The sequence below is a fragment of the Phoenix dactylifera genome, chromosome 12, assembly GCF_009389715.1.
Source record: "Phoenix dactylifera cultivar Barhee BC4 chromosome 12, palm_55x_up_171113_PBpolish2nd_filt_p, whole genome shotgun sequence".
Taxonomy (NCBI): domain Eukaryota; kingdom Viridiplantae; phylum Streptophyta; class Magnoliopsida; order Arecales; family Arecaceae; genus Phoenix; species Phoenix dactylifera.
This window is the reverse complement of record NC_052403.1, coordinates 440,932-576,545: the sequence shown is the minus strand read 5'-3', so window position 1 is coordinate 576,545 and position 135,614 is coordinate 440,932. Positions and strand designations below refer to the sequence as shown.

The 135,614-nt window shown below is 42.2% G+C and overlaps 12 protein-coding genes, 3 long non-coding RNA genes, 5 other non-coding genes and 1 pseudogene across 26 annotated transcripts; 16 read left to right on the top strand and 5 right to left on the bottom strand.

Annotated features, from left to right (window-relative positions):
• Positions 1 to 1,779: 1,779 nt before the first annotated feature.
• On the top strand, positions 1,780 to 5,872 carry LOC103713717 (LIM domain-containing protein WLIM2b-like). Its single transcript, XM_008800732.4, has 5 exons — positions 1,780 to 2,292; positions 4,067 to 4,166; positions 4,264 to 4,298; positions 4,420 to 4,509; positions 5,455 to 5,872. Exons 1-5 carry the CDS (start codon positions 2,158 to 2,160, stop codon positions 5,662 to 5,664), a joined length of 570 nt encoding a protein of 189 aa, XP_008798954.2. The 5' UTR covers positions 1,780 to 2,157; the 3' UTR covers positions 5,665 to 5,872.
• Positions 5,873 to 7,814: 1,942 nt separating this feature from the next.
• On the top strand, positions 7,815 to 10,144 carry LOC103713716 (proliferating cell nuclear antigen). The gene is made up of 4 exons (XM_008800731.3): positions 7,815 to 8,272; positions 8,863 to 9,015; positions 9,103 to 9,200; positions 9,673 to 10,144. Exons 1-4 carry the CDS (start codon positions 7,954 to 7,956, stop codon positions 9,895 to 9,897), a joined length of 795 nt encoding a protein of 264 aa, XP_008798953.1. The 5' UTR covers positions 7,815 to 7,953; the 3' UTR covers positions 9,898 to 10,144.
• An 871-nt stretch (positions 10,145 to 11,015) lies between these two features.
• Positions 11,016 to 20,273, bottom strand: LOC103713715 (cytosolic enolase 3). Its single transcript, XM_008800730.4, has 13 exons — positions 19,795 to 20,273; positions 19,487 to 19,641; positions 18,527 to 18,701; positions 18,102 to 18,173; positions 17,915 to 18,031; positions 14,422 to 14,502; positions 13,890 to 13,966; positions 13,324 to 13,427; positions 12,893 to 12,991; positions 12,718 to 12,803; positions 12,564 to 12,650; positions 11,822 to 12,019; positions 11,016 to 11,461 (listed from the first exon to the last, which is right to left on the bottom strand). Exons 1-13 carry the CDS (start codon positions 19,897 to 19,899, stop codon positions 11,393 to 11,395), a joined length of 1,425 nt encoding a protein of 474 aa, XP_008798952.1. The 5' UTR covers positions 19,900 to 20,273; the 3' UTR covers positions 11,016 to 11,392.
• Positions 20,274 to 24,712: 4,439 nt separating this feature from the next.
• LOC103713713 lies at positions 24,713 to 30,399 on the top strand (annotated as a pseudogene).
• Positions 30,400 to 36,374: 5,975 nt separating this feature from the next.
• Positions 36,375 to 41,983, top strand: LOC103713714 (O-fucosyltransferase 19-like). The gene is made up of 8 exons (XM_008800729.4): positions 36,375 to 38,022; positions 39,823 to 39,895; positions 39,991 to 40,061; positions 40,137 to 40,225; positions 40,307 to 40,439; positions 40,524 to 40,753; positions 40,829 to 41,305; positions 41,426 to 41,983. The coding sequence occupies exons 1-8, from the start codon at positions 37,561 to 37,563 to the stop codon at positions 41,622 to 41,624; spliced, it is 1,734 nt and encodes a 577-aa protein (XP_008798951.2). The 5' UTR covers positions 36,375 to 37,560; the 3' UTR covers positions 41,625 to 41,983.
• A 297-nt stretch (positions 41,984 to 42,280) lies between these two features.
• On the bottom strand, positions 42,281 to 44,405 carry LOC103713712 (fructokinase-like 1, chloroplastic). Its single transcript, XM_026807190.2, has 2 exons — positions 43,446 to 44,405; positions 42,281 to 43,210 (listed from the first exon to the last, which is right to left on the bottom strand). Exons 1-2 carry the CDS (start codon positions 44,307 to 44,309, stop codon positions 42,518 to 42,520), a joined length of 1,557 nt encoding a protein of 518 aa, XP_026662991.2. The 5' UTR covers positions 44,310 to 44,405; the 3' UTR covers positions 42,281 to 42,517.
• A 1,772-nt stretch (positions 44,406 to 46,177) lies between these two features.
• Positions 46,178 to 61,346, top strand: LOC103713711 (immediate early response 3-interacting protein 1-like). 2 transcript variants are annotated; one of them, XM_008800725.4, is made up of 2 exons: positions 46,178 to 46,308; positions 60,909 to 61,346. In XM_008800725.4, the coding sequence occupies exon 2, from the start codon at positions 60,926 to 60,928 to the stop codon at positions 61,160 to 61,162; it is 237 nt and encodes a 78-aa protein (XP_008798947.1). In that variant the 5' UTR covers positions 46,178 to 46,308; positions 60,909 to 60,925; the 3' UTR covers positions 61,163 to 61,346. The 2 variants fall into 2 exon arrangements, with proteins under 2 accessions (XP_008798947.1, XP_008798948.1); XM_008800726.4 differs by having other exon boundaries at positions 46,194 to 46,308; positions 60,906 to 61,346.
• A 604-nt stretch (positions 61,347 to 61,950) lies between these two features.
• LOC113463152 (heme-binding-like protein At3g10130, chloroplastic) lies at positions 61,951 to 62,830 on the bottom strand. Its single transcript, XM_026807189.2, has one exon. The coding sequence runs from the start codon at positions 62,734 to 62,736 to the stop codon at positions 62,137 to 62,139; it is 600 nt and encodes a 199-aa protein (XP_026662990.2). The 5' UTR covers positions 62,737 to 62,830; the 3' UTR covers positions 61,951 to 62,136.
• Positions 62,831 to 66,240: 3,410 nt separating this feature from the next.
• On the bottom strand, positions 66,241 to 73,535 carry LOC103713709 (probable proline transporter 2). 4 transcript variants are annotated; one of them, XM_008800722.3, is made up of 8 exons: positions 73,323 to 73,535; positions 72,964 to 73,204; positions 71,683 to 71,907; positions 71,353 to 71,447; positions 70,239 to 70,428; positions 68,936 to 69,060; positions 67,106 to 67,321; positions 66,241 to 66,795 (listed from the first exon to the last, which is right to left on the bottom strand). In XM_008800722.3, exons 1-8 carry the CDS (start codon positions 73,326 to 73,328, stop codon positions 66,415 to 66,417), a joined length of 1,479 nt encoding a protein of 492 aa, XP_008798944.2. In that variant the 5' UTR covers positions 73,329 to 73,535; the 3' UTR covers positions 66,241 to 66,414. The 4 variants fall into 4 exon arrangements, with proteins under 4 accessions (XP_008798944.2, XP_008798945.2, XP_008798946.2 ...); XM_008800723.4 differs by having other exon boundaries at positions 72,964 to 73,226; positions 73,323 to 73,478; XM_008800724.3 differs by lacking the exon at positions 68,936 to 69,060 and having other exon boundaries at positions 70,243 to 70,428.
• A 3,074-nt stretch (positions 73,536 to 76,609) lies between these two features.
• On the top strand, positions 76,610 to 78,393 carry LOC120112701. Its single transcript, XR_005514302.1, has 2 exons — positions 76,610 to 76,968; positions 77,168 to 78,393. It is a non-coding gene; the product is annotated as an uncharacterized LOC120112701 (long non-coding RNA).
• On the top strand, positions 78,067 to 78,159 carry LOC113463154. The gene has a single exon (XR_003386900.1). It is a non-coding gene; the product is annotated as a small nucleolar RNA snoR26 (small nucleolar RNA).
• Positions 78,207 to 78,296, top strand: LOC113463156. Its single transcript, XR_003386902.1, has one exon. It is a non-coding gene; the product is annotated as a small nucleolar RNA snoR27 (small nucleolar RNA).
• A 58-nt stretch (positions 78,394 to 78,451) lies between the features above and the next one.
• Positions 78,452 to 78,541, top strand: LOC113463157. The gene has a single exon (XR_003386903.1). It is a non-coding gene; the product is annotated as a small nucleolar RNA snoR27 (small nucleolar RNA).
• A 403-nt stretch (positions 78,542 to 78,944) lies between these two features.
• On the top strand, positions 78,945 to 79,034 carry LOC113463155. The gene has a single exon (XR_003386901.1). It is a non-coding gene; the product is annotated as a small nucleolar RNA snoR27 (small nucleolar RNA).
• LOC113463151 lies at positions 78,950 to 80,945 on the top strand. The gene is made up of 2 exons (XR_005514301.1): positions 78,950 to 80,575; positions 80,729 to 80,945. It is a non-coding gene; the product is annotated as an uncharacterized LOC113463151 (long non-coding RNA).
• On the top strand, positions 79,183 to 79,271 carry LOC113463153. Its single transcript, XR_003386899.1, has one exon. It is a non-coding gene; the product is annotated as a small nucleolar RNA snoR27 (small nucleolar RNA).
• Positions 80,946 to 83,698: 2,753 nt separating the features above from the next.
• LOC103713708 lies at positions 83,699 to 88,563 on the top strand. The gene is made up of 7 exons (XM_008800720.2): positions 83,699 to 84,264; positions 84,380 to 84,635; positions 85,349 to 85,558; positions 85,634 to 86,300; positions 86,409 to 86,518; positions 88,057 to 88,116; positions 88,209 to 88,563. Exons 1-7 carry the CDS (start codon positions 84,091 to 84,093, stop codon positions 88,262 to 88,264), a joined length of 1,533 nt encoding a protein of 510 aa, XP_008798942.2. The 5' UTR covers positions 83,699 to 84,090; the 3' UTR covers positions 88,265 to 88,563.
• Positions 88,564 to 91,343: 2,780 nt separating this feature from the next.
• LOC103713707 lies at positions 91,344 to 93,099 on the top strand. The gene is made up of 3 exons (XM_008800719.4): positions 91,344 to 91,530; positions 91,641 to 91,967; positions 92,732 to 93,099. Exons 1-3 carry the CDS (start codon positions 91,452 to 91,454, stop codon positions 92,902 to 92,904), a joined length of 579 nt encoding a protein of 192 aa, XP_008798941.1. The 5' UTR covers positions 91,344 to 91,451; the 3' UTR covers positions 92,905 to 93,099.
• A 19,590-nt stretch (positions 93,100 to 112,689) lies between these two features.
• On the top strand, positions 112,690 to 119,464 carry LOC120112700. 3 transcript variants are annotated; one of them, XR_005514298.1, is made up of 4 exons: positions 112,690 to 112,773; positions 113,671 to 113,770; positions 118,286 to 118,385; positions 119,407 to 119,464. It is a non-coding gene; the product is annotated as an uncharacterized LOC120112700 (long non-coding RNA). The 3 variants fall into 3 exon arrangements; XR_005514300.1 differs by lacking the exons at positions 118,286 to 118,385; positions 119,407 to 119,464 and adding an exon at positions 114,792 to 114,849; XR_005514299.1 differs by lacking the exons at positions 112,690 to 112,773; positions 113,671 to 113,770 and adding an exon at positions 117,304 to 117,387.
• Positions 119,465 to 122,095: 2,631 nt separating this feature from the next.
• On the top strand, positions 122,096 to 124,464 carry LOC103713706 (acetolactate synthase 1, chloroplastic). The gene has a single exon (XM_008800718.4). The coding sequence runs from the start codon at positions 122,233 to 122,235 to the stop codon at positions 124,207 to 124,209; it is 1,977 nt and encodes a 658-aa protein (XP_008798940.1). The 5' UTR covers positions 122,096 to 122,232; the 3' UTR covers positions 124,210 to 124,464.
• Positions 124,465 to 131,134: 6,670 nt separating this feature from the next.
• Positions 131,135 to 133,236, bottom strand: LOC103715511 (laccase-25-like). Its single transcript, XM_008803161.3, has 5 exons — positions 133,088 to 133,236; positions 132,742 to 132,989; positions 132,515 to 132,643; positions 131,454 to 132,407; positions 131,135 to 131,285 (listed from the first exon to the last, which is right to left on the bottom strand). The coding sequence occupies exons 1-5, from the start codon at positions 133,099 to 133,101 to the stop codon at positions 131,155 to 131,157; spliced, it is 1,476 nt and encodes a 491-aa protein (XP_008801383.2). The 5' UTR covers positions 133,102 to 133,236; the 3' UTR covers positions 131,135 to 131,154.
• Positions 133,237 to 135,614: the final 2,378 nt, after the last annotated feature.

Sequence of the window (135,614 nt, the reverse complement as noted above, 5' to 3'; positions counted from 1 at the left end):
CTTTTATGTGAAAAGATTAAACCATATGTAAATAAATTGTCTAGTGGATTGGATTGAACCAATTATCCATAAAATAAATATGTTTCTCTTTTTGAAATCCTGGATTTTAGATGGGCGGGAGGGAGATAAGCTCTCTCCCACCACCGCAGTTGTGGTGTACATCTAAACTAGTTAGCTCCCTGATGAAATGCTGCTCACAATAGGAAGAGGCAAATATTTTAATAGATCACTAGATCTCAAATCTATTGTAATGAATTTAATGGTGAGATATTGTGCTGATGAATAACATCAAAATATTGACTCGAGAAGGTGAAGGCATTCTCGACAACATGAACAAGTGGATGGAGGGAAGGAAAGATGCAGAGGATCTCGTGTTTCAAAGAATGATATTTTTTGTGCAATTGGTGCAATAATAGCTTGATTAATCTCTATTATTCTAGTCTAGATGGCAAGAACTCCAAATCTCCTAACTATGGTGCAATAGAAAATTGTGCAATTGATCTCGACAAGGCATCAAAATTTTGGGACCTTGCAGAATGTACAATATTTTTTCAAGAGGTTGGTCCAGTGATTTGGTGGGCAAATATAAATTTTGGCTTCCAATCAAATATTTTGCGCCCATGGTGCATGATTGTATATATATACACACACACACACACACACACACACACACGTGTATATGGCCTCTAGAATGAGGATACATAAACCTTATATGTCTTATTTTCAGTTCAACGTGTTCTCGATTTATGAAAATTATCGATACCAGCATGTGTTTCTATGCTGCAAGGTTGTTACATTGTTGGACTGAGTTTATCCAATGCTATATAAAGTCAATTCATCTTATTCAATTCATTCATTGGTTCTTCAATCGGAGGAGTGTGAATCCATAATTAGCAATTTGCTCATTTCCAATGAGATTGGTATGTCTAAAATAGGATAAGAAATTGTAGTCATAGAAGACCGGACTACATTTAAAATTTATTTTGATTCATAAAGTTGATGATAAAATTAATAAAAGGACGTGGATTTAACCCAATGATGTTTTGAAAGGGATTTAGAGATAGGAATACTGGAAGAAGTGGCATGCCTAAGATTTATCTTGGAAAGCAGCACATGCAAGATGTATGATTTGTTTAACTCTGCTTATTGGAACAACTTTGTATATTTATCTACTGAAACCCTCGAATTATATTATCAAGAATTTAATGACGTCAAAATTAGTTTTTTATGCTACGGCTATAGAAATTATTCTTTAAGCAACGCCAAACACGCCGAATCGGGACCCGCAGTCAGCGGTTAGGGTTTCCAAAAGTTTCTCGTACCAAATCCGATCGGCAAAACCGAATGAAATGGAGGGTCCATTCATTCGACGGACACGATTAAATTGAAGACAGAAGGAACGGTGTCTTACAAATCGGAAGATATAGAACAGCAAAAATCATAATTCCAGCCCGTCGGCGCTGTCGTGGATAAGCCCAACCAATAGAATAGCGCGTGCCAAGGTATTCCATTATTCCACGGCAAAAATAAGTCACCCCATCTCGCTGCAAACTTCCCGACTGGATAATTCCATCAGCTCCACTCTAGCGCTTACGACGTGCACTCAACCTCCGGAATGGTGCTGGCGCCTCAACGAAATTTTACACGTGTCATGCGAAGAAGTGTTCACTCTACTTCTCCGCGTTGGTGTCCAAACTCCTGATCGCCTCCACTGGCGGGATACTTTTTATCCCGGCTTGGCTTCGTGACCATCATATATCCCTCTTTTTTACCACTACCCGCTCCCAAGCTTTTCCAACTCTTTTTATTTGCTCCCTCTCGCAACCGAAGGCGCGGAGACCCCCTCCCCCCTCCCTTCTCTTTGCCGTATCCTCCATTCCAATTTTTATCCCCAGGTTTTGGTTGGAATAACGAGCTTTCTGAGAGGCTTCCGAGGTTCCAATCCTCGGGCGATCGACGAAGCGATCCCGTCGTCCGCCATTTCGCTCCCTCATTTTTCTGAGATCTTATCATCCACTGGATTGGATCTAAGGATTTTGGTAGCCACCAGTCTCTAGATCTCTGGACGCGCGGTTAGGAGGGTCGGAGAAGATATTTGGGCGTCTATTTTGAAAAGTATCAGTTCGTGCAGATCGCGGACCGTTTGATCCAGAATCGATGGCTTTCAGCGGCACGCAGCAGAAGTGCAAGGCCTGCAACAAGACGGTCTACCTGATGGACCAGTTGTCCGCCGATGGGGTCTCCTATCACAAGTCCTGCTTCAAGTGCAATCACTGCAAAGGAACCTTAAAGGTTTTCCTTTTTAATTTCTTCTTACCTTTTTTCCCCCTTATTTCTTCGATTCCTCTTATTGTTCTTGAGCGACACTTTCTGACTAAATGCCCTTTTTCCGGGGGGATAATATATTTTTTCTGGATTCAAATCCACAATTCTTTTTTTTTTTTTGGCATGGTTTCTGTCTGATTCTTCCCTAATGGTAGATGATTGTAAATGAATGCTTTAGCTGCAATTATTCGAGAAGGAAACTGACTCTAAAGTTTTGAGGTCTTTTATATCAACAATCACCATTTTAATTTGATGCTCCTGCGAGTTCTCGAAAAAGATGACAACTCTTCCACAGGATGTTCGTAACAGAAAAACTACAGGCAATCTAATCCCATGATCTTATTTTATTTTATTTTATTTTTTTTTTTGGGGGGGGGGGGGGGGGGGGCGCATGGCTTAATTGGTGTCTCTTGTATGGATGGCATAATTGGGAAGATAAAAAAGATTGATCGCTAGATGCACTGGTGTAATGTGTCGAATTAACTCTTATCTGTATTGTTGAACGTAGGGGAAAATGCAACAAGAACAGTTAATCCATTTCAAAGTTCCCTTGTCATCCTAGTCACTTTGAGGCACATGATATTTCTGCTCTCTCTAGGATGATAACTTACCCCCATTGCATCAACTTATGTCAAAATTACTGTCTTGAGATCATGATTCAAATCATTTTTCTAGATCGCACACCATTGAACATTAAGCATCATTCTTTACAAAGATTCTCAAGGTGTCATGCTTTCAAACATGCATTGATGGTTATTGGGTAGTATCTAGGATATAATTACATGTTTCTGGGTAATCCTGTGGCTTATAGGGCTGAACTAGACATTTACATGGCCAATACTGAGGATAAATTTAAGTGGGCAGCGACTTAACTAAAACATTAGAATAATTATCCAACGCAAGCACCTAGCATGAGCAATTGACATTTATGTATGCATGAGTGTTGTCCTCAACTTCACAATGCAGGCTTTTTTTAGTTTTACAATAACCATATGCTGCTGGTCTACCAAATATACACTCTTATCAAATTTGTGCTTCACTTAGAAGATGCCTCATCTGGAGCAGGAGCAGGGATAAGACTTGATAGAGGGATCAGAAGTTCTGTATTGCACATGGTTCAAACTAGCATAGCAAACAAGACTAGATAGTAATTTTCACTTCTTGGCATACAATGACAAGCCATTTCCCTTTAGTTGTTGTTAAAAAAGTTATACATTCTTTTCTTGTTTTATGTCAATGTCGTAGGCCTTGTGGCCTTGCCAATGTGCCAATGTGCTGGATCATCATGGCATCACTTAAAACAACCTAACATGGCTTATGTGTCAAGGGCACACAAATTGCCTTCTCTGGAGATGTTTCATAGGTTTGTTGCATGCGCTTAAACATGTGGTGTTCCAAACATCTCGATTGATGATGGATTTGGATACATGGAGAGTCGGAAGCCCAATATAGCGTTGGAATAGGTTGTGCTAGGGCGGCCAAGACTCCAACTGTTAAAATTGTGGAATATTATCTCAAGGAATCAAAACACATTACGTTTAGTCTGATCTATTACAAAACCTCTTTTCTTCTTCTACTCTATGTTGTATAAGCTTTGATGTTGTTGGAGGAAATGCAGACCTTTGACAATCTCTAGAGCGATAAGCAATTCTATGCACTTGTTCTACCTTAATTATGAGATGAGAAATAGATAGGGAACCAGCATCATGATTATTTATCTATTGTTGTTGTTCTTTGTCAGCTGAGTAATTATTCTTCACTGGAAGGTGTCTTGTATTGCAAACCTCATTTTGAGCAGCTCTTCAAGGAGACAGGCAGTTTCAACAAGAGCTTTCAGTCACGTGAGACTTCAATTTGAGTTGGTTAGAGATAGTTCAATCATATTGTTCACGTATAATCTCAATGTTTGATTGCTCAATATGTTTTACTCTTTGGCAGCTGCAAAGTCAGCCGAGAAGTTAACTCCAGAACTGGTAAACCCAAAATTTTTCATTTGGTTGTTTCTGCAGCTATTGTCCTTTACTAGAAAAAAGCTTAGATTTCAAACCAACAAAATGGTTTGATAAGATGTCAGCTGACATGTCTTCAATTCAGACTAGGTCTCCTAGCAAAGCTGCTGGCATGTTTTCAGGAACTCAAGAAAAATGTGTCACTTGTGGCAAAACAGCATATCCGCTTGAAAAGGTTTGACCACGGAATATTTCTGTTATAAACTTCTGCTCCATAATTTACTTTTAGTGAATGCTCCATGATTCACTTTTAGTGAATGCTCCATGATTCACTTTTGCAATGTGTGGTTTCATAAATTGTTTTAATGACAATGTTTTAATTGTTGCAGTTCTTTAAATGTCTTGATAGGGAATACAAGTCACATAAAATCTAGTATTGGAGGTTGGCAACTCTCTAAAATTTTATGGAATTTAATCAGGTCATGCTGTAGTTGCTACAATTATTTTACTCCATAAAAAGCCTTTGCGCACATCTCCTGATTTCCTTGTGATTCCCTTGTAGAATGAGCATAAGCTTTTCCTTTGACACTTCCTACTATCCAGGCGGATGAGTAGGTTATGTTTCCACCAATCATTTACAACAAAACTGTCCTACTTTCTGATACTGGCATTCTTCTAAATGAAAACATGTGGAGATTAAGAGTAGACCCATCCAGGAATTGGCTGTTATCTTTTTGCATTTTTGTGCCTTCCTCTGACTAATCCTTATCCTCCTTGGTTTTCTTTTCTAAAACCCTTTTAAAGTCCGTCTAAAATGTGGTGCCTAAACAAGCCTGGTGCTTGTGGCTGCCTAGCTGCATTAAAACCTGGTAAGTTGAGGCTGAACCGCTACTGTGTCCTTTTGCTATTTTTAGGAAATCCTTAGAGACTCCAAATTATACAAATTTAGTACACGGGAAAAATTAAATTTTATAAGTTATATTTTTACCTAAGAAAAAGAGTGAAATAGAACTGTTCTTAGTTTTCGTTTTTCTTGGTTTCATATGAAATGCCAATATCTCTGTTTACAAGCCTCTTTTTGTTGCAAAACCATAACATTTAGTTTTAGTTGTTAGTAGGATGCATCCAACATTGATAACATCCTTTACACTTTGAATGGTTGTATTGTGAATGCTATCAGGTGACCGTGGAAGGGCAAGCATATCATAAGTCTTGTTTCAAGTGCTCCCATGGAGGCTGTCCGATTAGCCCCTCAAACTATGCAGCCCTTGAAGGCATCCTCTACTGCAAGCACCACTTCTCTCAACTTTTCAAGGAGAAGGGGAGCTACAACCATCTCATCAAGTGTGCTTCCATCAAGCGCACAGCAACATCCAGCCCAGATCTCTGAGTTCATTCTGTTTACCGAAGTGGATTTTCACCCAAGCGTCATATATTTTTGTTTTTGGATGCTTCCATCCTTTTTGCTTGTTCAATTGAGGAATTGGCAAACTTGAATTCCTTTGTTTTGTTGATTCCTTGTGTGAAATCTTTAACTATGTCAAACCATAAAAAACCGGTTCTTCATATTCAATGCATATGATGTGTGTTTCTAAGAAGCTGTGCAGCTAAGCTACAGTATGCCACACTATTAATGGAGGTTCTATTTTGGGTGCCGGCCCATGGCCTTGCGCTTGATCTTTCCCACTAGGGGCTGGTGGCTTCAGAAAGTCGAGGCTTTGAATTTGTTGGTGATCTGTTTAATTGTAATTTTTATAAATCCATGCACGTTCCATCTGTTGTCTTATTTTATAGTTCAGAGTACTAGTATTCGCGTTGAGGGGCTTGATTAAATGTTTGATGAGAATGCAATCTCCACAGTGTGGACAGTATTGGAGATTATTGGTGGTAGTAGGTTGTGTTAAAAATTATTGAGTGCACTAGTAGAGATTGTCGATAATAGCGGTCGTGGGAGAAATTAAAATACCATCATGCTTGGCTATTTTATTTATTTAAGAAGTAAAAGGAATATCTTTAAAAAATACAGTTAGTTTAATTGTCTGCAACAGTAGTTTATAATATGCGAATCATATATTTAAAATATATACGCCATCTTTGACGATGATTATCCACCACCCATCGTTGATGGATATAGGTAGTAGTAAAGATTGCCGTCAATCACGGACAACGATCAATATCATTGCTAGTGAGCGGTGTTAGAGTTCATCAATAATGATAGATAATGGTAGAGATCATCAGCTAGAGTGGTCTTAAAGATCAACAATAGTAGTTGGTAATTATGGAGATTGTAGGCGGTGGTAGGTATTGATAGATATCATCAATACGGGCAACAGGGGAGATAGTTGATAGTGGCGGTAGTGATGGTCAGTATTGTTGATGATGGCGGGCTATAGTGGATCTCATCAATGCAGGCAATAGTAGAGATAGTTGATGATGGTGGATGGTGTTAGAGATCATCATTGATAGAGGATAGTGGTGAAAATTACCATTAATAGTAGGTAATGATAGAGATCGTTGACACTAATGGTTGTGATAAAGGTTAAAATATCACCATGCTTGGATATTTTATTCGTTTGGATATTTTATTCGTTACTCCATAATAGTGAATATCTTCAAAAAATACATTCAACGAGAATTATCCACCATATATTTAAAATATGGTCCAAATATGCGTGCATGAGCAATTTATATTTTATGTATCATATGTCTGAGAAGGATGGTGGTGATGGGTAGTAATAGAGATCGCCATCGTAATGGATAGCGGTGGAGGTCATAATCAGTTGTAAACGTTGATAGAGATCAATGGTGATGACCAGTGGTATAGATTATCGACGATGGTATAGATCATCGACGAAATGGACATCAACGGTGGTGATGGATGGAGATGAGGAGCATTGACAATAATAGATGACGAAAGGAGTTGCTGGCAATGGCAAGCATTGGTGGGTGGCCAGAGAGAAGTGAGTTCCTTTTTTTTTTTTTTTTAATCCCTTTCTTTTCTATTAAATTCCTCTCTTCTTCCTATATGCCAAGATGAAATGGTGAGAGCTATTTGCTCCCGTAATTTCAAATACAAAAAATATATGTAACCATCATACAAAAAGTAAAAAAAAAAAATAGTGTTTGTTTTTGTAAAATATTTTAATAAAATTTACAGGATGTCAATTCCACCCTTTATTTGGAACCCACTTTTTTTATTTATTTACTCTGGTGATGTCAAATGGAGTCTCCATGCACTTTTTCTCCTCTCACCTCTGGAGATTTACTCTGTCTTATTTCCTAGCATACCTACGGAAGGGTAAAGTAAAAGTAATTTTGTTTTAAGGAAAACGGAGGCCAAATGAAGCCACCCATGAATAAAGTTAAACTCTCGCTATAGCTTATATATGCATATATATATATATATATATATATATATATATATATATATATATGCTTTGCAAAAACCCATTGATTCTCAGAGAATTACCCAATGACCCCTGTTAAGCGCAAAGGGCGAAAACCCTAGGCGGGAAAAGAAATAAGTTCCCGCTAGGAACCCTAGCAAACCCCTTCTTCGCTTTATAAACCCCGTCTTTCTTTGCCCTCGTTCCTCCTATTTCTAGTCCCCAGAGTCCCCATCCCCATCTCCTCTCTCGTTCCCAGAGAAAACGAAGGCCTCTTTCTTTCTCTCGAGGAGATGTTGGAGCTAAGGCTGGTGCAGGGGAGCCTCCTGAAGAAGGTCCTGGAGGCGATCCGAGAGCTGGTGAACGACGCCAACTTCGATTGCTCGGCCACGGGCTTCTCCCTCCAGGCCATGGACTCAAGCCACGTGGCGTTGGTTGCTCTCCTCCTTCGATCCGAGGGCTTCGAGCACTACCGCTGCGACCGCAACCTCTCCATGGGCATGAACCTCAACAACATGGCCAAGATGCTCCGCTGCGCTGGCAACGACGACATCATCACCATCAAGGCCGACGATGGCAGCGACACCGTCACCTTCATGTTTGAAAGCCCCAGTAAGATCGAAAGATCCCATCTTTTCCACCTCTTCCTTCTTTTGGTTGGTGTTGTCTTCTGGTATTTTTCTACCTTTCTGTAATTTGTTCAGGTATTTGGAATTTTGGACGTTTTTCGCATTGCTATTGCCTGATCTGGCTTTCGATTGATCTTTTGTTCCTTAGAATCGGGCTATTCAAATCGGCTTAAATACCTCATTTGAGTTATCAGTTTTTATATTGCTGTATTGTGGAATTATTTGGTTATGCGAGTACGGCCATTGAGGGCTGCGGGGATTGGGGAGGTAGAATTTTTTCCCCACCATATTTTAATATTTAATACCAACGGCATGCTTCTTTTCTATATAATTTCAGTTGCTTCCCAGATTTGTTGGTTGCCATCCAGCATTTTTACTTCGTTCCTTAAAAAAAGATTGATTTAATATGTAGAAGATTTATTATTTCGCGGAGTTTTCTCCTCTTTTTTATTTGGGAAGGCCGGGCCGGGATTTAAAACTTAAACGAAATCTGTTGGATTACTATTCATTCTCAATGGTTGTAAGTGACTTCATTTCACCATCTGGCTCATGTGTTTTTTTTTTTTTGGCCAGATCAAGATAAGATTGCGGATTTTGAGATGAAGCTTATGGACATTGATAGCGAGCATCTTGGCATTCCAGATGCCGAGTACCATGCCATTGTGCGAATGCCGTCTGCAGAATTTGCTAGGATTTGCAAGGATCTCAGCAGCATTGGCGATACTGGTACTATGTTTTTCTCAATTGAAGTCCCACTTATCTATCACATATATACTTCTTGTCTTATAAAATTTTGTGGTTTTGGGATGGTAGTTGTTATTTCAGTGACGAAGGAAGGTGTGAAGTTTTCAACTGCGGGAGACATTGGAACGGCAAATATTGTTTGCAGACAGAACAAGACTGTTGACAAGGTGCCCACTAAAATTAGTACATCCGCAAATATTGTTCTGCTTCTATGGATTTTACTTGCCTATCAGAGTTAGAATATTAGTATGTGCTTTTCCTACATAGATCTTTGGTGTTTGCTTGGACCTGTTTCCAGCTCGGATGCCTGATCAATTATGCTTCTAACTATTGTTTCTCAAAAAAAAAAAAATCTTTCAACATGTAAGTTATTCGAAAAAAAAAGGAATAAATCTTTCAACATTGATGTCTAACTTAAAGTAGTTTGTCTGTTGACTTACAGGACAACTTGGTTGCTACTCCCTTCTGTTCAGGACTTTATGATTATTTATATTGCTTTTGCCTAGCAATGTACTAGAATTCTGGTCTTCTAATATCCATTGAACTGATCTTTTGTTGCATACAATACCTAAATAAGTTAAGTTGTTTTTATATCCTATACAATACCTTAATGTTAGTCTTTTTGTTTGTTCTTTACAGCCAGAGGAAGCAACCGTCATAGAGATGCAAGAGCCGGTGTCCTTAACTTTTGCCCTGAGGTACATGAACTCCTTCACCAAGGCAACACCGCTATCTGAAACTGTAACCATCAGCCTTTCTTCTGAGCTGCCTGTGGTTGTTGAATACAAGATTGCTGACATGGGTTACATACGATTTTACTTGGCTCCCAAGATTGAAGAGGGTGAGGAGGATATGAAGCCATAATCAATTCTATTTTTCTCCATATTTGTTTCTTTAAGTTTATTCTATGCAAAAGAGTTGGTCTGGTTACACTTTATGGGGGCATCTGGAATGCTGTGTAGATTGATCATATTTCTCTAAGTTCCAATGGTAGAGTTTGCTGTTTTCATCTTGTAACTTCCAGGCCATGGGTCATGATGAACAAGCACGAGAGCCTCCTTCTGTTCTGCAAGAACATTCATCATAGTATTATCAATTGGTGATCATCTAACTCTGCTTGCTGTGAGTAGCCTGTTTGGTGGGTAATTGTAGGATCTTGCTCAAAAAAGTAAATAAATAAATAAATAAATAAATAAAACATGCAGCGACCTACGATACCAACAGTTATATGCTGCTCTTTGGTCGAACACGATATATCTTGATGACAGCGCTTGTGATTTGCTGCTGCGACTTTTTATTGTAAGTCTGGTTACGCCGCCTGCACTGGGATCAGTTGTGATGCTGCTGGGAAAGAACCCTTGCATTTATAGACCGAAACAACCAATTTTATAAGCAAGCAGTTATGGTTTGCATCACTACTGGTATAGCGGAGTTCTGGCACGAGAAAAAAATGAGAGTCTATGTAAGTAGCAGGATCTGGCAAAACGGGTAGAATATTATATTTTGGATCATCGAGAGGAGGATGTGAAAAACGACTTCCATGTTTTCGCAAAAGAAGGGTCAATGTGCTCTAAGTACTGCATTACAACTTCCATGACTAGGTCAGCTCTGATGCTTATACACAAAATAAGTGTAAAATTGTCGAACAAATGAACAAACATCCATGTTTCACAACTTCCGTGTCCGGGTCAGCTCTGATGCTTATGCGCAAAACAACTGCAAAATTGTCGAACAAATGAACCAACATCCATGTTTCCGATGGGTCGATAAAACAAAGTACTGCTGGATGCCTTGCTACATTGAGCCCGTAAATTGATGACTGTGCAATGCACAAACAATTTGATTACATTCCTGATTTTTTTATTTCAAGAGACCCTTGAACATCAAATACAACATTTACATTTCATAGGCATGAAATCTTAGGCCAGGGGCTTTCAAAGTTTAAATTCATCATATGAACCTAGTGTATGCAAGATAAAGGCTGTCATGTCAAATTAATCATCTCATTGCAGATTTGCAAAAATAGAAAATAAAATCTAATCATGATCTCTAACCCTGCTCTTCAAAAAGTATATCAAAAACTCACTTTAATATGGAAAGGTACCACGCTCAATCACATAAAAAGATTGGTACAATCACTAATCTCAATGATTCACCGAAACCATTGAAACATCCCACAGCTTCCATCAGTCTTACATCAACTACACTGAAGAATTCACTCAAAAAACTTGCAAAGCTTGTGCTCAAACCATCAACAAGACAAGATGCCAGAAAATTGGATGTGAACAACATGACCTCGATCCCCATAGCATCATGAGATCACATGTAAAGCAAAATTGTAAGAGTGAAAACCTGTGTATCATGCTTGTCTCCAGTTCTCCCCAGAATAAGTAGCTTCAGCTCCAAGTTCTTCCTCGATTCTAAGTAACTGTAGGAAAAAAAAGGGGAAAAAGAGCCATCATGAGAAAACTAGTGACGATAAATAATATTGCTATTTGAAACTAGATTAGCCTATACGGATCAGGTATACTTATGGTTGCAATTTTGTAAACGAGCAATTAGGTGCCATATCTAGAGTGCACTTACGTGGCACAGATCCCATATATGACTGCATATGCATTTAGAAAGGCTGTAATCTAAAATGACATTAATGTCCAAATTGCAGTATTTATATTACATTTAGCACGTGAACGTGCACAAATGTGTCTTGCGTCTAATAACATCATAAGTAGCCAATTTTTAAAATTTGACAATCCTCTCATAAAGCAACACCCGAATTTTGACAAACCTGATTGTACTTTGCAAGTCGCTCCCCACGACAAGGTGCTCCAGCTTTGATCTGGCCAGTTGCAAGGCCAACTGCTAAATCAGCAATGAAGGAATCTTCAGTCTCTCCACTTCTGTGCGATATGATTACTCCCCAGTGAGCATCTTTAGCCTTCTTCACAACTTCTATAGCCTCTGTGACAGTTCCAACCTGATTTACCTGGATATACGTTGATATGTTTTATCATAGTTTGAGGAAAACCAGCAGAAGTTGATCAGGTCAAAAACTCGAGTGGTCAAGTACATAAGCAGATCAACAGATTAACCCAGTCTGATCATGAGTTCCACCTTTATAGTCTTTATTTGACCATTAAATGATTCGTCAAGGTCTAAGAAGATCCATGTTAAACTCTAGAATAGAAATATTGACCAACTTGCATTTGGGATTGAATATGGAAATTTCTTGCAAGTTCCTATAAATGATTATACACAGCATTAAGCCTACTATAGTACTATACTGCATCATTTTATGTTTAAAATGAAAAGAAAGTCCATTTGAGTTATCCACTTGTCTCATTTGTTTCACAGAAAAATCATCAACATTTCAGAATTTTAACCCAATAAAGCCTCAAATCAGATTCAAAACACACTCAATGTTCTGTTATATTATTTTCAAAGATATCAAGGTTGCAATTTAAGACTGTTGCATTGCCCACTCCATTTCATATGTGAATGAAAACTAGACCATGACTATAAGTGAGTACCTTCAGAAGAAGGGCATTGCAAGTAGACTCGTGTATTGCCCGTTCTATGCATTTTGGATTTGACATCAATAAGTCATCTCCTACAACCTGCAAAATTATTTTGTCAAGAATTGTTTCAATGTCAACTGAAAATTATTCAAAACACTGGATGTACCTGACATTTTCCAAGGCTGGTAAATAACTTTGTGCGTTCCCAGTCATCCTTGTCAAACGGCTGTTCAATGGAGACAATTGGATATTCTGTCATACATAAATAAATTGCCTATTAGATTTATACTGCCTTTTAGAAGCACTGAAATAAGAAATTATGACGCAAATCACATGGATACCTGTACAGAGTTGGGTGTACATCTCAATCATATCTTCTCCTGTCTTGAAATTCTGCCCTGACTTATTTGGTGCTTTGAAGTCTAAATCGTATTTCTTTCCTAATCAGAATGAATAAACTTACATGAGTAAGCTCAGTGAACGCCATTTGTTAAGAGGTAAATGTGCACATGGTAACTAGGGTGAATAGAAATCACATGCATGGTTCAACTAGAACTGAAAAATAATAATCCCATGATAAGAAGACTTTGCTCCATTAGTGTTTTAAGCTTGATGCAGGAATAATGAGTTGCCTGTTAAATGATGGAACCACCGAGAAGATAAAAGGCGTTTGCTTTCAAACTTATCAAATTGACAGTATCTTGGAGAATACAACAGTGCCCTTCATATGAAATTGAGGTTGTACAATATTAACAAACAAATTCATCTTTACCTATGCAAAAATCAGTAGCAGCAACATCTATTGCCAACTTGATTCTTCCATTATATCCAGCTCTGTCAATTGCCACTTTAACAAGATCCAGGCCCTCAGCAATGCTGATATATGGAAATAAACTAGCTTAGTAGGTTAAAGAAAATTTCTAACAAGAAAAAATAAAATAACTTCTATCCCTGAGTTTCTGAACCTATTCTATTTAGCAATGAAATACATTTTCCGAATTATCCCTCAGCACAACAAAGATGTACCAACTTGTGACACTTGAGCAACAAACCACCATGTCACAACCAATGAAGCAACACATTATTTTATAATAGAGGTTGTTTGCTATTATATACGAGAGTATCACGTATAAGGGCATCCTAGTGCATGAGGCTCCCATTATTGCAGGATCTGAGAAGGGCCAAATGTATGCAGCCCTATCCACTAATATAGAAAGCATGTTTCGATGTTTCAAACCCATGGCACCAAGATCACAATGGAGCAACTTTACTATTGTGCCAAGGCCCATCCCACACAAGAGTATCACATATGATGAATAAAATTATAAAGATGCTTGCCTGGAGATATTTGGAGCAAATCCACCATCAACGCCAACATTGCAGCCGCTTGAACCATTTCTCTCTAAAATTATAACCTGTATTTAGACAGAATTGGTAAGAAAATTTAGGCAACAAGTTGGGGTAAAGTCAGAATATCATATAGAAAATACCTGCATGCTATGGTAAAAGGAGCGCACACAGCTAATGGAGTAGTCACTAGGATGGCGGAAAAATACAAAAATTTGAGTACTGAAATTTCAAAGTTGACTGCTGTATTAACTACATAAATGATGTAAAATAAGCCCCACCAAAAATTAAAAATTGTTCTAAAATCCTATCATATAGACTGGTTTTCAGATGTTTGATGATTAAGACCTCCAAAAGAACTGGAATGTGCCGACTCTATTATAAAGTTCATAAAAGTTGTTAACAGCGTTGTGGACTAAGCAACAGTTAAGATTGTGATCTTGGAAAGGATATGCAGGGAGCTGATTGGGTTATTATTGGAAGAATTAACAAAAAATTGGGTCAGGTCATCAAACTATATTACCTTTAGGTGCTGGTAGGTCTCACAACCCATCTGCATTGCTTCCCCAAAGTTACTTGCACCAATTGGAAGAATCATAATTTCCTAAAAAACATCAACTTTCAGTCAAATTTTATTTTAACAACAATAATAAAAACATTAACATGCGATTATGTTTACAAAATTATGTTATCTCATGAAGTTTTAAGTTGACAAAGGGGATAAGTTGATGATAGGAGCACAGCTTAGCCACCCTGAAAATGCATGAAAGCAACATAAAATAGTCGCATAGAAAAATTGACATGAAAGGATCCAGAGAAGCTCCAGGCAGGTCCAAATATATGCTCTAATGAAGTTACAGATAGAAGGCAAGCAATATTGTCCAAAAGAAAGGGTCAACATGACAAGTTTAGTTGGTAACTGAAATGATTTAACATAAAGTCACCATATAGATACACCTTAAAGAACTATTATTTTTAAAAAGGGTGGCTATATTGCCAAAGCTAGTTTTGTTATTTCCGGAGCAATAAATTATAGATTGACTAACCTAATCAAAAGTGTAGGGGAGGACATAATAGTTCCGTAATTTAGTGCTCTAGAATTGACAAAACTAGCTCTGGCAATATTACAACCAAGATAGGCCGAATTGGACCAAATCGCCGAGGTTCAGCTCGTACCGAGCCGACCCGGTGGGGAACTGGGTCCGTTCACCCATTAAAAATGGTTATGGCCCCGAACATACCGAAACAAGTTCCGAACTGACTGGAATCGACTGAAAAAGGCCCAAACCGGACAGAACCGGTTCCGTTCGAACTCGGTGCGAGTCGTCCTCCTTTGCTTCTTTTGTTAAAAGGAGGTGTTGGGAAGGCCTTCCCAACATCTTCTCTGCTTCATTTAGGTAAGATGCTTAAACGGCTCCTCCTTTCCTCGAAGTTGCAAAATCACACCGATTCAGCGTGATTGAAGAAAGATCCAAGTCTAAATATTTGGGGTTTAAAAAATTTGCAAAATAAGAGATCATGCCAAAATTTTCAATTTGGGCTCGATTTTATTATATTTTCAAATTATATATAATTTTTAAAAATCAAAAATATATTTTTTGGATAAATATATATATATAATAAAATTCTAAAAATTTGTAAAATTACAAGGGTATTTAGGGACATGCAAGCTACTCTCCGGCAAAATTTGGTGTCTATTTATTCAAATTTTGATGCGATCACGTACATAGTGGCCTAGGCTTAAATTTGAAAAAAATTAAAAAAATAAATAGTCTTTGATGCATGCCCACGGGCCTAGAAAAATATATGTAGCATCTATTATAGGATTCTCTATGGATCTAAGCTGCAATTAATTTTACACATACTACATAGAATAGGAACCACGATACACGATCTGATTGAGCCAACGAGGATATGATTACATATAAGAGACAAGCTCCCCGAGATCATTTAGGAGGACACGCTGCAACTGCAGATGACCTCGCACGTGGAGTAGGATCCATAGATATATCAGGTTTCGAGTCGTATATGGATCCTATTATCTGCAGCCACAGACAACCTATGAGCCATACAAAAACGAATATGGTGCATTTGAGATATCTTCCGGTGGCTACTACTCTACGTAGCCCAGAGCATCTTACGTGTCGAATTTTGCTGCCAACTTATTCAAATGGGCCCCCTCACAGTCATTTTATTAGCTAGAGGACACCTCTCAGAGCCAGAGCTTCAGCGAGAGATCCGAGAGTGCTTATAACCCAAAGCACGTTCTTTATGGAATGTGCATACATGACTACAACGCCGCTTCATTAGAGAGGTGAGATGATGTGCCTCCTGACTATACTAATGATCCAAATATCTATAAGAAGCATTGCCACTCGACGAGATTTTAGATATCGGTATATATGTTGTACTTTAAATATACGTAATTGATTGTATTATTCTATATTGTTTACCTCACTATTTTATTTGAAAATATTTCATGTTGCTTCTTGTAGCATGCAATATCTTACTAATCATTTTATATTTTGTATCATTTTAAAACAATAAGATGCATCATTTAGGTTAAACCGGAATCATAGAAATATAAAAAAAATTAAATTAGACATAGAAAAAGATTGATTATCAATTAATTGAACTTGAAAAACTCAAAAAAAAATTGGGCATGCCGGAAAAAAGTGTACCATATGTCGGTACGGTACCGAACCGGTACCGTATCGACCCATCCACCGACTGGTTCAGGTTCTAGTATTGATTTGACGAATCTTGCTTTAAACCTTATAATATTTCATAAATCAGAAGGCAGTTTATCTCCATTATCATTAAAATATAGAAAAAAATATTTGAGGACTTGTGGCTTATGTACATTGTCATTAAGAATATTGGTAAATTATCTGACAATTTGGTATCACCATTGGTTCTCATCCGGCATATATTAGATGGTTTGGGGGAAACACTTGAGAACATATAGAAGCCCATAAATTTGGTTCAACATGCATAGGGCTTGAAGAAATAAATCACTGTTGCATTTTAAGACATAAAAGTCAATGCTGCAAGAATGAAAAGCTATAAAAGAGATTGGGAGAAAAAGAAAATCTGTAAAAGAACACTTCTTTGCTGTTTACTCAAACATTTATATATTCTACCTATATGCTATTAGTTTCACTAAGCAATAGATGTTTTAAAAGATAAAATGAAGCAAAACTGTTTCAATAGCTTGGTCAACATGGGCTGAAAAGGGGAGGTTCCCATGTATTGGTTGAAGAGTTTAAAAGGAGGGTGATAAACCGAAGGAAACAGATGTACATAGTTGAAAATGTTTTATGGACAGTAAAATGTCATCCAATTGGAAGAATTAGTAATGATAGAAGAAAGATTCTTACAGTCTACCCAGGTTGATCGAAAAGGCCTATCATTTATGTTACTATTACGATATGCTGAATAAGATTTATAGGCTATTGTAGTCTGACAAACACAACATAAAAAAGGTTCCTTGACAGCAAACAATCACTTGAATATCTTGATAGCACTTTAAATATTTCCTAGAATGACTTGATGGATGTATTCAGTATGCTAGTTTTGTAAATGACACCCTGGTTTGCTGTGGCCTTTGTTTATCTCCATCCCCTTCTTGTTTTAACAATGGCATGGTTTTGTGTTACAAAGTTTCTACAGGATCATTAAACTCTATAAAATGTATGCTTATTTGTATTTATCTTCATGCTAGAAATAATCACCCTTCCGATACAGTACAAAGACTGTCATCAGATTCAGTGCAGAATAAAGTAACACAGATTACAGTTCCCATCAAACACCATATGACATGCACGTTCTCAGGCTATTCCATGCTAATGCGGGCAGGTAGTGTGGCCGACAATTTTGTAGCAACAGGCACTTTGCATCTTCTTTTTTCAAACACTAACAGTCCCCTTGCGTATACGACTTATATCACATTATCCTCCAAATCCAGAATATTAATCTACTATATGATTCATAACCTGGATTAATATAGGTCATACTTGGACAGCCAAATTATTCCCAGCATGTTTTCCACCACTAATGACGGTGATGGCCGGAACAGGAAGGATTGGATTGCTTGTACCGGAAAGATCAGCGATGTGTTTGTAGAGAGGAACCTGCAAGATCAAATAACTAGAATGATATCAAGCAAAGGAAACTAAAAACTTATTAGAAATGATGTCATGCCTCTTTTTCTGCAGCACCAGCTTTGCAAGCAGCAATTGACACAGCTAACATAGCATTTGCTCCAAGCTCAGCCTACAAAATGTTGCAAAATATTATATTCTACTATGCGTAAGTCATATAAGTTCCGCTATTATAGATTTACAAAGGAAAAAGATGAAATTTCCGATGCAAAATATATCTATTGACAAAAAAAATCAAATTAAAAAATTCATTATTTTCAATGCATTTGAGGAATTTCGGCATTCAAGATAAATAAATAACTCATGAAAGCAAGTAGAACACACCATAAGTAGTAGACAAACATGGTTCCTTACATAGCACAATACGCAATACAACAGGACCCAAGAAAATGAAAACCCAATAAATTAAAATGCACACTCAAGCAAACAATCAACTGAGAAGCAGAGTCAGATAAGACAACTTGCCTTATTCTCAGTTTTGTCCAAACCCATCATTGCTTGATCAATCTGGGATTGAAGCGCAGGATCCATGCCAATTAAGGCTTCAGAAATCTTTGCATTAATAATATTCACAGCCTTTGAAACACCCTTTCCAAGAAATTTCCCTTTCTCTCCATCACGCATTTCAACAGCCTCATACCTAGGATCAGTAATTAACCCAAGGTCAAGAACTTGACTACAGTTTGGTTATCAAATATGTCATAATAGCAAATGGGGTTGAACATTCAAAATAGCATAAAGCAATAAAGATAAATTAGGCAATCATATGCCTGCTATTCACTAGTGCTGTATAATAGTAAATTAGTACCATATGCATAAAGAAAATGAATACCAAAACATAAAAGCAAAAGCATAACAGACTAAATATCATACAAGACAATCGCATGAAGAGAGTCACAGGCTAAAGAAGAGAGTCACGGAATAGAGAAGCTTCAAATGGCACACTAATATGGGTTATGAAATTTCCTGCATGGCTTTTCACATTCACAGATAGTCTGTAACAGTGTTGATTCACACCATGAAAAGTTCGTGCCTCCTGAAAGAATATAAGCAAATAGCAATGTTAAATGGTCAAATATGCTATCAATACATATTCTAGTGTTTCATTTCCATGTTTTTCTAAAGTCTTGCTGTAGACAGCTTCGTTGATCCATATTTCTGAACTATCTTCTGGTTGTACATACTACCAGCAATGCTGCTCCTCTTCTTGATTCTTAATTTCCAAGTAAGCCTTCTACTTTAAAAATCTAATATCTCATCCATCTCAGAGAGAAAATAGAACAACTGGCGAATTAGATTTTAGAAGATATTTCTTTCACCCTAGCCTGGATATTTCGGCACGGCTACTAATCCCAAAGAAGCTGAAAAAGTTTAAGAAAAGCAGACATAAGATAGACGAGTAGCCTAATAGAGAAAATGGCTCACATTCCAGTAGAGGCACCGCTGGGAACCGAGGCTCGGTACATCCCCTTGTTTGTGTAGAGATCCACCTCCACAGTAGGGATCCCCCTGCTATCCAAGATCTGCCGCGCTTTGATCCTTGTGATCGCAGAAGGAACAGCTTTCTTCATATGATTTGACTGTGTCATTCCCAACAACAAGTTAAAAAGAAGAAGAAGAAGAAGAAGACGAAGAAGTTGAAATACTTTTAGAAGAACACATTATAATGGATGAACCTAAAAGGATAAAATAAGAAGAACTATAACCAAAGAAATTGGAACCAGGCAACGTACAATGAAGAGAACGGGGTCTGGGGTCTTGGCTCTGACGGCCGCATTGACGGCGTCTTCGATCTTCCGAGAGAGCATGTGCTTGTCGAGATACTCCTGGACCGACATTTTCTCTGCTCTTCGTCGAAGAATTGCAACCCTACCTCGTTTCTTCTTTCTTCCGAAGAAAAATTAAAACGATAGCCTTTTTATTTTCTTGAATAAAGGAATAAGGGCTTTGATTTCGAAACAAAACTCCGCTCTAGATCTCTCGTTCACTGCCGCGAGGAGGAGAATTCACGACGAAGATTTCAAGATTCTACCGCGCTGCGATGCTTCTTCCTTCCTGATCGCGCGCTCGGGCTGCGATGTCTCGGATGGAGCCGCCTCGTCGATTACCACGAGAAAAAACCGCCCACGAGTGATCCCTGGAATCGACGGACCCCTGGTTCTCCGAACTCTCTCTTGCTCTTGCCTTGCCCCGAACGAAAAAGAGCACGTGATAGGAAACAGTCCCCAGTGCCGACCTATAGGGTAAAGGTTAAATTAGACATTTCACAACCTTTCTTGTTGCTATTTATTTATTTATTTTTTTGGTATATCGGCTGCTGGATAGAATTAAAGTGTGCCGTGTCCAAAGAATCGTGCCTGAGTGTTGGACAACAAATGTGACGACCTAATCTGTAGCTTTGTTTGTCTCACGAATCACATGCACAACCTAAAAAGCATAATACTTTCTCATTATCAGCCGAATGTCGCCTAGAAACGATAGCTCTACCTCTCTCCGCCCCCACCTCCATTATACACTCAACCACCTCGGCTAAATTTTTCTCGAGAATAGTATACTCAGCCTCTAACGTACGTCTCACATAGGAGACACTTTTCTATGCGGCCCCGAGCTCTATCCAAAAGTTGAAATTTTGACGGTACCACATCCTCCGACAGCATTTAATCTAAAGTTCTGACTCCCGATCACAAATGCTATACCAATACTATCTTCATCAGTGGATAAACTACCGTCAAAATTCATGTTGGGGCTCCCAAAAAATCAAGGACATGTTGCAGCTAGCGCGGACCTCTGCGATGCAAAAAAATTGATGTAAATTTTTGAATGTCGAGGGGTCAGTGTAATTTACCCCCTTTTTTTTAAACTCCGGGCAAACCCAGCGCTTCTAAACTCGCCGTTACTTTTTCGCCCGCCAACAAGAGGGCCCTCTACCTCCTCTCCCTCTTCCAGCCCCCTATCGCCAAGTCTCTTTGTCGCCCAACTAGGGTTTCGCGCCCTCCTACATGGCCGCTTCTTGCTCCAAGCCGTGGATTTCTTCCCGCTTTGTTGGGAGAGTTCCCGAGTCCAAGAAGATTTCGCGCATCCTTCCGGTCCGCAACATCTCCAAGTACCTCGATCTTGGACGCAGGGGAGTTCTCTCCGTTCGCTACAGCATCTTCGACGGGGACGCCGGGAATGGCTTCTCCGGTGGCTACCCCGACACGGAGAACGAGCAATTTGTGGGCTGGTTTCGCCAGGCTTGGCCATAGATAAGGGGCCACAGGGGACTCCGGGGAGATCGTGGCTTGCCCGTATTTGGATAGAATTCTCCAGGTATATCCATCTCGATCTTGTCTTCTTCTTTGTGCTGTTTTTATTTATTTATTTATTCTAGACGCTATAGAAAAAAAATCTCTCATTCACGTCAGCTGAAACGGATCCACATTACTGGAAGATAGTATTGACATAAAGCTTAACTGTCAAATTTATGGTCGATACCTCTTCTGAGGTGCACTTTTGTGAGTTAATGAACTAAGAATGCAAGGTTTTCGAATATCAAAGAATGTTTGTGTTACTATAGTTATTTCTCAGTTATGAGGGCACATTATTGAGTCATATGATGAAGAGCCTTTTATAGTTCATTACTAATTTTTTCCCCCAACCTCAGGAATAATTGAAATCACTTTTGAAGCTTTCATAGACTTCAAGTAACATGTAGTGTAACAATTTTCTATCCGTGTTGATATACTTGGGCACCTTTTCACTTCCTTCAGATGTGATAGTTGTTCCTCTAGTATTTGTAGATGTGTCTCCAAAGTAATTAGATTGATTTGTAGAGGTAGCATCGTGGGACATATGTTCACATAGTAAAGTTGGTCGAACTTGTTACTTTATAGTGTTAATCATGGTCTTGGATCCCGGTGGGACATCCCGCGGGACACTGGGACGGGGTATCCTCCCAAGTGTTGGGACAAAACCGTCTCGCCATTGTCCTAGCATCCTAGTATACATGTCTTGAGACATCTCCTATCTCAAGTGTTAAGACGGGTGGATGAAGGTGCATCCTATTCCATAGGAAAACCGGGATAGCTCCATCCCGTGGGATTTAAAATCTTGGTGTTAATAATACTCCCTCATTATTTCCACCCCCTATCGAGGTTTTGAATTCTAGTTTGCCTCTTCCTTTAAATGAAATAGGAAGAATGCCAGTCTACAGAAGAAAGCAGCTGAGCATGTGGTTCCTTATCTGATTCATTTAGTTTTTTGTTGAATATTGGGTCGGGAATCAATTGAACTCAACTTACTTACGTTTCATATGCCTTATTTTTTTACTAGTTAACATGCATTTCAATTTGATGTATTTGTTTCCTTGCTGGGAGAATTTTTGAACTGGGAAAACCTTATAACTTGTAGAAGAAGCCATCACTGCAAATAACTTACAATGATCATAGGTTTAGATGCATCTTATGCAAGACATTTCACTCCTTCATGGTATGGGGATCAAGTTTGTCCTTGTTCTTGGACCCATGTCCAAATTGATAAGCTCTTGGCAGAGAGAGGTAGGTGGAAAAGGATCACATTTTAAGGTAGACTTGTTCATGCATGATGCAAATCTTGGGCCCCACATCCATATTGATCGTCCTTATTCCTATATATTTCGGGTGCTAGCATGTTAATGTTTTCCTTTCTCAAAGGGTCATGATGAAGTAATCATTTTATTCAATCTTTCATTTTCTTGGTATACATCTTGTCTTTTTATTTATTTACTTATGCTTGCTACAACAAAATAAGTTGGAGTAGAGGAACTTATGGACTTTGAATCAAACTATGATTTGCATATATTGTTGGCGTATATCAAGGTTTGCTGAATTAGTACTGATAGTTGTATTGGGTGGCGATCAGTTTGATATGGTACCAATACATACCATAGCGACTCGAGGCATACCATAATCAAGGTGAGGGAGAGGAGGGAGGGAGAGAGAGAGAGAGGGAGGAGAGGGAGTAAGAGAAAAAGGAGAAAGAGAGAGAGAGGGTGAAGTTGTCGGCATCGTCATATCGTGGAGAGAGAGAGGCAGAGAGAGAGAGGAGAAAGAGAGAGGAGGGATGAAGCTACCAGGGTCGTTGTCATCTTCAGGAGAGAGAGACTATGAGAGAGGCTAAAACACGTAATTGCGGTCGTCATCAGAGATGGTGGCGATCGAGGGGCATCGAAATCCTAAAATCCTAGCCAAAATGCGAGAGGGAAGGAAAGAGTGATCGGGAGGTGATTCGATTCCGGTTTGGGTCGAAGGGTTATAAAGGCAGTGATCCATCCAAATCGCCCTGAACCAAGCAAAAACAGGTGGTTCTGCTCGATTCAGGTTAGTTTAGATTGGTTTGGCACTTCTTCTGAACCGAACCTGCATCTCAATCTAGTTTCCACCTGGAATAGGTTTGTACACCTTAAATTGGACGGTTCAGGTCAAGACAACCGACCTTGGCGTATGTATATATTATTGGTTGAGAAGAAGACCCTTGATGAACAGTTAACTACTTCACTGTCTATTCTTAGTTGCTTTAATAGAAGAGTTAGGGCATACTTGCATGAAAGAACAAAGTTTGATGCAACATAGGGGAACAAAATGGTCGAGGATCACCTCACTTGTTCATGTTGCCCAAAATCAGTAAACATGTAATATAATATAAGCCATTAAAACAATAAATCTGATATTATATCAAGATGTGTCTCTATATCTTATGGGAAAAATTGTTACAGTAGAAATTCACATGTAGCGTGCCAAAAAGAAAAAAACTTTCATGTTAAATTGCTTTTCAACCTAGTTTTTTTTTTGTAACAATATCTGCAAGAGTAAAATCTGCATCAATTTTTTTTGAGGCAATGCAGTAGGTCCTCACAACTTTGATAGAATTTTATAAAAGTATCAAAATTCAATTTATGGGTTGTTCATATTTGATAATTCGTTCTTAGTTTGCTTTTAGTCAAGAATAAAAAGAATATTGGGTATAAATAGAGGTACGCATCTTTTTTGTGAAGTCTTATTACAAGTCGTCCAAATGCACCAGTACAGAGAATTGCTTGATGAATTAAATATAATGCTAACATGAACCAAACATTCAATCAAATACAATGAAGATCCAATGTTATACAGAAGCAGTTTACAACCTGACTTTCTATTCTTAACACCTTTTCACTTTGTTCAATTTTCATTTGACTTTGTGTTTGAGACCTGAATTTTTTCAATCTAGAATCAGAGATATCTTTAAATGCTATGCCTTGGTATGCTAAGGCTGTGCGATGGATAGACTTGCATCCTTACTTAATGTTGAAATTTGCACACACACACATATATTGGATTCATGTTCATAAGATGTGACTATAATTTTATGCTTTTCATCAACGTAGGATCATATAGCCGACCCCAACTAGTTTAGGATTAAGGCTTGGTTGAGTTTCAATGCAGTCTATTTTGTTTGTAGAGGATAATAGAATATTGTCTATTTGCATTTGTTGTAAAAAACTGGTGTTTGCTTCATGTTGTCCCTCTATCAGTGCTTATTTTTTTGCTGTCATGTGATATACTCATGTCTTCTCATATGCTAAATCATGTTTAAGGAAGCAAGTGCAAGTATGTTGGTTGGTACCGAATCATGGTTTCCGATTCAGTAGAGGCAGAAATGGAAGCTACTGGGAGGATTCGTCTTATGATAGAAGAAAAACTTTCTCAAGGGCCTCCTATATTGAATCTTTGCCGGCATGGTGATAATAGTTGTTGGCATGAACTTGGTTATTGCATTGCAGGCGGTGATTTCCTTGCAGCTAAGGTGATAAATATTGCATGGCCTGCCAGAATTGGATTACTTCATGCCATTATTTCTGAGAAGATCAAATAAAGACATTCATCACTTATTATATAATTGTTCCTAAAACATTTCCGTGTTAACAAAGAATTGAACTAGAAGTAGGGAGTTCCTACTGGTACCAGAGGGGGCAGGAACCAACAAGTTACTAGTATTAGTATAGTCAGTAACTTTCTTTCATTGACCAGTTGTTTTGCAATGTCTTGACAACCATGTGGCCATTGATAGATATATTTATACCTGATTCTAAATTTGTTATTAATGTTCTAATTTTATTTGTAAATAGAAATCTAAGGGATTTCTTGGTTTAGTTGATTTCTTTTTCCTCCTTTCCGTTTTTACCCTCTTCTTCATGCCTAATAGACTTTTATAACTTTTCTTTTGTGACAGAGAAGGGTTGTTGTTGAAGGTATTGATTTTGGAGCAACCAGTGAAGTTAGAAAAAATAAATGTTTCCAGTGTACGAGAAAGGCTCGACAGAGATTGCATAGTTATAATAAGCAATTTGGGTTATGCCAGTTCAGGAGCAATTTTAAATTGTAAGTATGCTGATCATTTTTCCTTTTTTTAATATTTATTATTTAGAACAAGTTCATTCTTCTAAATAGGATGATGATTTTCATTCTTTTTATATGTATTTTTTATATCTTTTTCCCAATTACCATGACAATTGAACTGTAATTAAATTTATAACCAGTGCATTCCTAATGTTTAGTTAAATCGCAACTTCACAGAAATTTTTATTTTTATAAGGAATGATGTAAATTATAATTAAATTTTGATGTTTCATTTTGACATTTAAATTCTCTACCGGTTCCTCATTAAAAAAAAACTGACTTTTATTTGTTATTTCAATTACTTATTTTGACATATTGCAACTACTTATGTATTCTCTCTTTTTTAGAGATTCTGGACACACTTTTCTATGTTATGATTGAGGACTCACCTTTTGGTTTCTATAATGCTTCAGCACTTATGAAGTTGCTACTGCTTGTGCCTTGGCTATCGAGGCAGACAAATTGCTTTGCATTGTAGATGGTCAGATTCCTGATGAACGTGGATGACTTATTCATTTCAGGATTTATTGATTAGAAAGAGAGCTGAGCAGAGTGAAATAGCTGCAAACTATGTCGAAGCTGTAGGTGAAGAAGATATTTATTGTCCAGGCTCTGCTGATTCATATAAAAGTAACAGAACTCCTTGGGATGGGATGGGCTTTACTGAAAGTATAATGCAACATTTCAGAATGGTCTATGGTCTTGTGAGCAGGGATTTGCTATTGGTGTTGAAGAGCGGTTGAGCAGATTAAATGGTTACCTTTCAGAATTGGCTGCTGGCAGCATTTGGTTGCAGGGTAAGGCTATATTGCATATATGACAGCATTGTTCCTGATGAGCACCTTGTCATGTACTTTATATCAGGATGTCTTTTTTTAATGATTTCTCCTCTTGTTTCTCGGTGAACTTGTAGATTTTTATTAGATGAGAAGTTGTTTTACAAATTCTTTCATTCATTCATTAAAGATAGCATGAAAGTAACACATTCTGTGGGGATGACCACCTTTTGTCAATCCCTGTTTGGTCCTTGTTGTCCATTGTGAAGGTTTGACGATATTTTCTGTTCTATGCAGAGGTTTGTTTTGCTACCATTTCTTCTTTATCAAATGATGTTCAATAAGCTGTTGAGTTACACTATAATCTTGGAATTTAAGTAACCTTTTGTTTTGGGTTTTGATGCCTGCAAAGGATTGCGGCCTGAGCAGCCATTGCACATACCGAGAAACTGGCATTGCACCATCATTCTCCAAGTATAACTCATATCACCACCACATGGCACCATTTTTTTTGTAAATTCATTTCTGTTTATGTGATTTGCGGTTTCACCAGTCATAGCTCATGACATGCATGTGACAGGGGTTGAAGGGCCTGTCTGGAGGTGTCTTACTGACTGGCGTTTCTTAGACATTAGTTACCTCCATGCAATTCTTTTTCGTTATTCATTGTTCCCTCCTCACAGGGTGAAGTTCAAAGAGTTCATTTAATAGATGACACTCTACTACTCTTAGCGAGGCATTGTTTTGGGAGTTATTTACAATAGATGGAGTAGGAACCATCGCGGCCAGGTATGAAACCATCTAAACCAATGTTTTTGATTTGTTTTTTATTTACTGGTCTTATATCTGTAATGTCTTTAGCATGATTCTTACAAGAAATTGGAGTTGATTAATGACTCGTGTCATCTTCTTTTCCTGCTTTTACTTGCTTTGAACTTTCATTATTACTTGCTTATCTGACTAAATGATTATTGAATATGTTTTACATCCTTCAGGCATTGCTCTTTTTCTTTTTTCCCACTTTCAGATGCCAGTGTTTTGTTGTGTGCTTAACTTTTGTTATGACATGGCTGATTTTCCTTTCTTTTTGTCCCATTGTATGAAAGTCCCAAGAATTTGTATATTATTAGCTCACTTCTTTCTTCCTTCTTGATCTAGACGTCGATTTAAAAAATGGTAGACTTTTCTTTTTTTACATTTGATTCATGAGAGGGTTAGCCCTTTTCGCCCACATCATTGTCAGTGTTTCTGTATTAAAAAAATCATCTGACTTTCAATTCAGAGGCTGAGGCATCATTATGATATACCTTTTGATATGTGTTGTAGGAATTGGTTCATCGTTAGACTACTTTTTTGTTACTCTTCTGTTGGCCTTCTTTCTTACATTAGTAATGTACATAGTGCTATGCATCGCTTGATGGGTACTCGTTTTGGCACAACAAGTGGAATTGTTAGTGCCTAGTTCTTAATTTTGTTTTTGTTTGACTAAGCATGTTACACTTCATGTTTTTTCTCATATATGTGATCGGAAATACATCTAATGTTTTTCATGATGTTTAGATATTAAACCACAATGTAGTTTAGTTTGACTATGTTGTACAACTAAATTGTTCCATCTTGTGCATGTTTTTCTCTTTTTTTTTTGCAAAAAAATTCACAATTGATCGGTATGGTTTGGCATCATTCTTGCCAATTATTTCTTGTTCCTTTAGTAATTTGTATGAGGGAATTCAGCATGCTACAGTGGCAGTTCTTCCTGGTCTAAGGCAGCTTATTCAACCTATGGAAGCATCGGGTGCATGGGTACAAAGAACTGATGAAGAGGTCTAGGTTATCCCACACTTCATTTTGTTAATTATTTCAAATATACTATTTGCAATTTATTTATGTAACCTTGATTCCATTTAGATCATGTAATGTTTGTAAGCAGGTCCAAGTATCAAGATTATTTTTCTCATGTTAAAATCTAAGCTAAAGTGATGTTGTCAGAATCATTCTAACTTGATCTTTGGTCTCAGCTTATCAAATCATTGGATTCATATATCATTGGGGAAAGTGACGACGGTTCAGTTATAGCCTGTGCAGCCCTTTTCCCTCTCATTGAGGAGAAGTGTGGTGAGGTTGCTGATGTTGCTCTCTCCAGAATGCTGCGGGCATGGACAATGAGACAAATTGCTTGGTATACATTTACTGTATGTAAACCACTGTTATTTTTTGTCCTGTTCCTGTAAAATGCAATGTGTTGATTTACTTGAGAATATACATACATGCAGTCATGTACCAGCTAGCAGATTTATCAAATTAAAACTTATGATCTGATGAACTCCAAAATGAACTTTTATATTTCCCCATTTTCCTCTCTTTTTTCTCAATATGGATATATTATATTACAAAGCAATGATCTGAAGCATAGAGAACATTCCATCTTCTCATTGAACAGAAGCACAATATTCTCTGTTACACGTCTTTTTCCTGTCTTCGGGTCTCACTGTTACTTGGTATTCATAATCAGAGAACATTAAAGATCAATCATAGAAGTACCTCTACTTAGTGTAGTTAGAAATGTCTTTACCATCTTCCCATACTTCGTCTAATATATGAGATCCAAGATGGCAGCAATGGCCATTCTGGAGTAATTCATGGCTGAGATATTACATTCAGGTCTTTGTTTGTCTTCCTACTAAATTTGCATCTTACACAATAATTCCAGTCAGGTCATTTATTGATCCTTTTCTTTTGAAGCTTTCATCCATGATTTAGATATCTTCAGCTGTTATTTGGTTTCATTAGTTAGACACTATATAATCAGCTAAAAAACAAAAAAGGGGCATTGTTCTGAATATCACTGGTTAACTTGTAGATGTTTTTTAAAACATATTTACCTTTGGTATCTTCGATAAGAATTTAACTTGACCCTGCTGTAAGCCAGCACATTTGGAAACTCATGACTTTGACGACAACTGCTCATACCTGCCACTTCTCCTGTACATGTGCCCTCTGTAACTTCACTGGAACCCTTCTGTAAATGTTTCTTCCTTTACCAAAATTACCTACTGTGGTTCTCCATCTTAAACTTTGTTTTTCCTCTTTTATAACAAAATGTATGAAACATGAATCTTTTTCCTCTCAATAGATCTTTTATTAATTCCTAAGCAAGAAACTAACATGAACATTTGGTTATGTTTGATATAAATTCATTGTAGTTTTAGGATATTGATGTTTTAATTATTTTGACAATGTCCCGGTTTTCACTATGTCATCAAATTAGTTAGCCAAACTACCTTGATATTTCCCTTGATTTTTGAAACTTTTGGTATTCTATCTGATCCTATTGCCTTACTTAAGCTTTTTTTATCCAGATCTAATGGGAATTTACTTGCATAATTACCTAAATTTATTTATTTATTTCTATTTATAAATGTTAGTCTAGCAAAGTCTTCCTTGACTACTTTAAGCTATACTTTCCATGATCTAATATACCTTCACAAAGACTGTATCATCCTTAGCATGATATCTTAACGATTCTCTTTAGCTTTTCCTTGTGAGGAAATTGTAAATGTCCTACGTTCAAGTGTGTGCCATAGACATGTCGTACCATCAACATCCTAACATGCAAAAAGCTTACATTGCTGATGCACAAGAGATATCTGCAAGCACCGTATGCTTCAACATCTTCGAAAGAACCACTACCTGGAGACTGCTTTCTTTTTTAGTTGTCAATAAGAAGCACTGATTCATATGTAACATGTAGATTCTGTCACTTAAATTAAGGTGTATTTAGTTAAATTTTGTTATTTTGTCCTTTTAATTCTGTTGGATATCAGCAGTGGTATACTTCATTTATGGATCATGTCTTGTCATCATCAGTATCCATGAGTTTTATTACGCATTTTTTAAAATGAGGCTTTGTTTTATTAAGCAGATTTTATTGACAAGAAGGCATCATCCTTTGGACTAGAAAGACTTTTCCTGCTTACAACTCGTGCTGCAGATTGGTATATCTCTTATACCTTCAATTTGGAATGACTAAACTGTATATGCTCACTTTCATTACTGATAGTGATTGCATGAGATCACTGATGAATAAACTCTTTTATAGTTTGTTTCCTTCTATTTCTATTCTGGTCTTGCAATGATTATATATATACATAAACTGTCCTCTTCATATATATTAGTTTAGCCAGTGCAGCGACTTCTTGGTTCTCCTGTTTAAGAGCATTTGAAAAAAAAAGCAATTTGGGCTTACTAGGTGATCTCTGTTGTTTTCTTTTTATTCTTGAGTTTTAGCTCAAGAAAATTAAAATTTTAGTAATTTATGGTTGTATTTTAGGTTGAATTCTGCAGTACATGTGAGCATTTAAACATGAAGAACAATATCAAAAAAAAAAACCCACTAAATTTCAAGAACCTGAGCAGATAGCAAACTACTATATGATAATTTTGCTTATATCACCTGTAATAACCAAAAACAATAATGACACAATATGTCCAGTAATAACCAAAACGGTAAAGAGACAATGTACCATGTACCATGTTGGATATCATGCTGGAGCCAAATGATTGATCTTATTATTAGTATGATTTAGAAGCTCTATACATATGATGCAAGGTTTGTGAGACGGGGCTTCTCCGAATGTTCTGTTGAATCCATTCCACAAGAGAGGAGGAAAAAAAAAGTCAATCTCTTAACGTGGATCATATATATATATATATATATATATATATATATATATATATATATATATATAAAGTTACATCCAGAGCTAGGTGGGATCACTGTCAATAGCCCTGCCTTTAGATATTAATGGACGATGTATATCTTCCCTGCTGATTCACCTTCACTTGCTGCATGTTTGCTAATTGTGAATACGTCATTGTTTAGAATTCGGAATGTATCTGGCGGATAGATTGCTAGGCGCAGAAAACAGGAAAAGAGTTGTATGCAATGCACTTTTCCAAACCAATGAGATGTAGAATCTCTTGTATGCCTGTTGGCATCTCTACTGAACAGGAATTGTGACCTCGACTCTACTTTTTTATTTTCTAAGAAAAAAGAAATTGGCTGCTTTCGAAGTAAATTATTTGCTTACTCAATCAAATATCATACATGCATGTCTCGTCAAAATAGTCGTTGAAGGTAAATGGCTTTTCTTTTTAACAGCATTCGCAACCTCCACATGTATTTTATTTTCTATCCAAATTTGCACTGATCTTTGGTCCAAATGAATTCCGACATGGTTTATGGATTTTTTTTTTTAATTTTTTTAAAAGAAAATCTTCTTCTGATAGGGTTGTGTATTGAAATATCTTTCTGTCGTGCATGCAACTTTCTATCATGTTCGGTGCATCCGGGCCAAATATCTTTCTCTCGTGCATGTAACTTTCTATCATGTTCGGTGGATCCGGGTCATGTATGGTATCTATTGGGTCCGTCCAGCTAGACGCGGCCATCCAAATGTCGTATACGACTACAGTCGGGCCCATCTGCGTTCTGCCACCGTCTTTGAGTGAATGCTGGCCCCAGTTCTACCCTACCCATGTATGTCCATATATACACATTTACGCACATACATATATAGTGTGTGTGTGTATACACGCACACACACTAGAGATAGAGGTGGAGAGAGACAGATGCACGCATAACTCATTTAATTTGGAAAGTTGGAGAAACGTGGCATTCAAGTGCTCTATGAAACCGGATTGGACATTAAAACTGCCTGTGGGAAGAAGGTACGTGTCTTCCTGGACTTTTATGCCACCAATCACGGACTCGACCGTAGAGGATCTCAACTCAGCTTTATCGCTTGACGTGTCTTCTGAAATTTCCCTCTCGGCCCTGGGCCCCTGACATCTAGTTGAAGCATAAATTTGAAGGTCCTATCAGTCCATGTTCCAGGACTAGTTCAAATCTAGGAGAAGCATTGTTATTAATAAATATGTATTTATTAATGATGCGTCTGTTAAATCTGAACTTGTCCGGCACTTCGTTTGCTTGAACTAGATTAAAATTAATAAAAATGTAAAAAATATAGACCTCTGGTGTATGTAAAAATTACAATATATATATATAGCACCAGCCGAGGCACTTACAATTGCGGGGACTGTAATATCAAGTTCAGTAGATGCATAGTAGCATATATAACCCCCGGAAAATTTATATTTTAATTGACAAATCTGTCCTAAAAAGTATTCTTTTCTCGGCTGGTGCATCCACTTATAGAGAGAGATGACGCTACAAAGTAAGAAACGGTAGATTGGTTGCAATGCAATTTCGAGGCACCCAAGTATTGAGGTGGAAACCTTACAAAGCTGTTCAGCACAAGAGGAAAAACAGAAGAGATAGAGATAGAGATAGAGAGAGAGAGAGAGAGAGAGAGAGAGAGAGAGAGAGAGAGAGAGAGGTCATATTTACATCTATAAATGAGAATAGAACAATTATCGTTGTTGTGCATGTTGCATGTAAATAGACAAGTAGATTAAAGGTGCAAGTTGCAGGATCGAATAGTTGAGAACAAAGTGGCGAACCGGTTAATCAATATGTGTGGATCTTTAGTATATATCCTCTGTAATCTAGCTGATACTGTCACCCTTTGATGTGTAATGGTTACATCGTTCTTTAGTATATATCTCCTGTAATCTAGTTGATACTGTCACCTTTTGATGTGCAATGGTTCCATCGTTCTTTAGTATATATCCCCTGTAATCTAGCTGATACTGTCACCCTTTGACGTGTAATGGTTCTGTTGGGGGAAAAATGGACCACCCCACAAATGCAATTATAGCACCCAAATTCGTCAGCAAGATCGAGCTCACCATGCAGGCCGAGCTCAGAAAGCCGAGCCGAGCTCATGCAAGCCGAGCTCAGAAGGCTGCCGAGCTCAGAAGGCCGAGCTCAGCAGGCCGAGACCAGAAGGCCGAGCACAGCAGGCCGAGCACAGTAGGCCGAGCACAGAAGGTTAAGACCAGCAGGACGAGACCAGAAGGCTGAGCTGACCTCAGAAGGCCGGCCTCGTTATCTATATGCTGCGGCCATGCCCTGCAGCAGCCTTACCGCACCATGTTTTACTTGCCGGCCACGCCACGACATATTAATCAGGAACCATACTCTGCTACGACTGTCAACGCCTCATCATTCCCAAGAATGTACTGCACTGTGCGCCTCAAGCAAGCTCTGGCTGCACGCCATCTCCTCCCATGATGGGAACGGGCCATCCACGGCAACTCATTACTTCTACGCCCACGTCCAATCGTGACGGTAACCCATTAATTCGCCCAGTCACATCACAGGTAACCCTGCCACTCTCCCTATAAAAGGGGAGCTTCTCCCTCTAAAAAGGGGGCTGGAGGCTTCTTCCTCCCAAGGGAGGCTTCGGACTTGGAAATACAGTCCCTCTCCTTCTCCAAAATTAAGCCCCCCTCTGACTTAGGCATCGGAGGGCCGGCGCCGGAAAAGCCCGGCCACCGGCTTTCTTGCAGGCCCCCACGGAGGACGCCGCCCGCCGACGGATCGCCGCCCGCCAGTGTTCGCCGGAGCTCCTCCTCCTCCTCGGTTCGCGGCCGCCCCCGGGTCCAATTTCCAGCAACAGTTGGCGCTAGAGGAAGGGCCCGAGTTGCGGCCATGAAACTAAGGAGCAGAGGAGTCTTTAACGCCTCTCAGCATCATGCTCCAAGCCCCGGGCGCTTAGTCCAGAATCCACCACCAAGACCTCCGGCAGATCAAACTCCACAAGTCCAATCCGAGCACTTCGACGCGCTAGTGCAGCAAGTCCAAGCGCTAGCCATTGCAGCCCAAAGCCTGCAACAAGTGGAGGCTCCTCCTGTGCCGCCTCCACGGGTTCATGTTAAGCAGAGGAAGAAACTTTCTCCCGAGCCATCTCGAATCAGGCATGGCTCCCGCTACAACGACGTACGTGGGGGCAACTAGTGAGAAGTAGTAGCCCAAGTCTCACATCAACGAGTTGGAGGGAAAGAGAAATAAAAGCTGAGGTCTGGAGAAGGAGAGTTATGTACTCCCTCCTCATGGGTGTAAGTCCTTACGACGGCGCTCGTGACGTTGCTCTCCTTCAGAGCGTCGCCATCACCGAAGCCCCGGCCGTGCACAGAGGGCTGCCGAGCTCATCCAGGCCAAGCTCATGCAGGCCGAGCCGAGCTCAGAAGGCCGAGCTCGTCATCCACATGCTGCAGCCACGACCTGCAGCAGTCTCATCCAGGCCGAGCTCATGCAGGCCGAGCCGAGCTCAGAAGGCCGAGCTCGTCATCCACATGCTGCAGCCACGACCTGCAGCAGTCTCATCCAGGCCGAGCTCAGAAGGCCGAGACCAGAAGGCTGCTGAGCTCATAAGCGCGAGCTCAGAAGCCCGAGTGCAGAACACCTCCCAGAAAATCGAGCCAAAGAAGGCCGGTGCTGAGCCAAGTCCTGAGGGACTTTGGAGCTCAGGAGCCATCAAAATATCTCCAAAAGGTACAGGACGCCACTTTGGCTTCAAATAATTTCAATATTTTATCTATTTTCAGGTCGGAGAATCCAAAAAAACGACCTACGGGTATCTCTATCTCCAACGTCGCCCCGCTCCGAATAAGGGCGCACGATCGCCAACGAATGAAGTCCATCTCCCGTATGTCTCCAAGATCGGATTCTCGACCAAGCTCGGATCCCCCAGTTAAAGGATTAACGTCATGCTACATCGACTAATCGAGCTCGGCTCGATCTCCATCGACTAATCGAGCTCGGCTCGATCTCCATCGACTATCGAGCTCGGCTCGATCTCCATCGACTAATCGAGCTCGGCTCGATCTCCATCGACTATCGAGCTCGGCTCGATCTCCATCGACTAATCGAGCTCGGCTCGATCTCCATCGACTAATCGAGCTCGGCTCGATCTCCATCGACTAATCGAGCTCGGCTCGATCTCCATCGACTATCGAGCTCGGCTCGATTTCGGCTTGATCGTCAACAGACAAGGCCAAAGAAGGCCGCTGAGTCAACTTGGAGCACTTAACTCCAATTGCATGAGAGGTACATCCTACTTGGCACGCACATCTCCATATATATTTGGCTATGTTACAGGATGATCGACGACTAGACTACTTCCTTCGCCCGAGCCAAAAAGCTGCTCGAACTCGGAAGTCGGGGGGTAGTGTTGGGGGAAAAATGGACCACCCCACAAATGCAATTATAGCACCCAAATCCGTCAGCAAGATCGAGCTCACCATGCAGGCCGAGCTCAGAAAGCCGAGCCGAGCTCATGCAAGCCGAGCTCAGAAGGCTGCCGAGCTCAGAAGGCCGAGCTCAGCAGGCCGAGACCAGAAGGCCGAGCACAGCAGGCCGAGCACAGCAGGCCGAGCACAGAAGGCTAAGACCAGTAGGACGAGACCAGAAGGCTGAGCTGACCTCAGAAGGCCGGCCTCGTTATCTATATGCTGCGGCCATGCCCTGCAGCAGCCTTACCGCACCATGTTTTACTTGCCGGCCACGCCACGACATATTAATCAGGAACCATACTCTGCTACAACTGTCAACGCCTCATCATTCCCAAGAATGTACTGCACTGTGCGCCTCAAGCAAGCTCTGGCTGCACGCCATCTCCTCCCATGATGGGAACGGGCCATCCACGGCAACTCATTACTTCTACGCCCACGTCCAATCGTGACGGTAACCCATTAATTCGCCCAGTCACATCACAGGTAATCCTGCCACTCTCCCTATAAAAGGGGAGCTTCTCCCTCTAAAAAGGGGGCTAGAGGCTTCTTCCTCTCAAGGGAGGCTTCGGACTTGGAAATACAGTCCCTCTCTCTTCTCCAAAATTAAGCCCCCCTCTGACTTAGGCATGGGAGGGCCGGCGCCGGAAAAGCCCGGCCACCGGCTTTCTTGCAGGCCCCCCACGGAGGACGCCGCCCGCCGACGGATCGCCGCCCGCCAGTGTTCGCCGGAGCTCCTCCTCCTCCTCGGTTCGCGGCCGCCCCCGGGTCCAATTTCCAGCTCACAGCCCGGCCACCGGCTTCTTGCAGGCCCCCCCACGGAGGACGCCGCCCGCCGACGGATCGCCGCCCGCCAGTGTTCGCCGGAGCTCCTCCTCCTCCTCGGTTCGCGGCCGCCCCCGGGTCCAATTTCCAGCAACAGGTTCCATTGTCCAACATAAGCAAGGGAACCTCTCTACCTCCTCGAGATTTGGCCATAGATTTTCCAAATTCCCAAATAATTAGGCAAATCCTCCTCCACCAAGTTGCCATTAATCCAACGACAAGCAGCGTAGAGAAGGATGTTAAATGTGTGTTTGCACCATTGCTATTTTTTTTTTGAGTCACCTACCCTTATGATATATTTTGCACAACCTGAAAGGGGCTTCGTTATGCCCTCATTAAACATAGTGTTTTGGATGAGACCCTCATTAAACATAGTATTGCATAAAAAGAACAAGCCAGAATACCCTAGTTTGCTTATGGGGAACAAAAATCAACAACTGAGCTAGTTTAAACAAAATTAATTTATCCATCCAATGGCAAAATCGATAGATTTATCCAGTGGCTGGAGAACAGATTGTAACTTTTAACTGCACTTACCCTTTTCAAACGCAACTGGATCTAGAAAGATACGAGGTAAGCTTCCTGGCCGCGAGAAAAGTACAAACACCGCGTCAACCATTGCCTAGTGGCAGAACATTCTGCGGGCTAGCCGGCTCCCGATGATCCACACTTGACGCGTTAGGAGGAAACGGACAAAAAATACCACATACGAAGAATTATAATTTTTTTTTTTCCTTTCAAACTAATTTTTCTGATCGATTGTACAAGGTACACGTAGTACGAACAACGATGATAGATCGGATGGCTCTCTCTTAATCACCATCTCCATTAGATCCCTTAAACACATGTATCATAGTCGCAGACGTCTCCGCGTGGGAAGGTTTCCTTCTTCAACAATACTAAAAAGCCTCCTTTGAAGGCCGTTTGCTAAGTATAACGGGCTTGTATCCGTAAAAATTATCTTTCCGAGACTACTAAATCCTTTGGGTTTGCTATCTATAGATGAGCGGAATTCAATAATCCCATGCTATCTATATAAGAAGTAGAAGAAGAAAAGTACGGAAACGTGAGAGTAAGAGAGAAAGTGGTGTGGCTCCTCACCGCGCGTCCCCCGCACCACGGATTTCGGAGTGCAAACACCATCGCGGCAAAACAAGAACGAGGGAGAGACAAGAGGCGGTTCTTTAACGCCCACCATCACCGTCGTTTCCCGGGCTTTTCTCCCCCCCTTTCTTCTCAATCTCCAATCCCTTCTCCCTTTCTCTATCTCTTGGTGTTAGAAACAAATTAATCCTCGGAAATTCCGGCCATGGTCACGATCGCCGGGGCCATCCCGACGAACGCAGCCACCACCAGTCCCATCATCTCCGGCCCGAGGCGGCGTCTGACGGACTCCGGCGAACCGGAGAGGTCGTTCCAGTCCGAGGACGACGACGAGGAGGACACCGACGCCCGCGCCCACTCGCCGGCTCCCGGGCGGATCTCGGCGTTGAGATCGCTCTTCTTGCGGAGGACGGCCGGCAAGGCCGCCGGCAGCGGCGGCGGCGGAGGTGGCGGGGGGAGATTGGGGAGATGGAGCGCGTGGAATATTGGGGCGCTAGTGTTCGCCGTCCTCCTGTCGCTGGTGGCGCTTTCGGCGTTCTTGATTTCACACCGGATTGGTAGTTTCTCGGAACGGCAGAGTGCGGTCCACCAGATGGGCGGTCGTGAGGAGGCGTTGAGCGCTATGTGGGAGATCGAGGGGATGGCCCGGAGCCGCCATCCACCTCCGGTACGTCACGTCGATTTAAAACTTATTTCATTTTAATTTATTGGAGTCCTTCATTTGGAATTATAAATAATCGTGCTATTATTATTATTATAATTACACTTTTGATTTTGCCCTTTTATTATTGGAGTTCTTGGTTTTGCCCTTTTTATTGTCTTTTATAATCATGCTATTATTATGATAACTTTTGATTTTGTCCTTTTATTGTTTATATGGATTCCATTTTTTTTTTCTGATCGATCTCCTGGCTTTTTTGACATGAAAATTTGTTTTTCTCTAGGAGCTCTAGAATATTTTTTTATAAAATTTTAATTGATATATTTCTCTCTAAAAAAGATATCTGGTATGCAGCATAATTTGTGCTGATTTCTTAATTATTACTTATGATTCATCTAAACTTTTTTGATGAGATATTAACTTTAAATATAACTATATCTTCTTAACCCTAAATGTGCCATCTGTGATATATGTGGTGGTATAAAATTGGACAATATCTTAACCCATGCATTGCCATGTGTGATGCATGTGATGGTATAGCGATGCACAATATTCTGATGCAAGCTTTAGTTGAGGAGTTCTGTTTTAATATTAGAATATATAAATGAATACTTAAATAGATATATTAAATAACTATGTGATTTATAGTAATTATTTGAAAAATTTGAAAGAATTATCTATTATGCGTGAAATAAACATTATAACTTATATGAATTGGAAATTAAAAATTACTTTGCAATAATAGCAACTTTTTCTCAAAAATTTGCAGTACACTTCCTAAAAATCTAGAATTTATATAATTATCAGATTATTTGCATATTAATTTTGAAATTTGAGAAGAAGATATTGCTAAGAATTTAGAAAATTTTTGTTATTCACATTCATTTTTCAAAGTTTAGGATATTTAATGATGATTATATTCCTAAAGTTCCAATTTAGACGGAGAAATATCAAGAATGTCATCATTGGTTGATCAAAGTTACACAAAGCTAGTTAACTTATAATTATTATATAGATATAGATAAATATTTTCAGTAATTACTAATGCATTATAAACATTTCTTCTATCTCCATTTGAGAGTTTGAATTTCTCCTTTTCCTACATATAAATTTTATTATATATATTTTTATCTCTATTTAGGAGTCTTTTTTTTCTTTTTTCTATATACAAATTTCCCTATTTAATTGAGAGTTAGAAGTGCATATTTTTCAAGACAAATAAATCCAAATCAGTGCTTTATATTGATGATGTTAATTTGTTAAAGTTTGGTTTAATCAAACCAGTTCTTCAAATATGGGTCTATACAGTCTAAAGTCTCGATAATGAGCTCTAGATCTTCCAGTTAAATAACAAATTGATTGTAACGCACAGGTGCACAATTACATAGTGGGGTGTGCAATTTTTCATAAATTCCTCATTTTTTACTTAGTGTTAAAACTTTCCTTTTCTTTTTTCTTTTAAGTTTCTTTCTGAAGATTAATGAATCAAATGATGTTTCTATTCTGTTTTCTACTTCTACTTCTTCTTCCTTTGAATCGAACTTTTTTTGTGAAGAAGTATCTTGAATTTTGATCAACTTCTAAGATGACCATCCAAGTAGTTTGAAACTTGTGTAGCATTAAACCTAATCGTGTAAGCATTATTGATTTTGCATTCTTGATTGGTTGGTAAATGTTGCCTTTCAAGTACATATTTTAACTAAACTACATAAGTATGATACTGCAATGGTTAACACTAACCATTTGATTTCCATTGTCTTATAGGTTGTGATATATGCCTAAAATTCTCTTATTTCATGTTCACAGATCCCTGAGATTTGGATGAAACCACATAGTGATGGCTACCGACAATGCATTGAACGTCCAAGAAAACATCAAAGTCAGCTCTTAACTATTCATTATTTTGATGATTTTTTTTGTGCTTTTATTTACAGCATTCTTAGTTTAACCATTTCAACAACATTCTTGTTATAGGGACTAGTGATGTCACGGCTGGATATCTGATGTTTCATGCTAATGGTGGCTTGAATCAGATGAGAATGGGAGTACGTATCAATCTCCCTAACTCAATTACAACTAAATAATGTTGCATAGCTCAACTTCTATTTCTTTGAAAACAGATTAGTGATATGGTTGCCATAGCAAAGCTAATGAATGCAACACTTGTAATTCCTACACTGGATCATCATTCCTTTTGGACAGATCGAAGGTATTTAATATCTCTATTGTTCGAGTAACTATAAACAAAACTATATGCTCGAGGGATCTTTTTAAAGTTTGATTTTTGCAGTGAATTTAAAGATATATTTGATATGAAGCACTTCATTGATGTCCTTAAAGATGATATAATGATCGTGAAATCTCTTCCACGAAAATATGCAGCAATGAGGCCCTATCGAAGAGCGCCTATCTCCTGGTCTAAGGTAATGTATTGAGAGATAGTTGTTTTACTTTTTTTTTTTGATAATTTCTTGTCGAACCAATATTATAATCAATATTTTTTATAGGCTTTCTATTATAAAGCTTTTGCGCCAATCTTGAAGAAGTATAAGGTGGTCATGTTTACTCATTCAGACTCTCGGCTTGCCAACAATGGCCTTCCACCTTCACTTCAAAAGATTCGATGTCGTGCGAATTACAAGGCACTTCGATACACACCACAAATTGAAGAATTGGGGAAGAAACTTGTTGAGAGGTTGAAAAATGAAAGCAACCATTATATTGCACTCCATTTAAGGTATACCATTATAAATTTTAATAAGCATATACAAAACTATCTAATTTTTCAGTAATAAGTTCATCAATATTTCAGATATGAGAAGGACATGCTCTCATTTACTGGTTGCAACCACAATCTGACATTACAAGAGGCTAAAGAGCTACAAGATTTGCGTTATAGTGTGAAGCATTGGAAGGAGAAAGAAATTAATAGCGAAGAGAGAAGAATGCAAGGGGGTTGCCCAATGACTCCCCGAGAAGTTGCTATATTTTTAAAGGCTATGGGCTATCCTTCCACAACAAATATTTATATTGTTGCAGGAAAAATTTACGGTACCAATAGCATGAATGCACTAAGGGCAGAATATCCAAATATTCATGCACATGATAGTTTAGCAACAACCGAGGAATTGAAGCCTTTTATGATGCACCAAAACCAGCTTGCTGCTCTAGACTATCTTGTAGCTCTGAAAAGTGATGTTTTTGTGTATACCTATGATGGTAATATGGCTAAAGCTGTGGAAGGTCATAGAAGATTTGAAGGATTTCTCAAGACAATCAATCCTAATAGGTATGATGAAGTGGTATAGTTGGTCCAATCAATTTTTTGAATGTTCAAGTAGTATATTAGGTTCGATCTATTTTTGATTCTATGTGCATTCTAAAGTTGAAATTTTTGACATGTCCCCAGACAAAGGTTCATGAAATTAATAGATCAGCTGGATGAAGGAGCAATAACGTGGGACAAATTCACACATAAGGTGAAGAGGGATCATGCTAATCGACTTGGAGGTCCATATGAAAGAAGAGGAGGAGAAACTCCACGACTAGAGGAGTACTTTTATGCCAATCCTCTACCTGGCTGTTTGTGCAAAAAAACATACAGATAAAGTTATCAACGAAATATATTTTTGGTTTCATTTTGCAAAGTTCAACATTTGCAACATCAAAACATCATGGACAGTTGTAGAGGTTTCTTTCATATGATCAGTTTGTTTCCGGCTGAAGTTCAAAAAAGGTTAAATTACGAATACAATTCTTGTTGTACATTTAGGTGGATAAAGTGTATAGATTTATTTTTTTTTAATTTTTTCCCCATATAGGGTTTGTTAGAATTGCTTGTTTCAACAAGGGCATTACTTTGTACAACAACATTTCCTTTTGCAATTCATTTGATTCTTTCTTTGAAATTCCTTTTGTTCTGTATGACGATCCTCTAATTTGAATAATTTATGATCCTTTTTTTTTAGATGTCTGAATGGTGGTGACTACAATCAATTTGTTTGTTATGCAATTTGATCTTGTGCCTGTGATTGGAAAAATTTAAATTTGAAGTTGAGATGAGCATTTAAAGCAACATCAATCAATACAGCTTCGGAGTTTCTTACTTTTGCATTATCTCAATTCATTGATGGCAACATTCATTCTGGTAAACTCAAGAGGACTATTATGTTCATGAGATATGGCCAGTTCTCTGAATTCTTGTCTCTGTTTTTTATTATTATTATTTATTTGCAAAGAACAAGCAATTTCTCTGGATTGCACATCTGCCAAATTCGGAGTCCTCACTCCACGATTTGAGATTAGCAAAACAATGTGCAACAATGTGGTGGTACAAGTAGTTTATGTAAGATGATCAATTCATAACATCTAGCTCTATCAGTCTAAATCCAAAATTGATTGGCAAGGAAACTACATCCTACCGCCTTTAGATCTTTCTGCCAGAGCTGCGATGCGATAAATCCGTTTGTATCTATGAGTTCTCACGCAGCTGGCAGAAATCTCACCACATGGAAGGAACATAAACTTGCTCTTTCAGATTTTGCGTCGCACTCTCCGTCGGGAAGCCTCTGACAGCACCAATTGTCCATTGCGAAATGATCCCAGCAGCAACAGCGAAGCGGAGCTGCCTTTCCAGGAGATCCTGATCCTCACACATCTCCGGATGTATCGCCAGCTTCCTCATGATCGCAGCGACGACGGCATCGCCGGAACCCGTTCGATCGCATGTATATGGGGTTATAAGCACATCCTCAGTCCCCACCACCGCCCCATCGAACTTGGGGGTGTAGTAATGGATCCGAAGCGTCCCATCCGTCACGAACAAGATCTTTATTCCATCATGCCAGAGAGGAGCAATCTCTTCCCGGGTATAATGATGACAGTCTCGCCTGTTCTTTGTCTGCTCGTAGGATTCGCAATAGTATTGAGGCCTGTAGTTGCGCTTCTTCTCATAGTACTCTTCATCCAACAGGAATTCCAGCTCCTGTCTCGACACTTCGATGAGGTCGGCTTTGCTCCATGCCTTATTGATCACTTCCCGGGTCTCCTCTCTAGAGCTCCATAGCGGCAGCGGCAGGTTCAGATCAAAGAACACGTTGCTGCTGTACTTCTTCGACAATGCGATGGCCCTGAAGAGGGCAGAATGCATGGTAGGTGTCAGCAATACCCCGGAGCTGAAATGAAATATCCTAGCCTGCAGATTTTTTCACATGAATGAATTCCAGTTCATGCAAGTTTCTTCTTCCACTCACTTGAGTTTTAATTCCAGAAGAGAAAGATTAAGGGAATGATGGTGTTCTACCATGTTTTTTTAAAATCAAAAGTCTAATTTTTTCCTACTTCCTCCAACTTGCAGAAGAAACCACCGTCAATATACCTGTATAAAAAGTTTGCCGAAAATTGGAAGAAAAACCGAGCGTTTTTTTTACCTCTTTCAAAACGGCAACATCGATTTCGGATTTCAGGAGAGAATCCTCGGCGCAAGTCTTGACAGTCTCGGCCACCAACTTCTTCCGACCGCCATGGTCCCGAAATCCGATCTTCATGTAGGAAGCCGCGGTCTTGACTGCTGGATCGATCTTGACAGCCCGGGTCTGGACCTTCTCCAAGTTCATGCGGTACACGAGATCATTCCCCAAGTCGTCATCCCCGACTTTCCCCATGAAGGCAGCGCGGCCGCCGAGCCGGACATGGGAGATAGCGACGTTGGACGGAGGGCCGCCGGGGGCTCGGACGAACTCGGGCGGGTTCCACTGGAGAGCCTTCCAAGAGGAGTACTGGTCCGGGTGCATCTGCTGCTCGGAGACCCGGACCGTTGGCACGAACTCCCTCTGTGCGGCGCCGAAGCAGCAGATTAAAGGGGGTGATCCGTAGGGGAAGTCCATCCCATCGTCGAAGTCCTCCTCCTCCTCGTCTTCGTCTATTGCTAATGGTGGTGGTTTTTCTTCCTCGTTTTGGGATTCTTCTACCGCTTCTGGCTTCTTCCTGGATCTTCTTGTTCCTTTGGGAGGAGAGGGAGAGGGAGAAGGAGAAGGAGCGGAAGCCGTGGACTTCTTTCTACCTCTGCGAGACGGTTTGGGAGCTTCTGGAGCTCCGTTTCCGGTATCAACGGAAGCTCTTGAGGCCTGCCTTCCAAGGGATTTGTGGAGACTGGACGGGAGATGGGGCTCTGCCCTGATAAATTTATGGAACCTCGAGTGGCCGGCTAAATCCCATCTTTTGAGATTGGAGGTTTCGCGAAAAGCTGGGAATGGAACGGAGAAGTAGAGGTTATGAAGCTGGAAGGAGGCCATGGGAGGATCTAGGGATCGGGTAGATCTGCTCTGCTGCTCCAAGGCAGCAACCCGGGGCTCTCTCTCTCTCTCTGCTTCCTTTATCCGCTACTTCAACAGCAAGCAACAATAGCGACCGTTTTCGTTACCGTCGGCCCGTAGGCCTGCAGACAGATCAGGGGTTTAGGGCCAGGTCCAGATCAAATCGGACCCAAGACCCTCGACGACCCGGCCCTTATTAGTAGGCTGTCTTCCTCCGTCTCATTTCCTCCCCCTTGTGAATTCTAACGGATAATCGGTTAGGTCATTCACTTTCCAACGCCTACATCGAAGGAGAAGGGGTCGTTTCTCACCAAAAAAGGAGAAGGGGTCGAAGATGCTTGATCCGAAACCGCAGCCGCGAGGAATGAGCGACAACTTTGATTACAAGAGGATGCAGGTCAGCTCTAGAAAAGAGATTGATCGAATTTTGCAGAAAGAAAGCTTGAAATTGCTCAAATCGTTGCCTCCTAGATAAAGAGCGTTTATTTATGCGGGGGCTGAACTAAGGTAGGCTAGAGCAGTTATTAGTTATAGATGGGTGCCACATTTTGCTTTAAGATATTAGAGTCGTGGCATTTTAGGCCAAACACGTTTTAGAGAAAAATCGGTAAAACTCTTGGCTAATTACTCTGAAAGGCCGATTTATTTTTATTTTTTTTAATATATACCTACTTAAATTATTTTAGTAAAATAAATATAAGAGAGAGAGAGAGAGAGAGAGTATTCATGGAGGTGAGGAGGCGGGGGGATTCCTTCGAGGTGTGGACGGCCGATCCGTTCTGGAGAAATCCCGAGCCTTTCTGGTTTCCCTACCGCTGAAGTATGTACCATCCCTTCGACGGGATGCAATAGGACTAGGGGTGCAAATGGGTCGGGTCGGGTCGGGTCCTAGGTGACCCCGATCCGACCCGGTTTTTTGTTCGGGTCCCAATTTTGGACCTGGACCCGACCCGGTTGAAGATCGGGTTGGGTCGGGTCGGGTCCGAGTCGGGTTCGGGTCGGGTCCGGGTCTGATTCGGGTCGGGTCCGGGTCCGATCGAGTCCAATTTTTTTGTATTTTTGGAAAAAAATTTGGGTAAATCTAATTTGGTCATTTCATAATTATGAGGTGCTGGGTGACCCATGACTTGAAAGACTTTGCAATTGAGCTCCAATCAGAACAAATGACCCATGACACACTATTTTTTATCTATATGATTGATTGGACGGAACTCGGTGTCTCCCAGCTCCCCTCTCACGAGGACAAAAAAAATCCCAGACCTTCTTCCAAAATCCAATTCCATTACAGAAAACTGGCACATGACCCATATTCAGTTGCAGTGTTCCCTCACTTTCTCCCTTCAAAAGTTAAAAGAAACAAAAACCAAAACACAGAAGGAAAAAAAAAAGGCAGCTACCGAGACACCAGAGGTCTCAACAGTGTAATAGATCGAGAGAGAATCCTGACGGGCCGACGTTCCTTTGGATTCTGTGAACCTATGCTTGTTGCTAACTTGCTATCCTCCCACACTGACCAACAGTACCACAACCCACGCCAAAAAAAAAAAGAAAAAGAAAAAGAAAAGACTTTCTTTTGCTTTTCCTCTCTCTCTCTTCGGGTCCATTCGGGTCGGGTCGGGTCCGTTTGGTAAACCCAGACCCGACCCAGAAAATGATTCGGGTCTAATTTTAGGACCCGACCCGGACCCGCGGGTTCTAAAATTCGGGTTGGGTCGGGTCACGGGTCGACCCGACCCATTTGCAGCCTTAAATAGGGCCAGTACGAAAGATGTAGAATCGTGCGGTAACTTCAGCTTACTCTAACCGCGTAGGCGCGGACTGCAGCACTTCGATCCGGGTCCGCTTTTTGCAGCCCGACCGGTCTACGTCAACGTGGTCGAGCCGAAAACTCGGAGAAACTCGTCTTTCCTCTGCATCCAAGATAACGCCCCGCCTGGAAGAAAAGCGTCGCAGCACGATTGCCCGAAGAGAGATCCAGGTCTGCTTCTTGCTTTCTTCGTTCGTTGAATGGGAAGTTGTATTCGTTTTAAAATCATCACGTTATTTTTGTTTATCTATAATTTTTTGCCTCTCGTATAAATGGTCGCGAGATCCAAGCAAGGGCAAGATCGAAATGATTTGCAGGTCGATTTCCTTTTTTGTTCCAAGAACAATTGTTTGATTGATATGACAGGATTGTCTAAATTGACTGTCTTGGTAATTCTACTGTTGTACCGTTTGGGTTTTGGATCCCTTTGTGGTGCTATTATTTGCTTGATTTTGTTTTCCATTTGCTCTCATTCCTTTGACGATCTCAATTGGTCTGGTAAATCTGCTTCAAAATTTATGCAGAGTCTGCCGTGGTTATACTTGCGCCTGATCTGCTCGAAGATTTGATTCAATTATGTTGTTTTTACAAGACAAATGGCATAAATTTGTTACCCTATCAAACCCTAACTCCACATTCCTACTAGATTGTATGAGGGAGTTCTGTTGCTTGGCGATGAACTTGAATAATTAGCCTTAAAAACTGCTTTCGAACAAGTTTGTCTTTTATTTTATTTGCATCTTATACGTTAGAATTTTATTTCTTTTAAATAGCACTAATCTTGCACTTTAGTTGAGCCTTGATTCTTTAAGATCTTTGTCGTGGACGGTTGCACTTGTAAGTCCATATTATAATGGAACGAAATAGAGATTTGAGTTCTGGACTGCTGTATCTTGCCTTGCCATTGTTAGAAAGCTTCAAACCATGATCTAACCCCGTTCCCTTGAATAAAGGAAGTAGAATTTACAAGGTTAGATTGCTATATGACTTTAGCAGACTGTACCAATCTTACATCAAAGGGAATGCTGATGACCGGAGAACATTCTGTCCTTTTTAGAAGGACCAAGAAACTTTCTTCTTTTTTTCCCAAAAAAAAATGACATGTATAGGTTTTCAGGGTTTTTGCCTCTGTTTGAGTGACAAAGGCATAAGCAGCGTGATATATCACAGTGAGTGTATAAGTATAAAAGTATGATTTGTTCCATAAGTTAGGTTCTAGTTCTAAACTATAAGAGGATAGTTGAGGACTTGGGGGCTCAGGATCTGGGAGCAATCATGGAAATTGGACAGTCAAGGTGGAGCATAAATAAATAGAAAGAGTCAGTAGAAAGGAAAGCTTGAAGAGAACAATGCCAAACGTTAAATATCATTGTTTTGCTGAGTGCTTGATTGTTAGTTTGATTTTCATGAGTAATATCAAGCTTGTTATGTGAATATGGATGCATGTAATGCACTAATGCCCCCTGTTTTGTCAACTGTAGAAAAAAAGCATACACAATTTAATTGGATAAAGGTTCTGTTAGTGGGAGGAAATTAGTAGTATACATTAGGTTTCTATCTTTGTGGGGCAAATCTTTTGTAGATGAAAAATGAGCTTGTTCTGATAATATGCAGTTCAGGGACCTACCTTGGGGCTCAACTCTGTACTAGTCTTTGGAATATTGGTACTTAGAAGAGCATGTTAAGGGATTAAAGTTTTTTGTCAAATTTTGCTTAAGTTGTGGTGAGATAGTTTAAAACAGATTAAATACATGTTTGGAGACATACTTAGATTGCTATGGGAAAAGGTTTCTGTTACGGAGGGACTTAGCCACCATGCCCCACGTGACCGGCACGCGCGCCCAGGAAGACTACGGCAGCCCCTTGATCCAGCAATCCGACCCCGAGTCGGACATCTTCGGCTCCGCAGCCCGACCCCGAGTCGGCTGCCCCTTGATCCAGCAATCCGACCCCGAGTCGGACATCTCTCGACAACGACAGGCTATTTCCCAGAGGCACGCCGCGGCCCTCTGCTCCACTACTCCCTGCAACGGTCGTATCCGGCGCTGCTCCACGATCCCCTGTAACAGCCGTACAAAGCGGAGCTCCACTACGCCCTGTCATGGCCGTACCCAGCGCTGCCCCACGACGCCCTGTAACGGCCATGTCAGTGGTAGCTCCATCGTGCTACACGATGACCAACCCCCCAAAAGGGCCCCCCAGCCTGGTATATATGCGGCTGGGGGGAGAAGGGGGAGGGTAAGCAAGAACTTCCAGAGCATTCTCCTACTTGCTACTATTATCTTTCCTTCTTCTCCAATCTCCTCTGACTTGATCGTCGGAGGGCCCCCACTACCCCAGTGGTGGTGCGAGGCTTGCTTGCAGGTTTCCCGGTGGAAAGTGGAGCGCAATCAACACCAACCAAGGCAACCCAAACGGAACCCCGTTCACACCGCTGTGCCAATCGTTCTCGGTTTGGACCACCAGCAACAGTTGGCGCTAGAGGAAGGGACGAATCTCAGAGCGATCGTAATGGCACGGCGAGGTGGTCGTGGAGCTTCCAATGCCTCCGGTCGCGGGGCCTCTCGCGCCTCCGGCCGGGAGGCCGCTGCGTCTCCAACACATTCTCAGCAACACTCCACCGTTCCACCCCCCATTCAGATGGTCGAAGCCGCTCAGTTCGACCAGTTAGCCCAGCAGGTTCGCACCCTCGCGGAGGCAGTGCAGAACCTGCAGGGCGTGATGTCTCGGGCGCCGCAGCGGGCCCAGGAGCCGCTGCTCCCTGAGCGCTCACCTGTCCTCCTCAACCCGCGCTCCTTCCTCTCCCATGGGGAGGAGCGCCGGCGCGAGGAAGATTCTCGAGCACGGTCCATTCTGCCGGGACCTTCCCATCGGAGCTGCGCGGGGTACGAGAGGCGGGCCCGGGCGCGTTCCCAGACCCCCCAGTCCTCAAGGAACCCGCGCTCCAGTCGGTTCCCCTCTCGGTGCTCCTTGTCTCCCACCCATCGGTCGCGCTCCCTGGACCGGCGGGTGGACGATCTCCACCGACAACTCCAGGTCCTGAAGGGCCACTCCAAAGATTCCTTCGCCGACTTGGAGATCTCCTCCCAGCCGGCGCTTGCCTCGAGGATCCTGCGGACCCCGAATCCGCCGGGGTTTAAAATGCCGGCGATCGAACCCTATGACGGGGCGGCGGACCCGCGGGATCACGTCGAGAGTTTCAGGACCCTTATGCTCCTCCACGGAGCATCAGATCCTCTCCTCTGCAAGGCCTTCCCGGCGACCCTCCGTGGCCCGGCAAGGGCGTGGTTCGCCGGCTTGGAGGCTAACTCAATCTAGTCCTTCGACCAGTTTACTCGCCTCTTCATCACCCATTTCGCCGTCAGTAGCCGGCGGCGACTGGTCTCCGACTCCCTCTTTGATGTCCGGCAAAACGAGGGAGAAAGCTTGCGGGATTATCTTACCCGCTTCAACAAGGCTACGCTGGAAGTCCGGAACCTGAGCCAGGAAGTGGCTCTTTCAGCCCTGAAGCGTGGCTTCCGAAAGGGCAGACTCACCTTCTCCCTGGACAAACGCCTGCCGCGGAGCTTCCCGGAGCTGTTGTCCCGGGCGAACCAGTATGCGGACGCCAAGGAGGCGGCCGCCCACCGGAGCAAGGAGGCCGCCGAGATCCCTCCAAAGCTCGGGAAGAAAAGGCGAAAAGAGGCACGCCAGAGGAGGAGCCCGACGCCTCAACGTCGGCGCAGGAGCCTGTCGCCGGCGAGGAACCACGGCGCCCTACGCCCTCGTTCTCCGCCCCGACGTTTCAACCGGTACACTCCTCTCCTGACTCCCCGGGCCCAGATCCTCATGGAAATCAAGGGGCGGGAGGACCTCCCGGTCCCGAGACAGATGAAGAAGATTCCTGGGAGGAGGCCCTCTCGGGCGTACTGTGAGTACCACCGGGACCACGGCCACGACACCGAAGACTGCTTCCAGCTTCGGGACGAGATCGAGGCTCTCATCCGCCGAGGGCGTCTCGGTCGATATGTGAACGACCGACGTCCCCCCGCAGACCCGCGTCCGGCCGATCCGGCCCCTCAGGAGCCTTGGGAGCAGAATCGATCCGTCGCGGGCGTGATCCACACTATCACTGGGGGCTGCCCCCGGCCCGAGAGGAACGCAGGGGGCTCGACTGAAGCGTCAGGGACAGCCGTCGCGAAGAGGCAGAGGGTCGGTAATGTAATCACTTTTTGTGATGAAGATGTAAAGGGGGTTCAGACCCCCCACGATGACGCCATGGTGATCTCCCTCACTATGGCAAACTATGATGTAAGGCGTGTTCTTGTGGATAGTGGAAGCTCAGCTGATATTTTGTTTTACGAGGCCTTCCAAAAGATGAGCTTGTCCAGACAATTGTTGCACAAAACATCCACCCCCCTCATAGGATTCACTGGTGACGCTATCTCGGCCGAAGGTGTCGTTGAGCTGCCTGTGACTGCGGGCGTTGCACCCGCAGAAGCCACGGTGCGGCTCGGGTTCTTGGTCGTCCGTGTTCCCTCGGCCTACAACGCTATCCTCGGACGACCCGGACTGAACGCCCTTCGCGCGGTGGTCTCTACGTACCACTTGCTCATGCGGTTCCCCACGGCGGCCGGGATTGGAGAGGTCCGAGGTGACCAACCGACCGCAAGGCAATGTTTCCTAGCAACTCTCAAAGGGAAGAAGCCCGTAGAAGCCTTAAGCGTCGAGTCCCTCGACGCCAGAGACGAGGTGGCCTTGCGGCACGGGGAGCCGGCCGAGGGTGTGATCGAAGTTCCCCTCGAGGAAGGTCGCCCGGACAGGACGATCCGGGTCGGCGTCAATCTCGACCTGGGAGCTCGGGCCCGGTTGGTGGAATTCCTCCGAGCCAATGTCGATGTGTTTGCCTGGTCGGCGGCCGATGTACCTGGGATCGACCCGGAGGTCATTTCTCACGCCCTCAACGTCGACCCGACCCACCGACCGGTAAAACAGAAGAAGAGACACTGTGCCCCGGATCGGATCCGAGTGGTCGACCAGGAGGTAGACAAACTCTTGGAGGCAGGATTCATAAGGGAGGTCAGCCACCCCGAATGGCTGGCAAATGTCGTACTTGTCCGGAAGGCGAGCGGAAAGTGGAGGATGTGCGTCGACTACACCGACCTGAACAAGGCATGCCCCAAGGATAGCTTTCCGCTTCCGCGGATAGACCAACTGGTCGACGCGACTTCCGGATATCAGCTGCTGTCTTTCATGGACGCCTTCTCCGGCTACAACCAGATAATGATGGCTCCACAGGACGAGGAGAAAACTGCCTTTATAACAGACCGGGGGCTGTACTGTTACAAGGTAATGCCCTTCGGTCTGAAGAATGCTGGCGCCACTTACCAGCGCCTCGTCAACAAAATCTTCAAAGAGAAAATCGGCCGGAACATGGAGGTGTACGTGGACGATATGCTGGTGAAGAGCTGCCATGCAGACCAGCACATCGCGGATCTGGAGGAGACTTTCGCCACCTTGCGGAAGTTTCACATGAAGCTGAACCCAGCGAAGTGCGCCTTTGGCGCTTCGGCCGGGAGGTTCCTCGGTTTCATTGTCAACCAGCGGGGGATCGAAGCCAACCCGGACAAAATCAAGGCCATCCAAGATATGTCCCCTCCGACCAAAGTGAAGGAGGTTCAGGAGCTCGCTGGGAGGGTCGCCGCGCTCGGACGATTTGTGGCAAAATCGGCCGAACGCTGCCAACCTTTCTTCAAGGTGTTGAAACGCCCGAAAGACTTCCTCTGGACGGCCGAATGTCAAGCAGCATTCGACCAGCTCAAGGAATACTTGGCGTCTCCTCCCCTGCTGTCCAAGCCGCAAGAAGGGGAGATGCTCTACCTCTATCTGGCGGTCTCCCCAACTGCAGTCAGTGCGGTACTGGTTCGGGAAGAGGCAAAGCTCCAGAAGCCTGTGTACTACATCAGCCGGGTCCTACGGGATGCCGAGACGCGGTATACGAAGGCTGAAAAGATCGCCTTCGCGCTGCTGACCGCGACCAGGAGGCTTCGCCCCTATTTCCAGGCCCATTCTGTCACCCTCTTGACCGATCAACCGCTGCGGCAGATCCTCAGCAATCCAGAGAATGCGGGACGGCTGGTGAAGTGGGCAATAGAACTTGGTGAGTTCGACATCCGCTACCAGCCCCGACCCGCCATCAAGGCCTAGGCGCTTGCGGATTTCCTCGCTGAGTGCACGGTGCAGGAGGCGGAACCTAGGTCGCCGGAAACACCCAGCCTCGACCTCCCGATTTGGACGCTTCACATCGATGGGTCGTCGAACCCCGAAGGTGGAGGGGCCGGGCTGGTCCTTACCAGTCCAGATGGAGTGATAGCCGAGTATGCCTTAAGGTTCGAATTTTCAGTGACCAACAACGAGGCGGAGTACGAGGCCCTAGTCACGGGACTCAAACTCACCAAGGAGCTCGGCATCCGGCGCCTGAAGGTCTTCACCGACTCCCAGCTGGTGGTCGGGCAGGTCCGTGGGGAGTTCGAAGTCCGGAACCCGACCATGCAGAATTACGTCCGGAAGGTGCAAGCACTCATTTCCGACCTCGGCAGTGTCGACATCCAGCAGGTCCCAAGAAGTGAAAATGCCAGGGCCGACAGGTTGTCCCGCTTAGTGAGCGCAGACGCGCACAACTTGTCGAGGGCGATCTACCTGGAGACCCTGGATGCCCCGAGCATCGGCGAGGCTGGAGCGGTGATGGCGATTGATCCGGAGCCGTCTTGGATGGACCCGCTTGTCGCCTACCACGCCGAAGGGATCCTCCCTGAAGACGAAGATCAAGCTCGGCGACTTGTTATGAAGTCCGCCCACTACGTACTCTATGAAGGGAGGCTGTATCGGACCTCGTTCACCGCCCCCCTCTTAAAGTGCCTCCGCCCCTCGGAAGCGACCTACGTCCTCGGCGAAGTCCACGAAGGCGTTTGCGGATCACACTTGGGGGCTAGGTCCTTGGCGCACAAGATCATGAGGCAAGGCTATTATTGGCCTACCTTGTTGGAGGACTCAAAGGATCATGTACGGAAATGCGACGCCTGCCAGCGCCACGCCAACGTCCAGAGAGTCCCTTCTGTCCCCTTGGCGCCAATCACTGCACCCTGGCCCTTCGCCCAGTGGGGAATGGATATCCTCGGACCATTCTCCGTCGCTTCAGCTCAGCGGAAATTTTTGATTGTTGCAATCGACTACTTCACCAAGTGGGTGGAGGCAGAGCCGCTGGCCACTATCACGGAGGCGCAAGTCCGGAAGTTCGTGAAGAAGAACATCATTGTCCGATTTGGGGTACCTCGGGTCCTCATCTCGGATAATGGTCGACAGTTCGACAACAAGCATTTCCGTGACTTCTGCGAGGAGTTTGGGATCGAGCATCGGTTCACATCTGTGTCGCATCTCCAAACCAACGGCGAGGCCGAGGTCACAAATCGGACAATCCTCCAAGGAATCAAAGCGCGAATCGGTCGGACGGGGCAAGCTTGGGTCGAAGAACTCGAGAACGTCCTTTGGGCGTATCGGACTACGCATCGGACCCCTACCGGGGAGACGCCTTTCAGCCTAACCTATGGCACGGAAGCCGTTGTCCCCGTGGAGCTCGGACTCCCCTCACCTCGGGTGGCCGCGCACCGACCCGAGGCCAATTCGGAGCAACTCCGAGGGAACCTGGATCTCTTGGAAGAAGCAAGGGAAATGGCGCAGGTTCGGATGGCGATGTATCAGCGGAGGGTGGCCCGATATTACAACTCCAAGGTCCGACCGAAGCTTTTCAGAATCGGAGATCTGGTGCTAAGGCGAGCTAAAGCATCTCAACCTGCGGAAGGTGGGAAGCTAGCGCCAAATTGGGAAGGCCCGTATAGGGTTCGCTGGGTAAACCGACCTGGCTCCTACCAGTTGGAGGCCCTAGATGGTCGAGAAATTCCAAGGAGCTGGAATTCCGCTAACCTGCGGATGTATTACCAGTAGAACGACAATGCCAGAAAGACAGTTCAAAAATGTATAACACTTTTCATTTCAATAATTTCTGGTTACAATGGCGTGCTCGTGTGAACACAAGGAATTCCCAGAAGGGAATTAGGGTGTAAAGAAAGTAAAAAAGAGGTGGAGACTCCGAGGAGCGGAAGATCTGGGATCCCGAAACCTCCATCCGAAGCGGCTGCAATCCCGCCGGAAGTGGGTGCTTCCAACCGGAGGCGCCATCGGCGTCTCACGAAGAAGACGAAGAGCCGGCGCGGATGAAGAAGAACTGGACGAAGGAGAAGTCCACACTGCTCCTACCCAGAGGCGCCATCCACGCCTCACGAAAAAGACGAGGAGCCGCCGCAGACGAAGCTCCCGCTGCCTCCAGGGGAACGCCACCTCCAAGGGATATTCCGGTCCTCCCCAGTGTTAGGGGAGAGAAGGAATACATGGGAGAAGAGCATATGGAGGCGCGATCCCGGATGAAACGCCTAGAGCGGAGTTCCGCCGGGGAGAACCTCCTTGTTGATCCCAGATGAAACGGCTAGTTGGCGGAAGTCGCGAAGGGCGCGTCTCCCGTTCCTTCGGTAGGGGTCTCTCAACCATGCGCCGGAGAGGAGGCCCACGATCCATGGCAACCTGAACAGCTCCGGCTTGGCAGGCTTCATCGCACCTGCACCTATATTTATAGCCAAACTGCGGCCCCCCGGTCGTTCCGCTGCGGGTGGCTCCAATAAATGCGGGCGCATTGAATCCGGAGCCGATCCGGCTCTCGAGGCGTATCTTCCCGCGATTTCCTAAGCGTTATTCTCCTTAATCGTATTCTTTGTGCAGGACACTCCGGGTGGCCTGTACCCCTAGGTCCACATATCTCCGCTCGCGCCCAGGCCGCATCCGCCTCGAAGAACGCGCGTATCGCGGCCGCTTAACTGACACTCCTCGCAAGCAGCAACTGGCGATCCGATTTCCCAGGTAACCCCTCAATTAGCATTTAATGCCCATCTGGTGTTCCCCAGGCGACGCTTGGAGAGGAGGAGAAACACGATCGCAGCTGGCCACGGAGAAATTCCGTCGGGCGGCAAGCGACAGGCGCACGACCAGCGAACGGAATTTCCCGAGGCTCGGCCCTCGGATGCCAGGCTAACCCGATGATCATCCCGGGAGCAGACTAGCCTGAAGCCCCGACCGGTCGCCTCGGCTAGCGCCAGCCTTGGCCGACCAACGAGCGGAATTTTCCGAGGCTCGGTCCTCGGATGCCAGGCTAACCCGACGATCATCCCGGGAGCAGACTAGCCTGAAGCCCCGATCGGTCGCCTCGGCTTGCGCCAGCCTTGGCCGACCAACGAGCGGAATTTTCCGAGGCTCGGCCCTCGGATGCCAGGCTAACCCGATGGTCATCCCGGGAACAGACTAGCCTGAAGCCCCGACCGGTCGCCTCGGCTTGCGCCAGCCTTGGCCGACCAACGAGCGGAATTTCTCGAGGCTCGGCCCTCGGATGCCAGGCTAACCCGATGGTCATCCCGGGAGCAGACTAGCCTGAAGCCCCGACCGGTCGCCTCGGCTTGCGCCAGCCTTGGCCGACCAACGAGCGGAATCTCCCGAGGCACGGCCCTCGGATGCCAGGCTAACCCGATGATCATCCCGGGAGCAGACTAGCCTGAAGCCCCGACCGGTCGCCTCGGCTTGCGCCAGCCTTGGCCGACCAACGAGCGGAATCTCCCGAGGCACGGCCCTCGGATGCCAGGCTAACCCGATGATCATCCCGGGAGCAGACTAGCCTGAAGCCCCGACCGGTCGCCTCGGCTTGCGCCAGCCTTGGCCGACCAATGAGCGGAATCTCCCGAGGCACGGCCCTCGGATGCCAGGCTAACCCGATGATCATCCCGGGAGCAGACTAGCCTGAAGCCCCGACCGGTCGCCTCGGCTTGCGCCAGCCTTGGCCGACCAACGAGCGGAAGTTCCTGAGGCCTAACCCTCGGATGCCTGGCTTAGCGCCGGAAGAAGTTCCTGAGGCCTAACCCTCGGATGCCTGGCTTAGCGCCGGAAGAAGTTCCTGAGGCCTAACCCTCGGATGCCTGGCTTAGCGCCGGAAGAAGTTTCTGAGGCCTAACCCTCGGATGCCTGGCTTAGCGCCGGAAGAAGTTCCTGAGGCCTAACCCTCGGATGCCTGGCTTAGCGCCGGAAGAAGTTCCTGAGGCCAAACCCTTGGATGCCTGGCTTAGCGCCGGAAGAAGTTCCTGAGGCCTAACCCTCGAATGCCTGGCTTAGCGCCGGAAGAAGTTCCTGAGTCGGGAGTCAGCGAGACGCTACCAAGAGTTAAAAAGAAGAAGGACGAAAGTGAAATGAAGAAACTCTATTTGCATTAACTTTCATTGTTTCAGGGCCGAGACCCATACAACTTGGCAAAACGCCAACACACAAAGAAAAGAACGAAAATACAGAAGGTCAGCTTGGAGGAACCCCCGGGTCGGGAACGCCGGCCACGTCCGCAGGGGGTAGGGAGACGGTTGGAGAAGCAGCAGGCAATGGCGCCGGAGGGGAGTCGAGAAGGGAGATCCCACTCAGGTCAATTTCGGGGTACTTAGCCGACACCCTTGCCAGGCCTTCCTCGAAGCCTAAGACAAAGGAGTCGGACCCCGCGTCCGACATGTCACGGACGAACTCGTCAGACTGACGATAGGCCTGTACCGCCTCCGACATATCACGGGTGAACTCGGCGGACTGACGATAAGCCTGTACCGCCTGACGCCCGACCTCCGCACTCTTCTCGGCCAGCGCCGCCTCTGCCCGCTCCATAATCTGAGCCTTCGCCTCCAAGACCTTCGCCACAATCCGGTCGTCCGCCTCGGAGGAGATCCTCAGCAGATCAGCCTGAGCCTCCTTGTGCTTCGCCTCGGCAGCAATGCGAGCAGCCTCAGCCTCCTCCAGGCGCGACTGAAGCTCCTGGTCGCTCGCGCGGGACTTCTCCAAGGCCGACTCCAATTCGCCCAGCTTGGCTTCAAGAGACCGGGTTCGGTTGCGGGCGTTGTCGGCTGACCGCTGGGCCTTCTCCCACCTCTCCCGGTAGTCGGCAGCCTTCCGGGATTGCTTCTCGGCCCGCTCCTCCGCCTTCTTGATCTCGCCCTCGAGACCCGAGGCAACCTTGAGTTGCTCCTGAGCCTCCAACAGTTGCTTCTCGAGGGTGACGAAGCCGAGTGCCCGCTCTTCGGCCACCTGGAGCCTCATCTCGAGGTCCCTGGTCGTCCTCCCCGCCGCAGCCTGACCTCCCTCCTCTACTGCCTTCAGTTGGCTCTCGGCCCTCGCCAGAAGCCTCGCCTGTTCCTCGTAGCACTCCTCCAGGCGGATCATGTACTGGGCGAGCTAAGAGATAGGAAAAACGAGGGCGTCAGGCGGGGATCAACAGAGCCTATAAATGATGAAAGCGACCAAAAGAACACTCACCGACATGAGACAGACGCAGCTGGCAGCCCCAACGTCAGGGACCCTCATCTCCCGGACCTGCCTGCGGTCCTTCTCCAGCAGTACCGTCTCGATGAGGCTTCGGGCGCCGGCGAAAGTGAAGGCCGACCCCGACTTCTCCCCGGAGTCGGACGGTGGTTCCGCAGCCTTACCCTTACCCATCGCTTGGGGAAGAGTCATGCTGACCATGCTCGGGGCGGGGACCGCCCCTGGAATTGACAGGGTCCCGCTCGGCCGGGGCCTCGGCGCGTCCCTCCTCGTATCATCCGGAGCCGACCGAGTCAAAGGCTGGGCTGGGGACCGATCACGTCCGACCCGTCCATCTCGGCCGCGCCCGGGTGATGCCTCCGGAGAAACGGTAGTCTCGGCATCGAAGGGCTGATACAGCGTCAACTCCCGGTCCGCGCCCGCGGCGTCCCCCTGATCGGTGGGTCCGGACCCGTCTGTCGGCGTCGGAGTCGCCTGCCGGCGGGACTTCTTCGCCGGTGGGGCCCCGCTCGGAGGAGCTCGTTTCTTCCTCCGGACTGCTTCCAGTAGGGACGTCCTGCCAACAGCCGTTGCCTTGTCCGACCGCATGACGTCGTCGATCTCTGCAAAAAGGACGAGGTGGTCGGAGGTTGAGAAACTGAAGGAAAGAGCGAGACGAAAGAGGAGGAGAGAGCTAAAAAAGAAATGGTGGCGGGCTCACGGTCAGTGGGGACCGAGCTCAGACCAACATTCACCAAGGTATCCTCGGAAATAAGGCAAGCCACCGAGGGGAGCCGGCCCTCGGCAACCAACCCCTTCAAGACGGCGACGCCATCGGATTCCTCCCTCGACAACCTCGATAGGCCAATCGGGGACTTCATCGGCGTCTCCCAGGTTGCCCTGATTCCCCAAGAGGGATCTACGTCAATGAAAAAGAAACGCTCCTTCCAGCCGTGAATGGAGGAAGGAGCCTCCTTGACGAGGCCGCACCCTCGCCGCGCCGCAAAGCACCACCACCCTTTGTCTTGGGGGTGGCCGCTCAGGCCGTAGCATTCCCAAAAGACATTCAGGGTGGCGGGAACCTCGTGCATGCGGCAGAGAACCTGGAAGGCCGTCAGGGCGCGCCATGAGTTCGGCACCAGTTGCGTCGGCGCCACTCTTAAACCCCGAAGCACCTGCACAACTAAGTCCGAGGGGGGAAAGCGAAACCCAGCCTGAAGAATGCCCTCATTGATGGCGACCTTCCCTGGAGGAGGATGGGACATCCTCTCCTCAGGCCCCGGGAGCGTAACATTGCAGGCCTCGGGAAGGTGGTATCGAGCCACGAACCTATCTAGGTCTTCAGCGACCAGCTCCGTCTTAATGCGGTCTGCTCTCACTTCGCCCATCCCTAATGGCCAGTGAATCTACGGTCAGGACGGGGTCAAGAAGGGGGAAAGGACCGGAACGACTGGAGTACCCTAATACAAAAGGAGAAAGTATGGAGAGCCTTAAATTGAAGAATGGGGCAACTCACCGGAAGAGAAGGAAGAACGGCTCCGAGAGCGTCAAAGGAGGAGCAAGCGAACAGTCCGACGGCAATGACGGCAGCGCAAAGGAGAAACTCGAAGATGTCTGTAAAGAGAAAGGCGGACGGAGGAGAGCCCCCGGTTAAATAGGCGGAAAGGTGGGTGACGCCTCGGTGACGCCAGAGGACGCCTGGCTGCCGAAGGGTCGCTCTTTCTTGCTGTCCCGGAAAGGGCCTATATAGGCCGCCGGGTTCACTAGTTGCCAACAACTTCTAGTTTCATTCTTTTCTTGTAGTCTCGTTACGCAACGCGCCCCAAAGGCGAATCGACGCCATTAAGGAGGGATGTCCGCCGAAATCCTCAGACTGCCAGGTCAGCAACAACCGCCGTACGCCATAAAGAAGGCGGGGAGCTCGAAGCGCGCGCGCCTCTCCGAGGGATGGTGGCAATCACGAAGCATCACTCCCTTCACCCGTTCCCCTTCTGGTTCCAGGCTCGGAAGTGGGGGGCTACTGTTACGGAGGGACTTAGCCACCATGCCCCACGTGACCGGCACGCGCGCCCAGGAAGACTACGGCAGCCCCTTGATCCAGCAATCCGACCCCGAGTCGGACATCTTCGGCTCCGCGGCCCGACCCCGAGTCGGCTGCCCCTTGATCCAGCAATCCGACCCCGAGTCGGACATCTTCGTCTCCGCAGCCCGACCCCGAGTCGGCTGCCCCTTGATCCAGCAATCCGACCCCGAGTCGGACGTCTTCGTCTCCGCAGCCCGACCCTGAGTCGGACATCTCTCGACAACGACAGGCTATTTTCCAGAGGCACGCCGCGGCCCTCTGCTCCACTACTCCCTGCAACGGTCGTATCCGGCGCTGCTCCACGATCCCCTGTAACAGCCGTACAAAGCGGAGCTCCACTACGCCCTGTCATGGCCGTACCCAGCGCTGCCCCACGACGCCCTGTAACGGCCATGTCAGTGGCAGCTCCATCGTGCTACACGATGACCAACCCCCCAAAAGGGCCCCCCAGCCTGGTATATATGCGGCTGGGGGGAGAAGGGGGAGGGTAAGCAAGAACTTCCAGAGCATTCTCCTACTTGCTACTATTATCTTTCCTTCTTCTCCAATCTCCTCTGACTTGATCGTCGGAGGGCCCCCACTACCCCAGTGGTGGTGCGAGGCTTGCTTGCAGGTTTCCCGGTGGAAAGTGGAGCGCAATCAACACCAACCAAGGCAACCCAAACGGAACCCCGTTCACACCGCTGTGCCAATCGTTCTCGGTTTGGACCACCAGCAACAGTTTCCTTTTTGTAGTTTGTTTAGATTATCCTATAACAATTGTGCAATTATGAGTAACCATTAGTTGCATAATGAATAGTTTGAGGCAAATAGATTTATCTTTGGATTAAATACTGTAGGCTGTCACTCTCTCTGTAATGGGCCAAGATTTTATAGGTATAGTTACCATCAGGGAATTCTAAGGCAGTCTGAAGTTTGTCTTTCAGCAGCCCTTGAAGATGCTTGTATGGTCTTCAGTTCTTCAACTTTAACAAAACGGAAGTGTAACTAAATGTTGAAGAAGAGTTTAAAGAACATATCCTGATATGTAAAAACATCCATTTTCTTGAAAATAATGCCTTTGTTACATGAGGTTTCAATATGGTCCGTTTCAGTAGGGACATGATTAGCAGTCCTATTCAGGAGAGCTATTTAGCCATCAGCTTGATGCTTTTTCCTTTTTTTTTTCTTGTTCGATACTTGATGCTTTCCTTTGAATTTTATCATTTTGCCATCTTGAACTGAGAATCAAGTTGTTATTTGACAAGTTGTTGAGATATATCTGGCAAACATATTTGGTGTAAAGCAGGACCACATTGTACAAAAATGGGCTTGTGGACATTGCTTGAGGGTTTTTTGCTTCTTGCAAATGCATTGGCAATATTGAACGAGGACAGATTTCTTGCTCCTAGAGGATGGAGTTTCTCTGAAGTTTCGGGAACTGGTCGGGCAAAGTCATTGAAGGGTCAGCTCATAGGGCTTATCTATGCAACACAGTACTTGAGAGTTCCACTTATAATTCTAAATGTTATCACAATTCTTGTGAAGTTGGTTTCAGGCTGAGTCTGGCATGTAATTGCTGAATTGTTGCGAAATTTTGTTTGTCTGAACTTCCGTTAACTGTTGTTCAATTAAACATTCCTGCACTGTGTAGGGAAGTAGCTTGTCTCCATGTGTTGTCAATGTTGATCTTGATAATTCTGGTTGATCGGGGATGGGAAATAGATGAGCAGCAGTTAAAAATTAAGTTGTGGATTGCCATCTAATATTTTTCCAGAATCTTGCATGTCATCAACCAGTGCAAGCATGAAATCATGCCTGTACTTGTGCTTCCAGAAATTGTTTAACGGAAAAATCTAGCTGAATATATTTTATTGTCTTCTTTCAAAGAGGTTATTTTTTTTCTGGAGGGCGAGCTAATTATAGTGGAGAAATGATCTCACATGACTGAATTTTGGAGCCTGTTTGGATGTGGATGTAAATTAACCATTGATAAGTTCCACAAACAGGTGGTGGGAAAGAGGGGAATAGAATTTGGCTAGATCAAGAATGCTCGCAGATCATAATGTCCTAGAAAATGGAGATATGAAGTGCCTTCTGATGTGGAGACACTAAATTTCTTCTTGATTGTCCCTTAGCGGCTGAATGATTAGAGGTCTTCCTAAATAGCTAAATTCTTTCGCCTCTTTCTCTTACACCACTTATCTTCACGCTGTCAGTTGTCATGGATGATGACACCGATTATTCGAGCCCTTAGCTTAACACAGCAGTATGATTCATGGTCCTCGAGCTCTATCCGTATCTTAAATTCCTTGGGAATTGCCAGGTTTCATTTGTACGCTACAAGAAAATTGATTAGCTTCTCTTTTAGTCTTGTATTGATTTCCAGATAAACATAATAAACTTCATTGGGATATTTAATCTAAAACCTCTGGATTTGTAACAAATAAATTATATAAACTAGAACGCCAAACCATGCTTCTGTTATTACAAGCACGGATGCGCCGAGACTAACATCCACGAAGAAGAGAAGCGGTTCATTCAACAGGAAGCATTACTTCGTTGGTCCTGAGAGGAGGCAACGTCCATGGCGGGTTATACCTTGCCAGAAGAAAGTCCCCCGCCACCTTGTACCCATCTCTCTCCAGGCTCCTCCTGAGCTTCTCCACCCTCTCCTCCACCACCTTATCCGTCGCCACCCCACTAAACCTCGCTACCCCATACTTCCTCTCCCCCTCCGCCTTTATCACCATCCTCTCATCCAACGGCTTCGGTGCCTCTTCCGCTGTCTTGTACTTGGCCGGCAGCACGAACTGCATCGTCGTCGCTTTGTTATCGCCGCTCGTGATGACGGGGGCGGTCATGGCGATCTTCTCGGACTGGGAGGGAGATTTGGTGATGACGGGCGCGGTCATGGCGATCTTCTCGGGCTTGGCGTTCTGTGGCTGGCCGAGGGCGCCGATGTAGTTGGCGAGGATCATGAAGCCGCCGTCGCGGTCGCCGCGGAGCTGCGAGGGGTCGTAGGTGACCTCGGCGACCACGGAGGGGGAGTACTTCCTGATCTCGTAATCGGGACAGGAGTGGAGGACTTCGTGCTTGGGCGTCTCCACGGTGATCTTTCCAAGAACCAGGCCCATCTCGTCTTGGAAATTGGAATAGGAATGGGAATAGAAGGACGAGGGTGCGGGTGATGATATTTCAGATTCAGGGGGGGGGAAGGCGGCTGCTTAATCTGTGGGCGGGCTTCCATTGTCCTGTTGAGTGTGTGGCGGGGATTTCAGAACGAATCGTGGAGGGTGTTGCTCCACGAAGAGAGCTCTGACCCTGCACCACGTCGTTCCTTTCCGGCGAAGAAATCGCTGCTTGGGCCTGCATCTATATCCTCAACAACTTGTCATCTGGGCCTGCGACGTGGGATCTATATTTTGTTTGCTCTCAAAAACTCGAACAAATATAACTTGTTTGCCAACTGATATGTTGTAGATTCTTCAACCTGATCCTAGTAAGTATCTGACCTCAGTAACTTACTAAAAGTGATGGCCTTGGCGTAAACTAAGCTAGCAGTTTTAACAGCCATTTGAGCCACCAAACATGACCTCAGTAGCTTGCTGAATTGATGGCCTTGGCATAGACCAAGCTAGCAGTTTTAATAGCCAATTGAGTAGGGCCGAAATTGGATAGAATATTAGTATATTCATATCTATATTTATTTTATTTTATGAATACAAATAAAGATACGAATGTTAGTTGGATGCAAAAATTCATATCCATATTTGTTTTAAATGGATATGGATACAAATCGGATACCAAAAATATAGATATAAGTACGGACATATACTAGATAATTAAATCTTATGACCGTAGAATCAAAGATATTACTAAGTGGATGATAAATCAAGTCAATAACATATTAATATAGTCATTTATTTTTTTGAAAAATTTATATGAGTGCTATATAAAATAAAATGGAGTTACAAATCGAATCGGATATTTGGATATGGATATGGATACGGATATTAATCGGATGCTCTAATTTCTATTTATATTAGGATATTTTTGGATACAAAATGAATCCGAATGGATATTATTAGATCCACTTTCACCCCTACAATTGAGCCACCAAACATGGTAGTCGAGCAAACTATTGATCTCGGTGTTTACCGAGGTGCCGACTTGAAACGTCTAACAGAGCGAGCTGGCAGACCAGCGGTGATATGCCATGTGTCTCCAATTCAAATGTATTTAAAGCAATTAACCACCACTAAAGCCATGATTACAATCCCGCCAATTGAGGGGCGGTTACAACCCATCGCGAGCGGACTGGCTGTTATTGCATGATCTGTATAATTAATACTTCTCATGTGCACAACATGGGGATCGTTATCGAGCAGTTAAGGCTCATTTACGCCTTACTCGATAATGAATGTTAGTCCTCTTTCTATATAAGGGACCATAGGGGGATCTCCAAGAAAGTCTTTTCTAAGTTCTCTCATACTCTCCCATGTCGTACGACTCTCTCAAATTTAGGGTTGGAAATGGGCCAGAAGCCTAACTCGCAATTTCTTTTTTTGGCTTCAGGCCGATCTTAGGCTTAAAAACTTTTGGAAAGTCTAGGTTCAAGCTTAGCCAAACCCAAGGGCTAGGCTGGCTTGAACCCAATTAAAAATATGGGACAAATGATTACATAAATGAATGATTTTAGTAGACAATAAATGCTGATATGTTTAAGAGGAAAAGGTATTTCATGGATGGTATTAGCCCATAAAGTACCTATCAAATCCAAATAGGTTACATATAAAGCAGATTTTTAAAGCACGGAACCATACAAGTAAGCAATTTACTCCTCCACCCTAATCGAACCTCCAGCATCTGCCATTGCCGACCCCGCCTTTGAGAACCGGTTGCCATAGCTCTAGCTCAAGTTCTTGAGTGGCACTAGGATGAAAGCTGAGCAACGATAGGCTAGTAAGTCTTGCGGCGGCAAGAACAGAGTAATGTTGCCACTAGTGCTGCTCAAGGAGGTCGTGGCAATGGTGGTACTGATGGTGAAGATAGGGCCAATCATGGTGATAGAACCACAATTGACCATTAGACATTATGGTAGGGCAATAGATGGAACCTTAGGTCCTCAATAGTATTGCAGTGTATTGCAGTCGGCCGATGATAGGGGGCTTGCCTTCGCCTTGCTTGGACTGGCAACTAGTGACCTATAAATGGCTATGAGGGATGAGCTTCAAGAAAGATCGATGATTAGCAACCGGAGAATGGTGATAAGGGATTGCCTAATTGGACTTTGGAGTGGAGGTGGAGGCGAAGAGATGAAAATTCGAGAAGTGGAGAATGTGTAGGTCTTTCCATTAATATTGTAGTTTTAAGTATGTTCTACCTTGTCGCATTGGTCTTTCCATTAACCATGGCCATAAGACAAAACTCTGCATAACGACAAACAAAATAGCTGGAGGAGAGAATGTATAGATGAAAAAATCATCAACACTAATCAAAAAGCTAGCAAATTAATTACGACAATTGTTGCTACACCTATTTAGAATGCTATCTGATACCCACCATCTAGTCGATAGGCCACAACAAAACGGCATGGCGAGTAATTTATCACTTTTAACTATGTCCATGATTTTTCGGCGATATAGGTGATTTGCATTGGAAAAAAAAAGAAAAAAGAGAAAACATATATGCCAGAAAGTCATCATCTAACCATTTGCTTTCCAAGTTAAAGAATACACTTTTATCATCTATTTGATGTTTGATGGACGTTTCCTACGCTACTTAATCGTAGCACTTGGGATGGAGGAGATGGAATTGACACTATTATGTACGTTGATTGCAAATTTGCAATATATATTCTGACGACCTATAGAGCTTAGAGTAAATGCATTTTTAGTAGGCTTGAATATTATTTGGCATCACTTTTACTTTTTTTTTATTTTAGAATCAAAAAATAAAATTTATATTTCTTTTTTTAAAATTAAATATATATGTTTGGCATTAGTTAATTATTTTAATAAATAATATGATGATGATGAAAGAAACAATAATAGTAACAATAGAGGCGGGTAACAATAACGAGAAGGTGAAGACCATAGTAGCAGTGGTGAGCACTAGCAATATAGCAGAGATGATAATGACGACAATAATAGTACAATGATGGTGGTGGAGATCGTGGCCGCAGCGTAGGTGTAATGGCAAGTACTTACCTCACCAAACATGTGATTTTTTATGCATGCAAGCATTTTTGTTGGAATTCTAAATATAACTAATAAAATACTTAGAATGTCCCATTACTTTATAAAATAATTTTGTGAGCATTTCCTCGGTATTCGATTAATAGCTAAAACATTGTAGCAATAGGGATGGAGACGGCGCTAGTGATGGTGGTACATATGAGTTTTTTATTTTTATAAATATTTAAGGTAAGAATTTTTTACTTTTTTAAAAAATAATTACAATATTTTTAAAAAATAAAAAATAAAAACAGGAGCATCAAACATATTTTTTCTCTCAGTATTTATGATTTTGTTTTTAAAATAGAAAATAAAAAATAAAAATAATGCCAAACAAACCCTGAGCAACTCACATAAACCTTTAAGAAAAACACATAATTGCATATTGCTAGCCGGAGTCCATAACACATAACCAATTGGCTTTTATATCATTCCTTATTTGATCATGTTTCCCATGTACAGAGAACAACATTACTCTCATAATCTAAAAGCTTTGATATATGGACCAACTTACAGTGAGCATACTACATTTACCTTTACAAATTGAGGCTACCAGGAAAATGCACCAAGAAGCCTTCACAAATCAGCAAAGAGATGATAGGTTTTAGAATCAACAAGGATAAGCCTTATGGCTGCGACTGCAGCAGCCAGAACTAAGCAGCTGAATCCTACAACATTCAGCCAGTGCCAAACCTTCTGGAATGCTGACAATTTGTTGTTCTTCACAGTCAAGTACATGTGATTTGCCAAAACGAATGTAAGTGGGAAAACGCTCAAGGCCCCCGTCAGGCTCATAAAGTCTCCTAGGAATGGCAGCAAAGCTGCCACAAATGTGTTTACGGTAAGGTAGCCCCCTCTTACAAGGACTCTAAATGAAACATTATGGAAGGAGAAAGCACTCCCTTTTCCTCTCCCATACTTTGTATCCAAGTACTCATACATTGGACTCGCAAATATCTGAAACAAATGAAAGCTCTGTGTTAATACACTAATAGCTATTCAAGAGCTAAGCTGCATGCATAAAAACAACAAAATTATATGAGAAAACATTTATAAGAATGTCAGAGTTTGTATTTAGCAGCATATGATATATCACTGATTTTTATGCTCTCTGTTTACAAAATCATGATGACAACAACAATAAACTAATTGACTGCAAATAACAGTTTTCAAGGTGAAGTATTATCTTCTCTAACTGCCTGGTGGATACTTGTTCTCAATCATGAAGAAATAAAAGCGGAAAAATGATAAGTGTGAGGGGAGGTACATGCAAAGCAATGACCGTCTGGAAAAAAGCTGCAATGTTGGCCATTGCCTTGACCCAAGTTGGGCCACTGACGCTATTGAGAAGATACGTTGATGTTGAAGAGCCATAAGCCCAATATCCCACAAAAATAACAGCAAATAATGGCAAGATGCCAACAGTGAACTGAAACCAAAGTGCTTTTTCCATGTTCTGGACGACTGGTGGTTTTATTGTTGCCTGCAGTAAGAAGAGCAAAGAATGTCAGAATTGAAGGAGTACAAATATCCTGATATGAAATTTCAAAACGCAAAGTCATAATTTTGTTACAAAAACAAGACAATGGAGATTCAGAAAACAAATTTTCATCCTTTTCTTTCGAGCAGAAATGCTGGTGAGAATATTACAGTAACAAAGATTTGGTACTTTATGGAAAGCAAAACTGCTGGGAAGAATGATCTGGATATGCTGTGGATAATAGTCCTAAAAAGAATAACTAGAGCACAAGTCAGAATTACAGCTTATTATACCATTAAATGAACATAAGCAAAACAACTCTGAAGTTCACTTCTACATTAATATGGTGTGCCTACCATACAGGGTTTGGTATCAGTTTAAAACTTTAGGCAGACAAATGTTTCATCGTCCACTTTGCTTAGACTTGAGGGCCATCCGACTACATTTTTAAACCTCAATTTCCCTGAATCAGGAAATTAACTAGTCTATTGCCTACACATTCAAAAATTAGATGACAATTTTTAACCTCATTACAACTGCTTTCATGAATTAGAAATTTAGCAGATATTCAGTGGCTGAAAACGAGCAACACTCAGCTTCATATTTTGACAATTCCCAGATAGGTGGATCAAGACCAAAAATAAGTGGTAAGTGGTTTCTTTGTCCTCATTGAGAATATTTATGTCAAACTGGATTGTCAAAGAAGAGGAATACTAGTGCACCAAAGATAACTAGGAATTTTAACAATATAGCATTAGAAGAACCAATCGAATTAAAAGACAGGAAAAAGTACGTCTATAATTACATTACTTCAATGAGATGAGTTGTGTTTTTGGTACTGTCTTGCTCAAAAAAGATCAAAATAACAGAAAGTTTAAGAAGGAAGGACACAAGTTAGGCCATCCACAGATAATACAACCTACTAAGCTAATACAAAACCTAGTTCAATAGGCTTTGTCAGTCACCCTAATAAAATTATCAAAAGCAACGACACTCCAAATTCTTGCCTCCTCAGGCATAGAGACTTCAAAAGTCCTGTCTTTTTTCCCATTTAACCTATTAATGTATAGCATGTGGACTAAGATACAGATGATTTCAGTCTTAGAAAAATCTCTTGCCATCAGTCATTCCTCTGAGCAAATGATAGAAAACATCCTTGTCCTCTATGTTTGTAGAAATTAAGTTTGTGATCCCCAATAACTCTTCTCCTGAAATTAGACCGCAAGCTGCACAATAAAATTTCAAACCTCTTTTCCCAAGTATGATTGATATCACTTGCCATTAGGTAAAAGAAAACCTGCAGTGAGTCTGATTGATCTCCCATCTCCAAACTTTTCTCCGCCTACTTGCTATAAATTTTCATTGTCTCGATTTCATTCACTTCATCATGATACTGCAGAATCCACTTCACCTCATTAAATTCGTATAATATATAAAAACCATACGCCCATTAGCCTGCTGCAAATGGAGATTATCATAGATAAGGGCCTGGCATTTTGTAATTTTAAGTCTGTAAAACCCAGCCTAGAAAAGGAAAGATTATATATTTTATTGAATTTCAAGGCTGAAATATATTGTGTCGTTTTATGGCCTTAACATGGAATTTGTTATACCTACCTGAATCTCTGGCAGCATTCCTGTATTGTAAGCAAAAACGAGACTTGCAACAGAACCAATGGTAGTGAAAATCTTGTTCACATGAGACCCTGGAATGCTATAATCTCGGGGTGGAGTATTTATTCCTGTATGAAAAGATTGATCTTGTAAATTACAGAGCACTGTTTTTATTTATAGTCATTTGAATGACTTGCAGGAATAATTACAGAGCGAAAAGAATTTATTAAGTTGCTAAAAATGCTTGAAAAATAATAATAATTCCAGTAATAATAGATCAATGTGTAATCAGAAACACCATTTAAAAGGACGGCCTAGTGCACGAGGCTCCCACTATTGCGAGATCTCGGGAGGGTAAGAAGTATGCAGCCTTAGCCTTGCATGCGAAGAGGCTATTTCTGTATTTCGGATACATAACCTCTAGGTCACAATAGAGCAACCTTACAAGTAGTTACTTACAAGAACTTATTAATATCGAGAAAAATGTTCTAGGATGAAAAATTGCCAAAAGATGATTGAAAGCATATTCAATCATTAACTATGTAGATCAATTTGACATGCTGATATCTACTATAATGGAGATATTTCAATATAGAAGCACACAAAAGCTGGGGATGGGAAAAAAGGGTGAATAGATTCAACAGACTTGGCATGTTCATTCCCAATGAATAGGCAAGCTTACATGTTAGTTTCAAGCTTAATGTCATGAATCTATTATCTATGTAAAGAACAAAATGATTCCTCCTTCTTGAAGGTAATAATCAAAACAAGCTCATAAATGTTGCATCACTACTTCAATGTGAGAACATTTAGCACATTCTTGTACACATTTCAAATTTGCATGAAAATTGTCTCTAAAACATGTCACTTCATTAGTTTTGATACAGTAAGACATGCAGTATGAATTAGAAACCTCCCCAAATTTCTGTCTTGTTCTAGTTTGCATGTTAACTAACTTGGAAGCCTTGTCCAGGTTCAGATTGATGAATCAAAGTTGGTCCATAAAAATTTGAGGGTACGCTCATCTACCAATCTACCAAGTGTCCAATAATTGTTTCCAAATTCCTAAACAAGGCAACATTTGGCAGGAAGGTGGTCATCACAAATCCTAGAATATCGAGCATCAGGAAGAGAATTCTTCTTATTGTCTATTTCATACAGTTATAAAGGCCCTCCAAAATTTTCATAGAATTAGAAGGAAAAGACATATAAACAATAATGAAGCCTCCATAACTTAACAAAATAAAAAGCATCTACTCGACAGTCCTGCATTGAGAATTCTAAACTCGCAAGAATGCTTCAGTACCATCCCTAAGAGATAAAACAAATGCTACAATGATATATATGAGACTAAGAAATGTTGAAATGCCCAGCCAAATCCTCAGCGCCGATAAATGGGGTATCCCAAAGGCAAACAGAGCACAGACAAACCCAGCAATTGCTATACAGTAGGGAAGCTTCAATGCATTATCATCCCTGTAAAGGACATACATGGCCTGCACAAAAAGAATATGGAGGTCAAGAATAGGGTCAGTGGGCAACAAAACTTGCATTTTAAGTAACAGAAGAGGTCACTTTCCTGATACTTCGCAGTAAGATTGTAATAACAGTCATCATCATAAACTATATACCTATTTGATTCAAGCCTGTTTGGCAAAATTTTTGCAGATGCTCGTATTTTATAAAGTAATCTTCTGTGAGTTACAATTAATATAAGATAACTGAACATAAGCATGTTAGGAGTTCATTGTACAGGAATCCAGCAACGAATAGTCATATAATAAGCAACTGAAGTAATTTATCTAGTCATTTTTCATCAGGTTCTTGGTCAAAAATATTTAATTTTATTCGATAGTCTTTCATAAATGTGTGCAATTGGGTGTCCACTTCATAAGTCAAAGTAAATAAATGAATGTGCAAGTCCTTGCTACTATCATTAAGGAGTCATTTGTGAGAACATGCTTAACAGAATTTCGGTTTGTCATGCTGGTGGAAAACATGAGCATAAAAGAAGAGGATTTCCATGAGGCATGGCATCATGGGAACCAAAAAGACTCTCAGAGATTAATATATTGTTGTAAACTGTGTCCGTACAATTAGTTGAACAATTGCTAGAACTGTTTAGTACAGTATAAATTCTTTTGTCTCTTGAATATCCAGATGGCATCATTCTAAATAAATAAATTGGCTCTAACGGGGTTGAATCCTCACTTCTAACCAAGAAAAATTGTGAAAACATGAGAATTCATGAAGCAAAAAAGCAGCATAGATTTTTAAGCATCTAGTTTCCTCAATTAGGACCTTCATATATTAACAAATTGAGAAAAAAAAGAGAAAGAAATAAGCAACTTTTTTTTTTGAAAATAACTTTGACAATTTTCTAACAAGTTTAAGATGATAATGGGCGGTATTTATTTTACCTTCAATGCCTCACCAGCCAAAATGATAAATCCAGTGTTGATCATGAACAGATTAACATACTGTAGTCCCCATGTAAGTAAATACATTTTTCTACCTGCAATAATTGAAACAGAAGAAAGCCTTTAGGATCTAGAAAGTATGACCAACTTTCTAGAGAAGGAATAGAATAAATTCTAAAAAATTTAAGTTACATGAAGATGTGAGATGTCATCTAGAAAGAATGCATGGAAAAAGAGAATATTATGTTGCTTTAAGACTGCACAGTCTTCAACTCAACTTCTTGCATGAGAAAAAATTGGATAATGCAGTGAATTGAAGAGACAAAATACCATAGATATAACCAGCAAGATCTCTGTATCTAATCCGCCGTTTACCGCCAACTTCATGAATATGAGCAAGAAGAGTATTAGCATGCAAGGATATGGCAGCTGCTAAAATAAAACCAGCTGTACCAGCTATCCAACCCAATGAAACCATAATTGATCCAGAATATCCCAAGACATATGCACTGTTTACTCCTGTTGTCAGAACGAATGCAACTTGATACCAAGGATCTGAACAATCATTGCACAGGGAAAATGAAAGATGCTTCAGTACATGCTGTAAATATATATGCAAGGTAAAACTTGTATTGGCAACTTGAAAGCATAGCTCTTCAAATAATCATGAGATGCCATCATGGTCACTATGAACAAAATTCTAGTGAGAAAATGGGCTTGCCCTGATAGATATCATGGGTTCCTGTATATATAGGCGATATGGAACTTTTAACAAATTCAATAGCATAAGATATCAGAGCAGTGATCCTTAATTTAGAGAAAGTTTGAATATTTTTAATTGATGCCAGAAAAGAAAATTCAGCAAGCAACAACAGATGAAAGGTTTAATAATAAGATCTGGTTTTCCCACTCCAACCTGATCCCTGCTCTATGCCAGGTCACGGACCAGGATTTCAAAACGTTGAACAAAACGATAGTTATACTTGTCTATTTAAGCTTTTCCACAATTTCGTTGTCTATAATAGGGGGGAAAAATGTCGTGCCAGTGCCTTCCACCTTCTACATCACATAGTTTGCTTTGCACTCCAAAAGCTTCGGCTGGAATAGCCATTACCAACTGCTGTTCCCCTGTGATCTACATAGATTGATGATTGATGACTGTCCTTCTAAGGATTTAAAGATTTAAACCCTTTAAAATATCATAGCAAATTGAAATGGACATGCTGAGAAAGTAAATTTTCAAACAGCAGAAGTTGAAGAATTCCAGACAAATCTGCTGGGAACCAAGAATTAAGAGGCAAAGAACTAAAGAGCATGACATCAAACCAAACTAGAATCCGCAATCGAAAAGCATACCACCAAATTACGAGCCAATTAACAATTTTCCGACCGATAGCTTGTGGTATTAATCCAAAAAACCCCTTTAATAATTAAAAAAAAAGACTTATCCAATAAATCTTTCCCCAAATACTCGAACAACGTGGAAACCAATTTCTTCATTCCCATATCCCCTTTTTATCCATTAATCCTTACAATTTCTGATGTCAGATCGTAAATCCGACTGATCAGGGACGGGAGCGATAAAGAATTAATTAATTAAAATTAAAATACCATGACTGATTTTGTGAGCGGTATCATCCGACGCTTCGATTCCCGCTCCCTCTTGGAACCGAGCCTTCTCCTCCCCGACCTCTATCCCCGTCGCCGTCGGTTCGTCCTCTCCACCGCCGCGCTCCGGCACCAAAGCAGCCGTCTCTCCGTCGGTGCTGTATATCGGGAACAGGCAGGCGGCGGCGCGGTCCTCCTCTGACCTCAACGCCTTCATCAGCGATCTCTCTCCAACCCTTAATATCTATAAATGGAAAGCGACAGGGCTTCCAAAACAGAGGCATCAGAACGGATGATTGGAAGAATAAGAATTAGCTGCCACTTTAATACCTCTTGCGAACAAAAACAGAAGGACAGCTTACATTCATTCTCTTGCTTTATTGCACGGAGAGATTCTAAGCGCAGAGAATGGAGGAATCTGGGAATCGCCCTCCCCCGCCGCTCCCAGTGCCTTCGACGCCGCTCGGTCCTCGAAAAGCTTGGGACTTTTAATCCACGTCAAATCACGGTTCACGAGCTGCCCCCGTCGTCCGTCGTCACCGTTTTGTCCCGTAAATTCCATCCACGTCGGTTGGTACAGCGCGTATCGCAACAGCAACGCTTGTATCGTACCGTTGATATGTCTTTCCTGGAAGCCGGAAGCTACGCTTACGTTCCCGTAGCTTCTAGTCCGTCAACTTGGATGCCACGAGCGTAGGAACTGCCATCACTTGCACGTCTCCACGTGGAGCCGATTTGGCGGACCAAGTTGCGGGGAAGCTACGCTTCCTCGTGCACCGAGCTTGTTCCTATAACAGTGCACCGAGATATACGCTTGATGATCGAGATTTAGAGACACGAGCGGCTGTGATAAAAAGTGTGCATGATCAGATGGTGCATACAGTATAGATAATATTTTTTTTCCAAATTACGACTCACGAAGTGAATATAAAAAAGGTTATGCTGAATGAAAATCTTGGACACTACCTGTTAAGAGGTAGAAATGATAAATGGTGTTAGTGTTGCTTGTTGAAATATTGGTCTTAGTACAAAATACACAATAGTGCGTATATATGAATACAATCTACTATTTCATTATTTGTATCTATTGTTTCATTTATTTGCCAAATATTTTGTTTTGAAAAGATGTATTTAATAAATGATGACAACAGCCACAGAAACAACAGAGATAGATATGGATTACATAAATGCCTATACCTCAACTTTATAACATGATTAGATGACAAGGCTTTAATGGTAAACTAGTATATAACCGACTAGATGCATAGGGTGTGGTTTTTCTTTTCTCCTTTTTCAATTGTTCTTGAATATTTTCTTCTTGTTATTAAGGATCATTGACGATTATGTCAAATACATGAAGGATTTGAATCCCATACACATGAAATGCATGAAGGATATACTTCTTGCCATTAATAATTGTATGAAATGCGAAAGATCTGAATCTCATTTGTGTGGAATACGAAAAGGATAAGAATCCGATGAGGCGCACTCGTAAACGAGTCCTTTGGTAAATAAATGGCATAAAATTGTATTTTTGCTATATATCAAAATTGAAAATATAAACACCAAAACACCTATGAACTAGGTTGAGATCCAATAATATTTTTATTGAAGACCATAGGTAGAAGAGTCTTAACATAAAATATTCAACTCTTGCAAATCATTGTAACTATTGGTTGTTTTGGGATGCTTATTGAGTAGAGTATGGAAATTAAAGGATAACTTAACGTATCATAAAAAAAAGTACATGTTTTGCATTATAGCTCTCTAGTATATTCTAACTATTTTTGCTTAACTTACGCTGTTATTAACATAGGTATCCATGTAGCGAGTGGAGAGCTCAGCACAAGCCAAGCCTCTTTTTAGAGTTATAATATAAAATATATGTAATAGGACAGCGATGGAGCAACTTTTTTTTTTGACAAGACAGGTATATCAACCACTCTAGTATAAATATATCCATTGGAGTCAAAAAAAAAGAAAAAAAAATGATTGAGCTTGACATGATGAACCCTTTCCTGTATCATGTCCCAATCAATATGTGCCATGCATGCTAAGTTCTTTTTGTTCTTGCGTGTCAAATTAATGAAATTAATCTTTGTGCAAACAAGCTTTCTCATGGAGAGAGAGAAAAACAATCCTAGATAAAAGGTCTAAGATTGCATGAAGTGTAAGGCACCGAACTTGTATGGTACTAGATTTGTCTCGTATAAGGTTGTTAGTGTATTTGCTCTGATTGTCAAATTCATTTGTTCCTCAATGTGTGCCTTTGCTTCCTACATTCCCAAAACTTTGTTACATATTTAATATCACCTGCCATGTGCTTGTTGCTAAAACCCAGTTTCAAATGTTGATTAAAGATTTTACTCCTCACCGTTCAACCATGTCATGAGACAATACTCTTATTGAGAAGCAATACACCTTACAAGTTTTACGACTACATGCTCGAAAACTCATGATATAACATATTATGGTATCGTCCTTCATGTTTTGTAAAGCTCGTATCACTTATTCAATGTCTACATGACTCGAATATGAGTAACAACTAAAAGAACTAGTAAAGTTACAACATTGCTCTCTAAAAGAGAAGATTCTAAGATCTCTATCCGGTATAATTAAGAAAGCCAATTCTTCTCATTCTTGAATCAGCGGGCGTTGCATACAATAAAAGTTCGTTGAAAATGATACCATGTTGCTGTCGACTCCAAAAACTACTACACAAGCAAAAGTATGTAAAAAACTAAAAAAATAAAGATAAAAGCCAACTAAATAATGGATGCATCTTTAATGTCGGAGCTGAATTATATGAAAAATTATCCTATGAAACTTAAATTCTGTCACACTGCCCCTGCTTATCTCGACAAACGTTCGATCCAATGAACTTTTTTCTTTCTGGTTCTCTCATGCGGCAAACTTGACGTGATTGAAATATTAGCTTTGAAAGGAAATAGTAAGAAACCAACATAAGTAGGCCACATCATGCCTTGCGAGTGATAACATAAAAATTATAAATCTAGATGAGAAAGACAAACGTAAGAACCATACAATTATCAGTTTATACATGTACAAGGGTTAAAATATACACCTAATCTCGACTTGGTGATACATAGAAAATGGCATGTTAAATAGACTCGAGCGTGGAGCGAGCACAAGTTCAGACTAGGAGAAGAGTCTATTGCTTACACACGTGCGGAACGCTATTCATGCACTTGTCGGCGCAATTAACGGTGCTCCATGAATGGCCCATTCAAACTCCATACATTTGTGCACTAGCATGGCAGTGCTCTTGATCACTCGCACACTTCAGGCTTCTATCCTTCTCGCTCACAGCCAATTATCCCTGCGCGTCCAAGAGCATCAGGTTGGGCTGGACGATACGCCATCTTATCTCGTCCTAGGCGGGGCAACCGGAAACCTAGTTAGTTCCAGGCGGACGCCCCGAACCCGGTATCATCAATACCGTGATTGAAGGGCAGAAGACAGAGTCTTCGATGGGCCCTCGATTTTTAAAGCCCGTGCAAAGCCTCGCACCGCCGTCAGTTCTCCGTCGCGGCAGGATGGATCATGTCACGGACTCATGGTTCTCTACCCGCACTTCCGTTAAGAAGGCGTTAGGGTACTTCCGTTCAGAAGGCGTTAGGGTTAACTCCACCCACAAACAAGTTAAAGGGCACGGGACGGATCACTCCGCACCTCGCCTTCTGGACAAGCCACCGCCGCTCCGACGGCCGCTGGCTTTATTCTCTCACACCACCGGCTCTCTCCCCACCTCTCCTTCTCTCCCATCTCCTCTCCCTCTGGCTTCCACTATTCCTCCATTCTCGCACCCAAACAAAAGATGGTTTTGGTTCTTTCTCGCGGCCATCCACCATAGCGACGGCTCTGGAGCCCATCCCCAAACCATAGCCCGATTTCTCCTCTCGCATCCGGTTTAGGTTTTAGGCGTCACTTCCTCACGAGCCAGCTGCGAATCAGGCCCCTTTCTTGCCAAAACCCTAAGTATTTCAGGTATGGATATCTGATACTATTTGATTTCAAATGCGGCTTTAAATGGTGGGTGTTTCGATCGTTCTTGATGAGGAATTTGGGGTTCTTTTCCTTCCTTTTTTTTCCATCAGTTTTCTTTTTCTTTTTTTCACGCTAATCGTTTCATTGCTATGCCAAATCGGCCGTGCGGATTGGATATCTTGAGTCTGTGTTATGTTAGGATTTCGAGACCTTGGTTTTGGAATCTCTTCATGCTCTGGTGGCTTATTGCTGGGTTATTGCTTATCTACCGGAATCTTGAACTCTGGATTTTAAATGAATCCATGGATGTTGTTTATTTCGATATGGGTTTGCATTTCTGATAGCTTCACCTTATCAGTTGATTGTATATTTGTATCCGGGGCATGCTGATGAAACAAGTGATGGTCCATTAGAATTATCTATATACTGGAATCTTGAACCCTAGATTGACATGGAAAGGGATGTCATTATCTTTTTCCTTGCATTTTGCTTTTTCTCTATTTGCGATGATCGATACAATGAACTGATAGATTGTTGTTTGTCCTGATATGATTTTGCTTTTGTGACTTTATCTTGTCAATGCCAACAAGGCTAGCGCATACAGGGACAGTATCATATTATTTGTGCACTTTGCTTCGCCACCATATGTGATCTTTCTTCTCGCTGCATTTGCCATCCATTATTAAAACAAGTGAAAAAAGATGGTCATGCCTTGTCTTCTAGCGATTAATTGCCAGGAACAACATGTTCATATTAATTAGTATAGCGTTGTGGTTAGCAATGTAGTCTTTTGTTAGCATTCACAAGCTTTTGCATCAAGGAATACCTCTTTAACCTTCCAAGGATTTATTGCAAGATATATTTTAGGTATGTTTTGCACTGTTTAGTTAGATTATTGTTTTCTTTGTGGATTGTTGGAGTGGAGTTTTATTTTTATTTCATCTCCAATTATTCATAACACTCCTTAGTGAGATAGGTTGTTGTTTACCTTGTCCTTTCTTTCATGATTTTTTTGATATGTTGCTTGATTGTCCTTTTTTGTTCATTTTTGGTAGTTGTCGGTTTTCTCCTTTTTTTTTCATTTTTTTTGTTTATCTGTCAGCATCAATGATGTTTAACCTCTTATAGTTATCCTTGCACTTTGATTGCCAGTGAAGAAATTTATGGGGGAAATCATTGACTGAGATGCTTCTTTTATTTTTAATTTTCTTTTTTTTTTGTTGTGTGTGTGTTGTATCTCTGGATCAATGATGCATCCATAATCTGTGTTATCTTTCTGTAACTCCTTTGAAGGATTTGAAGATGATACTTATCTTCTGAGATCTGGTAAAATAGATTGTAGTATTCTGCCAGGGTTTTTATTTTAAGCATTCTGGAGCATACTTATGGATAACAAGAGAATTTGTGGTTTGTTTCTCTGGCCAAGTTACAAGTCCGGAAGGTTCCATTTTTCAGTCCTGATATTGCTCAGTTTATTTTATCAATGGGATCAATGATGTGTCTGTATTCTGCATTATCTTCCTGTAACTTCGATGAAGGAATTGAAGATGACACTGATCTACTGAGATCGGGTGAATCAATGTAAGGATGCTGGTCTATTCTAGAGCTTCATGCATTTGTTTTTCTTCCAAGTACAGTCCGTTTAGAATACTTCATTCTTTTCAATCTTGCTTTTCTTCTCCCTTAATTTTTGCTTATTTTCAGTAATCCTTTTGTTCTCTTCATTTTGCTTTTTCACCTGAATATTTAATCTTTGGATACATCTGTCCTTTCTTTTCATGATTTTTTTTGGATATGTTATGTTGCTCATTTGTCCTTTTCTGTTCTTTTTTGTAGTTATTTTTCTCTTTTTTCAATTTTTTTGTTTGTTTGTCAGCATTATCCTTGCACTTTGATTGCCGGTGAAGAAATTTTGGGGGAAATCATTGACTGAGATGCTTCTTTTATTTTTAATTTTGTTTCTCTTCTGCTGTATCTCCGGATCAATGATGCAACCATAATCTGCGTTATCTTTCTGTAACTCCTTTGGAGGATTTGAAGATGATACTTATCTACTGAGATCTGGTAAAATAGCTTTATTGTTTTCTGCAAGGATATTATTCTAAACATTCTGAAGCATATTTATGAATAACAAGAAAAATTGGGGTTTGTTTCTCATGCCAATTTCAAGTCCTAAAAGTCTCATTCTTTTTCAGTTTATTTTTTTTATTTTATATTGGGTGGATGATGTGTCTGTAGTCTGCGTTATCTTTCTGTAACTTTGTTGAAGGAATTGAAGATGACACTGATTACTGAGATCTGGGAGACTACGTAAGCATGTTGTTCCCTTCTAGAGGTTCATTCATTTTTGTTATTCTTCCAAGTGCAATCCTTTGAGAATTCTAATGCTTCTGAATCTTTTTTTCTTCCCTTCTGTTTTTTTACATATTCCTAGTAAAGTAGTAATCATTTTGTTGACTTCACTTTTCTAGTTTCTAGCTTGCATTTTGATTCAGTATTAGAGTTTCTTTTCTACTATACGATAACTTGATTTATTTTTATTTGTTTCAGACCAACTCTGCAGTTACCTATGATTCGTATTAAACATATTTGTGTAATTGTATGAAAATATGCTTATGCAACCACCGCCTGTTTATTTTACAGTAATATGTAGTAACTAAGAATCTAAGAATTCCTAATATGAATGGAGTGATGATTCTCAATATTGGCTTTAAAACTTTAATTAATTTTTGAGCTGGCAATTGACCAGTTGCAGTGTTAGCCACATCAAGTGTGTTTTTAGTGTATTGTTTAAACATATCACTTCAGGCGCATGGTTTGCCCCTTTGCCTAGAGCAAATTAGAGCGGAGGTGGTTTTAGGACTAAAGTCTTATCAAGATATAGTCATACTTTTGACCAATGAAAAATGATAACTGACTTGATTAAATCAAGATTTTGCTTTGTGATATCTGTTCATTATCATTAGGAATCCCAAGCAAAATTCTTGATCTTTTAGTTGAGTTTGTAGTCAGAAGTTCTCGGTTGGGTGGATTAGTGAAAGAACAGGAGAAGTCCTCAGTCCTAGGGTGACATGCTAATGGGCCAATATTCGTGAGCTACTTACCTACCTTTTGAGATAATAATTGTAGGTTTATATTGACTAAAAAATGCCAAAAATACAAGTAAGATTCCTATTTCAAAGTTTTTCTTCCTGCCAACATATGTAACAACAGAGTGATGCGCCCTGTTTGATGTGCTTAAACTAGCCAACTCTGAACATTAGGTTCTTTTACCATCCTATTTGCCTGCTTGCCAAGTCTCATGATTAGTATGACACTTAATCACCAGTTGTGTGGTTTAGTGTCAGGTCATTAGCTGGTCGCAGAAAGCTGCTTGATCATCCTATGATGCCATCTCATCCTTTTTATGCTTGTTGGCCATTCCCCTTTTGATGGGGAAATGATCAATTAATTGATCAATATTGTCCTGTCTCCAGCTTCAGTGCATCATCAGAATTTCAAATCATCCAAATAGGAGCTTCTGTCTATTTTCAAGATTATGCTCTCTGGCTTGTGTAATTTGCCCTCTGTTAAAAGCCCTAATTACGGCCTTTTTGGGTACATCTAGGTAAATGGATTTTTTCTTTATTATTGTTTTGCTTCTTTCTATTTTTCATTTCTTTGCTTCAGCATTTTCTGCTAGCGCAGATCTTTAAATTCTTTGAATGAAACAATGATGTTAGGAACAGAACATGTATTAACTGTTTATGGTGATTGCTAGCTGACCCGCTGCAGGACGACCTAAAGCGCATTATTGCCACCGTGCCGTGGAGCTTGTTAAGTTTGGCATGATAAGAAGTAAATGCAACGGGTACACTAATCAGTAAGATTGATGAAGTTGCAATTAATGCAAAAGTAGCTAATTGGAAGGCAACAATAGTCATGTTTGTAATCCTTCAAGCTACCAACAAATGAACTATACTATTTGACTTCTCTTTTGGTATGGCCTACTCTCAGCCGTATCGGCGAGCTGTTCAATAGACCTATTCACGGCCACCCACTCCGCCAGCTCAAACCTAAAACCTCTTAGGTGGGTTTGGGTCAAGGATTTAGGCCCAACAGGCAAGGCCAGGCTTTCAATAGGCCTGCGAATTAAACATCTGAGTGCTGGCTTCGGCCTCGTGATCAAAGCCCTAGCCTAACCCAGCCCGAGTTTTTATATATATATATTTATTATTTTTTATATATTTGATGCAGACTTAATTGATAATTATTGTTGATATCAGATTGTTGGCGATATTGAAGTTTTTCATATTTGATATTTTTAAAAGTATTTTAAAGTACTCGTTTAGTATTTCTTTGAAAAAAATTAAAAACGTCCATGACCGCACGACCCAGTTGAAAGCCTGACTAAGAACCGGTATTGGACTTGGAAGGAACGCCCCCAGTTCGGTCCGGACCTAGAATAAGTTATCTTGAACATTAACAAATCCTGCACTAAGCCTTATTCAGCCATTTGTCTTCCTTAGTGCACTCTAATCCATCTTGAGTCTACCCTTGTGTACTACCTTCTATCTTCTCGTCCTCTCCCTTGTATCTTCTCTTTTGTACGTACTCTCTTATTAATAAATTGGGGAAAGTTTCTTACTTCCTCCTTCTCTATTCAAAGAAAAAAAAAAAACACCACTCGTCGCCTGCTCACGGTAAAAAAAAAATTCATACTGTCATATTCATTGTCATATTATTCCTGCAGCTTAAAATGTCGACACTACAGGATAATGACCAGCAGACAGACGTATTGAATAAAAAAAAAAAAAATCATACAAATCCTTGAGCTCGAGCTGAAGGCCAATGCAGCGCTTGATAGATTTGAGGTAATAAAATGATTCACAAAATGAACAGATCCTGTTGATTATTGGTTCATCTCCGTAAGCAGAGGCATAACAAGGGTTTCTTTTAGTTCCAGTTAGACTATAGAAATCAGGACAAAATGGGCGGAAAAAGGCCCCGGATAAATCGATTTTTGCATTTACTATGAAATGTTTCATAGCAAACTGTACTCCAATCAAAAAGCGGAAAAATTTGTAAATGGTGACTAATCAGCGCATTAAATTAACAATCTAGTGGAGAAGGAAAAAAACAATAAATGGTTTAAGAAATATACCAACCAAGGTGAGGATATCAATGTAGTGAATTATACAAAGTTCTTCAATTTGGAAAGGATGCACATGCTACCATGAGTATCGTATTCCATCACAATTGAAATCTGAACTTGCAGACACAAGGACTTCCACTTCATACATCAAGAGAGAATGCCAATATAACTGTCTGATATCTTGATGGAAACCATAGCATTTGAGGAAATTTGCCGCAAAAAAAGGCTACATTTTCCGTCAGATTCCAAAACATAAACTTCAAAGTTGGATGAAGACACCTCCAAGCCTCTCTACTTGTTTGCACTCTCTACACCCTTCTCCCCCACAGCCAGTTCAATCTTTTGTTATCCAACCTCGACTGGATGTAGAGGTTACTCTACCGGAGCAACCGGACGCCGGGCAATGAGGGTATACCGCACAAAACATCACAAAGAATGTCACCAAGCCCCCACAAGCAGCAGCAAACACCATTGCCATGAAACCCCGCCAAGGATAAGTCCTCCTCGGATGAACTGGATGGCTCTCACGAGCTTGCACAAAGAAAGCTTCAGGATCCAGAGGTTCAGAATGCATCAGAGACGGAGGTCCATGTTTAACAGCAAAGCTCCACGAGTAGACGCTGCTGGCCTGAGTAGAGTTTCCACTCCAAGGGCCGATGCCCACAAGCTTCTCCTCCCTCCGCAACACACTGGACAAATCAATTGGGTAGGAAATCGGTGGATTCCACGGCTTTGAAGCGCTTAATCTTGCTCGGCCTCACTTCTAATCTCTTCGAAACACCATCACAATCGATCCAAGAGTGCAACTTTTCTCTCCTCAATACCAGTCGGACAACGGGAAGGTTGCTTTGATTTGCTTTGAGAAAGAAATATGATTTGCTTTGAGAAAGAAATATGAGGTGGGCTCCTTATTTTGCTGCATTATCTCTAACATCATTAAAAAAAGAAATTCAAAAATATTATTGTTATTATTTTTACTTTAGTGGAGTTGTTAGTCTCGTGATTAAAAAAAAAATGTGGTATCCTTTTTTTTCATTAATTTCGAAATATTTTTTTACCGGTACATTTTATATAGCCAGGTGTCAAGTGATATAAACCAAGTAAATTAATCATTTAATAAGTTAACATATATTTTTAGATAAATCAATATATAATTTTTAAAATATTATGTTCATCAATATACAATATATAATTATATAATAATAATTGTCGATTGCCTAATATATATTGTAAGTTTTTTTGATACATATCTATCAACGATCTAATATATATATATATCTAAACAAATTGATATACAGTAGAGCATGATGTTCATCAGTACATAGCCGATGGCCAAATAATATACATATAGCAAGTGAGTCATTCGGCAACTTAACACGCATCTTCATAAGAAAAAAAAGAAAAAAAAAAGAAATAAGGAAAGAATGGAAGGAGGAAAACTTTACAAAGTTTTACGGATGTATGGGAAGAAGTTTGACTACGAAAAAGAGAAGAAAAAAAAAAAAGTAGATTTTTTTATTTTTTTATTTTAATTACGAGATGGAAACACTGAATTAGTAAAAAGTGTTCTCTCTGAATATAGCTCAGTTTTTTATATTGAGGCGCATGCTGCCGGAGATGCGGCGGAAAAATAAAAAAACCGCTTCATAGCATTTTCCCTCGAGAATTTTCGTCCCAAGCGTATGCTGCCGCCGTCAGGCCCCGCGTGCCAATGGGAATTGGGGACGGGGGAACGTCCCGCCTCTACTTTATGGAAGGTTCATGGAAGGCAGCAACACGTCCCTCCGTCTTTCACCATTTTTTTTGGCCCGAAATATTCAAAATCTCCCGCTTGTTTTTACCTCCTCTTCTCTCCATCTCCTGTCGCCCCTGCGTGCCTATAATAAACTAAAACCGACGCTGTCGGCGTGGGTCCATCTCCCGTCCCTTCATCAATCCTTCTCCTCTTCCGCCTCTTCCGCTTCTCCTACTCTGGCTGCCGTGCCCTGATGGCGAAGCAGCACAAAGCCAAGAAGCCAGAGAATCTGGGGAAGGGGAAGGTCACTCCCGTCCAGATCGCGTTCATCGTGGACCGCTACCTCGCCGACAGCAACTACACCAACACCCTCTCCGCCTTCCGAGCCGAAGCCTCCGATCTCTTCTCCAAAACCAGGGGCAAAGAGGTAATGGCCCCCGACCCAATCTCTTCCCTAGATCTTATCTTTTTATTTCTCTTCGCTTCTTGCGTTAGAGTGTCTACTAGATATCCCTCAGATTGCGAGGAATTGAAATGGGCAGGTGCCGAAAGGGTTGTTGGGGTTGGGGGAGATATTGGACGAGTATATAAGCTTGAAGGAGCAGAGGGTGATGGTGGATCAGGCGAAGCGGAGGGTCGAGATGGCGTTGCAGGGCATGCAAGACGTGATCCGGGCCTACCACGCTGCTGGGAATCCCGCTCTTCCGCCTTCACCCCCTCTCCTTCCTCCTCAGTTCGTGGCAACACCAATGGCGCCGGTTCTTCCTGCCCCATTCCCTACTAACGTGTCTCCTCCAGGTACGATCTGTTCTACATCGTCGATCATTGCGTATTAATTTATAGTCTAAACGCTCGTTCTTCCTTTGTAGCATGGGCTTGCTTCTCTTCCATGCCATGCAACTGTTTGTTGTCTTGTTTTAATTGAAAAAAAACCCCACTTACTGGTACAATTTGTACAGATTCAGAAAAGGAATCGGTTAGGAAGCCAAAATACTATTGCAAGGGTCAGTCCGAGTATTGGAACATTTAAACCTCTTATTACTCTAGGTTGATTAAAATAATTAAAATGGCATATCGAAGTTTAGTGTCAGATTTCTTTGATCTGGGATATTGATTATTATCCTTCCGAGATAAAAGCTTTGCATGTTGAAGTTGTATCTCTCTTTGTACTGGAGTTGCTTTGGTTGTCTTTGTTCTTTTGCTGGCATATCTTTATTCACTAATCCTTTTGATGTCACATCAGATCAGATTTAGGGGCAGGATAATTTGTTCATTGGATTCGGGATAACAAGTTTTCACCATAAATTGGATTCATCTCCGCATCTGCTAGCTAGCATTATCATACCAGTTAAATGCCATTAAATTAATGTTCGTCACACTTAATTGATACAAAGGAAATAGAAATTGGAAAAAATAAACTGTTATTGTTGTTTATTTGAATTGCTATTCTTTTGTAAAAACGTGCTATTTGTGATTCTGAATGGACAAGGCTCTTTATGCTACATCTGCAGGTCATGCTGCAATCAGAACCTCTGTTGAGAATAATGCACAAACACCCATTATGCTTCCACATAAAGTAACAGAACTTAACAATGGTATAACTCCAATACCTAACTCTTCATCTGTTAACAAGAGGAAGGCTTCAATGTCTGATTCGAAGGTTCCTTCAGCTCCAAAGAAGCCACATACTGAATCACCCACGGAGTCATCCATATTAGAAGGTAATACTTGTTCTCGTAAGCAAATGTAAATATCCACTATGATGTCCCTTCTTACCCTTCTTTGACTTCATTCAGATAATGTGCTGACCTCGGATGCAGCATGCACCTATAGCCGTCATGAAACACAAAAATCAGCTGTTCAGTCAACATCCAATCACCCAATGATTAAATCTCCAGTTCAAGGGTGTTCTATTGCAAAAAGCTTATTCGATCAATTATCTGATTCTCAAACCAATTCTTCTCCTAAAACCCCTCCACAAGCACTTCCTACGCAAGCTGACAAATTAGCTAAGCCAGCAGGAACTCCATCCTTTCAAAAGACCAATGCTGCCACCTCCCAGCAAATAGCTTCATCCAGTTGCTTCTTAGTTGCTTCTGACACTATCATAGTCAGCCCTGTCAAAGGTATGAGTTATTATGATGTTGAGAGGAGCTACCATATTACTGCACCCTACAAATCAAGTCCAGAGAAGCTTAGCAAAAGAGAACATGTAAAAGGGAAGCTGGATTTTGATGAGCCTGATGTACATGTGCCGATGAGTTCAGAAAAGGCATCTGTCGGTGACAGTTCTACCTCTTCAAATGAAGCTGAGGCAGCAGGAAGCTTTGACTTTGATCTTCCAGATTTTGATATGTTAGATCGTGATTTCTCCTTCTCTGAACTTCTAGCTGACATTGATATTGACTTTGAAGAAATTCCATCTTGCCAGCCAGCCTCCACCCTTGCAGATTCAATTCCAGGGTACAGTTTCTCTGAACTTTTTATATATTCGCTTGAAATGCACCTTCCTCATGTATTATTTTTGCATTGCCCTATGCTCTCTAACTAGTGTTGACTCTATTGATACAGGCCAGAGAACAATGTAAACTGTGAATTTTTCAAAAGAAATCAAACATTACCTGATTCTAGTCTGACAACATTAAGTGGTGCTCTTTCAGAGAAGGAAATGAATATTCAAGGTAACGAAACATCTATTTTATCACAAGCTTTCATATTTTTACAGTTAGCGCTAGTAAAATGCTCGCCTTGTTACTCTAGAACACACCTATTTTACCCCTTGTCTTCTGACAAAATAATCGATGCATGCTTTGCCATGCAATTATCTGTTACACCAATAAAAGTTATGTATATTTTTTTGTGCTTCTTGCCCACCATCTTCATTTGTTAGGATCTGTTCTTTTATATCTAAAAACTTTTTATTTCAAATTTTCCCCATATATTTACAATCATTCTCTTGAACCCCAATTTCGCCCGACTAAATCTTAAACTCCTAAGATAACTTTTTGAAAACAAAACATTAGTCCTTAAGGCAAGCTTCTGTAGTATGGGACTGCTTCTAGTAGCTACTCTCTTTGCAACATTAATGTGAAAAATGATATCCGGTTGGTTGCTTACTGTTGCCTTTCTTCTTTATTTATCTTTTCCTTTCTTGAATGCCCCATGAACTCTCATGTAGCACCATCTGAGGTGCAATATTCTCCTTATGATCTAGCTCGCCTTTTACCTAAGAAAACTACACTTCCAACCTCACTTCATTCATGCTGCTCACAGTGAGAAACAGTGTCCACTGTAAATGCCTAAAATAACTATTACAGTGGCAATGATGATTATGCAATGCTACCATCATATTGTTTCTCTCCATATTATTGTGTCACATCTTAATCGATTCCTTATTAGCATTATTCTGAAATGCTAACTTTACCCAAATTCTCATATAACTTAAAAATCTTCAATCAAGCTTCAAACAAAATAGTACCTAGAGTGTAAAATCTTCAATCAAGGATTAAGTAATTTGATTAATTTTTTTTGAAAAAAGGTAAGCTACAATCATTTTAGAATAACGTTTTGTAACTCAATTGTAGTCTTTGCTTTGTTTTTGCTCAAAATATCTTTTTAACTTTGATAGCCTAATTTGAGTTATCCTGTACTATATAATATCCCTATTTCACCATTCTGAACCATAAGCGGTTCATGAAAAACTCTTCTTTTCGTTGCACAAATTTCCGGAACCCCCCTTTCAGTCAAGGCTTTTGCACATCATGGCAGTGATAATCTCGATGTTTGACTAACCATGCGTTCCATTCCTGATGTCACAACTGGCCTTTCAACTGCTGCTTTGATGCTTTGATGATTAACCACACATTTATGCTTGATTAAATTAGTTCATTGTGTAGCCCATGGTTAGTAGCTTAGTGATTCATTAATACATTTCCAGTTTTGAGCGTTGTTTCAAGTTTGTTTCATTGCTCTTTTGAAGGGAAAGGAATTTGAAGCTACATCTTAATTAACACATGGAACTTTCCTTTCATGATAAATTTTTTTGATGATCTTGTAATGTGTATCTTTGCATCTTTGACAAATTATTCTTTTGCATGATCTTTGGATGAAAGACCATTTATTTCTTGCTTGCTTGAAAACCTCTCTTTTCATTTGCTTTTGAAGTAAAATTTTGTACTTAAAACTCTTAGCTCTGGTCTATTGCTTTCTATGTCAACAGGTCCTGATACTGTAACCTCATTAAGATCTATAACAAAGCGCATCAGAATTGTAAGTCCTGGTAAGTTGGTATGTCTAACTCTCTCTGAATTTATGTTCATTCTTGGAGTTGCCATGATCACTCGGTGTCTTTTTGGTATGAATTATTTGCAGTTAAAACCAGGAGAAATTGTTTATTGGAACAAAACCACTCATCAGCAAAAGCTTAGCTAGTCTTTATCTGACAGTGTAGCTGACTTGCGTGTTCTAAAAGTTTTAGTGATGAGAGATGATACTTCATTTTCTATCACATTTGTTTTGCCATCAAGGCATTGATTTAGCCTTCTGTATTTATAGTCTGTCTTTCATCCCTTCTCTTTTGAACCCATGTCTAGGCTGTGTATTGTGCTTTTTTATTTAAGGGCTTTTAAAATTTGTTGACTTAGATTCATTTTTTTGAATCTATCAATGTACACATGCTCCCTTGAGATTTATTGCCATTGCAATTGATGGAAATCATTGGTGGTCACCCAGATTCTTTTTTTTTTTTTTTTTTTTTTTTTGGAATTTGAGTGTGCACATGGTCCCTTGATATTTATTGCCATTGCAATTGATGTAAATCATTGTTCAATGTGAATATAACGTTCATGTTTCCGGAAAAGGAGCAGGAATATTATCAGAGGCTCTTCACTTACAGTTTAACAAGAATGGAGAACTAATTGAGTCATTATAGTGAATAATTCGTACTCTTGCAACAATGTTCAAATGTGACAGGAGTAAGAAATTGTTAATTTGGTGCAAAGACTTCTTAGAATCTACAGATTCAAATGCATAATTTTCAAATGCCTCTCGGAATTGTGTTGTGTAAATAGAGAACTTCTCCACCTTCAGTTCTTCCATACTTCCAATGAATAGAAAACTCTGTGATGAATCAGTGAAGTTAATAACCAAGAAAATGATGAACAAAAAATAAGTGTAAAATGAAATAACATGAGTCCTAATAAACTCAGGCTCACCTCTTGGGTTCTGTATCAAAATAGAAAGGATTTACCCCTTAGGGTTTGATGTTGATGATTTCTGGTGGCCGTCAGATCCGTTGCCACCAGCCTGCATGATGTAGCTCATCAGGGTGCATTCGTAGAGGAGCCTCTTTTTCCCCATTCTTGCTCTGCCTGCCCTGCAGTACTTGTATATCCTACTGTATAGCTGCGTGTGGTGGAAGTCGCCCACCACTAGGTGTCAAAACGAACCGACCAGCTAGAGCTTAGCTTGGGTTTCGCTTTAGAGAAGCTCAAATCAAGCTTGGCTTGAAGTTAAACGAGCCGAATCTAATGATACGATTGTTCTAGTTTTGTATGCCTACCAGACCCTGCTCTTCTAGACTCTAGCAACTTTGAAAGCAGTAAGAATCTATTAAAGCCAAAGCTTTATTAACTATCACATGTACTGCACAAAAGAAAAAGTAACCAGATCGTCATTCCTATTGGTGTGCAGGAGAAAGGTATCGTTCAACTGAGCGGACAACCTCGATCGTTAACCTCCCAGTGCTAGCACTTTCAACTACAGTGACTGAAAATAACTCATGTTTCTTGGTCATCCTCAACTTGGGTTATTCCGATCTTCTTCTTGATCTCGACCTTCAACAAAGTAAATGATCTCATGACCTTGGTATTGGCCAATGTGCTATTCAAGTCAGTCCTATTCTGGCCGATTCGGTCTAAAAGTAACGTCAATAATTATTGAAGGTGTTACAATTATAGTCTCGGCAACGGTCGATCCAGCTCGACCATAGCACAAGATCAATGTAATTAACATCGTGGATATATCGCGAGCAGTTTTTACCATGCAATTATTGTGCCCTCTGATGGATAAAACAACGTATATTCACCCTTGTCTTTATCAAGTAGAGACCAGGAGATCCTCAAGCAATTTCCGTCTTTCTCTCGAGCATTTTTCCATTCTTATTTTTTTTCTTACTGTTGCTCTAGATCTTTACTAGCTTAAGTATCGAAGAGTCCTTCGTCGGACACCTTCTGGCAAGTAGACTTCTTTGCAAGTCGTGCTCGTCTTTCAAATTCATGGCGTAGAATTCTAAGCATTCTTGGTGGACTTAGCTTTTTATCTCGGTTCTGATCAACCTCAATTTACCTTGGGCGAAGACTGACATCAAATTTTAACAGTAACATGTTGGCGCTAGAGAAAAGACCTCAGATCTATACTTAGAAAAAGAGAGAGACGGACCTTAGTTTCTAGCAACCACAGATTCTATTAAACCTTACCTGAGTTCATGCGTCAAATGGGATGGAAATTTTCTCAGCACCACGCAGCGATCCACATCCAAGCTTTCTGATTACAAGGTAATGGGAGTAACACCCAGGACCAATACAAAAATAATTTTTAAAAAAACCTCTCTTTTAACAGAAGCCAGACGGTATGGGCTCGTAACCGGTGGTTTACCGGCTAGCGTCCAATCAGCTTGGCCTTGGGGCTCCAAAAGTTGGACGAACGTTTGGCCGATCAATCCAAATCTGCGTTCCAGGTTAAGAAAGCCAAATTTGGCACCACGATGACTAGTGTCGATGTCATATCGATGAATAATTGTAGTTGGACGTCGATTAGCGTAGCATAATTCCAAGTCGCTTAAATGCTTGCACCGCGTCACTTGCCAGCGCAACAAAAGTAAGGGGCCCACGAACCACGTTTGAGTGACCACCAAGCCACGCGGCCGACGAGATGAGTCTCCAACCTCCATTTCTCATCTTCTACACTTGCCCACCAAGGGCCAGTTGGCTTCCATCAGAACCGTCGCACCGATGGGTCCCCCCAAATGAGACGACCATCCGGTGGGTGGTTGCTTTGGGCGCAACAAAGACTTGGGAACGAAGCACCCGCCGAAGGAAATCGGAAGGAAGATTCATGACACTTTGAACGCTTCAGCCCCTTCCAGAATTCTGAAGTTTCCGAACCTTCTCACCACGCGGTCCAAGAAAGTTTTAAAAGCAAATAGGCAGTCAATCAAACGCGGGCTCCAGACTCGTAATGAAGCGGGCATGCATGAGGCGGCGGCCAACGACCTGGCTTCACTCCCATCAGCAGTCAGCCATTCCATCCGACGCGTGTCCGACAGGTGAATAGATCCAGTCCTGTTCTCCATTTGCTGCCGATGCCGTGCCAACCAAAACCGCGGTAATAATAAGAGAATGAAATAAAAATAGAACGTCAACTTTAACGACAGAGGTGGCTTACCGTCGAGAGTCGAAACAGTCGTCGGAGCCTTGGCCCTATATAAATCCCAAGCCTTTCCCTACCCCTTGCCATTCTCTCATCATTACAAACCTTCTTCATTTCCACCACCCACGTACATTACGATATCAGGTTCCTCCTAGAACCCAAAAGAGGAACAACAAAGAGAACTCCATGGCTTCATCGTTTCATTCCAAGATGATGGCCTTCTCCCTTCTTCTCTCCCTGTTCCTCCGCATCCCATCCACCTCAGGTACATGCTGTGAAAATTCCAACACGTGCATATCATTCTCTATGCTTTCTTTTCTCTCTTTGGATGGCAAAGCAAACCGATACTAATAGATGCCTATGCGATTGCTGCAGCGGGAGTGACATGCGAGGATTTGCCGCAGGACCTGTGCGCGTTTGCGATATCGTCGTCGTCGAAGAGGTGCGTGCTGGAGAGCACCCAGCACAGCGGGCGGCCGACCGAGTACCAGTGCCGGACGTCGGAGGTGGTGGTGGCGCGGATGTCCAATTGGATCGAGACCGACGAATGCGTGAAAGCGTGCGGCGTGGACCGTAACTCCGTCGGGATCTCGTCCGACTCGCTCCTCGAGCCGCAGTTCACCGAGAAACTCTGCTCTCCGGCGTGCCACGAGAACTGCCCCAACATCATCGATCTCTACTTCAACCTCGCCGCCGGCGAAGGTAAGATAACCAAAAAAAAAAAAAAGAGGCAATAACATATTTGACGTATCGGTTATATTTCTCAAACTTATCGGCATAAATTTTCGTTATATTTACGTAGGTCACAACGGTAAACGAGCGTAATAGAAAAGATAACTTAGAAATAAAAAGAAGGGTGGAAAAAGCAAAGGGATCGACCTTTTACCTTTTTCACCTTTATTTCCTTGTCCGACTCCCCATCCGACTTGCGAATCAAGAAAACCGATTCAGAGATGAACCCAGCGTCCGCGAATCAGGACCTATCGGCTTAGACTTGGGTTGAAGGAAATCAAACCTGAAAAACTTTGATTATTTACACGACAGTCTTTTAGAAACAAAGTTGGTATCCAGCGGGTTTGCTTCTAAATAATTTAGTTTCAGGATCTGAATATGTCTTGATCTGAACAGAGACATTTTGACCGTTTTAGACCTCGTAATTGTTGGGCTCCCATTCGGGCTTCAGCGGCGAATTTGTAGAAGCTCAATAGGCTAAGGTTTCTAGAAAATGGATGTGGGGCCTATATTGGACTGTACTGCCAAGGCTTGGGCCAAACTTAAATTACGCCTGTAGGTCAACATTTATATATGACTATTGACTGGTAGCTTAGGTCAGTCAAGAATATATATATATATATATATATATATATATATATATATATATATATATATATATATATATATGAATAGAAATTGGAAATAAGGCAACAAGTAGTGTTTGACGCTATGGTGATACTAATTTGTAACAGGTGTGCTCCTGCCTGAATTGTGCGAGGCTCGGCGGGTGAATCCTCATCGGTCGATGATGACGATTCTCAGCTCTGGTGTCGCAGCAGGCCCCGCTGCCGGTGGAGGGGATGTGAGTAAATTGGATGTAGCAGCTGCACCAGCTTCCATGGCTTCACCCCCTGCTTCAGCTTGATTTCATTTCTTTTATTTCATACATAGATTATGTGTTCTGGAGAGAAAAAAAAAACCCTACAGATTACCTGGGATTCTTTGTTTACTCCGTATATACGAGTTTGTATACATTCTTGAGGTTTTATTAGTTGTTCAAATGATGGTGTTTTAGTTTGTTGATGAGATAATAATAAGCACTTACAGTCTTCACACAATATGCCCCTAATATGTGTTTGGTTTGATATCATGTCTGCTATCCTGCCTTAAAACGAAGCCCTCTTGGTCAGGGTTATGGCTAAAGTTTCTTTTCTTTTCTTTTTTTTGATATATGGTTAAAGATTATTATGGCAAGATTTTGGCCAACGTTTGCATTGTTATCGCGATTTTTTTGTTTGTGGCGGCTTTAAAACTCGGCTTTTTAACAGCCTGGAACCAAAACAAAACAAAACAAAAGATAAGAACAAGGACCGGAAAAGGAAAAATCTTGTCGGGTGCCTGACATGATTCCGTGGGCATCTCCATAACCACGAGTATATATACTACCGGCTTACAACATAGAGTGAATGTTCTCGTGTGATACTTCGTAGGACAGGATTCGTGTTATAAATACTAGCCTTGGTTCAAATTGGAAGGCCTGACGAGGTCCCATAGCCCATAGGTGCTGGGTTCCTTTCTCGTACACAAATAAATAATCGTGACAGACTTGACTACACAGATATAACAAAAGACTTGTTTCAAGAATAACAAGCTAAAATGGACTTTGAGACTGAAATTTAAGAGATGTGACCTGAGATGCTCCGGTAATCAAGATTGCATTTGGTCGTAAATCTTGAAGGGATAAGAAAAGAAATTTATCCAGAAAACTTTGGAGGGGTTCTTTCACGTTAGGAGGAATTTGTGCATTTAGTTTAAGTTTTAAAAGAATAGTATATGCATTCTTCGTCATGAGTTAGATTTCTTCACAAGAACGGAGTTGTCCTCCTATATTTATAGAGTCAAAAAGAGCAAAAATATAATTGAAGGGATAATTTTTCCCTCTTTATTCCATCAAATTGGCGGAGTATAATGCTACTCTCTCTCACCTGCTTATCTCTTATCTAGGTATAAAGCTATTCCGCTAGCCAAAAAACAGTAGCTGGCAGTACAAATTAATTAAAGGGCCTTACTTCGTGGCTATCAACTATAAAATACTACTCGAGCCTTTCTTGGTGATGGTTCTTTCACCGGAGGAGAAAAAAAATACCATGCGTGGGGTTGAATAGACTCTCCACAAGCCAGATGCCCATTCCGAGTCTGAGGTTGCTTGTGTTTGCATGGTACCATCCCTTGTGACTTAAGGCAAGAGGTGTGGTTCGATTCTACGGGGCATCGACCCTCAAGATTCTGGTCTCCGTCACTTGGCATCCTAATACAATAAGCATTGGGCTCGATTTGCCTGAGGAATTGGGCTTCGGCCCAAGTTGGAGGGAGGAGGGGAGGGTCACAAGAGAGGCGTCGGGCTCTACAATAGAAATAAAAATGAGTGTTTTTCATTCCAGCCATTTCTATCTTAATTCCAGGAGATCTGAGAATGTATGGGAATGTCTCAATCCCTCAAAATCTAATTTCTAATCTCCTCTAGCATTCAAATTCCATAACAATTTCGATTCTGGTCATGAACTAAATGCGCCTTAGATTGCTTAACATCATTGTCCGAGGGAGGGTTTCAACTCAGCACCACAATCAGCACTCATGTTACACACTTCAACATACGGGCTTCCATCTCTCTATCCCTCAGCAGATTAGATTAATATTTTAATTCGCCATAACATAAAATGGATTGGAACGGAATTTCTAGGTGCCTACATGAAGCTAATCTGGTACGTTGCTGATCTTTAAGCTGTACCAATCTCTGGAAGTTCATGGCCCCGAGAGAAATTTTGTACAGATGACCAGAATCCCGTGACTTGACTCTAAATTCTCAGCGGTGGTGGATATAAGATGTTCATTAAAGAAAGGATGCATATTCTGCTGAAACCGAATAGGCCAAAAGATCGTTTAAAATCTCAAATCCGTACATAAAATGAGCTGCTGGAAAATTGTATCCAGGAGGGTCAGGTCATACTGCGAGTGGATAGCTAGGCTAGGCTTCAAACGGTGGCGATGGTTGCTCGATCAGTTAGCTTAGCAGTCGTGTGCTCAAAACTTCATCTGAAACGCCAAATTAATTACATATATGGTTGGTTGTCACAAATGCATGCACCCGGCCTTCACCAGACTAAAGCAGCAGTGCATGTCATGATAAATACTGGATGATTCCTTGTTGAATACCGATCGACCTAATCCATTTTTCACCTTTAACTAAAAGAAGAAAGAAGTTCTACTTCTAGGATGAGTGTGTAAACAAACAATTAGGTCCCACATACCACAGGCTCAATCTCGACATTTGTCTATTAAAAATAAAACAAAAATAAACAAAGTAAAAAATGACAAGAAAACGATGACTAGTGCGAATCTTATTCTGCATCATGAAACTAATTAAATTAAGTTGTCAATGAATAAAGCAATTAAGGTCTCAAAACAGGAATTACAAGGCATTGATATGATGTCAACTGAAATATGGGCTCGTTTGTTCATGAGAATCTTTATGAAAAAAATTATCCTTTTGAATTATAGATCAAAAATTTTCCGTGACTGAATGACTCTCAGGTACTCTAGATAATTGCGTCTTAAAAATTTGTCATGATATTCCATCAAAAAAAAAAAAGAAGAAAAAAAAAGGAAGAAAACTTGTCATGATAGAAGCATATCAGTAGATTGAGACTTACAGCCAAATTTGTGGTCACGCTCATCACTTTTTCAAACATTTCTCTTCTAGCTATCCGCCATGATGTAGCATGGGGCTTTCCACCAAATGGACCTTTTAAGGCTGCCTCTCAAGAAGCATGAAGGAAATGAAGAATTAGAAGGCGTCCTGATCTTTTCTTTTCATTTTCCTCCTGCAGAAAATATGCATTAAACAAGATAAGAAGAATAAAATATTGCATCTGCATACTTCTCTGAAAAGCGAAATAATAAACAGTCAGGTTTCTCTTCTTCCAACGGAATCTGAGATCCATCTCTTCATTTTCTGCAGCACAAGCAACAAAGCAAGTAATCAGAATTATGCAGCAAGAACTCAAAGAATGTACAGAATGATGTCTGCTAGCGAGAATGGGTACGCAGAGGACTGTAGCGAAGCTGACTACTTTGACCAAGGGCTTTCTTCACCTTCCTCGGAATAACATGATGATTAATGGACAGAAGCAGAAAGGAGGAGGAGGAGGAGGAACGCAATAGGAAATGCCAGATGCCGGTTCCAGAAATGGCGAGAGGAGGTATCCAAAAGGATCGCATGATCCGAGTTCCACTGTCTCAACAAAATGCTTGTAAAGAACGGATCAATGCGATCCCTTTGGATGCTTCCTCTTGCCACAGATGCTCCAATCAACGCAACAAGATTTTCTTTCTCCAACCTCCTGAGTAAACCTGGAAACAAACCACAAACCGTGGGGAGGTGTTCTGCAAGAGCACTTAAATCCTAAGGAAGGACCCACCTCCCACTTGCAATCAAAAAAAAATCTTAAGGGAGGAAGACATCTTTTAAACTCTCCCTCTCCCTCTCCCTCTCCCTCTCGAGTTTATACAGTGGAAGATACTTGACATGATGCAAATTTACCATTATAGCCTCTCAAGTGGGGAGAAACCTAGTGCTATGTTCCTAAGGAAGATCGAGAATTTGCGGTCAACATACATTGATTGACTTTCTTCAGCTATTATGTTCTGCAGAAATCTAGCCTACTTTTATTGTATTTTACAAAAAATCTTATCAACTTTTTTTAGCTAAAAACATCTGTGTTCAGATAAGCTACTTAATCTTCATCTTAAACTTTAGAATAATCTTGCAACATTGACGCCGCACATTGAGAGACGTTGATCTATTCTTTAGAAAAAAGATGAGTCACATCAAGATAAAGAGCTTATATAGTTGCACACTGAAGATATAAAAATTCTTCAAATCACTTATGAGATTGTTCAGCTTGTTGAATAGTTTAACAGATCTACTTACAGACCACTATCTCTTATAAAAAAATTTTATTGCTCTTTTGTGTTTTTATTTTTTACAAATTTTTTATAAATAATTTCTATAAACTTCTTCTTTTTTAATAAAGGCCGGATGGCTTTGCCTCCTTCTTCATCAAAAAAATAAAATAAAATAAAATATTGACAGTCATATTTAGTATGGTTTAGTTAGCGTCATATTTTCCACAAGAGAGTCACAACAAGAAGGTTTTCTCTTTCATTTGGTCACAAGAGTATAAAACTTTGGCTCATGTAAATTAAATTAAAGATGCAACCAAAAGTCCGACGGAGTGCAAAGTAACTGAAATTGATGTTAGTGTCTTTGGTAAATAAGATTGTGCACCCATTAGAATCATGCCTGGGAGATCTCACGTTCCACTTCAATCATTTTGCCATTCATGTGATTCCCCTTGGCTACTACTTGCATACCCACTCTTTTTCTTGCTACGATTCTAATAGAGTTGATAGACTATGGTCCTATAGCTATGACCAGCTAGCTAGAGTTGAGACACATGGTGCATATTAGCCTTTTCAGATGACAACCCCTAAGAGGGCAACAAGCAGGTGCACTAAGAGGGCAATAATGTAAACTACCCTTCACAACCTGTACCCATGTGAGACTGTTCTCTGATGGTGCACCTTTTTTAAAGACGCTAATAGGCAAGCCTGTTTACTCACAGTTAAAATATGGCACACCCTGACTCTACCACATCTATGTTTCATAGATCATCAAGCTATATATGTTTCTCTTCATGTTCTTATTGTATATATGTTTAATAAGTTAGAGAGCGTAGTCAAAATTTAAACGCATGGTATCGAAATTTTGAGCCAGCCATAGAAAATGCACTAAACAATTCAGAGAACATAAGAATACCGTTTGTTGCACATTATTAACTCTTTGAGTGCGCCTTTCTTCTTCTTCTTCTTTCTTTCTCTCTTTCTTTTTTCTTGTGGGGGTCACCATCATCAAAGCAATGCCTTTTTCTAAGACAGGTTGCAGATCTCTCGAATGATTTGAATGTTGCGAGGAAAATGAAGACCATTGTAGGTACCACACCACATCAAATAACTGAGATGGGAAGCTTCACTGTTTTACAGATTGGAAACTTTTAGGACGTATATTTCTTTCTTTGTTTCAGTTCCTAAATTTAACCGGGACATTAAAGTGAAATAAAGGGCCGTGGCCTAGTTGTCGGAGGTGATTTGAAATGGAGGATTCATGGTACACTTGTTTGGCCCATCACAAGAACACATCACTAGGGTTTTGTTCCCTCCTTTATTGGACACAAGTGCTGGCTTTAACCCCCTTTTGTCACCCAACTATAGTAACACTAGGGCTCACTGGATGGATCCTGCTGCATATTGTCCCCCACCATTGAAATCGTCTTCCGTTAACATACAAGCATTGCTCGACCCCATCATACCTCTACAGCTATGTCTCTCCATATGGGGGGAAGGATCTTTCCATGGGTCACCCCATTTAGTGCCAGGAACACCAACCCGGCCCACTTCCCATGCCACATGTTATGCATCAAGTTTTTGTCCTTGAATATGTTTCTAAGATGACCATCGGATGGCAGATGGCACTTCCAAATGCCTGCCCATTAATGGCTTTTTTTTTTTCGTTTCTTACTCAGTATGCAAGATCAAAACCAAACCAGCGAAGTATCGATCGAGTAATCATCGCATTCACTAAGAAGACAGCTTCCGGTCTATCATTTCTTCGATGATTCTGTTTTTGGTGCGGAGATTCAGATGTTCGTCTTAAAACTCGAATCTCTTGAACCAGTGTGGCCTCCATGATGCCACTGAGAACACTTGCAAGACAATTAAAGATGATGCAGAAAACAAAATTAAGTATGCTGCCTTTTGTGTGGTCCAATCTCTTGACCCATTTCTTCCACTCACTGAGGCGTGGTCCCCAGGAGCACTCGTATGGCTGCAGCGGCTGCAAACTTGCGTCCAGGTTGACTTGAGGCGTCCCCTCCCTTACTGTTTCGAGACCTAGCTTCTTTCATTGCAAATGATGCCACGGGAGTTTGGGTTACCTTCTCATCATCTTCCGAGCGTAGAGCATGTTTCCATCCAGTTATAAGCATATAATAAGAACACCTTTAACACTATTCTACAAATTTTGTTGTTTCAAGGAAAAAAAAGAACTTGTGAGCACATTTGTGGGCATATGTTTAGTCCCACTTTAGGTAGATTTTGAATATTTATACGGGGCAAGAAAACTAAATAATATCATCGCCTAGCCTTTTTGGATGAGATCATAAATTGTTACAAATAGTACCAAGGCAGATCCAACCCATGGTCCATATGGACTAAGAGATGCTGTTGCACAGGCCCATCAGGGCTGATCACGGGCAGATCGTGCTTAAAGTATATCATATGACAAATATGAACAAAAGTGTCTAGGAATTAAGTAATGCTGACTAGAAGAAGCCTTGCATCCCGCGCTTGGTTCGCATGTATGCGCTCATGCTCTTCCTTTTTCTTGTTGTTTAATCATGGGCTGGTTCGGTATCATTCTTTGTTGTTAAGTTCTATTTTCTAAAACCTTTGTACATGCTGACAGGTATGCTAGATTTGGTGTATATATGTGCTTAATTGGCTGGATAGCTACTGCATTCCTTTGGGACATCCCAATAGTTTACTCTTCTTATTCGTCTATGCCTTTCTACTTGGGTGACAAATTATTCAGAATCATTAAAGTGCAAGAACCCAAATCAAGAATTTCTTTTGTCTTTCCACTAAAGTAGCTAGTGAAATAGTCCTATTTAATTTACGATTAACAAGGGACCACCAATGGACCTTTTTCCTTCAACTAATCTACTGAACTCATCCAAATGTTGAGCAGAGATTTGGAGCACCAAAGAACAAGGAGGGGAGAGAAAACATTCTTTTGCTCATCATTGTTCTAGTGATGCTGATCAGAAGATCTACATGATCTAATAAAATTCTCCCAAAAGCTACAACTTTAACTCCATCTCTCACTAATAATTGAATCATGTAATATTGGTTAAACTAAGTTAAAATAGTTTCTACAAGATCAGAGGCCATTGAGTTGCCAGCAACGGTCAGTTCAGTTTGTTGGCACATCTCTTCTAAGGGCCTGCCCTTGGAGGTGGTTCAGGGTTCAAACCTGGATATTACTCAAAAATATACACTGTTTGGTTTCCTTTCAAGAGCAAATTTGGTGTTTCCTTTGGTGCACATTATTGAGTTTATTAATTTAAGCTTCCTCTTGTAAGCTTCAAACATAGAAACATTTATTTTTTCCACTCTTCTAAGGAAAGAAAGATTCATGAGTTCCTTAAGGTCCCACAAGGCAATGTGTACTTGATATTTGTTCTGCCTCGAGATGGTGGCTGTGCTTATAGATTTGGCACAACTTGGGAAGGATGGTTTTGCACACGCTATTTATGTGCTCTAGCAATCTGACAGTAAGTGCCCACTACTGATAACATGCCGAGAGAGAAGCCGCTGATCTTGATACAAAATCCTATAAATTTATATGGATGCTGCTCAGATTCATAGTTTTACATTGAGCAAATGGTATGTTTATAACTTCTATCATTGATTACCCGCAGCTTGATCTGCTAATGTTCAGTTACATTCTTGTATATTAACATAGGAAGAGAAATTAAAGACAACTTAACAATGGTCTTTTATATCTTGATGTCATTGTTTTGTCCTTTCATTTATAGAAATCAAACTTTTCTTCAAGCACACTTCAGAGAAGTATATAGGAGTTTTTATGTTCTTATAAATTTGAGTAGCTAACTATGGTATTATAGAAATATTCTATTAGCATATGTATGAAGCTGGCTGCTTCCTGACAGCTTAAATTGTATCTTTCACAAATTAGGTACAAGCCAATTTACCACATTATTAGAAATTCTTGCAGCGGTGCACAACATACTCTTAGTAGATTCACGAGTTTTATACATGTTAAACCAAAGTACGCCGTCTTGATATTAAATTTCATACTGGTGACCGTGTTACTATATTAGTACGCTCACCCATATAATCTACCAGCAGTACCAAACCGGTACGATATGGTATGTCATGTACTATCTAGTCGATATGATATAGCATATTTTGAGTTAAACATATACCACCATCGACAAACATGGACCGGCAAAAGCATTGGAACTCTGCTTTTGCGGGTGCTGAATGTTATGATTGTGCACTAAATTCTGAAGACTAAATGAGACATAAGGAGATAAAGTGACAATTATTCTTGATACGCATCATTTGGAGAGAAAACAAGGGGCAATTGCCACCTGTACCCTCTGCTTGCGAGGATAAGAAGGAACAAGCGATGGAAACTCTGTCAGCTAAAGTGGCACAAATGGGTAGGCTTAATGCAGGTTGATAGTAGCGCAGTGCTCCTTTTTCTTCATGTTGAATCCCAATTAATGTCTTGATTAATACTCTTTCAGGAGATAAGGGAGTCCTCAGAAGACAAGCCTGCCATCAGAAAATGAACGATAGCATTTTCTTCTGTTATAAATTCCCTTGAAAGCTGAACAAGTCGGCAAAAGAGTGAAAACGTGTGGTGTATTATCGCCTTAAACCTGCGAAGGATCTAGAGTAGTTCTCAGTGATTTGGTCGAGCAGCCATGCCAAATACAAGGTGGATAGCTTATATCGTGTAGAGGTCATGGACATGTTATATAAACTAAACCACCAACTCCATGAGAAAGGCATCAAGGAATGGAATAGTGTGACCATCCCACGATCGTTCATCAAATCTCACGAACATCTCATGGTAAATATCACTCCATGCAAACAATTATCTCCGCGGTGCAGATGGTAGTTCCATAAGTTGTAGATTTCGACTGTCTTCATATTTTAGGTTAAAATATTTACAAAAAAAAAAAAAAAACAAGAGAGAAAAAGAGAGAAAGAAAAGTGATTTTATTTTTCTGTTACGTCACATTCGGCGCATCTCAGGGGTTATATATGCTCGCATATAGATTCCATATAAAAAAAAATATAGATTGATATAGGATCATGCTAATAATAGAAAATATTATTGACTGATATAAGCTATTACATGATCTCTAAAATTACTCTAATAAGATCATGCTAACAAAAAAAATAATAATATAGGCAGATACACGCTAATAAAGAAAAATATTATGGATGATGTAGGTTGTTACGTGATCCCTAAAAGTATGCTAACAATTATAGGCATTTATGAGAAAATATAACATAATAATGGATTTATTTGTTGGCAAAAAATCGTCACTGAATAATAAAATCATAGTGGTTTTTATGTAGCATCTGATTGATTAGAGAGATATTTAAAAGATGCCAAAATGTTTGAGTCAAATACATTTTGGAGTTCGGCTGGCTTTAAAACAGGGAGGTTCGAGGAGGGTTCTGGAAACGGGCCGGGCCCGTTTTTTAAACAGGATACATGTGAGGACAGGCCTAGCCCGCTTTTTGCAATCACGGGCTATCTTTTTAACTTCGATTTGGTAGCAGGGACCAGGCCCGGCATTGCCTTCTAGTGGACTGCTTCCCTTCATTTCTTTATTTTATTTTTTATTTTTTGGTTTACCAGTCTACCGGCAATTTTAGGCTGTAAAAATGGGAGGTAGCCTCCCTTAACAGTTAATAATACCCCTAGACTCTCAGAAATCTGATGAAGGCAGGATTGGATCCCCATTTCTAGTATGGCCATCAAGAGATTAAATCCATGTCAGGACCATCTTTAACCATATTGTTGTACTTCGAAGTATATGCGAACGGGAGAACTAGTCAAAAAGGCATTGAAATTTGGGTATCAAATAATCAGGGTTTGAGTCGTGTCTTCATCTCTGCATTTGTAAATTCATAATAAATACGAACCAAAATTAGATCACGATATCCACTTTCATGAGGCCAATAAAAAGAAAAAAAAGAAAAAAAAGAAAAAGAATGAGTATTTTGATGCAACAATTAGTAAAACAGAAAAGCATGCCGGAGAGGGGTTCTTTCTTTCTTTCCATATTTCTTACCCTCTAAAGTACATTTATTGGAAGGTGAATAATGCTGTTGATTAGATTACCTTCTTCGCTGCGCATCATTCAGGTGAGTTTCTTTGTGAGAGTCTCAACTCTATTCCTTCCCCTCTCAATTGTCTCTTTTATAAATATGGATAATAAATATGTCCTACAATATTAGTGTAAGCAAAATTCTGCAAGTAGGAGGATAAAATATTAATCCATAAAATATCAATCGTACGATTAGCTGCAAAGTTGGCTAGCCAGTCGGCGATAGTTTTTTCCTTCACAGAAAAAATGATAGTTGGAATGTACGTAATTATAACTCTAATGCCAGATGTCCCAGGAGTGGCGGATGGTAAATCATTAGTATTTGTGGGTCCTTGGCAAAGCACTTGAGTCATCAATGGGTTGGGTTTGGTCATATACTTATTCAAATTCAAAATATTTTTATTAAATCCAAATTCAATTAGAACTCTGCATCCATATCTAGTTTTGGATCCCAAAAAGTTAGAGTTCTAGCAGAAATCAAGTATTAACAAGTTTTTTTGCTGGATTTTTTAGATATTTATAATTATTTAATGTATTTCAAATGCTACGGTGAATCATGAAAATATAAAACAAAATTAAAAACATATCCAAATGAGGGCTTCTATTCAACTATTATTTGTTAGCTAAGCATTCAGCTGATCAACAGACATGATGAATAAAAAATTCCTACAATACTCAAGCTTAGTATAAATACTAAATCCTAGTAAATATATTGAAAAGATTAAAATAAATATAATGGATAAAAATTTGGTGGAATAAGATAGGTTATGGTTTTACCTCTCTCTTTTTATCTTTTTTTCTTTTATGATTGAAAAATTGTTTGATGCACTTATTTATTTATCTATAGGAGTATATATTTGTGTGCATATAATTGTCTTGGGTTTTAGATTTATCTGGATTTATCTAAGACCAAACTCAATCCAATAACACCTGAGGTCTAATTTTGGAATCCAAACCCTATCCATTAGTTTATTGGATTTATTTTTTATACCCCAATCTATGTTTGAAGCTGGTTTTAGATTGGGTAGGGGATTGTTAGCCTCCATTCACACTACTAATGGCATAAATCAAGCCAATAATTCACCTACAAAATGGCTGCACATGCCCATGCTCCTTGGATTGTTTTCTAAATGGCATGGGTTGCCGCAGAGTTCCATGCCGAGGTGAAAGCGCTGCTCGGTTGACCCTGAGGTCGGCAAGAATCGAGCAGCATGGGATGACCGAGGTGTAGAAAAGTTGATCTCCTCTGAGAATGGCATGCAAGAAGTCCGCTCGCCGGAAAGGAGCGAGAAAAGAGGCCATTCTTGGAGCAGCAGATGGAGGAGCGACATGCAAAGAAGTAGAGGACAATTGAGGCGGAGTTGCCGAAATCACTGCAGCGCTTTGCTCAAAAGAGGGCTTGATAGTTTTAGGTAATGTAGTTGTTTTGGTTAACATGAGAGAAGTCCAGCGCAGCTGCTATCGAACTTATGGGGGGATCAAATGGCTCATGCAGGAGCAGCCAGCCAAAATTCTTTAAATTTTTGAGAGTTCGTTGGAACCTGTATCGTATCATCTTGATGTTGGATGTATCATTTATGTGTTTGCATTCTTCGATGAAAAGAATGTAAAGGTCTAAAACGTGACTTATGAAGGTGTGGTTATAGGGCACGGTTTTATAGGGAAATTGAGCAACTTTTTGTTATTTTTCATTAATATTTTGCCAACTTTTTCTTGAATCATGCCCAAAGTATCAAAGTAGATTGCTTATTATATATATATATATATATATATATATGTGTGTGTGTGTGTGCGCGCGCGCGCGCGTGGGAGTGTGCGTGTGTATTAGATATACTAGATTAGATTAGATTGGTTTAGATGTGCAATGATAATCATTACAAGAGAAAAGTTGATGATAGTACCCATGAATTTGCTTGCAACTTATTAAAGCCTGATAACTACTTAAATAGAAATATTATTATGCATGAAGTAAGTCTCTTAAACAAGATGAAAATATTAATGAAGTTATCGATGAATTAGCTTGAGCCAGTGAACCCAAGTTAGTCTACAGGCAAATCTTTTGAACTTTCAGTATGGATGATGTGTTACTTATTAAAAAAAATGTGGTTTATGCGCTTATATGATGAAGAAACAGTGTCAATGTGCAGAGTTCAGGGTTGTAGATTTAAATTCTTATAAAGATCAATTTTCAGTCCATTCATTTTGTTTTTAGGTAGGGGTGGCAAAATATGACCCAACCTGCTAATTCGACTCGTGTTCGGCCCGCCATAAACAGGTTTGGATTTGGTCTAAACAGGTTCAGGTCATAAACAGGTTGACCCATTTAACCTGTTTATTATTTGGGTCGGATACAGATTTTAAATGTCTAAATCCATTTAACACGTATAACCTGTTTAATATATGAGCCACATTGGGCCTGATTCTATTCCAAGTAAAACAGATGGAGGTTAACAATTTCAAGATCCTACGGCTGGGAGCGGGAGATCATTTTTAGATCCAACGGCTCTTTCCCTCCTCCATCTCTCCCTCTCTGCCCCCGGCTACCGAGCCGCCGTCTCTCCCTCTCTTCACTCGGCTGCCGAAGTCTCTCTCCGGTCGTCGCTCCTCCGATCGTCGCCCCCCCTGGCCGTCCCCTCAAATCTAAGCTTTTCGTGGGATTTGATGATGCCAAGGAGAAGCGGAAGATTCGAGGACGCCAAGCCTTCGATGATGCCGAGGAGGTCATGAGGAGGGACTCGACGATGAGGACGGCGCCGTCGGCGTCGGGGTCGGAGGAGAGGGCCAAGGGTCGGAGGATTTCCTCGAGATCCAGGGGATCGTCGGAGGAGCAGAGGAGGGAGTGGTGGCCGTGGAGGGAGACGCGCCGGTCGATGGCCCAGGGCTTGCCGCGGTTGGGGTCGTGGGATCTTCCGACTTTCGAGGCGGAGCTTCCGGAAGGTGGGCGGCGGCCGCCGGCGGCGGATGGAGGGGGAGGCGGATGAGGTGGGAAAGGCGGCGTCTCGGAGGAGACGGGTGAGGTTTTACCAAGAAAAGAAAAGGAGATGGGTGAGGGTCCGCGTGAGGGAAGAATGGAAAGGAGATGGGTGAGGGCCCGCGTGAGGGAAGAATGGAGAGGGGAGGGGAGGACGGGGAGGGGAGAACGAGGAGGGCCCTGGTGAGGGAAGAACGAGGAGGGGAGGGGAGAACTGGGAGGGCCCTGCTGAGGGAAGAACAGGGAGGGGAGGGGAGGACGGGGAGGGCTCTAGTGAGGGGAGACGGGTGAGGGAAGAACGGGGAGGGGGCAGCGTGGTCGGTGGACTATTTAAACGGGTCGGGTGGGATATTTAAACCGGTCGGATGGGTTGTTTAAATAATTTAAATAAATAACCTGTTTATTAAACAGATTAAATGGGTCGGGTCGGGTTACCTGTTTAATAAACAGGTCGGGTTCATGTTGTAATTTCTGACCTGTTTAATAAATAGGTCAGATTCAGGTTTGTAATTTGTTGACCCGACCTGCATCCCGATCCGATCCGTTTATACTCGACCCGACCCGACCCGATTACCATTCCTATTTTTAGGCAGTGTAATCGACCGTCAAAGTTTTTATTTTATACAACCTCGCAGTAGATCCATGTAGTGTTATAACAAGCATTTGTCCATCCATACTCCACAAGTAGGAAATATACCAGATCATTGGGTGGGCTAGGCCGGGGTCGTGTTGGGCTCAACACCGGGTATGATCAAAATTAGCTAGGCTCGAGCTTAACCTTCGGGCCTACTTCTTAGGCGGTAGCTTCGGGCTTCAGACTAGGACTCGGACTTTTTTGGAAAATTGGGCTGCATGCCAATTAACTTCAAGCCTGCTTTGAGCCCACATCGATAATAGTGGCAAAGGGTAGAGAAGGACCCATCTAAGGTGGAGGTTGAGTGTGTTTATACCACATCCATACCAATATCATAATATGAAGACTGAACAATAATAAGCCTCGAAAGGCCATCTAATATAGATCAAGTAATGGTAGATCTTCAGAAGGGACATCTTTTGTAGGCCGAGTATGAAATTCCGGAAGAATGTCAACCTTTGATCAAATACCAAGGTATAGGCTGAGAATATAATTAGTAGGCCGAATTACTCGGCCAGTAGGTCAATTTATATTTGGCCAATAGGCTGAAGTACTTGGACAACAGGATAAAATACACAATTACTAGGTTAATTACTTTTAGAAAGACGCTAATCTTAGACCAAATATTAGAAAAGCACGCCGAAATACCAAGAATATGAGTTAACATGCCAAGGATATAAGCCGGTACGCTAAGGGTGTAGGCTGATACATTAAGAGTGTAGGTTGATACGTCAAGAGTGCAGATTGATACACTAAAGGTGCAAGCCGGTATGCCAAGTGTGCAGGCCAAGTAACTGGGATGTATACCCAAAGGGCGAGAGCTACGGGCTTAGGATGAGGCCTTAATGGACCAGTCTTATGATGGTAGCTAGCCAATTATTACCACTACCTATGATGTGAGAGAAGCGGTCATGGTACCTACTATGGGTGGGAATAGTAGTTCATATGGCATACAATATAAAGGACAAGTGTCCAAAATGAATAGTAGTACCCGTCTCTCCACTACTCATGGTATGAGAGAAGGGTAACACTATTCTCCAAGTATGGCAAAAGTGGCCCATGTGGTATAGTATAGCAAAGCAAAGTATCCAAAATGAGTAATCATTCCTATTTTTTCACTAACCATGATGTGAGAGAAAGAAAGCACTACCTATTTTGGCAATAGTAGCCCATGTAATACCCCATGAAAAAAAAAGAGAAAAAAAAAAAGGAAAGAGAGATGGGCCGGCCCGAAAAGACCGGGCCCATCCCTCTTTTTACGATCGTGCCCTAGGCACGATCGTGGAAGAAGAGGGTATAGGGAGGGGGGACGGCGGCGGCGGCTTGGAGAGGCGACTCGCCGGAGAGACGAGCGCCGGAGGGAGGAACCGGCCGGCCGCGGAGGAAGCCGGAAGCTTTTCCCTCCCTCGGTGAAGATCAAATCGGGAGAAGAGGTCTCGGATCCGTGCGGGAAAACCCAAGACCCCTCCTCCGATTTCTCGCCGGAAAGTCGCCGGAACACCCTCATCGGGCCGAGGTAAGCATGGCTTCGTCCTTTGCATTTTATTTGCCTGGTTTTGGGTTGGGTTTCCTGGGTTATGGCCGACGGAATCACCGAAGAAGGATCCGAAATAGGGTACCCCTGTTTCGGCTCCTCTCCTCCGGATTTTGCCGCCGCCGGCCGCCGGGTTGGCCGGGATTCATGGCAGTAGGGTGGACCGGGTTGTGTGGGGGTCGAAGAGGGTTTTTCGGGCTTAGTTGGTGATCGGGAGTAGTGGATCCGAGGTTATCTTCCTCGCGATCCCATCTCTTTTTCTCCTTCCTCTCGTCGGCTGGCCGCCGGCCGGCGACGACGGTGAGGTGGCCGCCGTCGGGTGAAGGCCGAGCCACCATCCTGGTGGTTCTTCTGTTGATGACGGAGGAGAGGGAAGGGAGGAAAAAGGGGACCCTGTGTATGTTTTGGGGGGGAAGAAGAAGAAGAAGAATGAGAAGGAACTTCTCCTTCTCTCCCTCTCTTGGTCGGTCACCATTGCCAGCGACTGCGACAGTGGCAGCCGGCGATGGTTCGGCCAGCGGTGTTGTTGGGTTGGGGAAGGAGAGGGTACAACCACCATGGCTGTTGTCCTTGGATCAAAAAAAAAAAAAAGATTTGAGGGAGAGAGATGTATTCCCAACCATGAAGAGAGAGGAATCATCCCTTTATGTTGGTCTCTTCATCGGGACCGGCCATCGTCGCCGGCATGGCTGCGGCCACGGCTGGCGACGACATAGGCCGATGGTGCAAGGTGGGAGTCGGGCCACCCCGACTGCCCTAGATCTGGAGGGATTGAGATGTTTGGGGACCTGGTGATGGACCCCATAGTAGATGTGAATTATGGTTTAGAATATTTAAATATTAAATAATTTAGTTTGTGATTTATAATTGATGTTGTAGGGGAAGAGTCAGCGGTGCCAGGAGGTTTTGATCAGGGGACTCAGCACCCCAGCTCGTAGGTTGTGATCCAGATCTGTATTTGAGTCTGTCTACAATTTCGGTAAGGATCCTTGTACGTCAATCCTGCATGATATAATATTTTTATACTTAGATATGTATGATATGCTATAATCCAGATAAATCAAGAATAGTTTTATATTAAATTATATTTTGATCGCGTTGGCTTGTGGTTGATACTATGATCGTATTTGCTTGTGGTTGGTATCATGATGGATGCATGCATGCGCATAACCTACACCTACATAATTGGACTGATGGATGTGGTGCTCTAAACTAACCATGTGATATTGGTTGCCCCGTCACGGGCTGGAAACATGACCGTGGTTAGTTTAAAGCCAGAAATAAATAAAAAAGGATTTGATGTGTGGATGTAAACTGGATTGTATGAAAAGGGACTTTGGGTTTATCTTGTTATTATGGCAGGCCCCGTCACAGGCTAAAAATGTGGTACTTTGGTAGGCCCCTCACAGGCTAGAAATGTGGAACTATAATGTGCAGGCCCCGCCACAGGCTGAAAATGTGATACTTTGGTAGGCCCCCTCACAGGCTAGAAATGTGGAACTATAATGTGCAGGCCCCGCCACAGGCTGAAAATGTGATACTTTGGTAGGCCCCATCACAGGCTAGAAATGTGGAACTATAATGTGCAGGCCCTGCCACAGGCTGAAAATGTGATAATTTGGTTGCCCCACCACAGGCTGAGAAATGTGACTGAGATTTGACCCAAAGTCGGAAAGATAATTAATTCGGATCAAGTTAACATGGAATAGGAAGAAAAAGCATTGAAAATAGTCATAGTGATTTATAAGCTATATATATACTATATCATTCTTATGTGGCCAGACTTTCATTGATGTTTGATGTATAATTATGGACTTTTATTGATGCTTGATGTTCATAATTATATCGATTATTTGAGTCTTATGGAAACTGTTTATGATTTCATGAAATGCGCATCGATTTGTCGTGGTTTTCGAATTCATATTATTATTGTGTTGGTATGGATGTGTAGGGATTCTTACTGGGCTGTAAAGCTCACCCCCCTCTTCTTCTTTTTTCTTACCAGAGTTGCAGGATGCATAGATTTGGATGGGATGGGCGCAGAGTGCGAGTACCAGAGTTATTAGTTAGTTAGTTTGTTTATCCTTCTTTGATGTCGATGAACATTTGAAGATTTTGTAATTGAACCAATTTGTTTATTTGGACATGTCGGATTTGTCTATTTGAATTATTAAATTAGTTGTGGATTTATTGGAATATTTGTTAATCATAGGCCTTGCATGATCTTTAGGGCACTGCTCTAGGGCTCATGCGGCCGGTCGCGTACCGGACCCGGGTGCTGGGTTCGGGGCGTGACAGAGTGGTATCAGAGCTTAAGGTTAAGGTATCCTAGGATTTAGATTCAGGTGAGTGTGAGTGGGGAATTATGATCGGAAAACTATCAGAGCCTTAGTTTATAATCACCTAAGATTGTAACAGGAATGATAATGTAATTTAAGGTTTAAGACCACTAGGGATTGTGGCCTTAGTGGCATCAGAGTTTGAGGTTTAAGATCATTGAAAATTGTGACAAATTGGAATCTGAGCATATATTTAAGATCACTAGGGATTGTGACAGAAATATATCATAGCTTAAGGTTACGATTATTTGGGACATGATAATTAAATTCAGTGCTTAAGGTGTGAGATCACTGGGCATTGTGATAAAATGTATGCATTGGATTTGGTTTTCGATGAGTGTAGAAGGAAAGTATAAATTGTCTGTGATCATGATAAAAGAGGTTTGACTTAAGATAAGTGTAGGTCAACAATGGCATATCGAGTATACCATGTTCAGATATTATTTAAATGATTTGAAAGTTCAAATTTGATGTGGATTTTGATGTGATCATACTTTTGGTTTTGCTGCGATCATACTTTTGGTTTTGCTGCTAATTATTAGAGTGGGATTTGTACGTTGATTTAGTATTGGAGTAAGCTAAGGAGATTTCATAATATTGAAAGGAACGTTCTTCGAAGTTGAAAATGTATGTGGATTATATCTGGTGTTGGCATGTTGGATATTGCAAATAGGTCTATTTCCTATGGATGTATTTGATTATTTTGAGGCCATAGAGTATGCATATTGATGGGAGAATTCTAATTATTTGAATTCTCATGTTTGGATTGGGCTACTGGATTTTAGTTATAATTGTAGAAGACTATTTGATGTGTTAATTTAAAACTCAAGCCTAGGTTTAAGATTTGAGCAGGGATCTTTTGTCGTTGTTGATGAAGCCACTAATAAATGTCATATTGAGTAGAGACTTCGGTCATGAGATGCTTACATGAATTATCATATATAGCATTGTTGATGGATGTTAAGAATCTTGGTGAAGGAAGATCTGGAGATCGATCGAGTTAAATTCTAGTGTATTGGCTCAATGACTCCTAAACCATTGAATTTGAAGTAAATCTTTTGGAAAGAAGATCAACGTAGATTGTTTAATCGAATTGCTGAGGAAATCCATGATTAACTTATTTTAAATTAAACCTAGATATTTTGGATTCTAAGAAGGTTGTGGAGATCACATAGTGACCTTAAACTTGACTAAAGGATCGGGGGTTAGTTATGGTATGTACACTCTATATAAATTGAGGACAAAAAGATCTAAAGGTTTTGCTCTAGTTCTACTTGGAAATTTGAAATTTGGAGTTTCTTAGTCTCAATGCAAAGTGATACTTTAGTCAGAAATCATTTTGTGACTTTAAAGAATTAAATGAATTAAATCAGAGTGTGCAGCGGAAGTGTGGTGGTTTGACTTATTTTGAAACTAGTTAAGATCATTAATATTTGATCTAAAAGGCATTATGGTGAAATACTTGAGTTAGTTTCAGGAGAATGTTGTTGATTCTATGGATCTCTTATTTGTTGGAATGATGTGGGAGAAAGAAAAGAAAAATGATTATAGAATATTAAGAGCATTTGATACTAAAGATTTCTCCTATTTTTGTCAAGCCAATTATGATCTCTATGTAAAGTCAAGAGAAATTAATTTCTTTGGGATATAATTATAGCATTTTAATCCAAGGTTGGAAGTTTGGAATTCTTTTGAAGGAGATCAAAAGAACTTACTACGTGTGGCAAATAGAAAGGATCAAGTTTTGAGATGCTGTAATTTTTGTATGTTAAAATCTTGTGAGTATGTACTCCAAGAAGGAGATTATTTGAGATCTCAGGGATGATATGATGGATGTATATATATATATATATATATATTTAGTTTGAGGCTCCAAGTAAGTTAATTTCGAGGACGAAATTTTTTTTAAGGGGGAGAGTATGTAATACCCCATGAAAAAAAAGAGAAAAAAAAAAGGAAAGAGAGATGGGCCGGCCCGAAAAGACCGGGCCCATCCCTCTTTTTACGATCGTGCCCTAGGCACGATCGTGGAAGAAGAGGGTATAGGGAGGGGGGACGGCGGCGGCGGCTTGGAGAGGCGACTCGCCGGAGAGACGAGCGCCGGAGGGAGGAACCGGCCGGCCGCGGAGGAAGCCGGAAGCTTTTCCCTCCCTCGGTGAAGATCAAATCGGGAGAAGAGGTCTCGGATCCGTGCGGAAAAACCCAAGACCCCTCCTCCGATTCCTCGCCGGAAAGTCGCCGGAACACCCTCATCGGGCCGAGGTAAGCATGGCTTCGTCCTTTGCATTTTATTTGCCTGGTTTTGGGTTGGGTTTCCTGGGTTATGGCCGACGGAATCACCGAAGAAGGATCCGAAATAGGGTACCCCTGTTTCGGCTCCTCTCCTCCGGATTTTGCCGCCGCCGGCCGCCGGGTTGGCCGGGATTCATGGCAGTAGGGTGGACCGGGTTGTGTGGGGGTCGAAGAGGGTTTTTCGGGCTTAGTTGGTGATCGGGAGTAGTGGATCCGAGGTTATCTTCCTCGCGATCCCATCTCTTTTTCTCCTTCCTCTCGTCGGCTGGCCGCCGGCCGGCGACAACGGTGAGGTGGCCGCCGTCGGGTGAAGGCCGAGCCACCATCCTGGTGGTTCTTCTGTTGATGACGGAGGAGAGGGAAGGGAGGAAAAAGGGGACCCTGTGTATGTTTTGGGGGGGGAAGAAGAAGAAGAAGAATGAGAAGGAACTTCTCCTTCTCTCCCTCTCTTGGTCGGTCACCATTGCCAGCGACTGCGACAGTGGCAGCCGGCGATGGTTCGGCCAGCGGTGTTGTTGGGTTGGGGAAGGAGAGGGTACAACCACCATGGCTGTTGTCCTTGGATCAAAAAAAAAAAAAGATTTGAGGGAGAGAGATGTATTCCCAACCATGAAGAGAGAGGAATCATCCCTTTATGTTGGTCTCTTCATCGGGACCGGCCATCGTCGCCGGCATGGCTGCGGCCACGGCTGGCGACGACATAGGCCGATGGTGCAAGGTGGGAGTCGGGCCACCCCGACTGCCCTAGATCTGGAGGGATTGAGATGTTTGGGGACCTGGTGATGGACCCCATAGTAGATGTGAATTATGGTTTAGAATATTTAAATATTAAATAATTTAGTTTGTGATTTATAATTGATGTTGTAGGGGAAGAGTCAGCGGTGCCAGGAGGTTTTGATCAGGGGACTCAGCACCCCAGCTCGTAGGTTGTGATCCAGATCTGTATTTGAGTCTGTCTACAATTTCGGTAAGGATCCTTGTACGTCAATCCTGCATGATATAATATTTTTATACTTAGATATGTATGATATGCTATAATCCAGATAAATCAAGAATAGTTTTATATTAAATTATATTTTGATCGCGTTGGCTTGTGGTTGATACTATGATCGTATTTGCTTGTGGTTGGTATCATGATGGATGCATGCATGCGCATAACCTACACCTACATAATTGGACTGATGGATGTGGTGCTCTAAACTAACCATGTGATATTGGTTGCCCCGTCACGGGCTGGAAACGTGACCGTGGTTAGTTTAAAGCCAGAAATAAATAAAAAAGGATTTGATGTGTGGATGTAAACTGGATTGTATGAAAAGGGACTTTGGGTTTATCTTGTTATTATGGCAGGCCCCGTCACAGGCTAAAGTACTTTGGTAGGCCCCCTCACAGGCTAGAAATGTGGAACTATAATGTGCAGGCCCCGCCACAGGCTGAAAATGTGATACTTTGGTAGGCCCCCTCACAGGCTAGAAATGTGGAACTATAATGTGCAGGCCCCGCCACAGGCTGAAAATGTGATACTTTGGTAGGCCCCATCACAGGCTAGAAATGTGGAACTATAATGTGCAGGCCCTGCCACAGGCTGAAAATGTGATAATTTGGTTGCCCCACCATAGGCTGAGAAATGTGACTGAGATTTGACCCAAAGTCGGAAAGATAATTAATCCGGATCAAGTTAACATGGAATAGGAAGAAAAAGCATTGAAAATAGTCATAGTGATTTATAAGCTATATATATACTATATCATTCTTATGTGGCCAGACTTTCATTGATGTTTGATGTATAATTATGGACTTTTATTGATGCTTGATGTTCATAATTATATCGATTATTTGAGTCTTATGGAAACTGTTTATGATTTCATGAAATGCGCATCGATTTGTCGTGGTTTTCGAATTCATATTATTATTGTGTTGGTATGGATGTGTAGGGATTCTTACTGGGCTGTAAAGCTCACCCCCCTCTTCTTCTTTTTCCTTACCAGAGTTGCAGGATGCATAGATTTGGATGGGATGGGCGCAGAGTGCGAGTACCAGAGTTATTAGTTAGTTAGTTTGTTTATCCTTCTTTGATGTCGATGAACATTTGAAGATTTTGTAATTGAACCAATTTGTTTATTTGGACATGTCGGATTTGTCTATTTGAATTATTAAATTAGTTGTGGATTTATTGGAATATTTGTTAATCATAGGCCTTGCATGATCTTTAGGGCACTGCTCTAGGGCTCATGCGGCCGGTCGCGTACCGGACCCGGGTGCTGGGTTCGGGGCGTGACAGAGTGGTATCAGAGCTTAAGGTTAAGGTATCCTAGGATTTAGATTCAGGTGAGTGTGAGTGGGGAATTATGATCGGAAAACTATCAGAGCCTTAGTTTATAATCACCTAAGATTGTAACAGGAATGATAATGTAATTTAAGGTTTAAGACCACTAGGGATTGTGGCCTTAGTGGCATCAGAGTTTGAGGTTTAAGATCATTGAAAATTGTGACAAATTGGAATCTGAGCATATATTTAAGATCACTAGGGATTGTGACAGAAATATATCATAGCTTAAGGTTACGATTATTTGGGACATGATAATTAAATTCAGTGCTTAAGGTGTGAGATCACTGGGCATTGTGATAAAATGTATGCATTGGATTTGGTTTTCGATGAGTGTAGAAGGAAAGTATAAATTGTCTGTGATCATGATAAAAGAGGTTTGACTTAAGATAAGTGTAGGTCAACAATGGCATATCGAGTATACCATGTTCAGATATTATTTAAATGATTTGAAAGTTCAAATTTGATGTGGATTTTGATGTGATCATACTTTTGGTTTTGCTGCGATCATACTTTTGGTTTTGCTGCTAATTATTAGAGTGGGATTTGTACGTTGATTTAGTATTGGAGTAAGCTAAGGAGATTTCATAATATTGAAAGGAACGTTCTTCGAAGTTGAAAATGTATGTGGATTATATCTGGTGTTGGCATGTTGGATATTGCAAATAGGTCTATTTCCTATGGATGTATTTGATTATTTTGAGGCCATAGAGTATGCATATTGATGGGAGAATTCTAATTATTTGAATTCTCATGTTTGGATTGGGCTACTGGATTTTAGTTATAATTGTAGAAGACTATTTGATGTGTTAATTTAAAACTCAAGCCTAGGTTTAAGATTTGAGCAGGGATCTTTTGTCGTTGTTGATGAAGCCACTAATAAATGTCATATTGAGTAGAGACTTCGGTCATGAGATGCTTACATGAATTATCATATATAGCATTGTTGATGGATGTTAAGAATCTTGGTGAAGGAAAATCTGGAGATCGATCGAGTTAAATTCTAGTGTATTGGCTCAATGAATTCTAAACCATTGAATTTGAAGTAAATCTTTTGGAAAGAAGATCAACGTAGATTGTTTAATCGAATTGCTGAGGAAATCCATGATTAACTTATTTTAAATTAAACCTAGATATTTTGGATTCTAAGAAGGTTGTGGAGATCACATAGTGACCTTAAACTTGACTAAAGGATCGGGGGTTAGTTATGGTATGTACACTCTATATAAATTGAGGACAAAAAGATCTAAAGGTTTTGCTCTAGTTCTACTTGGAAATTTGAAATTTGGAGTTTCTTAGTCTCAATGCAAAGTGATACTTTAGTCAGAAATCATTTTGTGACTTTAAAGAATTAAATGAATTAAATCAGAGTGTGCAGCGGAAGTGTGGTGGTTTGACTTATTTTGAAACTAGTTAAGATCATTAATATTTGATCTAAAAGGCATTATGGTGAAATACTTGAGTTAGTTTCAGGAGAATGTTGTTGATTCTATGGATCTCTTATTTGTTGGAATGATGTGGGAGAAAGAAAAGAAAAATGATTATAGAATATTAAGAGCATTTGATACTAAAGATTTCTCCTATTTTTGTCAAGCCAATTATGATCTCTATGTAAAGTCAAGAGAAATTAATTTCTTTGGGATATAATTATAGCATTTTAATCCAAGGTTGGAAGTTTGGAATTCTTTTGAAGGAGATCAAAAGAACTTACTACGTGTGGCAAATAGAAAGGATCAAGTTTTGAGATGCTGTAATTTTTGTATGTCAAAATCTTGTGAGTATGTACTCCAAGAAGGAGATTATTTGAGATATCAGGAATGATATGATGGATGTATATATATATATATATATATTTTTAGTTTGAGGCTCCAAGTAAGTTAATTTCGAGGACGAAATTTTTTTTAAGGGGGAGAGTATGTAATACCCCATGAAAAAAAAGAGAAAAAAAAAAGGAAAGAGAGATGGGCCGGCCCGAAAAGACCGGGCCCATCCCTCTTTTTACGATCGTGCCCTAGGCACGATCGTGGAAGAAGAGGGTATAGGGAGGGGGGACGGCGGCGGCGGCTTGGAGAGGCGACTCGTCGGAGAGACGAGCGCCGGAGGGAGGAACCGGCCGGCCGCGGAGGAAGCCGGAAGCTTTTCCCTCCCTCGGTGAAGATCAAATCGGGAGAAGAGGTCTCGGATCCGTGCGGAAAAACCCAAGACCCCTCCTCCGATTCCTCGCCGGAAAGTCGCCGGAACACCCTCATCGGGCCGAGGTAAGCATGGCTTCGTCCTTTGCATTTTATTTGCCTGGTTTTGGGTTGGGTTTCCTGGGTTATGGCCGACGGAATCACCGAAGAAGGATCCGAAATAGGGTACCCCTGTTTCGGCTCCTCTCCTCCGGATTTTGCCGCCGCCGGCCGCCGGGTTGGCCGGGATTCATGGCAGTAGGGTGGACCGGGTTGTGTGGGGGTCGAAGAGGGTTTTTCGGGCTTAGTTGGTGATCGGGAGTAGTGGATCCGAGGTTATCTTCCTCGCGATCCCATCTCTTTTTCTCCTTCCTCTCGTCGGCTGGCCGCCGGCCGGCGACAACGGTGAGGTGGCCGCCGTCGGGTGAAGGCCGAGCCACCATCCTGGTGGTTCTTCTGTTGATGACGGAGGAGAGGGAAGGGAGGAAAAAGGGGACCCTGTGTATGTTTTGGGGGGGGAAGAAGAAGAAGAAGAATGAGAAGGAACTTCTCCTTCTCTCCCTCTCTTGGTCGGTCACCATTGCCAGCGACTGCGACAGTGGCAGCCGGCGATGGTTCGGCCAGCGGTGTTGTTGGGTTGGGGAAGGAGAGGGTACAACCACCATGGCTGTTGTCCTTGGATCAAAAAAAAAAAAAAGATTTGAGGGAGAGAGATGTATTCCCAACCATGAAGAGAGAGGAATCATCCCTTTATGTTGGTCTCTTCATCGGGACCGGCCATCGTCGCCGGCATGGCTGCGGCCACGGCTGGCGACGACATAGGCCGATGGTGCAAGGTGGGAGTCGGGCCACCCCGACTGCCCTAGATCTGGAGGGATTGAGATGTTTGGGGACCTGGTGATGGACCCCATAGTAGATGTGAATTATGGTTTAGAATATTTAAATATTAAATAATTTAGTTTGTGATTTATAATTGATGTTGTAGGGGAAGAGTCAGCGGTGCCAGGAGGTTTTGATCAGGGGACTCAGCACCCCAGCTCGTAGGTTGTGATCCAGATCTGTATTTGAGTCTGTCTACAATTTCGGTAAGGATCCTTGTACGTCAATCCTGCATGATATAATATTTTTATACTTAGATATGTATGATATGCTATAATCCAGATAAATCAAGAATAGTTTTATATTAAATTATATTTTGATCGCGTTGGCTTGTGGTTGATACTATGATCGTATTTGCTTGTGGTTGGTATCATGATGGATGCATGCATGCGCATAACCTACACCTACATAATTGGACTGATGGATGTGGTGCTCTAAACTAACCATGTGATATTGGTTGCCCCGTCACGGGCTGGAAACGTGACCGTGGTTAGTTTAAAGCCAGAAATAAATAAAAAAGGATTTGATGTGTGGATGTAAACTGGATTGTATGAAAAGGGACTTTGGGTTTATCTTGTTATTATGGCAGGCCCCGTCACAGGCTAAAGTACTTTGGTAGGCCCCCTCACAGGCTAGAAATGTGGAACTATAATGTGCAGGCCCCGCCACAGGCTGAAAATGTGATACTTTGGTAGGCCCCCTCACAGGCTAGAAATGTGGAACTATAATGTGCAGGCCCCGCCACAGGCTGAAAATGTGATACTTTGGTAGGCCCCATCACAGGCTAGAAATGTGGAACTATAATGTGCAGGCCCTGCCACAGGCTGAAAATGTGATAATTTGGTTGCCCCACCATAGGCTGAGAAATGTGACTGAGATTTGACCCAAAGTCGGAAAGATAATTAATCCGGATCAAGTTAACATGGAATAGGAAGAAAAAGCATTGAAAATAGTCATAGTGATTTATAAGCTATATATATACTATATCATTCTTATGTGGCCAGACTTTCATTGATGTTTGATGTATAATTATGGACTTTTATTGATGCTTGATGTTCATAATTATATCGATTATTTGAGTCTTATGGAAACTGTTTATGATTTCATGAAATGCGCATCGATTTGTCGTGGTTTTCGAATTCATATTATTATTGTGTTGGTATGGATGTGTAGGGATTCTTACTGGGCTGTAAAGCTCACCCCCCTCTTCTTCTTTTTCCTTACCAGAGTTGCAGGATGCATAGATTTGGATGGGATGGGCGCAGAGTGCGAGTACCAGAGTTATTAGTTAGTTAGTTTGTTTATCCTTCTTTGATGTCGATGAACATTTGAAGATTTTGTAATTGAACCAATTTGTTTATTTGGACATGTCGGATTTGTCTATTTGAATTATTAAATTAGTTGTGGATTTATTGGAATATTTGTTAATCATAGGCCTTGCATGATATTTAGGGCACTGCTCTAGGACTCTTGCGGCCGGTCGCGTACCGGACCCGGGTGCTGGGTTCGGGGCGTGACAGCCCATGTGACACACAATAGTGAGGATAAATGTTCAAAGTTCAGTATTAGTATCCATCCTATTTAAGAGCACTTATAAATATCATGTTGTAATTATGAAAGAGGATCTTTTCGACAACAATGAAATCTGTCTTTTATATTATCTTCTTTAGTTACTATGCTTTAGTTTTTACAATAGTTTTACGGTCGATTTAGGTAGCATTTCATTATCCTCAAAAGTTCTTGAAGTTTCAAGATATTCGAACTGGATCTTATCTTCTTTAAGCTCTAGCCACAGGCTAGTGGCACGCCAAGCAAGCCTTCTTGCTCTGTTATTTGTTTGGTATCTCGATTTTAATCAAAAAGTCAGAAAAAACAGAGGGTCACATATTGGCGATGGTAGACAACATTGGGTAGAGAAGCTGGAGTCTCTCGATATTAGGTTGTGGGTTGACCCTAGCGAGTAAATATTAGCATTGGTGAGGTTGGAAGGGCGAGGGGTGGTTGTGAAGAACCTGTGGGACTAGGGGTGGCAAAATATGACCCGACCTGCCAACCCGACCCGTGTTCGACCCGCCATAAACAGGTTTGGGTTTGGCCTAAACAGAATCGGATCATATACAGGTTGACCCATTTAACCTGTTTATTAATTGGGTCGGATACAGGTTTTAAATGTCTGACCCGTTTAACCCGTATAACCTGTTTAATATATGGGCCACATTGGGCCTGATTCTATTCCAAATAAAACAGATGGAGGTTAACAATTTCAAGATCCTACGGTTGGGAGCGGGAGATCATTTTTAGATCCAACGGCTCTTTCCCTCCTCCATCTCTCCCTCTCTTCCCCCGACTAGCGAGCCGCCGTCTCTCCCTCTCTTCCCTCGGCTGCTGAAGTCTCCCTTCGGTCGTCGCTCCTCCGATCGTCGCCCCCTCCGGCCGTCACCCCTCCGGCCGTCCCCTCAAATCTAAGCTTTTCGTGGGATTTGATGACGCCGAGGAGAAGCGGAAGATCCGGGGACGCCAGGCCTTCGATGATGCCGAGGAGGTCAGTGAGGAGGGACTCGACGATGAGGACGACGCCGCCAGTGTCGGGGTCGGAGGAGGGGGCCAAGGGTCGGAGGATTTTCTTGAGATTCGGGGGGTCGTCGGAGGAGCATAGGAGGGAGTGGTGGCCGTGGAGGGAGATGCGCCGGTCGATAGCCCAGGGCTTGCCGCGGTCGGGGTCGTGGGACCTTCCGACTTTCGAGGCGGAGCTTTCGGGAGGTGGGCGGCGGCCGCCGCCGGCGGACGGAGGGGGGAGGGGGAGGCGGATGAGGTGGGAAAGGCGACGTCTTGGAGGAGACGGGTGAGGTTTTACCAAAAAAATAAAAAGGAGATGGGTGAGGGAAGAACGGAGGTGGGAGGGGAGAACGGGGAGGGGAGAACGAGGAGGGCCCTGGTGAGGGAAGAACGGGGAGGGGAGAATGGGGAGGGCCCTGGTGAGGGAGGGGAGAACAGGGAGGGGGCAGCGTGGGCAGTGGACTGTTTAAACGGGTCAGGTGGGATATTTAAACGGGTCGGATGGGCTGTTTAAATAATTTAAACAGATAAAATGTTTATTAAACAGATTAAATGGGTCGGATCGGGTTACCTATTTAATAAACAGGTCGGGTTCAGGTTGTAATTTCTGACCTGTTTAATAAATTGGTTAGATTCAGATTTGTAATTTATTGACCCGACCTGCATTCCGACCCGATCTGTTTATACTCGATCGGATCCGATTGCCATTCCTATGTGGGATCTCATAGAGTAGTGTTCGACTTTGAGGCATTGTACCACCGCATGGTGATGTGAAGCTTGCCGTCCTTCATGATCTTTGCCTCAGTCTCAAGCACGTCATGACCCCCGTTAAGTGACATAACATCAGAGTCAACAGTGATGGAGGCGATGGACTCTCGAGAGAATGGCAATCTAGACCATGAGCTCCAGGATGACGATCTAGACCATGAGGAGGAGATGAGATGAGAGGAGAGGAGAGGAGAGGAGGAGAGCCTCTCGTTCACCGTTGGGAGGTGAAGGAGGTGAGAACCCTAGCTCCCGCATCCTTTCCTTGATCAACCAGATGGGACGTGGGCTCATGGGCTACATATGCATATATGTATGGATGTATGTATGTATGGATATATGTATATATGTACATATATTTGTATGTGTATATATATATAAATAGAATATATATATATATTTATTTATATGTATATGTGTATATGTAATTTTTTAGGATTTGATCGATGTAAATTTGAATCCTGATCGGACTTGCTCGGCTTAAAATGGAGATTCGGATCTATCCGAAATATTTTGGGCTTGGGCGACTCGGACGGTCCGGCCGACACCTTACAAAAGCTAGCGGGAGCAGCAACAGCCACCCCGCGCCGCCTGCGCCCCTTACTGCGGCCCCGCTTTCTAATCTGACCCACCTGGCGGCGATCGGATCCGAACACGTGTGCGATTTTCTATCTCCAGCGCTCGTCCTGACCATTTACAAGTACTCCCAGATCTCTCTCATCCCTTGCAACCATGGCGTCTACGAAGGCGGCGCCAGCCGCAGCGGTGAACCCTTCCGCCATCCATCGCTCCCCTCCGCCCTCCTTCGCCACCCGCCGCCTCCTCTCGGCCATCCCCAGACTCCTCTCCGTCTCCGCCACCGCCCCCTCCCTCCGGAGATCCATCTCCGTCTCCGCCGCGGCCCACCCCTCCGCTGCCTCCCCTACCCCCACCCCCGCCACCGCTGCCCCCTCCCCTCTCCGCCGCTTCTTCTCTGACGAGCCCCGCAAGGGCGCGGACATCCTTGTCGAAGCCCTCGAGCGCGAGGGCGTCTCCGACGTCTTCGCGTACCCTGGCGGCGCCTCCTTGGAGATCCACCAGGCCCTCACCCGCTCTCCCTCCATCACCAACCACCTCCTCCGTCACGAGCAGGGCGAGGTCTTCGCCGCCTCCGGCTACGCCCGCTCCACCGGCCTCCCCGGCGTCTGCATCGCCACCTCCGGCCCCGGCGCCACTAACCTGGTCTCCGGCCTCGCCGACGCCCTCCTCGACTCCGTCCCCATGGTCGCCATCACCGGCCAGGTCCCCCGCCGCATGATCGGTACCGACGCCTTCCAGGAGACCCCCATCGTCGAGGTCACTCGCTCCATCACCAAGCACAACTACCTCGTCCTTGACGTCGACGACATTCCCCGCATCGTAAAAGAAGCGTTTTTCCTCGCCTCCTCCGGCCGCCCGGGCCCCGTGCTCGTCGACATCCCGAAGGACATCCAGCAGCAGCTCTCCGTCCCCGTCTGGGATCCACCGCTCCGCCTCCCCGGCTACCTCTCCCGCCTTCCCAAGGCCCCCGCCCGCCCCCTGCTCGACCAGATCCTCCGCCTCGTCTCCGAGTCCAGCCGCCCGGTCCTCTATGTCGGCGGTGGCTGCTCGAGCTCGGGCGACGAGCTCCGCCGCTTCGTCGAACTGACTGGAATCCCCGTCACAACCACTCTAATGGGTCTTGGGAATTACCCGAGTGCCGATGAGCTCTCTCTGAGGATGCTGGGAATGCACGGGACTGTGTACGCCAACTATGCTGTCGATAAAGCTGATCTCTTGCTGGCCTTCGGAGTCAGATTTGACGACCGGGTGACTGGAAAGCTCGAAGCTTTTGCGAGCAGGGCGAAGATTGTGCACATCGACATCGATCCGGCCGAGATCGGGAAGAACAAGCAGCCCCATGTGTCGATCTGTGCCGATATGAAGCTGGCGTTGGATGGGATGAATGCATTGCTGGAGGAGAGCGGCCTTCATCAAAAGCTCGACTTTTCTGCTTGGAGGGAGGAGCTAGATCATCAGAAGAAGGAATACCCTTTGAGCTACAAGACTTTTGGGGATCAGATTCCTCCCCAGTATGCAATTCAGGTGCTTGAAGAATTGACGAATGGGGAGGCCATCATCAGCACCGGCGTCGGGCAGCACCAGATGTGGGCCGCACAGTATTACAGCTACAAGAAGCCTCGCCGGTGGCTGTCATCTGCTGGATTGGGGGCGATGGGCTTCGGGCTGCCAGCAGCAGCAGGGGCGGCCGTCGGTAACCCGGGGGTCACTGTTGTCGACATCGACGGCGATGGGAGTTTTCTCATGAATGTCCAGGAGCTGGCGATGATTCGGGTGGAGAATCTCCCTGTGAAGGTCTTGGTGTTGAACAACCAGCACTTGGGCATGGTTGTGCAGTGGGAGGATCGCTTCTACAAGGCCAACAGGGCACATACTTACTTAGGGAACCCAGCAAATGAATCAGAGATATATCCAGATCTGGTGGCTATTGCAAAGGGATTCAACATACCCGCCGCCCGGGTGACACAGAAGGCTGATGTCAGGGAGGCGATCAGGGAGATGCTGGAGACACCAGGGCCTTACTTGTTGGATGTTGTCGTGCCGCACCAGGAGCATGTCTTGCCTATGATTCCAAGTGGTGGTGCATTCAAAGATATCATAATTGAAGGAGATGGGAGAACAGCATATTAGTTTTACTTGGGTAATTGGTATTGCTTTGTTTTACTCTTTGGATTGTAAGCTCAAGGGAGCCCTTTTTATGTCTTTTTATGTCTCAGTAGTTATGTCAGTTGTTAGCTTTTGTTTGCTTCATTCCAAGAGGCCTTTTTGATGGTGGGCTACATTTCTCCTATGCATATGTGTATCAGGATTTTTGCTATGAAGATTGTAGTAGAATGATCACCTACTTGTTGCTTGTTGATAATGTCATGAGCTATCTTTGGTGTTTGGTTGCTGGTTACGTTGGCTAAATTTTTGGGGAATGCATGTTGGCATTTACAGATTAATGGCTATGGGTAGGATTTGGGATAGCTACCTGCTTGGCGCTTGCTATTTTTAAGTCCCTATTCTCAAAATCAAAGCAAGTAGATGCTAAATTTACCCTTTTTTTGATTGCATTTATCTGGCGATGAACCCTTCGCCGGCATTTGAGCCCATTCCGGGAAAGCAACATCAGAATGAGCAGAATATGATTTCACTTCTATTAGCATGAGACTCGTGCCTGTAAAATGGCCTGTTTATGGCTGCATTCTTGAAACAATGAAAAATGTAGCAAATACTTCTTCTTTTTTCTTGAAATTATAATGAGCTGATGCTAGAAGATCTACAAGATTCTAGGTCGCACGTAATTGTTGGTATGTTGGAAAGAGTATCATGGGGAATTTAGGGGCAGTTCTTGATAGAGATATTGGCATGAAACTCAGGATTTTCCTGCAATGCAGTGTGGTTTGGGGAAGGAAAAAGAAATTTTCATGGAATGCATGCTTACTGCTATGTATGATAAAAATGTTCTTTGATAGATCAAGGGAAAAATTCAATAGAGGATGAAAATGATTAAGAAAGGTCAGAGTTGGGGGGCTCCTAGGTTTTAATTAGCTATCACTCCAATAGAGTGGTTTGATGTAATCTTAGGTGGGTCCTCAGGGACCCTGGAAATATATGTACCGAGGGGTGAAGAAAAGGTTTTGTGGGTCCAATCTAAGATTTAAAGATAAGGATCTGGGGCTTCCCTGCATGGATAAAACAATTATGGGGGAGAAAAGGAGATAAGCTGTCTCATGAACTGTGTATTGGCAGTAAGCCGAATCTGCCTGCTCATCTATTGGGCTTTAATTTGGGACCAGAAGATCTTGATTGTGCTTCATATCCTCCCATCTTCAATTGCCTTTTATGTTGATGTGCTCATTTTTGTTCATCCCATGTTGCTTTTGCTCCTACACTTTTCGTCCCCAGCCCCTTTGAAATTTATCCTCGAACCATCTTCCATGTCAATATGACTTTGAATTTGTAGGACTCGGTAATTTTTCAAATCATCTCCATTCATACTGTGCTCTTCTTAGGGTTTACACTTTAAACTTTGAAGACACTTGATGCCTGCTTTTCTAGGAATTGTAATAGCCCCATGCATGGCATTATAGCCATGGGGGCATACTAAACCGTCTTACTCAGGGTTACCGTTCCGAACTGTCTATTTGGATAGTTAAGTGGCCCGAACCAACCCAAACCATTTCACCATTTCCAATGCATGCCTAACCCTATGCTTATCAGGGGTATCGTGCCCAAGAAAGAGATTTTGGATGGTAGATGTGATGACCAACTGTCACGCTTCGAATCCAGGGTATAACAGACACCACGTACCTATATGGCAGACCATATAAGTATATAAGGCTACAAATCATATAATCTCAAAGCAATAATAATTCTTCGATTTTGAAAATTAATTTAATCATAATATAAAACAAAATCATTTTCATAATCAATTATACTAAAGTGACATAAGTCAAAATATGCTAACTAATTATTATTTATTCAAATCAAATAAAATGTTATAACTAAACTAGTCTAAATAGTCTAAACTAGAACTTCAATAATTGCGAATATATTTAAAAGATCTAATGCACTCCTCTAAGTCATGAGCAGTCATGATTCAGAATTTAAAAAATAGAGCATTCTTCTCCATCAATATGGATTCTGTTTATTGTTTATATGTTTTGGGATATTTTTCCTACTCTATCTGAAATCATTGCCTTTTAAACAAAAATTATAAGCCTGAATCCATAAACAACAAACTTTATCTCATTGATGAGGGTTCATCTTTATGCACCCTTCTTTGCTCCCTTCCTATTGAGAGCTATATTTTTGTGTTTGTGCTAGCTTTGTACTTCATTTTTAAATGAGTTTGGAAGGATCTGAATTAAGATGAAGCTGGAAAAATCCAATCTGAGAAAGTGTTAGTTCAAAGGCAAAAAGTTAGCGAGTTTGCTGGCAGTCATTAAAGATAGGAGTAGGAGTTGGTTTGTAGTCCACTTTTTTTTGGATCTTGGTGGAAAATTTGTGTCAGGATGGGTCTATATATGTACGAGTAATTAGAAGGTAAAGTTTAGTTTAGGCTTCTAGCTATCTCAGGCTGTTTTTGTATTGTTGAGGAGTTTTTATGAATTGACCATGGAATCTTGTCAGAGAGCAAAAAGAAACCAGAGCTAGTGCCTGAGCATCAGAGATTCAGAGTGGAATTAATAAATTTTTCTTGTTATAAGAGGAGATCTTAATGAGAGAGATCTTTGGACTCCTCCATTGTGTTGAGCCAAGCTAGCATCAGCATATACAGCTTATTGTTTAACCAAAAAATTTCACATTTTCCCTTTGGTATCCTTTCTGATTACCTTCCAACTTCACCATGAAAGATAAAAGGGTTTATCATTCAAATCATTTTTTAGTCCAAAATCATGAGAGCACTGATCATATTTGGCTTTGCACAAGTCAGTTATCGACATGCTGAGGCTATCTTATGAAACATTAAAGATACAACATAGTGAATTTTGGGCCATTATGATTGCCAAGATTTCAAGCAAAAGATTTTCCAACATTTTTATAGAGAACATGATCATATTTGAGGTCTGTCAGAGGGATGGTAGTCCTTGAAGTTTAACAACTCTAAATAACGTGAAATAATGTATAACTCTAAATAAAGTGTAAATAACGTATCCCTTCAAGGAGCATATCTCTTCCTTCACATTACGGCCTAATGCTTGAATTACTGTTTTATCTAGACATGGATGAAAATAGAAAAAATGTGCTAAATTTGGCCATGATTACATTGAATACATGAAGAATGGTGAATTTTCTTGTGGCATCCCTGGTGAACATATATGACTGAGGACTAATTTGACACCTCCTAGGCCACCATGGCCAAGTGGTTCTCATGAGAATTAATTAAGGCCTGCTCCGCCTTTGCCACCCTTGGCCCCAACCCAACCTGTCAAGTTTGATACTCTGGCCGGATGTAAGGCATCAAATGTGGATGCTGACATCTTGACTTCTGAGATTTCCGTTAAGCTGGAACATCAACTCTTTATGAAGGAAATCATAAATTCATTGGGCAGCCATTCTAGAACTTACCGCCTCACTCTGCACCACAGACAAAGGCGAATGTTAGACCCAAATCTGATTCTTGCGAGTTCAAACTAGTGTAAGTAATTGGGATTCTACCAAAACCATCTTCTGGGTCAATCAATGAGCCAGGATCGCTACTGCCAGCCACACATCTCGGCCCATCATCACCAAGAACCTAATCATATATATATATATATATATAATTAGGTTCGAGCACTAGAGGATTCCTTCTCCAACTTAAACCACTCCGAAAATCCTACCATCTACCGCAGCACTGCCTTGTGCCAACTTCTCTGCAACCGGCGGTCACCGTCTTCTTCAACTGTCTCCCCTCTATCTCCAAGGAACGAGAAGAAGGGCAAAAGTTATTCGCCAAATAGTAGGATCTGAAATTGACATTAAAATAGTTAGTATTTTGATGACGATTATAATAATTTTCTAACATAGAAAAATAATAATAGAAAGATAATGGCAGTTGACACATATATATATTTTTGCTCCCATACCACAATAATTGGAACAAGTACTAGAATTTTATATAATAAAGATCTAACATACAGACAAATTTAAGAATGCTGCAGAAGCTTGGTTGTTACTAGGCAAATAAAGCAAGTTGGTAATATTAATTTTGATCTTAGGAAGAAGGATAATTTTAATGTTAAATATAGTTAAAATTTGAATATATGTGAACTTGTAGCTGCAGCCATGATGTAAACTAATCATCATTCATGCAAACATGGTGTGCCGTCGCATCATCCATGCTAAATTGATGGGATACCGTTGTATTGATGTAGATGTTGAAATACAAATCTACAAATTCAACATTTTTAGGCACTAAAAAATAGTAAATTCACAAGGTCTGGGCAAGTTTAACGGAGCAACATTGTTTGTCTATCCCGTATCTGCAATGATGTTAGTAGATTCAGGGCGCAAATTGAAATATTTGAAATTTATTAGCTCAAACGCAATTCAAGAGAGTTTTTCTTTTGACAAATATGCCAAAAGAGGGTCAAACTATTTGGAGATTACGATACCACTTTTTGGTCCAGGAGTCTCATATCTGCTCTATTATTACCCTTATGCATTACCCTGGTTTATTATCCTAAAATGAAAAAACGTGATGGTATAGTGGTTGAAACTAAATTAGTATATCCTGTTCTCACTTTGATTTCTGCCTGGATTTCTTTTGTCCCAGCTCTTAAAAACAGTAGTTGAATCAGTATGTACGTAACTGACCACTTCTTGCTTTACTTCTGTAACATTATATAGAATTTAACAAGAAAGTATTCATACTTCGTACTTCAACCAAATAATAAAAAATGGTACGGAGATAATGATCAATACTTAACAGTACCGGACAATATTGCACCTAGTGGACTCCATTGTTTAAATGGTGCTGTTGCTTTTGCCTCCTTTTAAATCAAAAAAAATGCCGAGTATTAAATCTATATTGATTTATAGGCGTCATTCCTTTTTCTCTTACGCTTCCTTTCAGAAAAGAATTCTTAATTATAACAAAAATTCGATTATTCAAAAAAAAAGTATATTTATAGCTGACTGTATCTTCATACAACTTATTTTAATAAATTCAACTTCTAAGGCCGTTCGTAGTTTGAAAGCATTGGGTATACTTGTAAGGTTCTGATTTTCTTATTTTTTAAAATCCGATTCACGGTGAACAGCTTAATTTAATTACAAGCACTTGGACCCGGTGAGAAAAGCAACGAGGCGACCGAGCCGTTATGGTACAACAATCTAAAGTGAAGAAGATTAAAAAAAAAGAAAATGGATGGCATGGTGTAATGGTCCGACGAAAGAAAACTCGCGAAACTACCGGCTTTCTTTCCTGCGTGCACAACTTTCTGCTCTCTTTTTTCTCTTTTTTTTTTTTCTTTTTTTTTTCTGAAGCAGGTATTTCGTACAATGCATATACGAATATATCTAACAAAGTCAGAAAATAAGAGATCTCGAAGTGTCCTAGGCAACTCCTTCTCTCTGGCCCACATGATACTTAATTCCGAAATGATTGGCCATATAGGTAGCCACCCAATCCGTAGCCTCATTAGCCTCTCTAAATACATGCTTGGCCTAAAAGGCCTCTCCATATCTAACCATCACCTAGATGTTTTGGAGCAAGGGGTGGTCCACACCAGCACCTCTCGGGCCTCTCTGGATCTAACTGATCACCGTGGCCGAGTCACTTTCCAATATGATTGAACTGATCTTGATGTTATTGTTTTGTCCTTTCATTTATAGAAATCAAACTTTCTTCAAGCACACTTCAGAGAAGTATATAGAGTTTTTATGTTCTTATAAATTTGAGTAGCTAACTATGGTATTATAAAAATATTCTATTAGCATATGTATGAAGCTGGCTGCTTTTTGGCAGGTTAAATTGTATCTTTCACGAATTAGGTACAAGCCAATTTACCACATTATTAGAAATTCTTGCATCGGTGCACAACATACTCTTAGTAGATTCACGAGTTTTATACATGTTAAACCAAGGTACGCCGTCTTGATATTAGATTTCATACTGGTGACCGTGTTACTATATTAGTAAGCTCGCCCGTATCATCTACCATCAATACCAAATCGGTACGATATGGTATATCCTGTACCATCTAGTTTGGTACGATATAGCATATTTTGAGTTAAACATATATCACCATCGACATACATGGACCGGCAAAAGCATTGGAACTCTGCTTTTGCGGGTGCTGAATGTTATGATTGTGCACTAAATTCTGAAGACTAAATGAGACATAAGGAGATAAAGCGACAATTATTCTTGATACGCATCATTTGGAGAGAAAACAAGGGGCAATTACCACCTGTACCCTTTGCTTGCGAGGATAAGAAGGAACAGGCGATGGGAACTCTGTCAGCTAAAGTGGCACAAATGGGTAGGCTTAATGCAGGTTGATAGTAGCGCAGTGCTCCTTTTTCTTCATGTTGAATCCCAATTAATGTCTTGATTAATACTCTTTTAGGAGATAAGGGAGTCCTCAGGAGACAAGCCTGCCATCAGAAAATGAACGATAGCATTTTCTTCCATTATAAATACCCTTGAAAGCTGAACAAGTCGGCAAAAGAGTGAAATCCTGTGGTGTATTATCGCCTTAAACCTGCGAAGGATCTAGAGTAGTTCTCAGCGATTTGGTCGAGCAGCCAAGCCAAATACAAGGTGGATAGCTTATATCGATCGTGTAGAGGTCATGGACATGTTACATAAACTAAACCACCAACTCCATGAGAAAGGCATCAAGGAATGGAATAGTGTAACCATCGCACGATCGTTCATCAAATCTCACGAACATCTCATAGTAAATATCACTCTATGCAAACAATTATGTCCGCGGTGCAGGTGGTAGTTCCATAAGTTGTAGATTTCGACTGTCTTTACATTTTAGGTTAAAATATTTACAGAAGAAAAAGAAAAACAAGAGAGAAAAAGAGAGAGAGAAAAGTAATTTTATTTTTCTATTAAATTACATTCGGTACACCTCAGGGTTATACTTGTTCTTAACATTGCGGAAAGTCAGGTGGGGGTGGAGGGAGGGTTGAATCTGGGGTTGGCCCGTTCTCCACCTCAAAAGCCATCCCCAAGCCCCATGGCAGGTGGACATCTAGGTGGCAATGCATAAACCACACACCTGCCAATCAAAAAAAAAAAGAAAAAAGAAGAAGTCAAACAAATTAGTTATTCATTCTCTCTCTATCAAGTCGGGTGAAACTTAAACAAACTAAATAGATAGGTGAGCCTAATTGAGTTAATTTATGCGTAGTAGGTCAAAACAAAGTTCTTGTAGGAGGAGAATTACCTGGATTATTTGCGACAAACCGGATGACCGCCCATCCGCCGGTAGGCACCGCGATGGTGTTCCTCACCTGCGGGTGCACCAGATTGTAGCTCTTCACCGCCGTTTCCCAGTCGAAGTTCCCAAATCCCTGCGCCAACACGAAGAAGTTGAACCCATGGAGGTGGATCGGGTGATTCTCGATCCCGATCAACGCCGTGTTCTGCAGCACCATCTCCACCGTCGCGTTGTACTTGACCTTCTTCAACTTCGTAGCCTTGTTCGTAAAGATGAGAGCAGGATTCATGCTCAAGTTATTGTTTGTGAAGTCGAACATCAATGGTGGCCTGTCGGGAAAGTCCGTCGTGTATATCCCCTTCGCGCCCTTAAAATGCGCCTCCAGCAACGACATTTTCGTAGGGAATTCGAAGGACACGTTGTTCATGCTGGCGGCGAGCGCCCCTCTCGAGCACCGCGGCTGGTCCCGCTTGCAGGGGACGACGCCCAAGCCCGAGGTGACGAACATGTGCTCGTCGGCGTGGAGGGGGACGGTGGGCAACCCCGGCTTGAGGAGACCGGTCAAGCTGGTGTAGAACCGGTGGGCGGTCGGAGTGTCGGTGTAGTCCGGCATGACCGGCATCGCGGGACGCGCCGATGACGGCATGGCGGACTTGTACCGGACGATGCCCGTGGTGGTGGTGTCGTCGAAGGTTTGCGGCGGCGGAAGAGTGCTAATGTAGGCACGGGCAGCCATGTAGTAGCGTGAGGGAGGGGCGTTGGCCACCATGAGGGCGTCGACAGTCTGGCCAGGTGCGAGGACCAGCACGTCCGTGGGGTAGGGCACGGTGTAGCCGGCGTCCACGGCGACGACGGTGAAGGAGTGCCCGGCCATCTTGAAGAAGAGCTGATTATTGACTGCAGCGTTGATGATTCGGAGTAAGTAGGTCTTGCCATATTCCACGTCGAGCTTGTAGGTGTCTGCAGGCGAATTTGAGCTCAGTTTTTTCTTTTAAAAAACACATGCAGTCTGCGATCCGTACTTTTGATTTTTGAAAACGTTCTTCTGTAGTTAATTCAGCACTTACGTTTGTTAGAACACCGGTAGAGATCGCCGAGCCTCCCGTTGATGGTATACGCGTCGGATATATTGGGTTGAAGACCAGCGGCGAGAGCCTCATTTTCCACGTCCACCACGTTGGCGTTCCACCACTCGCCTGCATGCACGTCAATGAAGCCCGTTGGTCGGTATAATTTTGTGGACAGGGCCAAAAGAAACTAGAAGAGAGCTGGCCGAGAGTTATATATAATATACCTAGTAGAATGGGGAATTCCTTGTAGGGTCGGGGGAAGGGGTAGGCTTTGGGGCCTTCTCTGGGTAGAATGATGAGGGCGCCGTAGACCGTGGCTCGGAGGACCGAGACGTGGGCGTGCCACCACAGGGTGCCCTCTTGGCCTGTGATGGTGTACTTGTAAGTGTAGCTCTTCCCAGGGCGTATGGGGCATTGGGTTATCATGTTTGGCCCGTCCGCCCATGCGGTCAGTAGCTGCAATATCCCATGCCTGCATCCATGGCCATAACACTCTGTCATCAAACCTAAACTTCTACCGGTATTAACATATCTATATGAATGAGAAGACTGGGCTAGTTATGGCCTTACCAATGAATCGACATGTCATAGGGCGATTCATTTATGACATGAACGATCACCGTGTCGCCCTCATGAGCATATATTGCCGGGCCAGGCAATTGCCCGTTCACGGCGGTGATAACTCTGTTCTTGCATTGCCGTCTTACTCTCACGTTGCCCACCTGAACAAAATGATGTCGTCAAATTCATATTATTTACCAGAACTAATTGTCTCAAAGGCATAGAAATATGAATACCTTAATGTTCATTAATTAAACACACACACACACACATAAAAAAAAGAAGAAAAATGAAAAAAGAATCACAGCCTAGATTAAACAACAGTTGGTTGTCATTAATTTTGTTGCTCTCTAGTAATTAGCAGGCCATGCCATGACGTCGTTACCATCCTCTCTATGTTAACATAAAGCAAGAAGACTATGATCAGCGGGAAATTAAAACTCCGGCACCTCATGAGGGAAATTAAGATACAGGTGACAAAGCCAAATAATTTCACTTTTCTAGATGTTTTCTATACTTCGGAAGTGCGAACGTCCCAACAAGCTTTCATCAAAATTACTACTAAACTAGAGCTTAAGGTAACATGGAAAAAATTGAGTGCTAAAGTGTTGCTAGAAAAGACGGAAACAGATAAGGAAGTGCATGGATTAGATGAAATTACACGGAATGTATGCTCCACGACTGCTGCATCCGTCGCAGATCCAACGAAAGCGAGGACGAACGCTAAAAAGAACAGTGGTCGTGCCATGTCCAGGAAAAGATTTGAAGGAATGGAGTTGAAAGAGGATGTCTTATGAGATGCAGAGGAGTCTGGCTACAGAAAGCAAAATCTCCTCAATTTACTGGACTCGGTACTCATATGCTGCTAGAGTTCTTATATAGTGTCATTTGGATAATGATCTGTCAACCATATATCAATATACCGCAGGTGGTAGACTTAAGGCCAGGTCTTTGCCCACGCTTGCGTGATTGCCCGTGCTAGGACTAAGCAATTTTTGATTAAGATATAGATGGAAGTTGACATCACTGTACGTATATGTTTGTTTTACTCATTCAATCTGGATTTATTTACTAATTTGATTTGTTTTAGTTAAAGTGAAGTTGGAACAAATGTCCTTTGTTAGAAAAGAACAAGATGGAAAACTTATCCTCAATTGAGGTGTGTTATCACTGTCCTTAAGAATAGATTTCGCCTCTTGGAGAATAAATTTTGGTGTAGGCTTAGAATTTTGAAATACTCCAACATCCTTCGGAGCAAAAACGACCGCACGATGAATCATTCATTTATCTTCATTTTCTCTCTCTCCCAAAACTATTTTTTTCTCTTTTACTTCTCATCTCGAGATGTGACAAGTAGGAGTTAGAAATTCGACCGACTTTTAACTACCATGAGTCGCATACTTCTTTTGGAGTGTTATTCCAAGAAAAATTAATTACAAAACTGAAATTTCTTGGAAAGCTGTGTTTAATTTAAAAGTTTCATAATATAAAATATTTTAAAAAAATTTAAAAATTAAAAAGCAGTAAACTTGTTAGGCACCGTTGTCCAATTGAAACCGGTCTACTAAGGCCACTTGCTGAGAGATGGTCAATTCGAGATAGGAAAGGGAAGAGATAGGAACTGGTTTGGTAAGACTAATATATCCTCTCTTGTGCAGGTGATCGGGGAAGATCGACCAAAATACAACTGATTCAATTCTACTAAATAGCAACACCACTAGCACATGGAGGTAGAGGCCCTATAATAGACCGAAATAAATATACAAAAATGTGGAAATCAGATTGTAGTATAAGTGGAAGCATAAGTCAAAACGTAGAAAAAAAAGAACGACCAGAAAGAGAAGCTTCGTAGGAAGGGGAGCAACACTTTAAAGAAGATTCTGATCTCTATGGAAGACTGAGAAATGGACTCTATCTATGCATGCCTATTTCTATGAACCTCCCTAGAAAAACACAGCAATCGAATCTCTTATTTGAGCTCGGTGGTTACATCTTGAAATAACCATTGTGGGCTACCAATGGCTAGACCAACGAGTCAACACATTAAAGCCTCTGATGACCAGAACTGTGTTGCGCATTTGCACGACAGACTATATAATTGGCTTAGGCCCCATCGCTTTGCTGATTCTAGGACTTTACTCTGAGAAAGATCTTTGATCAATTAGTCTGCAAAGTTCTTAAATGACCTGACAAACTCCAATGAAACCACATACTGCTTTCTGTGTTGTCTTAAAGACTTATGTCCTATTTGGTTCTATTGGATTATCTTTTTGTTAGCACCCCTATGATTTGTTAATGTTATAGTTGCTTTACTACCACAATAAATTGAAAAAGGAAGAGCAAAATTTGATATTAAGAGAATTTCATCTATAAGATTTCGATCTACTCCTTCTCAGTAATGTTGTACTAAGTGCAATCAGTTCTAATTTTATGGTTCTTCTAGAAATCATGGTCTGCTCAGAAGATCCCCGAATAACAGTAGCAACACCAAGAAGGAAAATATAACTAGTTATAGATTTGATATCAATAGAATCAG

What these genes read in the sequence shown, in the direction of transcription:
- LOC103713717 (XM_008800732.4), top strand. Translation starts at nt 2,158, where the DNA reads ATGGCTTTCAGCGGCACGCAGCAGAAGTGCAAGGCCTGCAACAAGACG. An exon ending in ACTGCAAAGGAACCTTAAAG is followed by an intron (nt 2,293 to 4,066) that starts GTTTTCCTTTTT and finishes GTTCTTTGTCAG; the next exon opens with CTGAGTAATTATTCTTCACT. An exon ending in CAACAAGAGCTTTCAGTCAC is followed by an intron (nt 4,167 to 4,263) that starts GTGAGACTTCAA and finishes ACTCTTTGGCAG; the next exon opens with CTGCAAAGTCAGCCGAGAAG.
- LOC103713716 (XM_008800731.3), top strand. Translation starts at nt 7,954, where the DNA reads ATGTTGGAGCTAAGGCTGGTGCAGGGGAGCCTCCTGAAGAAGGTCCTG. An exon ending in CTTCATGTTTGAAAGCCCCA is followed by an intron (nt 8,273 to 8,862) that starts GTAAGATCGAAA and finishes TTTTTTGGCCAG; the next exon opens with ATCAAGATAAGATTGCGGAT. An exon ending in AGAACAAGACTGTTGACAAG is followed by an intron (nt 9,201 to 9,672) that starts GTGCCCACTAAA and finishes TGTTCTTTACAG; the next exon opens with CCAGAGGAAGCAACCGTCAT.
- LOC103713715 (XM_008800730.4), bottom strand. Translation starts at nt 19,899, where the DNA reads ATGTCGGTCCAGGAGTATCTCGACAAGCACATGCTCTCTCGGAAGATC. An exon ending in AGACCTACCAGCACCTAAAG is followed by an intron (nt 13,967 to 14,421) that starts GTAATATAGTTT and finishes GTCTAAATACAG; the next exon opens with GTTATAATTTTAGAGAGAAA. An exon ending in TGCTACTGATTTTTGCATAG is followed by an intron (nt 12,992 to 13,323) that starts GTAAAGATGAAT and finishes CATTCTGATTAG; the next exon opens with GAAAGAAATACGATTTAGAC.
- LOC103713714 (XM_008800729.4), top strand. Translation starts at nt 37,561, where the DNA reads ATGGTCACGATCGCCGGGGCCATCCCGACGAACGCAGCCACCACCAGT. An exon ending in TGAATCAGATGAGAATGGGA is followed by an intron (nt 40,062 to 40,136) that starts GTACGTATCAAT and finishes CTTTGAAAACAG; the next exon opens with ATTAGTGATATGGTTGCCAT. An exon ending in TCCTTTTGGACAGATCGAAG is followed by an intron (nt 40,226 to 40,306) that starts GTATTTAATATC and finishes TGATTTTTGCAG; the next exon opens with TGAATTTAAAGATATATTTG.
- LOC103713712 (XM_026807190.2), bottom strand. Translation starts at nt 44,309, where the DNA reads ATGGCCTCCTTCCAGCTTCATAACCTCTACTTCTCCGTTCCATTCCCA. An exon ending in ATGTTGCCGTTTTGAAAGAG is followed by an intron (nt 43,211 to 43,445) that starts GTAAAAAAAACG and finishes AAAAATCTGCAG; the next exon opens with GCTAGGATATTTCATTTCAG.
- LOC103713711 (XM_008800725.4), top strand. Translation starts at nt 60,926, where the DNA reads ATGGGCTTGTGGACATTGCTTGAGGGTTTTTTGCTTCTTGCAAATGCA.
- LOC113463152 (XM_026807189.2), bottom strand. Translation starts at nt 62,736, where the DNA reads ATGGGCCTGGTTCTTGGAAAGATCACCGTGGAGACGCCCAAGCACGAA.
- LOC103713709 (XM_008800722.3), bottom strand. An exon ending in TGGCTGGTGAGGCATTGAAG is followed by an intron (nt 70,429 to 71,352) that starts GTAAAATAAATA and finishes CTTTTTGTGCAG; the next exon opens with GCCATGTATGTCCTTTACAG. An exon ending in TGTTTTATCTCTTAGGGATG is followed by an intron (nt 69,061 to 70,238) that starts GTACTGAAGCAT and finishes CTTTTCATACAG; the next exon opens with GAATAAATACTCCACCCCGA.
- LOC103713708 (XM_008800720.2), top strand. Translation starts at nt 84,091, where the DNA reads ATGGCGAAGCAGCACAAAGCCAAGAAGCCAGAGAATCTGGGGAAGGGG. An exon ending in CCAAAACCAGGGGCAAAGAG is followed by an intron (nt 84,265 to 84,379) that starts GTAATGGCCCCC and finishes TGAAATGGGCAG; the next exon opens with GTGCCGAAAGGGTTGTTGGG. An exon ending in GGAGTCATCCATATTAGAAG is followed by an intron (nt 85,559 to 85,633) that starts GTAATACTTGTT and finishes GACTTCATTCAG; the next exon opens with ATAATGTGCTGACCTCGGAT.
- LOC103713707 (XM_008800719.4), top strand. Translation starts at nt 91,452, where the DNA reads ATGGCTTCATCGTTTCATTCCAAGATGATGGCCTTCTCCCTTCTTCTC. An exon ending in CCGCATCCCATCCACCTCAG is followed by an intron (nt 91,531 to 91,640) that starts GTACATGCTGTG and finishes CGATTGCTGCAG; the next exon opens with CGGGAGTGACATGCGAGGAT. An exon ending in CAACCTCGCCGCCGGCGAAG is followed by an intron (nt 91,968 to 92,731) that starts GTAAGATAACCA and finishes AATTTGTAACAG; the next exon opens with GTGTGCTCCTGCCTGAATTG.
- LOC103713706 (XM_008800718.4), top strand. Translation starts at nt 122,233, where the DNA reads ATGGCGTCTACGAAGGCGGCGCCAGCCGCAGCGGTGAACCCTTCCGCC.
- LOC103715511 (XM_008803161.3), bottom strand. An exon ending in CTACCGGTGTTCTAACAAAC is followed by an intron (nt 132,408 to 132,514) that starts GTAAGTGCTGAA and finishes ATTCGCCTGCAG; the next exon opens with ACACCTACAAGCTCGACGTG. An exon ending in GTTTGTCGCAAATAATCCAG is followed by an intron (nt 131,286 to 131,453) that starts GTAATTCTCCTC and finishes TTTGATTGGCAG; the next exon opens with GTGTGTGGTTTATGCATTGC.